This window comes from Sciurus carolinensis, chromosome 16 (genome assembly GCF_902686445.1).
Source record: "Sciurus carolinensis chromosome 16, mSciCar1.2, whole genome shotgun sequence".
Classification (NCBI taxonomy): domain Eukaryota; kingdom Metazoa; phylum Chordata; class Mammalia; order Rodentia; family Sciuridae; genus Sciurus; species Sciurus carolinensis.
Genome location: NC_062228.1, coordinates 40699907 through 40844085, shown reverse-complemented (window position 1 = coordinate 40844085; position 144179 = coordinate 40699907). Strand labels below are relative to the sequence as shown.

Below are 144179 nucleotides of genomic sequence, written 5' to 3'. Positions count from 1 at the left end.
GGTGGTAGGTGAAGGGGAAAGAAGAGTTTTAAAATTTATTTTTATAAAAATGAGTGAGTGTAAAGCAATGAAACCCCTAGTACCCAGAATGTGGTCTCTAATTAATAACTCCTTTTTTTTTTTTTTTTTTTTTGGTACTGAGGATTGAACCCATGGGTGCTTCTCACTGAGCTACATCCCTTTTACATTTCTTATTTTGAGACGGGGTCTTGTTAAGTTGTGAGGCTGGCTTTGAACTTGCAATCCTTTTATCTCAACCTTCCATGCTGCTGGGATTATAGGCGAGAGCCACTATGCCCAGCTCCAGATGATGGTCTCTACATACCATTCCCTACTAAAAGGAACAAAGGCTTCCTGAAAATGAAGGATTCAGGTTTGGAGCAAGAAATATACAAACCAAGTCTGGAACATCTTGATCCCAAATACAAGGACGTGCTTCAAGATTGTTTCGAATATGTTAAAAGGACCCAGGAGCTAGCTCGAAGGCATTCTTACAGGGGAAATCTGGGCAAATTGAGCATAAAAATTACAACGCTAATGGATTAGAACACATTCAATAGAAAATAGTTTGAGTCTTAGTGCCCCTCACACTCCTTACAAAACCAGAATGGCAATAATAATAATGGATGTAGAAGGAATAAAATTTAGAAATTTTTTTTGGCAAGAAGTTTTATTATAATTGCTTTAGGCCAAATTATCAATGAATGCTAAACCATTCAGTGATGTGTTATTGGAAGAGGATATCCACACTGTCTCAAAATATGACCTTAAAGGGCATATTAGTTACAAAGGGTCTTTTTACAGTGCAGAAATGATCAGTCTTCAGTATCAATAATGACATACGCTTTCTCATTACCTGCAAGTTCCCTTAACAAAAATGATCAACTTAAATCTAGTCATGAAGCATCAATTGAAAAAATCCAAACATAGTGACATTATGCAAAGCAACATGCACAGATTCTTGGAAATGTCAATATTAGGAAAGAAGAAGAGCTGGGTGCGGTGGCGCACATTTGTAATCTCTGCGATTAGGGAGGCTGAGGCAGGAGGATCACAAGTAGTTTAGTGATAAACCATGACTGGGCTTAATCACCAAAATAGGATGAAAAAAAAAAAAAAAAAAGAATGAAGAGACCTAACAACAAAATATGCCTGTGATGATTGACTTGCTCTTGGATCAGGAAAAAAGAAATATTAAAGGCATAATTGGGGAAACTTAAACACAGGCAGGTTATCAGTGAAGCAGTAAAGTTAAAAATTCTTTTAAGGGAGCATAAACTTAAGATTTTATTGTCTCCAGAATAATACAAAAAGAATATTAAAACTGATCATTTGACCCTTTCTCATATCTCCTACTTCAAAATGCTTACATCTTTTTAAAGAAATTTTTTATTATCACATCATAATTATACACAGTAATTGGGCTCATTCTAACAAAATCAAACATGCAAGGAATTTGATTCCCTACCTTTCCTCCCCTCCTCCCTCCTGCTATTCTCCCTCCTCTACTCTGTTAATAAAGTTCCCTTCTCCTACATATATACATGAATGTGAAATTCTCTTTTGTATCTTTATATATGAATATAGCATGCTTTTGTTAAATTCATTCTACTTATCTCCCCTATCCCCTTCCTTCCGCTCTCTCATTCTCCTCCATCTACTACAGTGATGTTCCCTGTATCTTTATGATATCCGATCCCCTCCCCCACTGCCTTCTTTCCCTTTTATTGCTGTAGCTTCCACTTACATTAGATTTCTTAACTGCAGTCAGGTATGGGGTGTACAGGCATCGAGTCTCTGTTTTCTGAAGTCATTAGAGGTGAAGAAGGATCACAATGTCTTCAACTAATGCTCAGATATTTTAGCCCCCCCAAATTGTATAGATTCTTGTGCGAATGTTGTGTAGATATCGTGTTTAGACAGAAAAAAATGACGAAGCTAATGGGGCAGAATGTTAGCAAGCAGTGAGTTTAGGAGAAGGACATATAACTCCACTTGCCATACCATTATTAAATTTTTTCTGGAGATTTAAAAATAGTAAAAAATTGCCAGGTATGGTTGGCAGAGGCCTATAATTCCAGCGTCTCAGGAGCTTGGGACAGGAGGATAACAAGTTCAAAGGCAGCCTCCACAATTTAGCAAGACCCTAAGCAACTTAGTGAGACCTTGTCTCAAAATAAAAAATTAAAAGGACTCGGGATGTGACTCTGTAGTTAAGTGCCCCTGGGTTCAATTCCCAGTATCAAAAATAAAAATAAAATAAAAAGTTAAAATTAAAGGTTGAGAGGAGAAACCTGGTTAAATCATTGTGACCATTTCTCCAAATAAATATGTTGAATATGAGTTTTAAGTAAAAATAATGAATTTACAAGCAATTATATTTTATTTATCTATCTGTTAGATAGTAGCTAGCAATGAGCAGTCAAATGCATGGCGATGTCACAAGTGTTCTTTAAATTACTTTAGGGTCTTTGAACTATTTTCAAAGTAGATGAGAAAGCAGGAGTGGTAGTTAATTTGTAGAAAATAAACAGAAGCAAAGGAGCTAACGGGAAAATACATCAAAAGAAAAGGATCAATGGGGCTAACTCTTGACAGGGTCCGTTGATGTTGATGTGAAGCAGGAATTACAGCTATAGGTGTCTCCGTTTGCCTGGGGAGGAAGATTCTGTTAGCAGCGCAGGCGCACTAGTGTAACTCCTGACCAGCTATTGAGCCCAGTGCCCACATTAACATGGGACTGACCTGTAGCTGAAGCCGCCCTAAATAGGATGACCACCGTGACAGTTCTGGAGGGTGCCAACTCAGGTAAAAAACTCCACCGCCCACCGTGGGGGAGGAGCTGAACACCTGATTGGCAGAGGGTACAGCAGGTGGTCCCCAACCCTCGCGGTGAACATCCCACAGTAATAAACGTGGAGACAGCGCCTTCTCTTGTCGACCTCTGCTCCCCCTCTCCAGAGCGCTCTCTGCTTGAACCTCACTTTGCTTTGAATTTACTTTCTCCTCACTTTCCCTAAAAACAAAGTTCTCTTGCATGGCTTTTGATGTCTGACTTTACTTTTTCTTTTGTCGGAACATAAGAACAGAGGTTTGGAATTTCAGCTACCCGTTTTCCTGTGACGGATCGATCTATTTATTTTTATTTTTGGTACTGGGGATTGAAGGCAGAGGCACTTTACCACTGAGCCACATTCCCTGTCCTTTTTGTTTTTTATTTTGAAACAGGCTGTCACTCCATTCCTGAGGCTGTTCTAGAACTTTCGAACCCCCGTCTCTGCCTCCGGAGTCACTGGAATCACAGGTGTGTGCCTCCTCGCCTGGCACAATTACATTTTAAACAAGTGTCAACATGATTGTAATAAAACTCGCTTTTCTTAAATCAACATGAAATTAATTTTTGTGCATATTTAATGTTTGAACAGAAATATGTTCACATGATTACAAAAAGGTGTAAAAAGAAATTCCCTTCCATCCTTACTCCAATCTGCTGTTTCTGCCCTAGATCCCACTACCACTGGTTTCTTGTGTACTCTTCCAGGGATTATTTATACATCCATAAACAAATACAAAGTAGATACAGTATTTTGTTTTTCTTGCTTTGCAACACAAAATAGCATACTCTATTATGGTCTGCCCTTAACCCTTTTCACTTAATGATATCTTTCCATATAAAAATATAAAGAGCGCTCTCATTCTCCTTCATCAAATCTATAGCATAAATATATTTTTTTTTTTATTAAATGAAGACATTTAAATATGTACTATGGTTCGATTCCACCAAAACTCATGCTAAGGCTCAATGCTCTAATGTGGCAGTGTTGGGAGGGGTGGCTTAGCGGGAAGTTCTTGGACCACCAAGGCCGACCCCTCATGAATGGGTTAGTGCCTTTTTTGAATGAGTAAATTATTGCTCTTGTGGGTTTGAATCCATTAGATTAGGTTGTTTTCAGGCAACTTCGTTCCTTGCATTTTGCCTCTTGCCCTTCTGCTTTCCACCATGTGTGGAAGCAGCAGGAGGCCCTCACCAGATGCAACCAACTGATCTTGAACTTTCCAGTCTTCCAGAACCATGAGCCAAAATAAACATCTCTATAAATTACTCAGTCTCAGGTACATTTTCTGGCTAAGATAACATATTTTTTAAAAAATTATTTATTTAAAAACTTTACTCTTGCTGGGCGCGGTGGTGCATGCCTCTAATCCCAGTGGCTCGGGAGGCTGAGGCAGGAGGATCACGAGTTCAAAGTTAGGCTCAGGAAAATCAAGGTGCTAAGCAACTTGGTGAGACCCTATCTCTAATAAAATACAAAATATGTCTGAGAATTTGGCTCAGTGGTTGAGTGCTCCTGGTTTAATCCCTGGTACCCTTCCCCTGTCTCCAACCCATCCCCCCCCCCAAAAAAAAAAAAACCAACTTTGCTCTTTAGAGTAGTTTTAGGTTCACAGAAAAATTGGAAGGGAGGTTGGGATTCCCAGATACTCTCCTGCCCATACACTGTAGAGCCTTTGCTGTTGTTCCTTGTTGGTACAATTGTTAAATATGAGGGACCTATATCAACACATCACAGTCACCCAAAGCCCAGAGTTTACACAGGGTTCATTTTTAGTATTGCACATTCTGTGGGTTTGGATAAATGTATGATGATGTGTATCCACCATTATAGTATCATAGAGAGCTGTTTCACTGCCTAAAAATCCTCTAGACTTCATCTATTCATCCCTCCCCCTCCCCCAACTCATGGCAATCATTGATCTTTGATAGTCTCCATAGTTTTACCCTTTCTAGATTATTATATAGTTGGAATCATACACTATGTAGCCTTTTCTTATTGGTTTCTTCACTTAGTGATGTCTTCTTTTGGTTTGATAGCTGATTTCTTTTTAGTGCTGAATGTCCTGTCCAACCATTTGTTTAGGGCTACACAGACCATTTGATGAGGGGATTAGGAAAAAGACAAACAGACACAAAAGTAGAGAAAAAGCTGGGACTTGGTTGTTCAGCCTGACTCTGGTGGAGGAAGACTGACTACAAGCAAGCTCAGCATGTTTATTATATAGGTTTAAACATCAGAAGGATTTTTTGTGAGACAGTTTCTTCAAAGTTGAAGCTGAGGGTAAAAGCAGCCCAATTAGAACTTATCAACTTGTCCATAATTCTCTATCTCTGGGCAGCAGACATTTGAACCCAAGGTTATGAACTAATAAAATTCCTTGGTTAGCAAGGAATTTCCCTTTGAACAGGATGTCACCTTACAACTGGGCAGTTTTCGATTGGCACCTTTGCATAGAGAAATTCCCAAGGGAGGTGTCACCTCTGCTTTGGGCAATTCAAAAACCCATAATTCATTCACAGCTCCCAACACTGAACAATATTCCATGTGTGGATGTATTGCCGTTTATCCATTCACCTACTGAAGGACATTTTTAAAAATATTTTTGTTTTAGATGCAGATACCTTTATTTTGTTTTTATGTGGTGCTGAGGATTGAACCCAGGGCCTTGTGCATGCTAAGCAAGTGTTCTACCACTGAGCCACAACTCCAGCCCTGAAGGACATCTTTGTTGCTTCCAAGTTCTGTTGCTTAGGAATAAAACTGCCACTAAGATACTCGTGCAGGTTTTAGTGTGGACATAAATGGAACTGTTAGCAGCCAAGGAATGAGATCTAAGGACACAAACAGCATCCATGGCACAGCGACGTACCTTGTCACTGCTTCTGAGCATGAAGTGTATCCTGGGGGAGTAGAACATCCACCAAGAGATATGCTCAGGTCCAGGTAAACATTTGGACTCAGGAGATGACCACATGGAATTATTCTACTTAGAAAGATGTAGGTTTGGAGCAGGTGGTGTAAAATATGGCTCTTTAGTAGGGAGACTTTGCAGCAGCCACAATAGCATTCCACCTCATATCTGAGGACTCTTCTTCAGTCCCTCAGGTGAAAATTCAGGTATAAAGAATGCCTTTTTATCAGAGATTCCCTGAGTTAAAAGCCTCATGTCTCACAAGAGTCACACTTTGCTGTAAGAACTCCATGGACATACGTTCCAGGTCCTTGCAGTTGATTCAGAAGACAACATGTCAATTACAAAAGTTTTTGCACTCTGGGAAGTTCAAACGTTGGACTTCCTATCAAGGATCATTCTTATCATAAACAATGTTGTCCAGTGGCATAGTTAACATACCACCTCACCAGGTTTTCCAGTGCATTATTTATTTCTGTATAACAAACTACCTCAAGACTTAGTAGATTAGAACAACAATCCTTTGGTGAGTCTGTGCTTCAGCAATTTTAGTTGGGTTGTTCTGCTGGTCTCATCTGGGATCACTTGAGTGGCTGTAGTTATCTGGTGGTTCAACAAGGCTTGGAGAGTCTAAGATGGCCCCACCCACATACTTGGTAAGTACTTGTTGAATTCTTACAGTTATTTTTATTAATATCATTGGATTTTCTGATTGTATCATCCATAAAATGTGATAGTATACCTTTCCCTTTCCAGTCTTTATACTTTAATTTCCTTCTATTGAACACTTGCTTTGGTGAGTAGTGCTAAGACAAAACTATAAAATAAGGACTTTAATGGGAATGTCACTAGTGTATTCCTACTATGTTGATGCTGACTTTTGGATTGAGATTTTTTTTTAATCATTTTGGAAATATATGGCTAGTTCTCATTTCAATGTTGATGAACAATGATGTTGAATACATTTTTTTTAAAGGAGTAGGATTTATTCAAGTGTGAAGAATAGAAACAGAATTCTTATAGGGACAAGAGGGGACCCTATGGGGGGTTGCCCTGAATACATCTTTTCAGCATTTATGAAGGTCGTCATAATTTTCTCCTTAGGTTCACTGAGATGAAAAAAATCAAAAGATTAGAAATCCACAGAATTCAATTCAATTTCCTATTTGATAGTGACTAGAGATGTTCTGATAGAGAACCAAGTCCAGGTTGAAAATAACAGTGTTCTGGGATCAGGACACCCAAGAGTTGTACCAGGAGAAGGAGATGAATTTGAGTTGCATTTGAATGTAAGACCAAAAGGAGTTGTTGATGGGTTCAATATGGAATGTGAAGGATAAAGAGGAATTAAGTTTGACTTCTGGGTTGTGGTCGATTCTGGATTGCCAAATGCAGCGGAATCTTGTCACCTTACCTGAGGTCTGGGACTCTGCCAGCTTCTGTCTCTATTTCAGTTTTCAGTACTAGTTTCTTCTCTACTCTTCTGAGTGCTCATCTTCCTTGTCCCTAGCTTGGATGCTCAGGTTGAGACCCCTTACTAGCTGTCTGTTGTAACCATTTTCTTTTCTCACTGAACAGCCCTAGGCAATCTCATTTCTTCCCAGCCTTTCCTGTGTTGCCAATGGCTCCTAAACTGTGTCTGTAGCCCTATCTTGCTCCTGAACTCCTTCCTAAGGCTCCAGAAACCTACTGCATCTCTTTCTATGGATCTTCTACAGCTTTCTCAAATCTATCATGTCTAAAACCAAATTCTTTATCTGTCCTTACCCAAGCTGATGGAAGGGTACATAGATTCCAATCTCTCCTTCAAACTTTATTTCCTGGGTCAGCCAGTCACTGAGTCCTGAAGATTCCACTATTTCAGATCCTTCTTACCTCTGTTGTGAAGTCACCTCTGTTGAGACTCACCTAACTGCCTCTAGACCTTCTCTCCACTGCCTTCCTGTATTGTCCAGCCACAGGATCCACCATTCCCAAATGTCACTCCTTTACTTTTTAAAAAAACTTCTTTAAACTTTATTTTATTTATTTATTTTTAATGTGGTGCTGAGGATGGAACCCAGTGCCTCACACATGCTAGGCAAGTGTGCTACCACTGAGCCACAACCCCAGTCCACTCCTTTACTTCTGATCCTCCACAAAGTCAGTTTTACAATTTCAAAATGGTAATTGGTTCAAAGGAATTCAACTTCCTTCTCTTTTGTTTTTCTAGAGTATTTTTGAAAAATTCATTAAGAAGCTTCTCTAAGCCCAGTTCATTGGCTCACACTGTAATCCCAGAAACTCAAGAGGCTGAGGCAGGAGGGTCCCAAGTTTAAGCCAGCCTGGGCAACTTACAGACACCCTGCCTCAAAATAAAAAATAAAAAGGGCTGGGGATGTAGCTCAGTGGTAGAGCCACCTGGGTTCAATTCCTGGTACCAAAAGTAAGTAAGTAAATACATACATTCATACTCTTCTCTTTTGGCTGTCAGAACAATGTACACTCAAAAACACACTGCTGAGTTCTTTATAGTTATTTATGCTAACCATAGAAACTTAATACCAAGCTTCCTAATCTTGAGATTTGTAATTTGTTGAATTTTATGTAAAGCAAATTTAGTTAGCTGGGTACATCACGAATCACATGCAGAATTCTAGTTTGAAACGAAGTTGGTCTCTGTATCTATTTTGGTATCTGAAGTATAATTACTGATGAGGCTGAGATGCCTTGTGATTCCATTAATTACCATCCTACTACCATTACTTGATTTTCAAGATGAACATATAGAAAAGTTTTGGAGGGGGTGGGAGTGTTACTCAGTGGTGGAGCACTTGCCTAGCATCATGCAAGAGGCCCTGGGTTCCATCTCTAGCAAAGTAAAACATACACACACACACACACACACACACACACACACAGAAAAGGAAAAGGAAGAAAATTAAAAAAAAAAAATTGTGAGAAAAATCTTTTCCTGAAACAGTTTTGCCCAACCACAGATACCAAGAGTCATCATCTGCTGTCTGCTGGCATACAAGATGGCGGAGGAAGAGGTGTGGCCTGAAGGCCCATCCTGGCTGGTAGCCATGGTCTTTGAGCAGCCAACAGTCTGCTGGGCTGTGTGGCTTTTGGGTAGGACCTGGCAATCCGATAAGTGGACTGTGGGACGGAGACAAGGACGTTAGGGAGATGGGTTCCCTTGAGAGTTCAGACAGGGTAGGAAGCAGGACCAGGAAGTAGGGGAGTCCTCCAGTAGAGCTGGGGGAGACAGAGGCTGAATGAGCTGATGTTTTGAGAATTAGGATGAATGGGAGCTGGGAAGTCAGGAAGCCATGCTCAGAGAATGGGGGTTCTACAAAGGTGAGGAAAAGAGAGAGACAGGCAGACGGATATCAGACAGGAAATATTTCCCAGGCAGAACTTAACCAAAGTGTCCCTACCCATTGAATCATCATATATAGCAATTATCTATATAATTAATTATAATATATATGTATAATTATATATGTAAATATATATTTATATATAAATATTACATATAAGCATCATAATATATAAATATATAACATATATCATATATAAATAATATATATTAATATATTATAATATATAAATATTTTATATCAATATTATATGAGTATATATATATATGTATATATTTAACCTTCCTAGTCAATAGCCAACATTTATTGAAAACTCTGAGAGCCAGGGCGGGCTGTGTGTGTTCTGAGCAGCATGTGTAGGTTATCTGGCAAGCCTTGACCATTCTGCCACGTTCTGATGCTGGTGAGTAACTGAGTAAATGATTCTCTGTGAGGTGCCCAATGGATCCCTGGTTCCTGTTGCTGCTCTATTGTGGGTTTGGGGGTTGGGAAAGGGAGGACTGTGGAACAAGTGGGAGGATGGCCAGTTCACAGATCATGGACATTTTCCAATACCAGCATTACTGAGATACATTTGACAAATTAAACTGTGTAAATTTAAGTGTACAACGTGATGATCACAAACACACACACACACACACACACACACACACAGATTGAATGATTACCACAATCAAGTTAATCAATACATCCATCATCTTACCTAGTTATGTGTGTGTGTGTGTGTGTGAACCTTTAAGATCTATCTTAGCAAACTTCAAGTGTGCAATATGCTATTATTAACCATAGTTACCACACTGTACAGAGTTCCAGAATGTATTCATTTTATAACTGAAAATTTGTAGCATTTGGCCAACATCTCCCTGTTTCTACTGTTTCTCATTCCCCGGAAACCACTGTTCTTCTATTTCTATAAGTTTGATTTTCTTAGATTCCAAAATAAGTGAGAACATACAAGTAGAGTGCCCGTTAGTCACTTGGTAGCCATCCTGGTGATCAGACCCACTGTTGGAATATCAATGCTCATCTACAGACTTCTGTACGCCCCACAGTTTTAGGCATCCACTGGGGGTCTTGGAATGTAACCGGCACAGATAAGTGGGAGAGAACTACTTCATTTGTCTTTCTCTGACAGACATTTCAAATGAGCTGGTTGTGGTGGTACATGCTTGTAAACCCAGCAGCTCAGGAGGCTGAGGCAGGAGGATTGCGGGTTTGAAGTCAGACTCAGCAACTTAACGGGGCACTAAGCAACTCAGTGAGACCCTGTCTCTAAATAAAATACAAAAAAAGGGCTGGGGATGTGGCTCAGTGGTCAAGTGCCCCTGAGTTCAATCTCCCCTAGTCCCCCAAAATAATAATAAATAAGGTGCCAATAGGGTTATATTGTGTGCACATATGAACATGTAACCGTGATTCTCACCATTGTGTACAACAAAAATGCCCCAATAAAACCAGAGAAATGAAAGTTGTACCCAATTTGTGTGATCAAAAATTTAAAAAAAGAATTTGAAAAAAAAATAACATGCTGTATTGGCATGAGACAACCCTTGGGTTTATAGAGAAGCTTCTGATGAGAGTCACTCACCTATCTATCTACCAAGGACTCAGTTCTTGGTACAAAGCAGACAGCTACATCTTTTCACCCAAATGAAGAAATTGGACCTAAAGTCACCGGAGAACTTCATAAGATTTTAATGTTTAAGAATCCAAATTAGTATGTCTATCCAAAGAGTATGAAAATCGAATCTTGAGTATAATAACCGTACAATGCGCTACCAGGGCCAGGGACCGGGAACTGCTGCCTGCAGAGGTGAACTATTAACGGGGGATGGGGGGATGGACCATGAACAGACTCCATCAGTCAGAGCCCGACTCCAAGCAGCTTATCAAAGAGGCTGGCATGATGACCCGAGACGGTCTGAGAGGGGTCGGCTGTTGCCAAGGGTTGACATCCTTACAGCGGGGCCATGCAGAGCAATCGTCTGTTTGGAGTCCTGAAGAGAAAAATCCACATTTAAAATTCAGATTTCAGAGGATCTCAGGGGGAAATGCTTGTGCAATGAGTGGTGTGACCGGGACAACAGGAGGGGAGGAGACCCAGGGGCTGTTGATTGATGCTGCCTCCCCTTGCTGTACCCGGCCTGCCTCCGGGCTCCTCCAGGGAGCTGACCTGTCTCTGTTTGATTCTAAGGGGTGGGGCTGCTTCTAATAGGGCATCAATAAGGCTTCAGGATAATTAAGTGCCTAATTGAGTGTCTACAGTCAGCTGAAGCAATTTATATGGAATATTGCCAAGTCGGCAATGCCTGTTTCACTTGGGTCTAAGTCATACTTTGTGAACATGTTTTGTTTCTGAAATTCTTTTGACTTAGGACTCTGGCTGCCTTTTGCATATTTATGATACTGGGTAGGTCTGTTGCAGCCACACTATGCAAATCAACAAATAAATGCAGGAGAAAAATAATAGGAAAATCCCAAAAGATGAGCCTGAGGGAGTTAGAAATGAGTTTAGACAAGAACTAATGGAAACCCTCAGGTTCTTTTTTAGCAAGAATGACTCTCAGAGGAGCATTTGAATATTTGGAATATTGGCACTCGTTCCTATCAGGAAACACTTGATTTTTGGTTCAAAGTCATCTCAGTCTGTCTGTTCAGGCTGCTACAACAAAATACCATAAACTAGGTATCATAAATAACAGGTGTACCCTTACCCCTGCAGTTCTGGAGGCTGGGAAATCCAAGATCAAGGGCAGGCAGATCCAGTGTCTGTTGTTTCCTCATAGATGGTACTATCTAGCTGTGCCCTCACATGGTAGAAAAGGCTGCCTAACTCTCTGCTTTCTCTTTATTTTCACATTTATTTTTATTTTTAAAAAATAATTTTATTAGTTGTTGATGAACATTTATTTGTTTGTATGTGGTGCTGAGAATCGAACCCAGTGCCTCACACATGCTAGGCAAGTGCTCTACCATTGAGCCACACCCCAGCCCCTTATTTTTATTTTTTATTTTGGCACTGGGGACTGAACCCAGGGGCACTCTACCACTGAGTTACATCTCTAGTCCTTTTTATTTTTATTTTTATTTTTTTTGAGATGGGGTCTGGTTAAGTTGCTGAGAGTCTAAGTTGCTAAGGCTGGCCTTGAACTTGCAATCCTCCTGCCTTAGCCTCCCAAGTCACTGGCGTGACTCACCACATCTGGCTCTGCTTTCTCTTTATAAGGACCCTGATTCCCATCCTGAAGGTCCCACCTTTGTGATCTAATCACCTTCCAAAGGACACACTAATACCATCCTTCTGGGGGTTAGGATTTCATCATATGAATTTGAAAGGTCTGAACAACATTCAGACCATAGTAAAAAGTCACGTAGATTTTTATTATGGCCTTTATCAGCAGACCTCTTTTCTCACTCCTCGGGGAAAGTTATCTTTTTTCAGTGCCTGTGCTGTTGTTCCCATCTGTCCACTTAAACATTTATTAAGTGCTCTGGATACACTGTTCCATCTGACCAGCTGGTTCTCATAGAGATGCTCATTCGGTCCCATATACTGAGTGTACTTTGAGTACAGCAAGTGTCATGAAATCATCATCAGTGAAAAATTATAATTGTCTTATCAATGTATGTCCATGGTTAAAGTCTTAAATAAGCATTTCCAAGTTTAAGCAGCACCATTCACAATAGCCAAACTATGGAACCAGCCTAGAGGTCCATCAATGGATGAATGGATAGAAAAATACACAATGGAGTTTTATTCAGCCATGAAGAAGAATGAAATTATGTCATTTGCAGGAAAATGGATGGAACTTGAGAACATTATGTTAAGTGAACTAAGCCAACTCAAAAAGTCAGAGGTTGTATGTTTTCTCTCAGAGGTGGAAGGAAGTTAGAGAGGAAAATGGAAAAGAAAGGTGGGAAAGTGGGGGTGATCTCATGAGAATGGAAGGGAGATCAGCAGAGGAAAGGGACCACGGGAAGGAGAAGGGGGAAACACTGGCGAAATGATATTGGTCAAATTATATTGTTCTGTCATGTGCACATATGAATATATAACACTGAATCCCACCATTATGTATAATTATTATGCACCAATAAAAATATGGGAAAAATTTAGAGAATTGCTAATCATGGCTGCCTCTTGATCTTCTCTAACTTTTTTTTTTTTTTTGTGGTGCTGGGGATTGAACCCAGGGCCTTGTGCTTGCAAGGCAAGCATGCTCTTGATCTTCTACACTCAGTCACTTTATGGCATTTTTCATTTGGTTTTTCTAGTGTCTGTAATTACCATGCCTGTAGTTCTGCTCCATAGGAGCTAAGGACTGACTCCTCACTCTCTCCCCACCTTCTTCCTATTTGCTTGCTGTTGTTGGCACGGGTGGTTACCTTTGTAACACTAAATAGCTCACTTAAATATCTGTGTCTGGTTTCATCAAATTTGAGTAGTATTTCTAAGCTTGTCACCAGGGGGAGTGAAGAAATGGATCTTCTAACTTGCCTTTCCTCTCCTCCTACCTAAATTCCCAACTTCTATTGCAGGCACCTTTCACTTTTTTGTATGTTCAAGGTAACAACATTTACATTTTTTCCCCCTTTGACTGTTAGTTTCCATAATCGGCCTAGAAGCTAATTCAGAAGTAGAATCCAAAACAGCATTCATGTTATCTATAAAAGAAGTTTCCAATCATGCAAATTTTGTCCACTGGAGTATCTGGTTATTGACTGAGGGCATCCATGCTCACAATGAGGGTTTGGTGGTAAATTTTCTAAATCTTTACATATTTGAAAACACTTGAATGACAGGTGGGCTGGGTTAGAAGTTCTAGTGTCAAAATTAATTTACCAACATAATTTGCATGGTTCATTTCCTTACCTGTTTTTTACTAAGGTGCTCATGTTTGAAGTCCTATTATTTGAATCGCCAAACAGTATTCCAAGTGTTTTTATGACTATCAAGTTTTAATCTGGAGCCCTACGACATTGGTAATATCAGTATCCACATTTTATAAATGAGGAAACCAAAGCATGCAACTTTGTTTGGGAGGATTTAAACTCCAGAACCTGCGTTCTGCATCTGGCAGCTGCCCTTCTTTTATTTTTTTATTTATTTATTTTTAAAAATTTTACAGACTGCATTTTGATTCTTTGTATGCAAATGGGGTACAACTTTTCATTTCTATGGTTGTACACAATGTAGAATCACACCATTCGTGTAATCATACATGTGCATAGGGTAATGATGTTGGTCTCGGTCCACTATCTTTCCTTTCCCCACCCACTTCTGCCCCATTTCCCTCTACACAATCCAAAGTTCTTTCATTCTTCTCTTACCCCCCACCCCCTTCACCCCCCTGTTATGTGTCATCATCCACTTATCAGAGAAAACACTTGGCTTTTGGTTTTCTGGGATTGGCTTATTTCACTTAGCATGATAGTCTCCAACTCCATCCATTTACCTGCAAATGCCATAATTTTATTCTTCTGTATGACTGAGTAATATTCCACTATATATATATATCATGGTTTCTTTATCCATTCATCTATTGAAGGGCATGAAGGTTGGTTCCACAATCTAGCTATAATGAATCGAGCAGTTATAAACATTGATGTGGTTGTGTCACTGTAGTATGCTGATTTTAAGACCTTTGCTTATAAACTGAAGAGTGCAATAACTGGGTCAAATGACGGGTCCATTCCAAGTATTCTGAGGAATCTCCACACTGCTTTCCAGAGTGGCTGCACCAGTTTGAAAGTCCACCAGCAATGTATGAGTGTGCCTTTTCCCCCACATCCTGGTCAACACCTGTTGTTCCTTGTATTCTTGATAATCGCCATTCTAATCAGAGTGAGATGAAATCTTAGGGTGGTTGTGATTTGCATTTCTCGAATTACTAGAGGTGATGAACACTTTTTCATGTATTTGTTGATTGCCTGTATGTCTTCTTCTGTGAAGTGTCTGGAGGCTGCCCTTCTATGTGAGGCCACTGGTCCTTTTGAGGGAACCCTCTCCCACAACCCTACTTTTCACAGTATTCCAGAAAGAAGGCTTCCTTCTCTCATCCCATCAGGCCCAGGCTTTCCAGTGTCACTGGCCCCTAATGCCTCACCAACCTCCTTGGGTTCCCATGGTCCAGTCCTCACCTCTAGTCTTTCCTTAAATCTGCTGTCCCTTTAACCATTTGAACACTCGAGCAGGGGTTGTTGGTCTAACTCTATCAGGCTCCAGGTACCTGTGGTTCCAAAATGGACTTAAGACATCAGAAGGTAAAGCTTTAGAAGCTGCAGATGAGGAGGGTGTATGTTTATTAGGTTCATATATTTTAACTTAGTATTGAATATCCCCATATTTTACAAAAGAAGTCATTATAATATTGTTATAATTATCAGACTATTCATTTTGTCATATTTATCTATTACTATTTCATATCCACATAGTAAAACAGTTGCTCTAAGCAGCAATTCATTAGGTTTTGAAAAAAAGTGTCATATGTCTTTAAGTCCTTGTTTTAGGATTCTTGAAGTGCTTTGAAAAGCCGCGAAGGTCTCCTTGAGATTCACTGGGGTGCAGCCAAGTTCAACTTCCCTGTTGGGTTTTAATTGTTGTCACAGAAGAAAAGATTGCTCTTCAGAGTTTAAACAACTGGTCTCTGGTGAAGACTGTGTCTCTGAAAGAGTTACCATGACAACCTCTCTCTACAAGGTAAGCATTTGAGTTTTATCAAAACAAAGGACTTGGCTTTGTATTAAGCTGGTCACCAGTCACCATGGAAGTGTTCACAGCACACAGGCTATATTGGCTCCCTTTGCTCCTGGGAGATTTTTTCTGATCAGGTGCTGTGCTCATGACTGAGTATCTTGGACTCAGACCAGCAGTTTTGTGTTTTCTATGAAACAAGATCTGTCTTTCTCAAATAAAGCAAGCTCTCTCTTGTCTGGATATGGTTCTTCATGTACTTAGAGTTTCTTCTAGAATATGGGCTCTAAGAAAGAAAATTGGAAGACAGACTTGTTTTTGTTTTCTAACCCTCTGTCCAGCATCTCTCTTCTCTATCCCTTTCTCTCATAATAGTGTTTTGCTTTTAGTGAATTGGTTCATTGATTAGACCATAAAGGTTACCAGGACAACTGACTTATCCACTTGGGGAGAAATTACATCTCTGCTTTTCCTGCTATTCACCGAAATCTGAATGGATTAAAAATCTGAGAGTAAAAGAATTGCTAAGGTATCAAAAGAAAATGTGGGAGCATGTTTTCATAATTTGTGAGAAAGAAAAGAAATCTAGAAGCAATAGAAGAAAAAAGGAAGGGATCCCCAATTTTGAAACATACACACACTACTCCATCAGTAAAGTTAAACAACAAAACTGAATACATATTTGTGACACATGACAAAGTGTTCCCATCCAGAATGTCAACTTAAAATGACCATAACTTTCAACCCCAAATTCATTTCCTAATAATTCCTCCCAAGGAGCTCTTTTACAAGCGAAAGACAAGTTAGTGTTAAGAAGGTAGGTGAGTGTGCATGTGAGACTAGATGCTTAGGTGCCTGTGTGTGTGTGTAAGAATGAGTGTGTGTGTCTTAAGTGTGCATGAGTATGTGTGGATGTGAGTGTGTGTACGTGTGAGTGCGGGTGCATGATAGCCAGAGTCTAACATTGCTGATAAATTTGATCATGGTCTTTCTCCACTAGAATCTCCGGGAGAGCAGGGACCTTATTGATTCTACTCACCATTTTGGCCCATTAACAGGCACAGTGCCTGGCACATGGTGGATGCTAGAAAATGAATGAATGAATGAATGAATGAATTTCAGGCAGATAAAATTTTTTTAAAAAACTGGGGTTCTGTTAATATGTGACATGAATTGGGGTCAAAATATTAGCAGTCCATATACCACAGTTTCTTTATCCATTCATCTGTTGAAGGGCATCTAGGTTGGTTCCATAGTTTAGCTATTGTGAATTGAGCTGCTATAAACATTGATGTGGCTGCGTTACTATAGTATGGGAATTTTAAGTCCTTTGGGTATAAACCGAGGAGTGAATATAAGCCAATCCAAAAAAACCCAAAGATTTTCCCTGATAAGTGGGTGATGATATATAATGGGGGTGGGGAGGTGAGAGAAGAATGGAGGAATTTTAGATTATGTAGAGGGAAATGAGGGGGGTATAAAAAATGGTGGAATGAGACAGACATCATTACCCTACGTACATGTAAGATTACACTAATGGTAAGAATCTACATTGTGCACAACCATGGAAACGAAATGATGTACCCCATTTGTGTACAATGAATCAAAATGTAGTCTGTAAAAAATAAAAAAAATACTAACAGTACAGTAGTTATGATAGACAACGAAGGAGTTCATATCACTAACATAGATGTAGCAAATTACTGAAGTTGAAATACATAAGACAAAAGTAGCTGAACTTCAAGATTAAGTGGTCATAAGGAAAATCAAAGAGGCACTTGAATACACCCTTCTCAGTCTTTAATGGGTCAAGGAGGAAAAACAGAATGAAACACGGGATCTCCGGGACTTTGTGCGTTAAGCATAGTCAACTTTATTTCAGAACCTATGAGTCAGGTCACAAGAAGAAAATCTCCAATTACACAGCAGGATGCGCCACCAGGCACAATTTTTTTTTTTTTTTTTTTTTTTTTTTTGGTCTTTTTGCGGTGCTGGGGATTGAACCCAGGGCCTTGTGCTTGCAAGGCAAGCACTCTGCCAACTGAGCTATATATCCCCAGCCCCGTGCACATTTTTTGACAGCAATGCAATACAACTCGAAATCAATTATGAAAGGTTAATTTTAAGAATTCAAAACCTGGAAGTCAAACAAACCTTTTAAGTAGTCCTGTCGCGGAGGAAACCCAAATAGCAATTGTAGACTCCTTAGAAGTTATGTGGTAGAGAACAGAGAGCACCAAACCTTATGAGAGATGGAGCCAGATCCTTGCTCGGAGTAAGACATTGAAGTTGCTAGGTAGGAGACAGGGCCTGGGGAAGGGCTAGGGCACCACAGACCACCCAACATCTTCCTGTAAGGGCAAGCTGGGCCATCTTAATGTTGAAGGGAGAAAGCTAGAGGTTAGGAGGGGAAGTCAAGACCCTGAAGGGAAAGCTCCTGATCCTGAGCATGCGCAATAGCCTGAGGAACTGACTAAATTTAGCCTATTGCTGGTTAACCTATCCCAACACTGCTGTTAGCTCCCCTTCCATGCACTTTTCCTGGGGGAAAACTTAGGTATAGGCAGTAGAAATTTTTACCAAATTCAGCTGCCAATCAAGGTGCCAGTCAACCCAGGAGAGAACACAACCCCAATCAAGGCGCGCCCCATTGTGTAGACCGAGCCTTCTCAGCTCAGCCCTCTCTGCTCTCCCCAACTTTTGCACTCAGTAAACCTTTGCTTTGCTTGCCAACCTCTCGAGTCTTGCTCAATTCTTTGTTCGGGATGCCAAGAACCTGGACCTACGACCCCTCGGGGAATCCCCGCTGGTGCACCAATAACAAAGTATTCTCATTATTACGTAAACTTAATATTTGTTAAAAAGTAGGAAAACCGGGTTGGGGTTGTGGCTCAGTTGTAGAGCCCTTGCCTAGCACCCATGAGGCATTGGGTTAGATCCAGTACCACATTAAAAACAAAAACAAAAACAAAAACACCTAAATAAACAAAATAAAGGTATTGTGTCTTTCTACAACTAAAAATATTTTTAAAATAAAATAAAAGTAAGAAAACCATCAGCCTGGTGGCCCACACCTGTAATTCCAGTGACTCAGGAGTCTGAGGCAGGAGGACCTCAAATCCAAAACCAGCCCCAGCAACTTATCCAGGCCCTAAGCAACTTAGTGAGACCCTTTCTCTAAATAAAATATAACAGATTAGGGACGTGGCTCAGTGATTAAGCATCCCTGGGTTCAATAACTGGTCCCTCCCCCCAAAGCTAGAAAACCCATAAAATAAAGCCAAATAATCCCTCCCTCATCCCAATTCAATGAATGGAGACAAAATTAGAGAACAACACATTAAAGAAGTAGAATAGAGCTTAATCCAAGGAATAATTCCTTAAAAAATTTCAAAACGAATCCCAGCAATTTGGGAGACTGAGGCAGGAAGATAGTGAGTTCAAAGCTAGTCTCAGCAACTTAGAGAGACTCTAAGCAACTTAAGGAAACCCTGTCTCAAAATAAAATATAAAAAGGACTGGGTGTGTTGTTCAGTGGTCAAGTGCCCCTGGGTTCAATCCCCAGTACCGGAAAAAAAAAAAAAAAAAAAAGAAATAGAAAAAATCAAAATGATTTAAATTTCAGTAATGCTAAATAAGAAAAAGAGAAAACATTGGTGTATATGGTAAAGGATGTGTTACTTTAGAGATAGATGACTTACCATTACATCAGGGCTGTTCTCATCTTCCACCCTCTCCCCTGGCTCAGCTCTTTTGAGGTATCAGGGTATCAAAAAGTAGCCAGACTCTAGGGTTTGCTATTGCAAGTCTCTGGGGGAGTTCCAGTGATGGTTTTGGTCACATAAATGCAAAAACTTCACAGCTTTGTCCTTATCGTCCAGTAGTCAAGGGGTGGATAGATGCTGAAATCAAACTGGAATTGTCACAGATTCTCTGGAAACAGATTCTGCTACTACTGCCAGTCATGGTGGCTTGTCCCTGTAATCCCAACAGCTGGGGAGGCCAAGGCAGGAGGACTGCAAGTTCAAAACCAGCCTTGACCCTGAGCAACTTATCAAGACCCTGTCTCAAAAAAAACAACAACAAAAACAAAAACTGGCTGAGGATGTTGCTCTGTGGTTAAGCACCCCTAGGTTCACTGGGTTCAATCGCAGTACCAAAAAACAAAACAAAACAAAAAACAAAACAAAAAAAACCTGCTACTACCCTGGTCATTCTGGGTGTTCCTCTAAATAGAGAATATGCAACCTGAGAATTGTAGGATGAAACCATGTTCTCTAAGGGTGTGGAAAGAGCAGGAGCAAGCATGGGGATTGACATAGAGGGAAGGAGAGAGACAGAAGGAGGAGAGAGCATATGGCCCCCAGGTGACCCCTGGAGACAAGTCGTTTCAGGAGGATGAGTGGTTCCTTCAGTCCTTGGGTTTCCTGAGACCCTTTTGTGACCTTATGTTAGGTTATAATTTAAGATTAAATAACCTGACTCAACAATAAAAAAGAACAAGCACCAAAGACTTTCTTTGACTCATTCATTAATGTGGAGACAAGGAAGATATTAAAATTGGTTCAAAGTGCATTTGAGGGATTGGATATTTTAGACAACTTCATAAAGAAATATTAGGGTAGGTTTGCTGGTTTAAACAGTAAACCAATTTTTTTCCTACCGTACTGCAAAACACATTTGGGTTTCTCTTGTGCATTGGTATTATTTGCGTATCTAAACAAATTTCTAACGTAACCTCTGCCTCTGCAGAATGGTAAAATAGCCCCCGTGGATAGGAAGTCAATCAAGGATGCAAGAGCAGTACTGCCCTGAAAGAACATTCAGCAGGTCTTTAATTCAGCAGGTCTATTTTCAAGTTTGTATTTATTTTCAAGCTTTGGATACCTTTTCTGACACTTAAACTAGATCCACCATTTAACCCAATAGGAAAGGAGTTTTGATGCTCAAAGTCTAGAGAGACTTAAGTCCTATGGGAAGGAAGTAAGGAGCAGCCAGGCACAAGGACCTCATGAAAGGACAGGGTCCTCATGGGATCAGGGGACCAGTTAGGAGCACACAAGCACTCATTCAGCTTCCTAACTGAAGCTGAACAAAACTGGACAAATATTAGTGGATTTTAGTTCATTATAAATTAACCATACTATCCATCCACTTGCATATTTGAGAGTCCACTATGTGATTACAAGCAGGTTGGAAGTATGCACGCATGGAAGCTCTTCTGGATCACTCTGCAAGGTTTCACTGGTGCAAGGAACACACTGGAGTCAGTACTGCGTGCATTGCCTGTACGCTGTTTCATCCTAGAAGTCTTTTACAATCCTAGATGCTATGTGAGTGGAGGAGAGAATAGGATTAGTACAGGTAAGCAGCAATAATTACTTGTGAAAGCAATGAAAGAAAAAAAAAAGGTACATTTGTGTTTTCAGGGATTATTCTGGACAGTCACACTCACTGTCGTGGTTTCTGGTACCATAGATGTTCTCTCCTGGAAAACTGGGGATTTTGGAGTCAGGTACCTGGGGTTCCCAAATATGGTGCTTAAAAACAAGGCTGATGTATTATTTCTCACAATTCCGCGGGCTGGCCAGGCTCAGTTGGGGGACTCTTCTGTTGTCCTAACTTGGGGTTACTCACGTGAGTGTGCTACAACAAAGCAGGCTGACTTTGCCTGCCTCTCAGCATGTCAATCATGGAAATGGCAAGTTTTGGAAAAAGAGCATGTTTATTTGTCAGACAGCCAACCGTGGAGGTGGGAGACCCACATCTATTATGAAACTAGTAGGAGACTAATATATATCTCAGCATAGACATAATGACATGTAGCTTCCGAATTAGATTTTTACAGTTAACTGAAAGCAAGTGGAAGTAGAGGTTTTATTCAGGTTTTCCCTCTGTGTCAACTGCAGTCATCTGGCAGCTGGAGGCTCCAAGATGGCCCTAGAGCTGGCTGTTGCTGGGCCTCTCCCACTACTTGGTCTCTCATCACTCGGGAGTGTGGCCCAGTCTTTCTCACATCTCAGCAGGAACATTCCAAGAGGTAGAAGAGGAAATCCTAAGTCTTTATCGCCTGGCCTCCTGTCCACTACATTTTATCAGCCAAAGTCAATCACAAGGCCAACTTAGATTCAGGTGGTTACGAAAAAGACTCTGCCACTTGTGAGAGGGGGCCACAAAGCCACATTGAAAATGAATGTGGACTCTGGGTACTTTCATGGGGTGGGGGACCTTACCTGTCTCAACCTACCCCAAACCAAAATACAGTTGCTACTGAAGGTTCGGCATGAAACAGATGTTTGGCTGTTATGCTGTCTGCCTAATTCAGACAGAACCTCACATCTGGGAAGATTTTAATCAACATTTGCTGTATTGAACTAGACCGAATGAACATAGATTCAAAGTGAGTGTCTCCTCAGCCCGTTTTATCACCTTTTGTAACCTTACTTTGTACAGAATCAATGGACCAAAAGCCCTGGAAAAGAAAGTTGAAGGATAGAGGAAAACTGTCTTCCAGATTTTTCATCCTCCTTTATTTTAACAAATAGTATATATAACATCTAATGAATATTTCAGTCTTTCACGTATGAACCAAAAATGTAATTATGGATTCGATTTTACCAGCGTTTGCTGCCTGCAGTAGTCAGTGATCACAAATCGCATTAAATGAAAGGTGAACCCCATTATGGTATCAGGAAAATGGAGCTTAATAAGTTTTGTAATTATGGGGCAAATCTATGCAAATTGCAATTTTTATTAGGTAATTTTCCATCTTCATCTAGGCTCTAATAGTCCATTAGACTTGTGGCAGTTCAGTGCTTTTATTAAGGAAGTTCTTTAACTTCTTTTCTGTTTTGTTCCTTATAATGAAGAAATTGTATTTGGGGATGGAATGGTCACAGGCCTGATTCACTTATCTTTTTCATTCTTATGACAAGTAAGAAACTGAATCTATGCTAATTGTTCAGCTAAAACCCGATAGAGCCAATTTCTGTCCATCTTATAGAAAGCTAAAAACTTAAGAGAATTCTCTGACTCCCTCTCCCCCTGCAAAAAAGCTTACAAACAAAACCTTCTTTTCCATTTAAAGTACCATGTTGGAATATTGACCAGAAAGAAAGGACTATCTCAATTTTAGGAAGTCTTACCAGATCTGTTTGTCATCTTAAAAGCACTATTTCACCTGTTTGGTGGTTCTGAAGCTATGAATCATTTTATAAACTGAGAATTCAAAGATAATATGATACCCATCAAAATTATCCATTGCACTCTCTTTTCTAGGTTTTTTTTTTTTCTTTTTTCTTTTTTGGTGTACCAGGCATTGAATCCAGGGACACTGAACCACTGAGCTACATCCCCAGTCATTTTTATTTCCTAATTTTGAGACAGGGTCTTGCTAAGTTGCTGAGGCTGGCCTCGAATTTATGATTCTCTTGCCTCAGCCTCCTGAGTCACTGGGATTACAGGAGTGCACCACCACACCTGGCTTCCTGTATAGTTTTGGTAAGGTATTATGATGTGTCAGATCCAATAATTCTAGCTGTAGCAAGTTATCAGGTTTATTTTGTTTTATTTAAAAAGTTTGTCACTCTTTTTGCGGGGGGAGGGGAACCAGGGATTAAACTCAGGGGCACTTGAGCACCTAGTCACATCCCCAGTCCTATTTTGTATTTTATTTAGATACAGGGTCTCACTGAGTTGCTTAGTACCTCTCTTTGGCTGAGGCTGGCTTTGAACTCATGATCCTCCTGCCTCAGCCTCCCGAGCCGCTGGGATTACAGGAGTGCACCATGGTGCCTGGTTTGCCACATGTTTTAAAATCATGATTTAATAAGGGTAGGATGACCCTGGGTGATTAGCTATTCAGGAAGAGCCTTGTGGAAGGATCTGTTAAGTGGCTCAAGTATTCTATATGCATTCCTGGGGGTGGCTGAAGCAGGACTGAACTGGGATTTGATTACTGCTCCGTCAGAGATTTACAGCATGAACCTCGCTCAGAAAATGCAAAGCATGTGACAAACACTGCTGGCCGTGAATCACTCTCAACGCAGTGGAACCTGCCTCCCTAGGCACAGGGATGCCGATGGCTTTGGTTTAATTTTCAAACATCTCCCTAACACTTCAGTTTTCAGCGGTGTGGAAGGCACAAACGTCTCTTCAACAGACCACTGTACGGCTACCTCAAAGCTTTGCAGATGGTACAAATGACCCCTCACTGGGGAGAGGGGCGTGTTCCATGAAAGTGAGCACCTGGGTTTCCTTGTGATCGATGATTCCATAGAGTCAAATCAATGTTCCAACAGAATGATCTCATTCTACTAAGATTTAGAGTTACCTGTATCCACGTTGCTCCCTCATGCAGGGTAAGACCCTTAAGAACTTTTACTTCCTCCCATATCCTTGTTAAGTTTGTCAGGAATATCATCTACTTCATGTGACTCGCCAATACATGCATCACTACCTTTCTTCACCTGTGGGATGTATTTGCTGACTCCTCAAAGTCTGTGTTTCTCATTTGGCCTTTGGTCTCCTTTCCTTCCCTTCCCTCCCTCCCTCCCTCCCTTCCTTCCTTCCCTTTCCTCCTTCCTTCCTTTTTTTTTAGTGCTGAAGATTGAACCCAGGGACTTACATGCTAGGCAAGTGCTCTCGCACCGGCCCTTGACCTTAAGTTTTGAAAGGTAACTGGGCTAGGAATAGCACTCCAAGTGCACGATAATTCCCTTCAAAACCTTGGAAAATTTTCTCTGTGGTCTTCTATTCACGGTTGTCAATGAGAAGTCTTCTTGTTCTTGGTACTTGTAGGAAAGAATTCTCTGGAAGCTTCTAAGGATCTCTCTCTCTCCTCCTTTTCATTCTTCCTGCTTGATGTTCCGTGAACTCTTTGGCTTGTGGACTCAGGTCTCTCTTCAGCTCTTGCTTCTCGCCCACCTTTCCTCTCTCTTAGATCTTCTTCTCCTGGGTCTTCCATGGAACTGCTGTTGAAGCTCCTGGATCTCTCAGGACTGCATAAATTTCCATCTACCATGAAGCTTGCTCTCTGCTCCTCCTCAGCAGCATGGATGGTTCATTTTCAAGATTTTTCTTTTTCATGCAGCCCATCCTAGCTTCATGGACTCCCAGGAAGGCTCCCTCTTTGCTCCTGCTCACTGCTTGGCATGGCCTGGGGAGTTGACTAGGGAACCTGAGTGGGGTTACTGTTGCAGTGCTGGCCAGCACATGGGTCACCCCAGAACCACCCCAGAACCACCCCAGAACCACCCACCCCAGAACCACCCACTGTTGCAGTGCTGGCCAGCACATAGGTCACCCCAGAACCTTTCTAAGCACGGAGCATCCCCTCTGACTCCAGGACCTTAGCTGCTCCCACATTCCATAGACATTCATTCCTGGGCATGTTAGGTTGGTGGGTTCCCCAATTCAGGCCTAATCTGCCTTCTAAGTTTCAGAGGTTCTTCATTACTGCTGGTTCACTGAAGGCACCCCTTCCTTTATAAGCACTGTTTATAGATGTAGGAATACAGACACAGATATGTGTGAGTATATGCATCTGTCATATTTAGGCATTTGCAGTCAGAGTAGGCTGGATACCCCATCTTAATCTGGTTTTCTCTGTGTGCTTCTGAATTTTTTTCCATTGAATGATACGTTTTGAAGATCTTGTGGTTGTCTTGGAGAACAAGATTCTAGTTGTTAAAATGACCATCTATTACATGCACGAACATCATTTGTTTAGCAATTTTCTTATTAGAATTTTTTGGTTTCATTGTCATATATGTATACATATAATACACATATGATATGCATAATAACTACCAGGTACAGATGCTTCTCAGTTCACAGTGGGGTTATATTCCAACAAACCCATCGTAAGTTGAAAATATGGCAAGCTGAAAGTGAACTTAGTATAGCTAAGCTACCGAGCATCATAGCTCAGCAACACTAGGATGCGGTAGGGTTGGGACTGTTTCCCCTCCTGATCGCTGGGCTGACCGGGAACCCTGGCTTGTTACTGCAACGTGTGGTGCTGCATATAGCTTGTCCAGGAAGAGACCCAAATCCAGAGTACAGTTTCTACTGAATGTGTAACATTTTCACAGCATGGGGAGGTTGAAAATCCTTAGTGTAACCATTCTATGTTGGGGGTCATCTGTACCTAATAACTGACAAGCTCTCTTTAGTTATTACCTCTTCTGTTGCCTGTTCCTGGGTGTCCTTCTATCCATCTCCTGTCTTCATTCCAGGGCAAGCACTAACCCAAAGATTTTCTTTCCCTAGTTTAAAAGCACAGGCTTCAAAAAATATGTAAATGTATATATATATCATATACATGTATATATATATCATATAATATTATATAACATACATATATAGAATATGTAATGTTAATATGTTAACTATATATTATATGATGTTATGTACTATATATTTATATAATATTATATTGATATTAGCATACATAATTATGTATATAATATATATGTATCACTAAACAGTATGTTATTTACTCTCCTGTATTGGGTTTTATAAAAATTACATAATCACGTTTGTGTTTTTGTGACTTTATCATTTGATGCTGTCTATTTGAGATTCATCTGTATTGTTGCGTGTAGCTTTGGTTTGTCCATTTTCATTGTGGTTGTGAGAAGTCAGTGACTGTGGCACCATGTAGTCATTGTCATGTTAAAGGATACTGTGATTTGGATGTTTCATGTCCCCCAAAGGCACATGTGTTAAAGGCTTGGTCCCCAGGGTGGTGTTATTGGGAGCTGGTGGGACCTTGAGGAGATGGGGGTCCTTTGGTTATTAGGGGTGTGCCCGTCAAGGGGACAGTGGGACTCTGGCCCCTTCTTCTTGCTCTGTTGCTTCCTGGACATGAGGTGAGCAGTTTGCTCCACGGTGTGCTACCCACATTGCCACCTGGCACCCCCACCAGAGGACTAAAACAATGGATCTGCCCAATCAAGGACAGGAACCTCTAAACCATGAGCAAAAATAAACCTCTCTCTTTCTTTCTCTCTCTTTTTTTTTTCCTGAATCCAGGGCTTTGCAAATGCGAGGCAAACATTTTGCCACTGAGCTACATCCCAGCCCGAAAATAAACCTCTCTTCATAAGTCAATTTCTCAGGTTTTTGATAAGAGTGGCAGAAAACTGCCTTATATAATGTTTATTTAAGTTATTCCTTTTAAAGAATTTTGTCATTATAAGTCACATTTCTTATGAATAATCTTCCATGTGACTCTTGGGACACAAGTGCAAGATTTCCTATAGGTGTACAGAGTAGAGAATTTATGAAGCATAGAATATGTGTGTATTTCCAGAGGGCAATTCACACTCCAGCTAACTGTGGGCAATTCCTGATGGTTCACATGCTCATGAATGTGTGCCAGACTTCTTAATTGTAGCCCATCAATTGGGTGTGGAAAATAGTATCTCACTGAAGGGTTTAAAAGACTTTTTATTACAGACATTTGAAACTATGTATAAGTAGAGACAATAGTATAACTGGCTGCAACCCCAGCACCCCATGGAATCTATGTTGGAACCACATCTCACTTTTTAATGTAGTTGGACAGACACATAAGTATTTTCAAGATAAATAATAGCTAGTCCTCAAACAAGAGGACTGGGTGGCATCTCTTCAGAAAGACACTTAAATATTCTGTTCTAGAAAAAAGACATTCGATTCTCTTTAGTGGCAATGATTCGGAGTACTTCTCCCCCTGCCCAAATACTTTAGGAAAAAAAATATGACATTGTCAAAGAACTTATGAAGATATCATGAATACAAACTGTGTCACACATAATTCATCCTAAGTTCACCTGGAAGCTGGGGTCCCCAGCTCTGTCAGCTTATGGACTTTATGCAGAGGAAAAGCAAAGCTCTTGTGTCATTATGACGGGAGGTAGGGTCAAATCCTGTGAAGTGAGGAGGCAAGTCTGAACAGGCTCTGTTCTGGGACCTCCACTTACATAACATTCTGGAAAGGGCAAAGCTACAGGAATGGTAAGTAGATTAATGATTGCCAGAGGCTTGAGTCGGGGTTTGTATATTAACTGGAGCACAGGGGAATTTTTAAGGACAGAGAAATTGTTCTGTGTGACACTGTAATGGTGACGGAAGTTACATGACCTGTTGGTTTATCGAAAACCACCCGTGCATTTTAAAGTTTGAGAAGCACAGATGGTACTATTAACCCCACGCTCAGAGTGCCTCACCTTCCTTTGCAGCCCTAACACAGGAGAGTGGTTTTGTCCCTGAAATCAGCTACTGCATTCCTCTGAACTCTGTCACCCCTATTCAGGTCACTGGCACACCAAAAACAAGAGCTCTTCAGTGGCTCTGTCTAAAGGCCAATCTGCACATTTTCGAACTCTTGCCTAGCAGGTCGCTAGTTGCCGTGTAAGAAATCCATCTACGCTGAGAAGATCATACAGTGAGAGAGCCCAAACCAGCCGTGTGGGAAGGCTACTTTTGGAAAAAGAGGTGCCCTACCAGCCTCTAGCTGTTGTAGACATCCTGGCTCAGGTGCCAGACAAGTGAGTGGAGAAGATGACCCCAGTTGCAGATGCCATCCAAATGTGACAGTGTTGAGCAAGGACCACTCACAGAGGCCCAGGGAACCCACAGAGCTGTTAAGAGGGAATAACAATTGCACTAAGCCATTAAGTATTGAGAGAGTCTGTAGGAACTTCATAGATCACCAGTCCAGAGCTGTTAGCCTTTAGGGACTCCTGCCATGTCACCTTGCTCATTCCAAAGAGAAATGCCTGACATATCAGGGAAAACAGTGGAAAAGATTTGCAGGCAATATTCCCAAGTCAAGGGAGCCAATGATTTCAGTTGACTCCCTCTCTCCCATTTCCCAGCAGCAGAAGGAGTGAACAGATATTACTCTTAAATAATTAACATTTAGTTCTTCATCTCTCTTTCTAAAGGAAGAACTAAAACAGTGTTTAGGTTATCAGGAAAGAGAGGGTGATGGCATTATGCAACTCTCATGTGGGCTCAGGTAGAGCCAACCCAGTTCAGTGATGATAGACAGGAAGCAATGTGGGGGTTAGGCAGAGATCTTACAAAATTAATGAGGCAGTACAAAACAGTGGACCCAGGAGTATGGATTAAGAATATGTGCTGGGTGTGGTGGCACACGCCTGTAATCCCAGCAACTTGGGAGGCTGAGGCAGGAGGATTGCAAGTTCGAGGCCAGCCTCTGAAACCTAGTGAGGTCTTAAGTAACTTCACAAGACCCTGTCTCAAAATAAGAAATAAAAAGGGCTGGGGATGTCGCTCAATGGTTAAGCACCTGGTATAAAAAAAAAAATGTACTTGACCAATAACTGAATTTCACAATTGAAGAAACATTTGGATAAAGCATCTCTAGATCCTCAAAGAAATTAAAGAGGACACGTCTATGAAGCAAGAGTTCAAACAAGAGACCTAGGAGGTCAAAGGCAAGAGCATTAAATAACAGAAAGAGGGGAAGTGGCTCCTGGAGAATGAGTTGAAGGGAAAACCACCTCGCAAGTACTTGTGAATCAAGTCTGCACGCAGTCATGGAGGTGAGGTCCAAGGAGAAAGCACCTGAGTGCAGGGGACTGAGGGGCAGGGAGTGTGGTTGGGACAGACTGGGAGCAGACAGTAGTGACACACGCACAGCGGGTTTCACCTGGAGAACAGGACAAAGGCAGCAAAACCAGATTTACAGATAAAACAGAAGGACGACTGGAAATTGTGCGCTAAGAGGATTCTCAAAGGAGAACGAGGCCATCGGGACCCATACAAACCCTCTAAAGCGCCAGGGTAGAAAGTCAACTTTGCATGGGAAATTTCAAGATGGCTTCTGACTTTCCTCCAAAACTCAAGATGCCAACGGTTATTGGGACAATTATGTATAGATTATGGTGGGGCAAACCCGGCAAGCCAGGAACTCATAAATGCTTCTTGAAATGAATGCTCTGGTTGGTGGAATGTATAGTAAAAGAAGAATCTAAGTACAGAAGTCACAAGTATGTAGAATGAAGTTTGTGGTGAACCTTGAATATAAATAAACAAAACTGTTAGGTCTAAATGACTGGAAATTATTACCATCAAACCAGAATTCACTTATAATTTTTTTAAATTAATTTATTTTTTTATTAAAATCTTTTTTATTTTTACAGACTGCATTTTGATTCATTGTACATGAATGGGGTACAACTTTTCATTTCTATGGTTGTGCACAATGTAGATTCACACCATTCATGTACTCATACATACACATAGGGTAATACTGTCTGTTTCATTCTACTATCTTTCTGTCCCACACCCCCTCCCACCCCATTTTCCTCTACTCCATCCAAAGTTCCTTCATTCTTTTCTTCCCCCCGCCACTCCCCCATTATATGTTGTCATGCACTTATCAGAGCACTTACAGTATTTTTATATTAGCTTATTATGGAAATATAATAGATCACAAAATTCCCAGCTAGTGCCAGCAGAAGTAAGAAGAGGTGAAGAATGGAAAAGCATATTGATTTCTTCATTATTTTATATAGGGAATCACTCTATTATTTAAAGTTCTGTTTAAATGGAAATTATTTAAAATTTTATTTTTAAAGTTAATAAAGATACTTTGACTTTTTCATCCCAGCCCTAACTTAAGATAAGTGCAAACTTCAAGACATTCCTTCTAGGACTGGGGCCATAACTTATTTATATATATATATAAAATGTGTGTATATATATATATATATATTTATATGTAATTTATATATATAACAATTTATATATAATTTAAAATTATATGATTAAAATATATAAATATATCTATATATGTATGTATATATGTGCACATATATGACATAACCAAATTCTCTATCTTCTTCTTTATTAATGTACTTTGCCTGACTGGTTTTTGGAAGTTACATTTTCTCCATTCACTGCTATGCATTCCTCTCTCCCCTACAGTTTTTCTTCATATAGTTCAAAGCTACACTATTGGGTGTGTAAAAGTATATGATGTTTGTGTTGTGGACTGTAATCTTTATCATATAAAGTGATCCTCTGACTCATACAGTGCTTTTTGCCCAGGATGTATATTGATGATGATAATATTGCTAACCATGATTCATTCATTCCTTCCTTCCTTCCTTCCTTCCTTCCTTCCTTCCTTCCTTCCTTCCTTTGGTACTGGGGATTGAACCCAGGGGTGCTCTAACACTGAGGTACACCCCCAGTCCTTTTTATTTTGAGACTGAATCTTGCTAAGTTGCTGAAGTTGGCCTCAAACTTGTGATCCTCTTGTCTTGGCCTCCTGAGTAGCTGGGATTACAGCTACTGTGCCTGGCATTTTTATAAGTATTGATCTATATTTAAAAGCATTAATACTTTTTAAGTGTAGAAAGCAATCTACTTTAAGGATCACCCTCTATTGTCATACCCAATCAGGCTCAAAGAACAAGAAAGTTTTTTCAGGCATGATTTGCAGTAGCAAAAATTAGAAAAATTTGAAGGCCTCTACAGAGATTGCTTGAATTAATGATGGCATAACTACCATTTTAATTGCAAGGCACAGAATTCCAACCTGAACAAGCTTTATAAGGAAAGTGTCTACCCCCACGTGGGGCTCCTTAGGGAGAACTAGAACTGAGACTTGCATGCCGCTAGGATTCTTTCACTCTCCCTCTGCCTCTCCCTGCATGCTGGCAGAATCCTCTCCTCTGGGCAACAGAGGGGAACCTGAGCACAGGCATCACTTAGGGGCTACCTATGAGGCAGTTTTCAAAATACTTCCTGCTTTAGATCCACAAGTATCATCTCCATTTGCACGCATACCCGTGTGAAAATGCTCACAGGTGTTTCCCTTTGCTGGCAATAAGCAGCGCAGAAGTGCTTTCTATTAGGAACTTTCTGAAAGCCATCGTCTCATTGGACTCCAACAAAAAAGGTCTTTATGTGTCTCTGACTCACTCTGGTGAAAATGACCACAGCACAGGGGATCTTGAACATGAACACCACAGCACCACAGACTAGGCACTGGCAACTCCAGTCACAAGTCTGTTCCTTGCAAGATGAACATGAACTTCTCATAATAGATTATCTTTCCATTTTAAAGCTGCAAGTGGAATTTAGAGTTGTAAATGAATCTCTAAAGGTGCAGACATCCTGCAAAGGCTGGGTGGTGTAATGGCTAGGAGCAAACTCTGGAGCTGGGCTTCTTGGGTCAGAGTCCCGATTCCAGCACATATGTACTAGCAAGGGGATCATGCACAAATGAATTGTTCAAAATTTCTCATCCAAAAACAGGGTTTGTAATAGTATATTTCTTATAGGTTTGTAGAGTGAGAATTAAATCAATTAACATAGGTACCAGGCTGAGGGAGATTCTTGGCTGCTCACTGACGCTATTATGTACATGCTAAATGCAATAAATACACCAGAGAAAGAGAAATAGAGTGAGTGTCTAAGGACTTTCCATTAAGTTTGGTCTGAAGCTGTCTCAACACATATTTTAAGTTTGGCCCAAAGGTTTCTCTGTCCATAATGAACTGTAACCTAACTTGATGTGTAAATAGACTAGAACCTATTCTGGAAGCAAGTAGCTGAGTCTCAGCTAATCACAAGTAACCAGCTGTTTTGATCATGTTCAACTAAGACAGATCTGAGTTCTAAGCACTGGGGCTGTCTCTGTATCACTTGCATGTTCTTCAGGTCTTTTCCTTTTCTCTGGCTGTGAATATAACCGGCCCACGTGGTAGTGTTGGTGCTGGTGTTGGTGGGAGCCCTCTGAATCATCTTTGGTCCACACTGCTGCCTGGTTCTAGAATCACAGATAAAGGCAATTAAGGTCCACAAAACTAGAATTGTTGTGACTTTGTCTTTTAGCTCCATTTTTTCTCTTTCTGAAGGGTGTGTTGATGGCAGTTAGCCTACAATTATTCCATACCTTGGGATATGGAAAAACTTGGGATAACCTGACCTTTTGTTCCTATGTCTCTGGATGTAGAGAAGACCTTCTTTGACCTTCTATGGAGATTCTACAACTCAGAGAGAAGTCCCGGACTTGAAGCATAATGCCCTAATTGGGTGGAATTTTGGAGATCATTTCCCTTAGAGGAGGGAGAGAGTTTACTTTGCTTGTTGGGAAGAAGGGTGGTTCAAATATGTAAAGGTCAGAGGGCAGATGGTCATGTTTAGTGCTGCTCCCTATGTCCAGGCATACTTTGGAGTACTCTGTCTGGCCCCTTGTGGTTGGGTGGAGCCATATGACTATTCTGGTCAACAAGTTGTAAAAAAACGAGGCATGTATCACTTCCAGGCTAGAGCATTTAACTATTGGAGTGAGACCCTCAAAAGTCATCTCTCCCTTGGCCATAGTGACCAAGCACATCCCTGACTATGGCTGCTCCTTCATTTTGTCTAGAAGGGAGATAGCATGCTGGAAAGTCCCAGCTAACCTGCTGGGTAGATAATAAGAGTAGGAAATAACCCTTCATTATTTGAATATTTCAGAGCTGTTTGTTATGGCAACAGATTGAGCCTACAAGAACAGAAATTGTGAAGAACAGAAATTGTGAAGGGAACATTTTACTGGTATAAAATCACCTTGCATTCTATCTCCCTGTGTGGGGGCCAAAAGTCTTGCTAAAGGCCAGAGTAGAATTAGCTCAGTGCTGGATACATCACGGGTACCCAGAAGGCAGTTCATGATTGATTGGTGAATGCCACGTTTTTTTTATGCTAGAGATTTGCTTCCATTGAACTTATAAGGTCTCCACTTAGCTATTATTAGAACATAAATTGGAGTAGACTGCTTTGAAGTGACAGGAATATAAAAGTTGGCAACTTGGAAGCACTTCATTCTGAAGCCATTTGGACAGCTCACGTTCAGGTGTTAGAGCAGCAGAGTTATAAGAAAAGATGAGCCTGGGCATAGGCGGATGACAGACAGGTTTATAATGCTGCTGGCAGAAACACTCAGAGGGGATCCAGCCTTCTCCACACTCGCGATGTGAAGAGTGGTGATGGGAGGCAGATGCTTGTCTAGCCTCAGTTCCCAGCAACTTTGTTTTCTTAGACTAGAGAAGGGGCCTAGGAAGGTCATCATATAACATTTTTGGATGTAGAACAGACCAAATTCAAAGTCACCAATGTTTCTGTCTTTTTTTTTTTTTTTTTTTAATGAGAGTATTAGAGTTATACATAGTCCTTGGCTGGGTTCATTCTGACAAAAGTCACACATACATGGAATCTGATTTCAATTCATGTTCCTCCCTGGTTCCTCCCTTCCGCCTCCCCCCATACCTTCCTCTCCTCTACTGACCTTCCTTTCACTCATCTATTTATCTATTTTTGGTTGGTTCTTTCTACTTACACATAAAGGTGAAATTCCCTGTGGTATATTTATATATGCACATAGTGTGATTTAAAAAAAAAAATCAATCTGCATTTCCTCCCCTCTCCCATCCCTCCTCCCCCCCCAATCTCTTCTTCTGTTTTGCTGATCTTCCCTATATCTTTATGACTTGTGATCCTCCCCTCCTTCTTTCCCTTATTCTGCTCCAGCTTCCACATAGGAGAGAAAACATTTGACCCTGGATTTTCTGAGACTGACAGATTTCACTTAGCATGATGTTCTTCAATTCCGCCCATTTTACCAGAAAATGCCATGATAGCATTCTTCCTTATGGCGGAGTAAAACTCCATTGAAAGTTGCCTATTTTTTTGTAGGGACTCTTCTTAGTTATTTTATAACATTTTTCTTCATCTGTTATATACCACCATCTTAAAGGCTTCACAGTTTAAAATTATCCTCTGATAACATTTTAATTGTTCATAGAGACTCTTTATTGTTATTAGACTATTTCTGAGAGCAGTGAGCAGGCAGGAGATGAGGCAGGCAGTGGGATGAGATCTGCATTTTCAACGACCCCATTGTGCCCTGTGGGCATGGGTGTGGGACACGGAGAAGTTGTGGACAGAAGGTCGCTCTAGTGCTCTCGAGGAGGGAGGCAATGATGACTCGTACTGAGTTGTAGTCGAGAGGCAGAGTGAACAGATGCTAGTATGTGGAGTAGTAAAACAGCTTGTGGATGCTTTGGATCCTGAGAACAAGTGAAAAGACAGCATGAACATAGGTAGGACGTTTCGGTCTTGAACAACCTGATGGAAGAAGGTGCCAGTCACTGAGTCAGATACAGTAGTGGGTTGAACTCCCAAAAGATATGTCCACTCAGAACCTGTGAATGCAATGTTCATTAGAAAAAGGGTCTCTATGGACAGAATTAAATTAAGAATCTTTAAGAATATCCTGGATGATTCTGGGACTTTCTAAGAGGAAGCAGAGGGAGATTTGAGATGCCCAAGGAGAAGGTCATGAGAAGATGGAGGAAGAGATTGAAGTGATATAGTCATAAGTCAGGAACCAATGGAGCCACCAGAAGCTGGAAGAGTCAAGGAAGACTTTTGCCTTAAATCTAATCTTCAGAGGGAGATTTGATTTTAGACTTCTTGGCCCTGGACTGGGAGAATAAAGTTCTGTTACTTTAAGCCACCAAGGTGGAAATGAACACACCCTCTTGTCTGCATAAGACTACCCTGAAATCGAGCGGCCATGTTGTGAGCTGCCCCTTGGATAAGCCCACAAGACAAGTCAGTCACTGAGGGAATCCTCTAACCCAAAGAATAAGGGGACTGTTTTTGTTTGCGATGTGAGGTGCCCCCAAAAGACTCATGGGTTGAAGGCTTGATTCCATTGCAGCAATGTTCCCAGGTGGGCTTTTGGGAAATGACTGGATCATGAGGATGCTAACATCATCAGTGGATTAATCCACTGATGAATTAATAATCTGACGACATTATGGGAGGTGGTGAGAATTTTAAGGAGGTGGACCTAGTTGGAGGAAGTAGGTCCCTGAGGGAGTGCCCTGGAAGGGTACTTCTTATGCTGAACCCTTTCTCCTTCTGTCTCTCTGCCCTTCCTGGCTGCCATGAACTGATCAGTTTTTCTTCTCCATTCCCTTCTACCATGATGTGCCTTGGAGCCAGCCAACCACAGGACTGAAACCATGAGCCAAAATAAATCTTTTCTCCTCTAAGTTGTTTTCCTCAGGAATTTGTGATGGTGTTTGTAATGTATAAGCTGCTCTCCCGCCCATTCCGTTGCAGTCATTTTCCCCGCCTCCCAACCACATGTCAATCTGTGAACATCCTAGCTAGCTATTGGTTCATCAGTCAGCTTGTAAGTATCCTTCTCCGTTATTGGTCCCCTGTTAGCCTGGAGGAATTCAACCGCCATCTTTCCCTTCTTGCTTTTCTCTCCTACACACTTGCTTTTCTTCCTCCTTGCTTTCCACTCTCTTTAGCGAGTGCCTTTTCTCTTTCCTTTCTCTTTTCCTCTCATTTTCTCTCTTACCCTGTAGGGAGACACTCTGTTTGCTTAATAAATTCCCTTATGTGATTTCCCATGTCCAGTGTGGTTCCATGGGAATTCCTTCAGTGTTGAGAAGCTAATACAGGGGCTCTTTTTTAACTTGTGGAGGCCAGGAGAGTCTAATTACAGTGGGTTCTGGAAGCAGAAGATAGAGCAGTGAACAAGATAAAGTCCTTGCCCTTTGGAAACTTACACTCTAGTGGAAAAAAACAAAGGAACGAGCAAAGATAGAATTGTAGAGGTTGATAGATAGTATGAAACAGAATTAGGGTGACAAGGGCAGGTCTCTCTTAAAAGGTAATGTTTGAGTAGAGAGTTGAAAGGAGGGAGGGAGGGAGTCCTGCGGAAAGGGGAGGGAGGAGGCTTCACGCTGGGGGGAGGGCCTGGGTAAATGCTCTTCCTGGGACTGTGCTTGGAAAGTTCAGGAGAGCTAATGCTCTGTGAAGTTAACTTGGCTTTTTTGCTGATGGCACAGAGTATTTTCATACAGTCATAGACCAGAAAGAGGAGGGGCCAGGAACTTTCTATTAATACACAGTTTAGTCACACCATGGGTAAACATTTTATAACAGAGGGTAAAAAGAATAATTACAAGAGCCAAACTCCCTTTTAGGAAGTGTCAAAATTGTGTTAATAATAGCAATAAATATTTATTAGGTGCTTACTCCGTGCCTGGCACTGTTCTAAGAACTTTAAATTATTAACTCATTTAATCCTTTCAAAAACCCTATGGGATAAGACTATTGATTTAATCTATTTACAGTTCAGGAAACTGAGACACAGATAATGTGCCCAAAGTCCTGCTCCTGGCAAGAGATGATGCTCAGGCAGAATCTTTTGCTTCTGTGCTTCCATCCTCCTAATCTCTTGGAAGGATATTAAAAAATATTAGAAAATAATGTGCATTATAACTGAGGTTTAATGGAGTGCATTATATATGTGAAGGGAAAATTAATTTGAAATATCTTAATGTGATAAGTGCCATTACATTTTTGGGGAGTCAGACAGAAAGCAGCTTAGATTTACAGATGACTTGCTAATTGTTTTGCATTTGAATTCTTAAAATCTTGTGCACTGAGGTTTTGCATTAACCTAAAATATCACAGAAATACTAATAAGGTAGTGATTTATGTTGAAATCTCAGCGGCTAGTCCCTTTAATGGTTGTCAATCAAGAAAAACCTAAAGTCGACCATGGAAAGTAGTGATTCTTGCTGCTTTACTATGTTGCTTATACCTGCTAGGCTCAAATACTCTGCATTTTATTTGCTTTGTGAGTTTTGAGGTCAGTCTGTTAATGACTGATTTAATTGACCTTTGAAACACAGATTTTTTTTACAGCAGTTTTAGATTCACAGAGAAATAAAGAAGAAAGTATGAAGATCTCTCATCTACCCCCTGCTGCAGAGTTTACCCCATTATAACATCCTCTGCCAGAGAGGTACATTTATTGCAAATGATGAACCTACATTGACATGTTGTTATCACTCAAAGTCTGTCATCGCATTAGGTTTCGCTCTTGGTGCCGCATACACCGTAGGCTCAGACACATGTATAATGCTACGTATCCTAGTAACCTAGTATTTTTACTGCCCTAAAATCCTCTGTGCTCTACTTATTGAGGCTTCCTCCTCCTTTGATGCTTCACAGTCACTGATCTTGGTTACCATCTCTATTTGCCCTTTCCAAAATGTCATATAGGGAAAGAATCATCCCTTATGTAGGTGCCTGAGTCCATTTTCTCTTGCTAATAGTGTCAACACCCATGAGGTTTATTTGACTCACAGTTCTGGTCCAGCGTTGGGGGCCTGCAGGGTGATGGCTTTCTAGCTGATGGAGTCCTGAGGTGGCCCACGTATGATGTGGCAAGAGACAGGGAGGATGTGAGTGGGTCCCATGGGGTGGATCCCCTGGGGTAGGTACCATGTAGATGAACTTGCCTGATTCTATGCACCTCCCAAAGGCCCCACCTGTAAAGACCAGAGTTGAATTCAGTTTCTACCCTCTTAATATCTCACAATAGGGATTAAATTTTAACATATGAACTCTCAAACTATTCCAAACCATACCACAGCAGTAGCGTTTTGGATTATGCTTAGGAATATGTATCTGAGATCCTTCCATGTCTTTTCATAGTTGGATGGCTCATTTTTCAGTGACGAATAATATTTCATTGCCTAGATGTACCACAGATTATTCATTCATTTCTACCCAAGGATTTCATGGTTGCTTCCAAGTTTGGCACTTTCGACTAGATCTTCTATAAACATCAGTGTGTGCATTTTAGCAAGGACTTAAATTTTCAATTCATATGAATGAAAGACTAAGAAGTGGAGCTGCTGGATCAAATGGTAAGAGCATATTTAAGTTAGAAGAAACTGCCAAACTGTCTTCCAAAGTGGCTGTACCATTTTGTGTTCCCACCAGGGATGAATGGAGATTTCTGTTGGCCCGTATCCTTGCCAGCATGTGATGTCCCCAAGGTTTTGGATTTTTGCCACTCTAATAGGCACATAGGACATCGGTTTGCTATTTTAATTTGCAATTCCCTGTTGACATGTAATTAACTTTTCTGAAGTTTATGATCACCCACTTCAGCCCAAGCATAAAAATACAGAAGCCAGGCATAGAGGAGCACCCCTGTAATCCCAGCGACTCGGGAAGCTGAATCAGGAAGACAGCAAGTTCGAGGCCAGCCTTAGCAACTAATCAAGACTCTGTCTTGAAATAAAAAAGAAAAGGGCTGGAGGTGTAGCTCGGTGGTAGAGCACCCTTGGGTTTAATCCCTAGTACTGCAAAAGAAAAAAGAAGGAAATATCTGTTGCTAGTTCTTCTTTAGGAACCCCTCTCTCTCTCTCTCTCTCTCCTATGATAATCCAGATTCGATTGTGGAGGGCAGGGGGTGTGGTTTGAAGGCAAGGGGATAAGCAACATACTTCAGTGGAGGCAAACATACGTAGTATAATCTTTTTTCTCATAGTGATGCATTCAGAGACTACTCTGCTTGCCTCTGACAGAAATTATTCTGGCCATCCAGGAAATAGAATTCACCAATGGAATCTAGATACTCATGCACCTCACCCAACGTATTCTTCAGATTGGCCTTTAGGCAATGATCTTTCATTTAAAAATCCTCAAAAAACTAGGAATAAAACTCCTTAAGTTGACAAAAGGAATTTATGGAAAAAAAACACAGTTAATATCATACTTAATGTTAAAAGAATGAATGCCCTCCACCACTATGGTTTGGATAAATGTCCCTCAAAAGTCCATATGGTAAAGACTTGGTCCCCACCTGGTGGGGCTACTGGGATATGGTGGAACCTTTAAGAGGCAGAGCCAAGTGAGAGGTCAGGGGGACATGCTTTTGAAGTTGATGGTGGGACCCCAGGCCCTTCCTCTTCCTCTTTCCCCTTTTTGCATCTCAGCCTCGAGGTGAGAGGTGTGCCCTGTCATAATACACGGCCTTACCCTAAAAGGCCCCAGAGTGACAGGACTAACCAATCATGAACTGAAACCTCCAAAATTGTGAGTCAATCCCTTTATAAATTGATTACCTCAGGAATTTGTTATAGTAATGGAAGTCTGACTAATACACCCGCTAAGATGCCTATTTTTTTCCAACTCTAACATTTTATTAGAGGTCCCAGCTAGGGAAATTAGTGAAGAAAAAGAACTGTAAGGCATCCAGATTGGAAATGAAGAAGTAAAACCATATCCATTTGCAAATGGAATAATCGTCTATGTATGAAATCCTAAAAATTCTACTAAAAAAAGCTATTAGAATGAATAAGAGCTCATCAAGGTTGTAGGAGATAAGATCAATAAAAAAAATTCATTAGTACTTCTGTACACTAGCAGTGAATATTCTGGAAATGAAATTAAGACAAATTCCATTTACAATAGTATTATAAAGAATAAAATGTCCAGAAGAAAAATTATTGCTTTATGCAGTTGTCTTTTAAATCAGATAGGAGGAAAAAAGAGCCATAAGCAAAAAATACATTTATACTATATATTTACTGGTGGTGTTACATTTTCTAGTGGTCCTTATTTCCTCATGCAGATTTGAGTTATCGTCTAGTGTCTTTTCATTTTAGCCTAGATTCCTTTTAGTACTTTTTAAATAGGACAGTTTTAAGAGCAATGACTTTTCTCCATTTTTATTTCTCTGGGTGCATCTTACTTTCTTCTTCATGTTTTTAAGAGTAGTTTTGCTGGCTATAGAATTCTTGGTTGGCAGTCTTTAAGCACTTTGAATATGTTACCCCACTGTCTCTGGCCACCATTGTTTCCGATGAGAGGTCAGCTGTTAATCTTAGTGGGTTTCCCATCTTATATGTCAAGTATTATTTTTCTTACAGTTTTCAGTATTTTTCTCTTTGTTTTCATCCGTCAGCATTTTCACAGTTATGTGTCTATATGTAGACTGTTTCTCCTACTTGAAATTTGTTAAGCATGTTAGATGTGCAAATTAATATTTTTCATTAAATATGAGAAATTTTGTGTGTGTGTATATGTATACATGTATGTGTGTATATAACATATATTTTTTCCCTCTCTCCTTCTGAATCTCCATTTATACATATGTTGGGGTTTTGTTTTGTTTTGCTTTGTTTTTTGTTTTGGGTACTGGGGATTGAACCCAGAGGTGCTTTGCTGCATCCCCAGCCCTTTTTATTTTTTTATTTCTTAAGTTTTATTTTATTTTTTAAAAAAATTTTAGTTGTCAATGGACCTTTAATTAATTAATTTATATGTGGTGTTGAGGATCAAACCCAGGGCCTCACACATGCCCGGCAAGTGCTCTACCACTGAGCCACAACCCCAGCCCTTATTTTTTATTTTGAGACAGGGTCCTGCTAAGTCACTTAGGGCCTCGCTAAATTGCTGAAGCTGGCCTCAAACTTGATATCCTCCTGCCTCAGCTCCCAAGTCACCAGATTACAGGTGTGCACCACTATGCCAGGCTCCATGCTTACATACCCAATTATGTTCCAAAGTAATGTAGCCTCTTCATGTTCCTTCATTTTATCTCTCTCTATTCTTCTGGTTGAAAGATCTCTATTGATCTATCTTCAGGCTTGTTGATTCTTCTTCCAGTTATCTATTGTTGAGCCACTCTATTACTTTTTCAAAATTTCAGTTTTCATATTTTTCAACTCTAGAATTTTCATTTGCCTCTTTAAAATAATTTCTGCCTCTCCACTGATCTTTTATTAAATGAGACATTGTCATCATGCTTTTTAAAGTATGGGTTTCTTTACTTCTGTGAACATATTTTAAAAGGCTACTTTGAAATCTTTGTCAAATCTGACATGGTGGATGTCTTGCAGGTTGTTCTATTGCCTGTGTCTTTCCTGCCTACAGTTCATACTTCCATGTTTCTTTGCATGGAGTCTTAGATTTTTGGGGTTGAAAATTAAACATTTTATTTATTTATTTATTTATTTATTTATTTATTTATTTATTTATTTATTTTTGTGGTTCTGGGAATTGAACCCAGGACCTTGTGCTTGTGAGGCAAGCACTCTACTAATTGAACTTTATCTGAAACCCCAAAATTGGACATTTTAGATAATGTAGATTCTATCTGTCCTTCCAGGACTTGCTGTAATTTGCTCTTTTATTTGTTTAGTGACTGGCTGGATGGTTTGAGTGGAGTCCCTGCCAGGTTACATACAGCATGGGGTGTGTGCATGGCAACCCTATCATGACAGTAATTTCAGCATGTTTTCTTCATCTCCCCATGATCATACCCATCTGAAGTCTTCACTGATTGATATTTGATTTCTCTCTTCATTTCAGTAATGCCCTGGGATCCAAATTGCTCCCAAGTCTGATTCTGTTAGTGGTAGTCTTGAGGCCAGTGTTTAAGGTTAATTTTGATCCCAGAAAGACTCTTCTTAGAAATGTTTCCCTGGTTCTTTCTGGCAAACCAGCTGTTTTGTAGTTTAGCATGGGGTTCTCATGAAGCTACCATCTTTCTTTAGCTTAAAAAAATCTTCATTGCATTTGAGAGGGCTCTTGGGTTTGGACTTCTTCACACTGTTTAAAATAAAGTCAGCTCCTTTGGGGAGAGCTTCAGAGATTTCTGTTTTTAGGGTTTGCCTTTCATCCTGGGGAAAATCTCAGAGCCATACTCCAGGTCTGGATCTTACTTTTGAGTGACACCAGTGCTTTAGGAGGACACTGGGTGAAGGTGGTAGCCACTGGTCCTCCCAGCTTGTCTTTCCTAGCATTGAATGTCCCATGAATGGGTCAGAGTGAGGGTAATTAGGGCAAAGTTTTCTCAGTGTGCCACGTCTATGTGTGTTCCTGGGTGGAAGAATGGAGTCCCAAACCTCTTGACCACACTTGCCTGGAATTTAGCCACTTTAACCTGTAACTAGGGTTGGGGGAGAAGAATACTGGTGGCCTGGAAAGATACCATAGCCATCTATTTGGCTGGAGGAGAGGGAGCCTGTGTTCTTGCCTGACCTTAAAGTGGGTTCTCTCCTGTTGAGCTGGGAGGGGCCAGGGTGAAAAAAGACTGGTTCATATGCCCCAGACTCTTATTGTTTTTCTTTTAACCAGGTTTTAATTGATTTTCTTGAATAAATGTTTCTTCATTTTCTGTATGCCCTTAAGACAATTTCCATGAACTTTAAATGATGGATTTTTAGAAACACTCTTTCTGGTTATGCTTGTTTCACTGGGGAACAGGTCCATAGAATTCCTCATGCAGCCAACATGGAAATGGAACTCTTTGGAAAGGGTTTTCAAGAACAAATACAATTTTATTAAGACACTGATTCTCAAAAACCAATAATCCAATTAAAAATGGGTGAAGGACCTAAATAGATATTTTTTCAAAGAAGACAAATGGCCAGTAGTTGGGGGGGGGTACTTCCCTTGAAAGGAACTAATATAGTTTCTTCAGGATCCTGGCTAGTTCCTATAAGATCAGGTTGCTTTAAAAAGCTCAAACTCTGGGTTCATTCACCAGCACAGCCAAACCAAACCAAACCAGATCAAACCAAACCAAAACAAACCAAACTAAACCAAATCAAACAAAACCAAACAAAACCAAACCATACCAAAACAAAACAAAACAAAAAGCAAGCTGGCCCTGAATCTTTCTGGCTTCCTATCTCATCAGGTGACTGTTCTCTCCCCTTTGCATGTGTTCCTGCTATGAAGTTTTCTGCCAAGTTTGGGATATAGCCAAAAGACTCTTGCCAGAGATAAATAGAATGGGAATTGGACCACACAATCTTGAACTTTCAGTCTCCAAGGCTATGAGCTAAACAAACCTCTTTTCCTTATAAAATCTCTGGTACCCTGTTATAGCAAGAGAAAACGGACTAATACATTTTATGGGAAAATGTGAAAATAAATCTGAGGTTGAACAGAACATGCAAGACATTCTCATCAATGCTAGCTGAAATTATCAGCATTCATAAAGGGTCCCATGAATGATGGGAATACTGATAAGACAATACAAAAGTAGCAAGGACGATGACAGACTCAAAATAGGAATTTGAAAATGGTCTTTTTTTTAATAGCAAACAAGCATTCCTAGCATCTATTTCTTTCTTCTCCCTCAAAAGTACTCTGATTTTCCTGGCTGTGTAATTTATAGTCCCACATTCAACCCCAGAGATAGTAACTGACTCAGGTCAAAGACATCATCATAGCCCTTACTGTAGTCCTGGATGGGTTCTAAGATGACCACATGAACCAGGCCAAAAAAGTCTCATTGTTGGAACTTTGAGCTATCTGGCAGTCTACTCTCTCCCCTCTGAACTTGGACCAAGGAGCATGTAGACCTTGACGGTATCTGACATCTATTCTAGAAATAGGAACGGAGCTGAGACTGGAGTTAAAGAGTTAATAGTCAGTATAAAAGTGAGGTGGGCTGAGAGGCTTAGGTTCTGGGCACACCAATGGTTGAGCATCCTGAACTAACATGACCAATTCATCAGGCTCCTATGAAAGGCCTGCTCCTCCTCTGGTAAATCAGATCAGGATAGGTGAGATTGTGCTGCAGTAACAACCAACCCTCAAATCTCAGGGATGTAAATCAACCCAGGTTTATTTCCTATGGTACATACTGAATGCAAGCTGGCAGGAACCTCCACTCCACATCATCCTTATTCTAGGACCCAGGTTGTTAGAGCAGCACCACCTAGGAGAGAGAGTTCTGGAAGATTTTCCACTGATAGTTAAATGTTCTGACCCATGTCATTGCTCCAAACTAGTCACAAAACCCCATCTAGCCATGAGGGAGCCATGAAAAAGGGAGGAACAGAAATATCTGTTAAACACCAATTGTGACTATGATTCCAATCTTCTCCATCTCAAGAAAAGGTACCATCATCATGTGCCCAGATCCCAAGACAAAACACAGGTTTAATCCACCTTTCACTTATTTTTAAGGCCTGATTTGCCAGCAAGTTCTATCAACTTCTCTTCTTCTTGTATACCACCAGTGATCCCAAACACCATAACTTCTTACTTGGATTATAGAAATATCCTTATGACTAGTCTCCCTGCTTCCAATCTTTGCTGCTGCCTACCCAAGTCTAATTTCCATCCAGCATCTGTGGTAGGCTGATGAACATCTTCTTCCCCAACAGGTGCCCTCTTCCTGATCTCTAGAACCATCAATATGTCATGCTACTTGGCCAAAGGGTCTTTGCAGATGTGATGAAAGTTACCAACCTTGAGACAGGGGGAGGAGTCTCCTCTGTTACCTGGTGAGTGCAATTTAATCATGTGAGCCATTAAAAGTGAGAACCCTCTCCTAGTTGAAGTCAGAAGGAAGCAGCAGAGAGGAGGCAGGAGAGGCGTGTCAGGGTGAAGACATCCTGTTGTTGGTCCTGAGATGCAGGGGGCAGGAGAGGAGCAGAGAGAGGCCTCCAGGAGCTAAGTGTGGCCCCCAGCTGAGAACCAGCAAAGAAATAAGACCCTTGGTTCTTCACCCCAAATGAACCCAGAAGAGGACTCATCTCTGGAGCCTCCAGAAGGGAGGCTGGAAGTCATACTTGTGTGGTTCTTCATGGAGGAAACGTCCAAGCCATGCTGTGCCTACGCTCTGACTACAACACTATGAAACAAGGCATGCATGACCTTTTGAGCCTGTGTTGTTTGCCATTTAATATGGCATTAGAAAATTAACACAGCATCCATAGATGCGTTTTTTGAAATTTAAATTAGATAATGTCACTACCCTGTTTGAGAAATCCTCCAGTGTTCTCTATCGCAATTGGAAAACAGTTCAGCCTCTTTCCTGTGGTGTGGTGGTCTGACTTCTGCATCCTTCCCTTGCTGTCTCCTTTCCCATGTGCCTTATCCCTGACACTTGCACCAAGTTCCTTCCTACCTCAGGGGCTTTGTAACCACTAATCCAACTACCTGGAAACTTTTCCCTCCAGGCTTAGCTTAGTGGGCTTCTTCTTGTCATTCAAATACTAACCTAAATATCATTTCCTCAGAGAAGTTTTTCTGAGCACTTAAAGCCAAGTAGTCACCCAATCACACTCTATGACAGCATTTCTTTAATTCCCTTTAAACACTTGGCATTTTCTTGTTCTTTTCTTGTGTCTGTGTCCTCCCCTAAAACGCAAACTCAATGAGAACATGGAACTTGTCTCTCTCACACATGAATGTGCTCCCAGTGACTACATGTCTCAATTAACATAGATTCCAGGGACATTAGGTCGAACCTTACCTAAGACCTGAAAAAAAATGAAGAGTACTTAAAAATTCCCTTGATGGTTTAAGCCAATTTGGATTAGGTGTTTCTATAATTCACAGTATGAAACTTCTTAATGGGTACACTTAGAGGTTCATCACAATCTTATTTATTTAGTGCAATACTAGGATCTTTTAAATTTATGTTTGTATCATACACCTGTCCTTATATCATATTCCCAGGTTCCCCCAGGCATGGAGTAGGGACTCAGTAAGTTGTCACTGATGAATCACTGATTTGGCGTGGGGAAGGCTGTTTCACTACCTAGGTTCTTACAGACAAAAGATTCTGTAGCATTTTCTCTATTAAACAAAAGCACTGCTCACAAAGATGGCAAAATAACAGTTTTCCTCACAATGGTTGTGTCTATTTGTGCTACACAATTAATTATCAGTAATTCCCAAAGTACTTTCCTAGACACTGAGAGTGAATCTAGGGTGAGATCAGGTGTTGGAAAAAATCATTAACAGCAGTGAGTGCTAAATGAGCACAACTTATGTAAATAATCTTAATAGCAATAATAAGAGAGATAATTGTTCACAGGTGTCATTTCCTGGGGAAAAAAAAATCCACCTTTTCTTGCAAGAAAAAATGCTAATAGTTTCATTAAATTTATGAGTCTTAATTAGCACACTGCCGTTCTAATTACTGTGCTAGTCCTGAAATCATGTTCCTTCACTCTTTTCCCTCTTTAGCAGATTCATATACAATCAGCCACTTCTCCTTTATGAATATGTGTATCTTGGCAGAGGTTTGACATTTATCTTCAACAATGATAATAGCTCTTCTAAAATCAACCCATCAGTCTGTCTTTGTCCATGGCTACTGTCTCTTACACACACACAGGCACAAACATATCTTTCTTGCAATGCAAATATATACTACAAGACAAAGTTGATTGTCTTATTAATGTTCTGTTAATCTCCTTCTAAGTCCTCAGGTGGTGGTTTTTGTTGTTAAGATATTTTCTACAACGAGAATAGTTAACATGAAATTATGATGCCTTTTTACTATCGGTCTGGTTCACATGTAACTTTGTTCTTCACACTTTTTCACATTCCAGTTTTGATGATGATAATAATATCCTGCAACTTCCATTGATTGTACTTAACATGTACTAGGTATTGGGCCTAGAGCTTTAAATAACATCATTTAATATGCCCAACAACCATATAGGCAGATTATTTCACTCCCAATTGCAAAATAAGAACTGAAGCTAGGAATAAAAGTAGTACTATGGTTTGAATATGTCCCTCAAGAAGCATGTTGGAATCTTAATCCCCAATGTGATAGTGCTAAGAGGAGGGATCTTTAAGAGGTGATTAGGTCATGAGGTTTTGCTCTCATGAATGCGGTAATGCCATTGTCATGGAAATGGGTTCCTTATAAAAGGACAAGTCTGACCTCCCTTTGTCTCTTCTTGCCCTCTATTTGCCCTTCTGTGATGTTATGATGCAGCAAGAAGACCCTCAGCAGATGTTGGAGGTAACTTGATCTTGGTTTTCCAGTTTCCTGAACTGTGAGGAAATAAATTTTTATTCATTATAAATCACCTGGTATCTTGTTGTGTTATAGTAACACAAAATAGATAAGAACAAATGGCTTGCCCAAAGTCATACAGACCCACACTTTCCTTGTGGGGCTTCATTTACACTTACAGGATAAAGGGACATGTTCTAAAATACATTTCATGTTCTTTCCCTTTTCATCTTTTAGCTTGGAAATTTTCTTTTAAACTACTGTCCAGTTTATTAATTCTCTCTTTGGCTATGTCTAATGTACTCTTTAATCCAAAAATCAGTATGTAATTTATCACACTGTTTGATTGTGGCATTTCCATTCTGTTCTATTTTATAGTTTTCAGTTCTTTACCTAAATTCTTCATCTTATTTATTTTCCTGCATACAAGCATAGTTATATGAAAGTCTGTTCTAACATTCTAATATCTAATTTGCCTGTGGGTGTTTCCATTTCAATTTTGTTTCTGTCTTACTTTTTAAAAAATTATTTCTAGTTATTTTTGATTGAGTGCTATAGAGTGCATATAAAATTTTGAGATAATTTGAGGCCACAGATGAGGTTATCATCCTTCAAAGCCACTATAGTTTGGATTTGAAATGTCCCCCAAAGGTCCATGTGTTAAAGACTTGGTTCCCAGCCTGTGTCATAGTTGGGTACTGTGGAAACTTTAAGAGACAGGGCCTAGTTGGGAGGAAGTTAGGTCACTGGGGGTATATCCTTGGAGGGGAATGGGCCCTTTCTCTTCCTCTCTGCTTCCTGGCTGTCATGATATGAACAGGTGACCTCTACCATGTGCTCCTCTCATGTTCTGTTCCATCATAGGTTCAAAGCAACAGTGCAAAGCAACCACGGGCCAAAATCTCTGAAACTATGAGCTAAAATAAATCCTTCCTATTTCGTCAGTGAGGGAAAGTGACTTAACACAATAGCAGATTTACATTTGCTTCTGGAAAGCAATTTGGATAACAGTCTCCTCTCTCAGGATGAGCCTTTCTAGGGTCTTCACTGAATGGGAGATTCCCCAAAGTCTCTCAGCCCTGGATGGGCCCCAATTCCAATGTCTCCTGAGTATTATATAACCTGTGAAATCTGCCACTTATCAGCTCTTCTCTGCTAAACCATACCTGAGCAGGTTAGGAACTGGTCCTAGATCCAGTGGGAAATTCTCGGGGTTTCTTTGTTGCAATTCACTTCTTTCCCAAGTCCTGCCCCTCCAACCCTTGCCAAATCCCAGCCGCCTCAGCAGACATGAACTCCAATCTGTTTCCTCTAATAAGCCTGCCATACTCTGCTTGGACTCCATTTTCCTGTGCCACACTTTGCAAAAGACAACAGGGTGCAATTGGGACTTATCTGTTTCTCTTCTCTAAAACTTTATAACTTTGTTGGGTGTTGCCAAGTACTGTTGTAGCCAGATTTTGTACTTTTAAACTACTCTATTCTTTTTAAGCTTCATTTTAGGAAGGATTCTAGGATGGCTCCCAAGATTCCCACCCCTCATAGACATTCCTTGTATAATACCCTCCCCTTGAGTGTAGGTGGGACCTGTGACTATGATCGGTGTCCCTCCCACAACTAGGCTATGCTGCATGGCAAAGATGAAGGGATTTTTCAGGTGTTAATTCAGGTTCCAAATCAGTTAATTCTGAGTTAATAAAAAGGAAGATTATACTGGGTGGGTCTGACTTAATCAAGTGAAAGCCCTTTAGAAGAGGAACTGGACCATTCCTGGAGATGTTCCTGTTGACCTTGGAGAGGAACAGCCTCTGCCTATGGAGAGGGATAGCCTCAAGGGGCTAATGGCCTCAGTCCCACAAGCCTAAGTAAATTAATTCTGCTACCAACTTGCATGAGCATGAAGACGTCCCCCAAGTTCCAGATATTTCAGAAAGTAGCTCCATTTGACACTTCATTGCAGCTTTGTGAGACCCAGAAGAGGACCTAGTTTTGCTGTGCTGAGATCCCTGGCCCAAGATACTTTAAGATCATGTGTGTGATCTTTAAAGCTGCCAAATTTGTGGTAATTTGTTACACAGCAATAGAAAACTAATACACTGAGTGTATATATATATATATATATTTTTTTTTTCTTTTGGTACTGGGGATTGAACTCAGGGGCACTCAACCACAGCCACACCCTGAGCCCTATTTTGTATTTTACTTAGAGACAGGGTCTCACTGAATTGCTTAGCACCTTGCTTTTGGTGAGGCTGGCTCTGAACTTGAAATTCTCCTGCCTCGGCCTCCCGAGCCGCTGGGATTACAGGTGTGTGCCATGGTGTCCGGCTGTGTTGAGTTTTGATGTTAAAATTGAACTACCTTTCCAAAACGAATTTGAAAGCTTTCCTTATTAGTCTATGGCTGAGACTAGTTAAGTAAGCTGAGTCACCCCCTGCTCCCACTTTTTTTTTGTTTTTGTTTTTTTCTGGTACTGGAGATTGAACCCAGGTGCACTTTAACACTGGGCTACATCTCCAGTCCTTTTTGTGTTTTGAGACAGGGTCTGTTAGGGTTTACAGATGAGGTGTCCCCCAAAAGGGCATGTGTGAGACAATGCAAGAAAATTTAGAAGGGAAATGATCGGATTATGAGAGCCTTAACCTAATCAGTACATTAATCCACAAATAGACATTAACAGGGTGGTAATTAGGTAGGTAGGTGTGGCTGGAGGAGGTGGGAGGCTTGGGGCATGCTCTTGGGGTTTCTATTTTGTCCACGGTGAGTGGAGCTCTCTCTCTCTGCTTCCTAGTGCTATGTCCTGACCTGTTTTCCTCCTTCCACTGTGACGTTCTGCCTCACCTCAGGCCCAGAGCAAAGGGGTTGGCTATGGATGGACTGAGCCCTCTGAAACTTGTAAGCCCCCAAATAAACTTTTCCTCCTTTAACTGTTCTTGTTAAGTCTTTTGGCTACAGCAGCTAACAGCTGACTAAATCAAGTGCTCACTAAACCGCTTAGGGCCTCACTAAATTGCTGAGGCTGGCTTGGAACCTGAGTTCCTCCTGCCTTAGCCTCTTGAGTTGCTGGGATTACAGGTGTGCGCAATTGCATCCAATGTTGTCACCCCTTCTTTAAAGTTAGATTTTGACTGTGTACCCTTATTAAATGTCCTTTGGACTTTTTTTGAGATATGATTCTTATCTACTTAACATCTATTTTGTTAGGAAATCATCTATTTCCTTAAAGTTTTTGATTTACTTTTTAAAATTTTTTTGTATTCATATATATATATATATATTTATTTTTTTAAAATTTTGATTTACTTTTTTGTCACAAAATTTCACGTAGTTTTCTAATATAATTTATTTTTATCATTCCTGTTTCTGGGATTATATCTTCTTTCACAGTTCTAATATTGTACATTTTTGCCCCCCCTTTTTTTAAAATCAGGTTTACCAGGTGTTTATTTCATTTGTCTTTTATAAAGAACTGGAGTTTGGATTTATTTATCCTTTCTACCATTTCTGATTTCAGTTTTTATCTTTCAAATCTTTTTAAAAAAATTTCCTCACTTATTTATTGGTTCCAATTTCTATCTTTTCATTATGAAAAATTCCCAACTAGCTAAAACTGTATCCCTTGGCCAATCTTCTTTCTTCCAGATATCCCACAAAATAATTTTGATGGATAATTTTGGATATATAATCTTGTCTATAAGTATCTCATTATATATTTTAAAAGGACTTAAAAATAATAAAATGCCCACATTGCACCTTATATTATTTATATATATGTATATATGATATTTCTTTAATATCATTAATGTTCAAATGGTTCTCCTGGAGTTGACTGGGGGACAAGGACAGACGCAAGTTCAAACTGCCATCCTCCCAGAATCCCCTCTGCTGTAAGGAATGGCTTTTAAATTCTTGAGTATAACTCACAGTAAGAAGTACACTCTCTATCACACCCCAGTATACTAATACCTACCTGTATAACTGAAAAAAACTACACAAAACAATACCTTCATTTACCAAGTAGATCTGCCTCTCTTCCTCTCTCCTTTCATTCCTTCGCTGATTGCAATCCACAAAACTGATTTCACACTGTGATGTATTTATAGTATGTGCATTTTGAGAACAAGCCTACGTAGCAAACTTCTAAACATTAAATTAACTGAAAAAGTTCATGAAATGCATTATCAGGTAACTTTTCTGAAAGGAGGGGCAGAGAAACAGTATTTTGTCTGCCAAGGGCCCAGCGTCTCATGCCACATCACCATCCATTGAGTTCACCCCCGTCCCCTCTCACTGACGTGCAGTCTGTAATTTGTACTTCATAAGGACTCACTTATCCACACAGAATATTTGAGATCCCACTGCCAATTTCTTATATATGTTTTTCTGACAATTTCTACCTGGAAGTTTGACTTGTTTTAAACAACAAGCATATTTGTCCTTATTCACTCTTACCAAAAAAAATGGGTACTATTACCCAGTTTCCTGAATTACTAAAGTAGAAACTATTCTTAAGGGCAAAACAGAAATCATTTATATCTTCCAGGATAAATTCTACTGATAGCACATGTTATGGTTTGAATATTGAACGTGCTCCCAAAAGCTCATGTGTCAGGCAACGACGTAGAACGTTCAGAGATGAAATGAACAGATCGCAAGAGCTGTATCCCATCAGTGGATTAATCCACTGAATGGATTAATGGTTTTAAATGAAATAATGGGTAGTAACCATAGGCAGGTAGGGCATGGCTGGAGGAAGAAGGTTACTGGGGGCATGACCTTGGGGACTACATCTGTCCTGGTCCCTTTCTTATCCCTACTCTGTTTCCCAGCTGTCTTGAGCTGAGCAGCTTTTCTCTGCCACCCATCCACCATGATGTTCTGCCTCACCTCAGGCCAAGAGCAATGGTGTCAGCCCCTCATGGACTAAGACCTTTGAAACTATGAGCCCCAAATAAACCTCTTCCTCTTCTAACTGGTTCTTCTCAGGTCCCAGTGATGAGAAAATGACTAAGACAGAAGCTTTCTCTTTAGAAATCTGAACTATTCGAATAGAACAAATAAGCAGCTATAAAACTAAAATTATGTGAACAAACTCCTTCAACATTAACAGTTATTAGTGATTTACTCTACTTAGCACAGTTATTACACTTTCAATAAATAGGTTCCTTGGATTTTGGCCTTCAAATAAATGAAACACATTCATCTTGTATAATCTAAAAGAGCTTTATTTAGTATATAATCTCCATACAATGCAGTACAACTTATAAAAGCTCTTTGAAAGATTTTACCCATTGGATGTAAAAAACGGAAAATCAGTTGTCACAAGAAAGTAAGCCATCTTAGAAAGACTTTTCTTCCATGAACAGACAAGCTTTCTCTTCTAGGTCAAAAGGCTGTCATATATGGAGCATTTGGGAGCATGTTAACCAAGATACATGATCTGAGAGCATTTTAACATCATCCTATTAACTCCAAGGTCTGAATTAACTTTTTAAAATTAAATATTTCTATGATAATTCAGTAGATTTGGACCAAAGGTGATCTAAAATTTTTAACATCTTAGTCAAAGTTAATATAGAATCAGAACAAACCTTTCTAGTTAACTGTGAAATAAAGATGCAGATCTGATGAAATATTTACACATGCCCTTGCCCTGGCAGCACCCACTGGACACACACACACACACACACACACACACACACACACACCAACTTACTGAGGTAAATTCACACAGGCCAGGCAAATCATCTTTAAGAGATGAGTGGCCTAGATATACCCTTGCTACCTTCCTGGCCAATACATCTGAAATGAAGCCCTATTCTGTAAATGCCTGTAATGAAAGTGATCCCAGGGTCTTTCGACTAGAGTAGAATCTCTATTAGTCATTGTGACCTGTACCTATAGCTGGTCATTTAATGAAGTACCTAGGTTCAAGCAGGGAAGCATTACCTGCAACGTACAAATGTACCTTCATTTGCTCTTTTTTTTTTTTTTTTTCCCTCCCTGGTGCTGGGAGAGGAGCCCAGCCATAGCACATGCAAGGCAAGTGCTCTTCTGCTGAGCTGTACCTCCCCACCCCCCCTTCATTTGCTGATCTTTTGATGCTAAGGACTTTCTTTTGCATGAAGGTTCAATGACTATTGCTCACTTCTTGTACAAATCATACCAATAGCACGATTTGGGGACATTTGCCTTCCTATTGGTTCAGACTTTAAAAAGGCAGAATGAGTATGTAGATAAATCTATGAAGCAATGTAAGTACAGAAATTCTCTTGATTTTTATGTTTCCCTCAATATTTCATAATTTTGCCAACCACATTAAATTTAAAAGCGATTTTGATTAGCAATTCAATCATTTTCAAATCAAAATGGCCTATTTAATTTTTACAGAAATAACTCTTTTCATATCCATATTTCCTATGCGTATGTACAGCTGCCTGAGTTGTGTACTTATAATCAGAGGAACTCACATGGAGTGGGGACGGAACAGAAGGCAGGGGGAGCAGGAGTACAGAAGTGCTAGCGAGTGGCCACCCGCCTGCGGTGCTGTTGGAGCAGGCACCTCGAGAGGGACAGACCCCAGGGCTCTGTGGAGTAATAAGCAGAGTAAATTAAGAGCACTTCTACTGTACTGAGAGTTTCTCTTTGGGAACTCAGAGTGTTTTTTTCTATCCACAAAAACAGAGCCATTGTTTGAGGTTGTTACCAAATATTAAACAGCTACCAAGGCCTGTGCGGCAGGGGGTCTAGGCCACAGGTCTCTTGCTTTGGCTTGTAGGCAGCCAGAGGCGGAATCGGATGCTCTTTCTACTGTGTGTTCCAATGAGAAGGTCACAAACAAGAAAGAACCCTGGCAAGTGCTAAAGAGTATCTACCGTGGTACTATTGTACATGGTCACAGTGTCTTGGAAAGAGTGTATGCATGGATTCTGTCTTGCAAGACTTTTTGGCACTTTATATTTTCAATAAAGACTGAACATTCAGTGTTTGGCCACAATGGCAATACGAAAAAAAATCACTATGCCATCAATGTGTGGATGACAAGCACACACATTTAAGAACATGTTTTATATGCTGAGACTCCAAATACACAAATGCTTAGACTAATACAAATAGGAACATTTAAAACAGATTTAAATATACATGAAAAAGTAACAGAGTTTTTTTTTTTTTTTTTTTTTTTTAATGAAATCACCACATATTGTACCTTACATGTGCTTGGTTTCAATTAGAGTAAGGCACTCGCCAGAGGATGTACTGACCCGTGCTGTCAGCTACAACAGGCATGCATCATTACTGGCTTAATTAGAGTTTTAGTACTGATTAAAATGTTTTATTATTGTATTATCCTAAACCGCAGTGGTCTCCAACCTTATTAAGGGATATAGGAAAGATATAATTCAGGAGTTTCAGTTGCACAATTTAATAACAGTCGGGGATCCTTGTGTCCAAAAAGACAGTGTAAATTTTTTTTTGAATGCTGCTTAATAAGTAGTAACTGAATGTAAAATCATTTGAACATGCGATGCTGTCCATCTTGACGCGTACGGCAATTTACTTCGATACAACCACAAGGAGAAACATTTAAATCATTTCCAACTGGCAAGAACGGGGGAGAAAGTTAATTTCATTAGCCACCTTGATTTAATTAAATGGACAATATGCTTTTATCAGCAACTTTTACACATCCCTATCATTAGAAATGAAGTATAAAAGCAATTATCAAAAAATTCTGAGCAGGTACATCTAATCCCCTTTGTTGTTTACAAATAAGCATGACTTAGAGGCACTTGGTTACCTTTTGGAGAGGAAAACAATAACATTACCAGAGCCCACATGATAAGATTGGAGACCCCAAGTAAAACTTGATATGAAAATTAGTGAACTAGTCAAGATACAACACTGAAAAAATATTCAGGCTTTGCAAGGTTCTAGGCTGTAAAAAATACCAAAGGCTAAAAACACAAAAAGTTTACAAAATTTTGCAAACCCAGTAAATTGAAATGGGTAAGAAATGAAGCAAAACTATTTTACTTGCAGGAGATTGAAGAGTATCAATAGGGTTTAAAATAAGAGTAAACAGTCTTGCTGTTTACTAAACAAATTCTACTTGACTACATCCACTTCTGCCCCTTTCAGGACTTACAATCTAGAACTTATAATACTTCTGTGCCCAGCATTCATGCACACACACACACACACACAATCTCTGTCTCTCTCTCTCATTGTATCACACATACTACTGAACATATAACATTTCAAAGAGAGTACACAAAATGTTTCAGATACATAAAAAGACTTAACATGATTTTTTTTTGTTGTTGTTGTTCAGGTTAAAAGCATAACCGTTGGAAAACATTATAAAATTTTAAGGTGAAACATCACAATAAAGAGTTTTTTTAAAAAGTCACTGATTGGTCTTCACTAGTGAAATAATATTAAATAATTTAATTATGCATCCTCTCAATTACACTCAACCAGAACTGTCTTACGTTCATTGAAAATCAAAACATTTCAAATCCCGACAGGTTCTTGCTTTCTGGCGCGGCACGCAGTTGTACAGGCCATCTGCAGAACACACACCATTCTCCCCAACAACAAAATCCCAGGTCAGGCATGTGGAACCCATTTAGGCTAACGATCATTAATGGGAAAGATAAGAGACGAAACAAAGCACAAAGACTTAAGCTTGTCGAGATGCTTCCAAAGATGATAACACTGTGTAAACATCTGAAGGACATCCTCAGGCACAGTTTTCAGGGACAGGTTACCTACCCACACAGGAACCTCAGCTACCACGGTTCCTCATGAGGGAGTTTCAGCGTGTCAAAAATAGAGACTGGGCAGACAGCGCCACTACTTGTTCCTGGACAGCTTGTAGACGTGGAAAGCTTTGTTCTGAAACACTCGAGTGAAGTGTGCCATGTAGGGGGGCAGGTTCCTCTTTATCTCTTCACAGAATCGAGGGTGGTCCGCAGGCTTCAAATCAGGATCGTTCTCTCCAGGGCCATCCATCATCTGAAACCCAAACGACCCAAATAGCATTTGGGAGGGGGGAAGAATCACCAGTTAGGGGCAGTGGCACACACCTGTAATCCAAGGCACTTGGGAGGCTGAGGCAGAAGGATTTCAAGTTCAAGGTCAGCCTGGGCAACTTAGCAAGACCTCCTCTCAAAATTAAATAATAATTAGGAAAAAAAAAAAAAAAAAAAGGAGTGAGGATATGGCTCAGTGGTAGGGAACTTGCCTAGCATGTGCAGGTCTCTGGGTTCAATTCCTAGTATGGGGTTAGGGGACAACAGAAGCAAGAATAGCTACTAAGTTTCCTTAAGAATGATATGTTAGTGAAACAATATTATTTCACTGTCAATGGCTACTTAGTTCATACTTCTCCCTCTTCAGAAGTATAAACTAAGGCAGAGAAGAAGAGATGTATCCCATAATTGTCACCAATAATGGCAAAGTCAGAACTAGAGCTTGGATCTCCTTGTTCTTAGAAATGTACTATATGGCCTCTCTCACAAAAATGAAATACACATTTTTACTATAATCAAAATTCTCTAACTTATCAGATGGACTACTGAGAATATGTTACACACAAAGCAAAATTTAAATGCATGTGTTTAGTCTGTACACCTTTGGTTACTAATATATACCAACAGTTATGGCAGATACCATACCCCAAACGGAGAAAATCCTGCATAGACCCAAGTATGCTTTCCTGGGCGCAGAAGAGAGATAGCTTGCTGCTTTTCTGGAGTGCAGCTAGGCACAGAAAGTCATCTCTGTGACTGTGTGTAGTGGACAGACTGAGACAGAACAGGAGGGCCTGACCCTCCCTCAAAGGGAACTGTCTTTGCTTTTATTTTTTTAACAGCCAACACTGCCTGGGTTGGTGGCAGAAGTCCCGGCCCCGCAACCCTTTCCCATGCCCGGCTGCTCTGCTTGGAGGTACAAGGGGAGAGGAGGCAGGGCAAAGATTGGGGCTGGGACTGCATCAACTGCAGCACCAAGTGCCAGCGCCAGTCGCCCGCCTGCCAGGAAGGTTCAGAGAAGAAAGCAGGGGGTGTCTGTGGTTGCTGAGGCCACACCCTGCTGCCATGCTCCTAACCACTCCTATATCATCCAACGTTCCTAACATTTTGCTGAAAACTCCCCTGACTGCCCACTCTGGAGAAACCTAGAAGGTGTGCTAGACTGGGTAGAGACTGAGGGCTCCTGCTATCATCCACATGGCTCAGAGCTGGGCTATGATCAGCACTACCACTGGTCCTTAAGTGTCACTGGAGGTAACAGCAGCTATGACTTCAGCCTCATTGCTTCTGTGGAAACTGTGAGAACTGTGAATCAAGTGGCCTCACCTTTAACAGTCAAGCTGACCTGTTATCACTAGAGTTATAGTCACTCCAGATGCCGCTGATGGCTCCAGAAGATGTTGCTTTGGTTCCCAAAAGACTCGTGCCCTGTTGCTGCTGACTGTCTCTGTCTACCATGCAGCCACTTCAGATGTCATCACTCTGGTCTTTGAGTGATAACATCCATGACAGCCAGGACAGGTTAGCTTTTGCAGACTGGCATGATGGCACAGAAAGCCTGCAGTTAGTGGGTAAGAGACTGTGTGCTTGGGCATGTCTCTTTTATCTATATAAGCAGTTACTCCATGCAGCCTCACTGGGCCAGTCTAGAAGTCCTGTCCCTCACTGCCCCTCTTATGCTACAGCATAAGCCACAATAAAGTCTTGCTTAGTTTTATTTTGCTCATCCATGATTTCTGTCTCCAGGACAGCAGGCTGAACTGGTTGCATTGAGAGCTGGTAATACCAGGGGCTGCCAGCCCTGAGAACACCTGGCAGCCAGAGAGTTGAGAAGAGCTGCTGGGAGCTGTTAGCTCTGACTACAGAGAGCTGAGAGAAGCTGTTAGCTCCAGCCACTGAGAGCGGCTGGGATAGCTGCTAACACTAAGAACCAAGGGCTGCTGGCACACGGAGCCCAGAGATGCTAACACTAAAAGAACACAATCTGCCTTTTTACAATTTATGTCTGAAAAAAGAGGACACTCCCCAGGGTGAGCAGAAAGAACAGTAAGAATGGACCACCACACTGGAAGATGGGATGGCCCACTGCCACTCACTCATGGAGGAACTAGCAGGATGCTTTGGAGCAGTGTTTTAAAGTTTGAAGTTTTGTTTTCAGCAGAAAAATTGTTAAAATTTTTTTTTATACAGAGCTTCATCATGCAAATCAGCCAAAGGCAGGGTTACTGTTAAACGCAGAATTGGGGACCCTAGAGCTTCCCTCTCTCCTTGCCCAGCCCTTGGGGCAGTCACAAAAATGTCAGGGCAGAGAATTCTGTAGAAGGCAAGGGAAAGTGAATACCCGATTCATAATATCATTCTTGGGGATATATAAGTGGATTCTAGTTTATACAAATATAAGGTGTGAAAAGAATTACATTACTTAGGATTCAAATTGGAATCCCGCCCCCGGAGAGATTCCCTGCATGTGAGGAGGTGACATGCTCACGTGTCCATTGGCGATGTCGAGCAAGTCCCGCAGCCGGCAGCCCCGGTGGTGCCTGCGCTCATAGCAGATGCTGTCTTCCAGGATTATGTAGTCGGTGCCGAAGGACCTTAGGAGGGTGTGCACTTCCTCTGGGGACCTCTTCGCGTATATCTGATAAACCTTCAAAATGAGATAAACGTGGAATATGGCAAAATACATCTCAACTGCCGGAGAGTTAATTGAGGAATATGATGTAACCCCCATAAGGGGGTGAGCTGCTAAACACACAGGACCCCACCTGCTGCCCAAGTTACTATCACTTATCTGCAGGGCTGGAATGTGTGTGTGTGGGAATGTCTAAAAGAATACTGTAATTATCTACCCTTGGGGAGAGGGAGAGTGAGTCATGCTGAATACACGGAGATTCAGACACCAAATACACTTGAATTTGGAATGTATTATTTCAAATTATGAATACATTCATTGTAGATGCCAAGTCTAAGAATACTTCATCAAGGTAAAGAAGACAGCTGAGGAAATAAGACAACAAAGGGGGCCTGCAGATGAGAACAGCCATTAGAGGTGACTGTACCACCAGGGGCACATGTGCGGTTAAGGAGGAGAGCCAGCGCTGACCACAGCAGGTGGGGAAAAGGACCCCTGAAGGGGTTCCTGGTCCTGGGTTATGGAAGCCACTGTTGTTATCACTGCTGTGCTGCTTCTCCTTGACTAGGAGACGCTGACACCCATCTCCACCCCTCATCCTTCACTGGAACATGAGTAACTTGTAGCCCCTGGGTCACTCCCAATGCCATGGGCCCCAAGTGAATGCACCCATTCTGAGTGTCCTACGTTCTGGGACCTGGCACTGGGAAGAGGTGTGTGGGGTAGTGTGTAAGTGTGTGGGGTCTTGGGAGCAGCACTGCTTCCTTTGTTACCTCCCAAATTCCAGTTAGGAGTTCTGACTTCTAAGACTGGGAGCGAGGGCCTGATTAGTATGTTCACGTGGGCGGGTGGAATGGCAGGGAGGTGAGCTGCTGCTCCTGGGAAAACTGTGAGGTTGGCCACCCCTCAGTCCAGTCCGGATGAAGATGTTCTACGCATGTGAAGGTCGAGACTGAGGACAAGCCCCAAGACCTTCAGGATGCCACCAGTTATTAGGGCATAACATGTGGTATCTCTCTGCAGGGGCAGTACACAAAAGGACAGGTCTTTCTACAGCTCTCCAGCCTACACAGCCCAGGCCACCTCCTAAATGAACATTCCACTCTTCTTCTGAACTGGGAGCTATCTGGAACACTAGGGCCAACTGAAAAATTACCATTTCAGCAGGAGTCTAAGTTCAGATAATTCCCCTAAAAACAGGGGATTTAGTAAAAATAATTTGCTTTTAAGCTGGTCACAACTCACATCTCACCTAAAAATAAGACTTTTTCAACTAGTAACATTGAGAAGTGACAAATATGAAACATTAGAAAGTTTCAAAGCTTGCTAGTGAGGATGAAGGGTAAGAGGTACCCTTTGCATTGCTACATTGTTAACTGGAATGTGAGTTGATATAACCTGTCCAGGGGGTGACCTGATAATACCTATATATCTAAATTACAAATGCCTATACCCTTTGGCTTAGTGACTGCACATCTAAGAATCTGAAGTACAGATGCAAATATGCATATCCAAGCTGATTATTTGGAGCATTGTATTAGACTGCAAAAAGAAAGGAAAATGGCCAAAATAGTTAAATAAAATTGCTATATCCACATAAAGTATTAGGCAGCTTTAACAAAAACAAGGAATTTGTTAATATGCTGATGTAGAAGGAGCTCCAAAATATAGTGTTGAAAATGCAAGGCGAGCTGGGTGCAGTGGTGCATGCCTGTCTTCCTAACAACTTTGGAGGCTGAGATAGGAGGATTCCAAGTTTGAGGTCAGCCTCAGCAAATTAGTGGGACCCTGTCACAGAGTAAGGGGAAAAAAAGGGGGCGGGCTGGAAATGTGGCTCAGTAGTCAAGTGCCTCTGGGTTCAATCCCCAGTGCCACAAACAAACAAACGAAGAAAAAAGCAAGTGTGCTATAGCTCTTTTATTAGGAAAAAAAGGGGAATTATATATATATTGCATATATTCATATTCTTCAAATATGCATTCATGTACACACGCACACAAGCATTTGAATGTATTCTTTTCTCCTTTTTAAGCAAAGAAGGAACAAAAAGCATCTTGCTTTTCTGACAATATATTTTGGAGATCATTCTATATCAGCAAATTAACAGCTCCCTTGTTTTAAATATATACATATATATACACATATACATATACACACATATGATATATATTATGCATATAGAATATATATATGATTGATTGTATAGGGGTGAAATACCTTAGGGAGGATACACAAGAAACTGGCCACATTATTTGCTTCCTTCCGGGGAAAGGAACTAGTAGCCGGAATACAGGGGTGGGGAAACTTTTCACTATAATCCCCTTCATATGTTCTGAACTTTGAACTATGTAGTTAGCATTATTTATTTAAAAAAAGCAACAACAAAAATACCCACACATTAGAAAACAGCCCTTAAAATGGTCCATGAAACCGTGACCAGTAGGTCTCCACTCCTTTCCTTCCCTCCCCAGTTAAAAGTTCTGAGTGCTTTGTCCTCAACACTCTCTTCTGCACATCCCAGGCCATTTATCTTCAAAGTCATTCCTCTAAAAGGAGCATGTAACCTGAACTGACTGCCTCTATCTATCTATCTATCTATCTATTCATTCATCTACCTATCTTATCTATCCATCCATCCATCCTGGAGTGCCCCTCACCCAGGGGCACTTAACCACTAAGCCACATCCCCAACCCTTTTTGTGTTTTATTTTGGGACAGGGTTTTGCTAAATTACTGCTGTTGGTCTTAAGCTTGCCATCCTCCAGCCTCAGCCTTTCAAGTTGCTGGGATTACAGGTGTGCAACCCCACGCCCAGCACCTTGAACAGCCTTTAGCGGATGGGGGCAGGCCAAGGTCCAGAACAGGAGACCAAGCTCTAGGTCCTTATGTCCTGGCTGCAAACTGGCGGTGGGCAGCATTACGCCCTCCTTTACCAACACGGGAAGCCTGGGCCTTGACTGTCCACAAGCGGTGGGCAAAGGCCGAGACGGGCCTTACCACTTTGGTTCGCTCTCTCAGGCTGTTGTCCTCGTAGTGCGGATGGTTGGTTAAGGTCCTGCCCGTGCACAGCTTGACTCCGGCCAGCAACTGCATGCTTCCAGCAAACACAGCCTTCCTTGGAGTGTTAGAACTAAAATATTAAGAATCTGAATTAACTCCACTACTAAAATTTCCTTGAAGACACCCAAGAAGACAGTACCACTCCCTCAGAATTACCTAGTTCTCCTAGGAAGTGTTAAGACTGGGCATGGCCTGGGTTCTGATTTGCACACCATGGATCTTACATTAACTTTCATATTCGTTCTTAACTGTTCACTAGAACAATGGTCAGAAGCTTCTGACTTTCTGATTTGATGGGTTTACCTTTATGTGAATTGTCTCAGGAGGCAGGCAGCTAGCTCCTGAGTCTAAGGTTTCTGGGCTAAAATCCATAATTCTCTATAGCTCCTGTTCCAGAGGGGCAGATTCTAACAAAAAGAACTCAGAAGACTGCCACTTCTTTTTATATTAAATGTAAATAATGGGCTGCCTAAAATAAACAAACTATAAAGCCAGAAGATCTCAGATATTATTATGAATTACTTTTAAGAAAAAAAAATATAATAAAAAGACAACATGGAAAGAAGATTCTGAAATAGCAAATATTTTACCACTCAATATGGGGATGTACCCTATTCCTGATGTGGAAATGTTCCTTTTTTTTAGTTCTGATTACAAAAAAAAAACTATGTGCATTTAGGAGACCCTAATATTATATCACAATCTCGCTCCCCAGTTACCACCAAGTTATAATTCTTTGCCTTCCATAGGGTAGTGGGGTTGAGGGTCAATGATGGAGGATAAGGAAAGACTTTCAGAACACAATGAAGGCATTTTTCTTTTCCTGCAACCCAGGAAAAAAAGAACCTTAGTACAGACAATTTAATTTCCTTCCACTTTCTGGAAACCTACAAGCAAATGAGATGATGTGGTTATTTCACTGTGAGAAACAACAGCTCTCCTAGGGATTCTCTCCAGTGCAGAATTCCCCAAAGAGGCCCACTAGGAATGATGTGAGATACGTTTATCTTTCTTGTGTTAACAAAGAGGAGTCTATGTCTGCTGAACTGAGCCAACGTGATAAGAGATTGTTTTGAGGAGTCTATCTGAAGCCATTCAAACTCAGCAACCTCTGCAGAAAAAGCGATAGGAGACTGCTCTCAAGGTTTTGAAGAGCAAGGCATGTATCTTGCTCTGCTGCTGAGGTTTCTAAGAGACGCCTCATCATATTCACATATCCCTCCAGGATGTTCTATTTATTCCAAATTAATGCTAAGACTACTGCATGAATGCCATCCAACAAAAGCCTTTGGACGTCTATGAGCAAGACATCCTATGAGTCAAATGATGACATTTACAAATAATTTACTTTTTGAAAAATTCAAGATTTTCTCTCTAACCACGACAGTCTCTCTTGCACTCGCATTCCAATAAGCCTTCTTAAGTGAGGAAAAGAAGTGGATGGAATTACAATGAGCACTCAGGCACGACACATAATCTGCATCTTCCCTCACCCATGCCAGAGTCTAGAATGTGGATTCCAACAGAAAAAAGTGGTGTGTGAGCTTGGCTGTACTCGATAGGTTGTCATCATTCTGACAACGAGACCCAGGAACACAAGAATGAACATAACTCTGCTCTGTCCCCCGTCACTATCATTTACAGGGAATCTCTGACATTTGTCCCACATGGTCAGAGTAATCAGATGGTCTAAATGAAAACACAAGAAGGCTCACCGTGCTCCTCGTGAAAGGTCTCAGAGAAATTCCATTTAACTCAATACTCACTAAATACTTATTCTGGGTCTTACATACAATGTCACTTTCATTTGTAGTATATCATAATTGCTAAAGAGGATAAATATGCACAAATATGAATTTTAAAAAGTGCCTTCATTTTTCCAAGCCAATCTTCTTTCCTTTTGTAAACTCAACTGGCATAAACCATTCTGCTGCAATAAATCATTCGGTCAACATCACATATTAATGCCCCAAAGTGGCTGTCCTTGAACTGGACAGATTAAGAATGCAAGAAGAAAATGAGCCTGGTTTCTATGTCTGGCAGAGCAGAAGGTAGAGGTAAGAGCTAATGGGCAAACAGTCCTGGCTTCTACAGTCTCACTGCCTCAAGATGCCAAGCTGGTCTTTCTATACAGAAGACACATCCAGCAGCTGAACTTCCAACATCTATTCAAATATCAAGCCTGTCTTGGCAACACCATTTTTAACATGTAACAGGAATCAGTACCAAGAAGATGCACAGAGCTGTTCATAGTGTGCACTTCCTAATTACACAGAGAGAGATGATAGACCCTCTTATGTATTCACAGTTAACGACCAAGGTTTCAGCCCGCTTCCTGAACTAGAATCCTAACTCCTGATGAAGAATGGAGTTCACAAAGGTTTAAATGTCAGAAGTCCTGAACTGCTTGCTTGTTCTCCATTCATTCAAAAAATATTACTGAGGGCCCACTATGTGCTCGACTGGCAACTTGTCTTTGAAAAGCTTCACTGGTTAAGAGAGCCAGAAGTAGCTCTCAAAACAGGCAAATGTTTCAAAGTACGTCAAAAATTAGTCTACCGCATATTTACTAATGCTTATTGTGGGCTTATGGCTCTGCTGGGGACTGAACACATCAGACTTTACACGATCTCTGTATGCCCAACCTGCACCTGAACAGTCCCCTCCCCTAAGTCCCCAGCAGGCACAGCCCCCAACGCAGCAGCAGACCATCAGCGGGCAGAAAAAGGAGCTGCCGTGACTGCTTAGAGCAACTGAGAAAACAACGGAAAACAGCACATTAGACTGTAGCATGTCTTAACGTTTGGTCTTAATAGCAAAAGGTATAAAAGTCTAAAAGAAATGCAATCTGTTTCAGTGGTTAGTGCAACAATCTGTGGATTGTTAACATACTCTCTTACTGCAGCCCTTGGTTTTACTTTAAAATAGTAAAAATGACATACTCTAGTGCCTAGAAAATGAATTAGAAATAGTGCTTGTATGAAAACTATCGACGTCCGAGAATAGCAGAGATGACGCTAATTCATGGTACTGTTTGATCTGTTTTATGTGTGGGGCCCATGGTAAATCTGGGTTATTTCACTGCTACTTTAAATATTTAACTTTACTGGCAAAGCAACTGCAAAAGTCAAAGCAACAAGCACAATGAAAAAGATAAAAAATAATCACATTTCCTAAACTTTAAAATAGCCTATATTCACGGCACTTTATGTCTTTGTGGTGAAATCCACAGGCAAAGGGAAAAGGGATTCTTTGTCCTTAGCTTAAAATATGCACAATGACAGATCTGAAGTCAGGCATTCTTCCTTTACAGACACTTGCACCTGATACAGTCTGTGGTCTGTTTCTAAAATAGCTAATGTGCTTTTAACCATTGAATGACATTTCTCTATTATAGAAAAACAAAGCAATTTTTACAAATGTTTGAACAAATGATGTATAAAATGAAAGGATAATTTGTTTTTATAGCTCTCTGCCAAGCTCCATAGCAGGCTGCCCAACCTGCAAACAATTTATTCTGTAAGAAATGTCACTAAATAACGACAAGGACTCACAGGTCAAATGGATTTACATTATATAATTTAAATGTCATTCTAGGAAGACCTGATGGCATTTTGAACAAATAATCTCATTTATTTTTGAAACTCTAAGCTTCAGCAAGTTAATTACTGTTGAACTAATGGGTAAACTGAGCATTATAATATCACATGTGAATGTCTGCTTTATCTACACTTCAAAAATTTATAGAATTATGCAAATACCAAAAATAATTTGTTGAACATCAAGGAGGTTTATAGGCACTTAAAGTCTGGACTGTGCCTACGTCATCTTCAAAATACACAGTAATTCTTTCTACTTTGATTAAATACTTTGATTAAATCTGTACATTTTTTTTCAGTCCCATTGAGAAAATACTGCACACACAGGCTTCACTGTGGAAACAGCATTTCTAGTGTAAATCTCCTAAAGTCAAGTAGTCAGAATGACATGCCTCAAAATATTCAGGTATCTCTATATTAATTCAGTACATCAAAGAGAGCTTTCAGGAACCAAAAATGAGACTTTCAGGACAAGAGGAATATGGCATGGACCAGGCTGTTAATACCTTTGGCCCTGCTGAAGCCTGTGGAGTGCCACCTGGTTTTTGCTGAGAGATACTGGAGAAGGCAAAGAGACCCAGGTTTTTGACTTTTGTTCCCAGAAACATTATCAATAAGGAGGGCAAATATGAACATCTGCATTTCCATTTGCTTGGAAACACAGTATGAAGCATCCTAGTGTAAGCCAGTCAGGTGACCTCAGGGAAGGTGAATTACTACACCTGGAGGTCCACTTCCTCCAAACATCCTTGTGGATTGAAATAACTAATTAAAACACCACAGTGAAACCCACTATTTTGCATAATTACTAGGCATCAATGAAAAAATTTAAAAATTTTCAGTGTCCTTGTAAAACAGAGAAATTTAATCCACAAATATTTTTGGTCTTAAACTTAAATCTCCACTCCTTTAGAGAACTAATGACAGGAAAGCATAAAACAACATTTTCTCTGACAAAAACTGGGACTCTAAGAACATTTTCCCACTAAACCTGTTAAGCCTCTGGAAATCATAAAATGGAGTGGAGAGTGGAAGAAAAGGACAGAGAGATAGGGCTGGGAGGAAGTTTACTGCTTCCTGCAGTGAAGAGGCAGTTCAAATGGATGGCTGTCCAGCGTGTATACTTTCAACACAATGTCCTGTATGTACACTGTTGGTGCTCAATAAATATCTGCTGGATTGTGTTAATAACTGAATAACTATACAACTTCATATGGGAAAACACTATAGGCCTTCAATCCTTTCACAGAAATCCAGTCCCCTCTGTGTGGCCCCTCTCATAAGTGTGGTCCTGAAGGAACACCCTTTGTTTTCCCTTGAGTTTCTCTCTTTACCTCTAAAAGGTTATAACCTCAAAAGGAAAAGAAAACAACTGGTGGCAGCTGAGGTGAAGGCATCTTTCAATTTATTTTTGCAGCAGAGAGGCCCCCGGGAGACACTTGGGGAGTCCACGCCTTGCACCAAAGCTCAGTGGCCTTGGAGCACGACAGAGAAGCCTGACACGGGTGTGTGGCTGGCAGGTGCAGAGCCTGGGAGACACTTCCCAAGAGAATCTACATCGTGCACAACCAGAGGAATGAAAAGTTGTACCCCATTTGTGTACAATGAATCAAAGTGTGTCTGTAAAAATAAAAAAATATTTTAATTAAAAAAAAAAAAAAAAAGAGTACCCCTGTGCCAAAATGCAAAGGTCACTTGAGGCAGGGTGATCCTGAGCCCTCCAGTAATGCTGGCCATTCTCCTGCCCCAAGTGATGCCGTCACGTCTTCACTGACAAGGACAGACATCTGAGTGTGCCCACTTTGGCTCAGGGCAGAGAAGATAGGATGGTGAGAACCGAGGCACCCCTCGCTGACAGGTCTGGGTCCCCCGGGGGGTCTAGCGCTGCTTTCAGGCCCACTCTGTGTACCCAGGTCTCTGCCCTTCCACCAGTGCAGGTCAGACAATTTTTTTTTTTTTGGTACCGTGGATTGAATCCAGGGGCATTTAACTACTGAACCACATCCCCAGCCCTTTTTAATTTTTTATTTTGAGACAGGGTCTTGTTAAATTGCTTAGGGCCTTGCTATGTTGCTGAGGCTGGCTTTGACTAGTGATCCTCCTGCCTCAGCCTCCCGAGCCACTGGGATTACAGATAGTGTGCCATTATGCCCCCCACAGCTCATATTTAGTAACATCATGGACACAGTGTGACTAATCAGAGTAAAGGGAATGTTGAAGGCCATATTTTATGTTTCAAAGATAGAAGAAATCAGGGGAGGTTAAAAGAATATTAAATACATTCCCTTGGGTTTGGAAAGGAAGCCTACGTTTACGGAGCAGAGCTGATTTGAATGTTGAGTTAAACAAACATATTTTGTGTCTAAATAGACCCTATTTTGGCATACATTCATCATCACTTAAGCTTATTTTACAAACATGCCTAGTAGCTATTTTTACAAAAATGATAATTTAGATTTGAAGAATTTTAGGGGAAAACAGGCAAGATTAGATCACAATGGAGCCAATTTTTTAGAACAATCTAAATCTTTTAGTTACTGAGAAAGAAAACGCCAACCAACCAAAAAATAGTCAAAAGAGTCTGTCTACAAGGGTACTCCCTACCCAGGGGGAATCTCAGGTGCCAAGACCATGTTCCCAAGAGGGAGGAATAATACATCATCCTCACACCTGAATAATTTCACACCCACAAGTTTTCAGAGCCAGAAATGTTACTTTAAGTAATTTTCTTTGAGAAAAAGCATAAAAATAAAGGTACAACAAATAAGTACGTACAGTTTGAGACCGCCAAAGACAAACTGTCTCCGCTAGAATACATTTTTAATGATTCCATAATTTTATAATTACTGAACTGGGAAATACAAGTAGGGATGCTTATAATGCTAACCCAGGCAGATCTGGAAGCTCCATCATCTTCAGGATGTTAATAGAAAGTAGGTGCCTTGGCATTAATTCCGAAGGTATGATCTTAAAAAATATAAAATATCAGTCTCACCTTCAGATGCATGTGTCGTAAATTTCCAGTTGACTACAGTTAATACAAAAGTAATTAGCTTTCCTTTATATGGAATAACCTTTCTTTCCCGTACAATAAATACTGAAGGAATTATTTACTCTATAATTGTCTGCCATGATTTAAAATTAAATAAATAAATAAAGACCAAGCACTGCTTACCACTCTCAGTACTAGAAATACATGAAAAATTGCACTCATTGCATCTAGACAAAACCAGTCCTACACTGGGACCAAAGCCACATATATATTTTAGACATAAATCTCTATAAAATCCATGTATTGCACTCAAGAGACCTAAGCTATCAAACATTTACCATCTCTTAATATACAAGCAGCACTAAACTGTACTGGTTAGTAAACATTAGTCATGAGCAAGTGCCAATACGGCTACTAAAATTCAAAGTGATGGAGACAACAGGCCAATGCCTTCAGAATATGTCACACAAGATTTGTAATGTCTATTTACCCGTGAGTAATCATACTGCTGCTTTTTGGTTATAAAGTAGAGAGATACAGTATTACAGTGCACAGAAATGCAGGTCTGGGCAGAAAAGTTTATTTTGGCTTGTGGTGTGGGAGTCAGGTTTCATGAACAGAGCTTTGGAACACATGGATTTCACTGTGAGGCTCAAGGCTGAGGCAAAAGCAACCAAGCACAGTGAAAATAAGAAGCAATATAATGTTAAAGTATTTTGATCTTCAAGAGAGAAAAAGAGCTCCAGTTTTGCATTTTAAATTCTCCCTAGGAAGTGGATCAGTTAAAATGAAATCTGCAATGAGCTATTATGACTCGAAGTAATGGTAGTTTATACTATAATTTTAGAATAATTAACAAGGAAATAATACTTTCAAGTGTCACCATTAACAGAAAATTTGAATGGTATTAAAGAGAAAATAAGAAAGGCAAAATTGGCAGAGTAGAAAACTCTTAAGTTTTAACGTGAGTAAGTGAAAATTGTATTCCCATTTCTGTCAGTGTTTGAAAGAAATTTGTTTTCTGATCCTGTTGGAGAGACTATTTCTTGAATGGAAAGAGTTATTTCCAGAAAGAGAGTTTAAAGAAAAAAATTAATAAAAATGAATGTTTCCTAACAATTAGATTTAAAAAAACAAACAAACCTCCACCCCTTCCCCCAAAGTAAATGAGATGAACAGTGACTCTAAAAAAGTTGAAATTTTAAAGGTTAAAAAACTCCTCTTACTTAATCCAGTTCATCAGCTCCACTGTATCTGGGTCATAGAATTCTCTCAACTCGGAGAGCTCATCCATCATTCCTGGCCAGAACTGAAATTAAAAACAAAACAAAACAAAAACAAAAATCCACCCCCATACCCACAACTCTCACTAAGATTGAATGGAAAAAAAGAGAAATTGCATATGGCTTGTGAACTAAGTAGACCTGGAGGCCGGAACACAGTCATCTCTGCGGTCAACCCCCCAGCACCAGTGTGCTGAGGTCTGAGAAAAGTTTCCAAAATTATCCTGAAATGAGGTCAATTAGGACCAGAGGTGTTGTCAAATTTAAAAAATGAGCTTTCGTTTTACCCTAGGAGAAATGCGATTGTAGGTGGTGCTAATATCTAGTGAAATAGTACTTTGATATGACAAGAATACCAACCACGGAAAAGTTCACCAATTAACTAATATCATGCGATCTCTGCTTAAGAGGAGAACATGTCCACAGGTGATAGCGCCACGCTGCAGCTGTAAACGTGTATTTCAGTACAGAATCTCATGTGTCCTCACAATAACCCCTGGGACAGATGGTGCGGCAGGAAGCATCACCACTGGAGTTCTTTATCGCTACAAGTCTGGCAACGGGCTCAGAGAGGTATCTGACTTGACCAGGTCACAAGTGGCAGAGCCACAATTTTGAAGCTGCCCCCAATCTAGAACCTCTTATCATTGCGTAATACTGTGATTGTGCTTTTGGTGCTAGAAATCTGGCCAAATGGTTTGACATACATAAACAGAATCACTGGAACAATGGATAAGAATATTTAAAGGCAGGGCCCTCTAGGAAACTCTGAAACATTTGACTACCCTTATTTATGCCACTAGTGCCCCTTGGTCAACCTGAGTTACTTCAAGTCATGTAAACATGATATAAAAATTACACTCTAAATCCACTACTTATCTAACAGAACACCAGTCTTTATTTAATCAATTAATTAAATCTGAATTGCTTTATCAAATGATGGTTGACTAAAAAGACTTGATCATCTATGCACATCCTAAGGTTAACTGCAGAATTCAATTCACGTATTGGCAGAGAAGACCAATGACAATTATTTATGCTTCATTGATACTGAAAATGTAATAATTTTAAGATCCACCGAGTAGAAACAGAGCAGCACCTGACTGGTCTCGGGTCGGGTTTTAGCCCTGTCACTTTGTTATCCTGTCATCTCGTCTTCGGCCATTTGTTTTTACTGTTCATTCACATCTTGTCTCCTGGGTGAGTCAATCATGAAAACTGCTAGGGATGGAAAACCATGTACTTCTGGTGCTAGTTTTTTGAAGGCAAGTAGTAAAAATTACTGATCAAACGATCCCTTTATAATATATAACTATTTTCCCTTTTAATCTGAAAATCAACAGAACACTAAACTTTTAAATGAAATGCTCTAGGAGAATTCAATGGCCATTAGATGTTTTTCTAGTTTTAAAGTTGCTGTTATCAATGCTAAAAATGTTAAAACTTGTAAGAGTCTTATGGAAAACTTAAATCTGAAAGTGAGTGCTGTTTTAAACAATTAAAGTCTGTTTATAGATAAATGGCAATAGTTTATCTGGGATTTCACCAATTGCAGTAGCAATCAAAATCATAGTAACTTCTATCAACTCCAGCTTTGAGAGTAGAAACTAGCACATGATTTTCTCTTTTACTAAGATCATCCTAAAGAGGGAGCAAGTAATATTGGTACCATGAACAAAAAGTGAAATCCTCATCATAATTGTTAGGTAACACTTAACTCAGGCTTTGGCAGACATGAACTGTAGTAGTTGGAATAGATGAAAATAGATTGCTTCAGGGTAACTCCTAATATGCATAACATATTTTTCTCTGTGATTCTGTATATAGTAAATTTTGAGAAGATGAAATATCTCAACTATTTTATGAAGTAAAAACTGGATGTGGTAGGGTTTCTCCTGAGGGCCTATACCCAGAGACTTGGCCAACAGGCTTCTGGAAGGTGCTCCACAATACCAAACCACTTAACTGAGGGAGAAGTACATAGATTTCCTGGGAAGGGTGGCTTTCCTAGTGCCCTCCCTGATTCTTCATTAGCAAGGGTTCTCAAGAGGAGGGCAGAGAGAGATTCCCACTCACTCCCACCTCCCAGGGAAGCTTGGCGAGGTATAGAGACATTATTGGGGGGTGTGGGGGTGGGGAAGGTGTGCTACTGGCATCCACTGGGCAGAAGACAGGGAAGCTGCTACATAACCCTATTAGGCTCAGTACAGCCCCTAGGACAGAATTACTCTGCCAGAAAGTCAGCAGTGCCCTGCTGAGAACCCTGAAGGTACCACGGCAGGGCCAGAACGTCATTTCTGGACTCTCCTCCCAGAGCTTCTGACTCAGTAGGTCCGGGAATGTGACCCAAGCATCATATTTCCAGAGTTCCCAGATGCTGTTGATGCTGCTTGTCTGAGAACTGTGCTTTAAAAGCAAGGCTCTACAGCACGATCTCTTTCTTCTACCATGTCCTTCCCCAATTTTATCAGAACAAGAGACCAAAGTCCTCAAATCGCTTTTTAAAAAAAAAAAAATCTATGAAATATCAGTAAGTAGGTGAGTCATAGAAGAACCCAGCCTTTCTGCCTCCAGCGGAAGAACGAGACGTCACAATTCACGAACGTCTCCAGAGGTGAGATGAGAATGACGAGGAGCTCTAGCTTTTCTGGGAGGAGGGAGATTTACTTTCAAGGTCAATGTGATACATTACATTATTTGACTCCTCACTAAACATACACTGGTTCACACATAGCTGTTGCTTTCCAGATATTTTAAAGAACTTTCACTTCTTTACATCAGAGCAATAAAATTTCCCAAGGGAAGAAGGCAGAAATCTATTTCTATGTTTTGCAACATCTAGCAGGTGGCACAGGGCTGTCTATAACAGTAAATGTTCTGATAGGAAAATGACAGAACATCATTTAAAAAAATACTCATAATACAGTGATTATCAAATATATATATATATATACATATATACATATATATATATATATATATTTTTTTTTTTTTTTGCCTAAAACCTTTGGTTCACAATATCTGACATGAAAATAGAAGCAATCAAGCAATCAAAAGCTGAGCTGCTGCTACAGCTGATCCTCTCTGGGGAGGACCCCGTCTCCACATTTAACCACCCTCCCAAATCAGGGCCTTCATGGCAGCAGAGTGTGAAAGCCATTGTTCTAATTTAAAACAAAAATTCAAAAACAATCTAATCTTCAAAAATACGTAGTTTTTTCTTTAAAGAGAAGGCAAGAGTTCAGTTGGATAAAATAACCCGTGCTACTTGCCCAGGTGATAATTCAAGGCCTGTAAAAGCTCAAGGATGTGACAAAAGAATTCACAGTAGTCAACCTGATCAAGGATCATTGCCTCTGACTGGATTCTCAGAACGGAAGCACAGTTCATGTTTCAGAAATTAGTTAACTGAGCATATGAAAAATTTTGTTACTTCCTACTGAAAACAGAAAATGCATTTTTAAAAAAGCCTAATCTCACACTGTATTTATTTATAAGTCTTCAGTTCTCTTATGAAGATTAGAACTCAATAAAATATTTTAAAATAAATGAATACATTAAAATCTCCTATGCTTTATAAATCAGCTAAGAGGAGAAAATAATTTTTTATTTCATTCATTTCAAAATAGGTCTGAAAACATCTTATTTTCAGAATTTGCATCAGTCGCAGTCAAAAATCAAGATGGGGATGCCAATGCTAAAAGCTTCTGCTATGATGTTTTCACTTATTAAGAACTATCTGGGAAACACATCAGTTTTCTTATCAATGCCAACTGCAATAAGAAGCTAAGGAGATTATTTATAAACTCCAAAGACCACTTTATTTGAAAATAACACAAAACACATGGAGTCAAAGCAATTTTTCTTCTAAATAAATTAATGACAAGAATGAGGAAAATCGGTCTTACCTTGTAGCACAGATACAGCAGTATTAATATTGGTACTGAATATCGCATTATACATATCTATATAAGAAAGACACTATTTAGATTACAAGTATTTTGAACACTTTTGCCTTATGGTTTTGATTTGTAAGTATATGATTTTTTTTGAAATAACAAAAACATAATTTAATGGAGCACGAGTCTTCAGTATGCAAAATTGAGTTAATGTAAAGGTTCTAATCATTCTTAAAGATATTTGTAACTTCAACCATATTGCCACCTAGTGAATTGAGAGGGCAGAACAATTCAAAACTGCATTTCCAGGCTATTAATAAATATTATAATACATTTATTAATAATTATTTTGAGGAAAAGACCTTATAATAATAAGTTATAATTCTAGATAAGAGGACTACTGGTGAATTTTAATTCTCCCTTTTGTGTATATTTTTTAAAATTTTCAAATTCTGTATGGTGAACATATTTACCTTACAGTTTTTGGGGAAAGTTAATGATTTAAAAACAAATTAAAATTAACAAGTTCTTAAAAAAATAATTCCTTATAACATCTTACAATATCCATTATTTTTAGCTTCAAGTTTTAGTATCCATTTTATCTGAGTGACATAGGGGCAATAACTGAAAGAAAACGAGAATAGGTATGAAAGAAATACTAAAAATCATTAAAAGTTAAAAGGCAAACACTGACCCTCTTTGGGTTATAAAGATGGACCAACTTCAGAAGCAATTCCCAAATCTCAGGACTGCATAAGCCAAATGACGCAAACACACACATGTGTGATGTCCAGAGATACTTCATCCTGTAAGGACAGAAACAGTGAAGGTCGGCAGTTCCTAGTAGGTATGCACCTGGGGTTCGAGACAGCCACAAGGGTGGATGCATAGACGGTGACAGTAAAATCTCACTTAAAGCTATTCAGAAACCATTTGCCACAGGGTTAGCTATTAGTTCCACTGCCTCTGGGAATTATCACATAAGAAAAACATACAGGAATGTTTCCAAATTAAAAAAAAAAAAACCTGATTACAAATAATATTTTTGTAGTGAGGTGTACATGAGGATAATTTTATGAGAACCATAATCATTAGTGAAGGTGACTATTAATTTCCAAATTATACTGCTAAGTACCATTAAGTAAAGAATGGATGGAGCCAGGCACAGTGGTGCACGCCTATAATTCCAGCATCTTGGGAGGCTGAGGCGGGAGGATCGCAAGTTTGAGGCCAGCCTCAGTAACTTAGTGAGGCCCTAAGTGACACAGTGAGACTCCCATCTCAAAATACAAAATAAAAAAGGCTAGGGATGTGACTCAGTGGTGTAAAGCACCCCTGGGTTAAATTCCCAATAACACCCCCATCCTCCGCAAAAGAACAGATGAAATAAAAAACAAATCAAATAGATAGGATAAGAAAAAAAATACCTCATTGTACTCAATGCCAAGAATCCAAACAGAATGGTGTGTATTAAGTTGTAAGCAGTTTCCGGTTTCAGGTCAACTGTGCACTTTCCCATTTTACCCAGGGATTGTTGATTTGTAGCATCACTGAATAAAACAGCAAACAGGCAAATTTAAAGCTAGATCCATACTTTTAATTTAGTTACATCTTATTATTTCCCCTAAGATGAAGTGAATTAGTGTTGCTCAAATTTTACTTTGAGGCCAAAAGTGTCACAATATAAATGCACAAGTAGTTAGAATAACTAAAGTTTCATATATTTTAATTTAGGTAAAAATTTAAAGGGTTTCAATTCTTCAAATGAGAGAATAGCAAAAAGTAAGTTCTTTTGGAATCACTGAGACTGGAGATCTTTAAAGATGTTTTAAGTTATCCCTGGCATTTTGCACATTTTTATAAAGAAGGAAAAGTCAAAATGTATCTATAACTTGGAATTCAATTCTTTGTGATTCAGTGATCATATTTTTCACCTACCAACACTTCATTATATATGTTCAACAGATGAGTTTATCAAATAGTTATATTAAGATTATAACCCCAATATAATGAACACTAGTTCTATAACATCATCTGACACCTAGTGTGTGTTCTATTTTCTCTGTTGGCAGTAATTTTTTTCATAAAATTTTCTTTGGATCACAATCTAAAGCTTGCATGGTGCATTTCTTGATGTATTTCTTCAAATATTTTTTGATCTATAAAAGGACTCTCTCTCTCTCTCTCTCTGACACTTATTTGTTGAAGAAAATGTAGCCTCTGTACTGTACTTGCGCCCATCTTCTGGATCTGGCTGTCTCCTTATGGTGGTGTTTACTACATTTCTCTATTCCCATGTTTCTTGTAAACTTGGAATTAGATCTAGAGGTTTATCAGAGTCAAGTTCACCATTTTTCCTCCCTGAGAACACTTGCCAGGGTAAGATCTACTTGAAGACCACACTGGGAAGCACGTGTTATCTAGCTGTCTCTACTCTAGCCAGGTTAAGACTGGGGAGTGAATTCAGATGCTGCACAATTTGTTTCAGAGGGGAAAAGAATACAACAGTAAGAGCTTCCCGTTTTAAATAAAATCAATGCTTTTATAAAGGCCCTACTGATCCTTCATATAAATTCAATGAAAGTGGCTATGTATATTGCTTCTCTAGGTAACTGGAGACTCCTATTTCTTAAATATTCCTCTTGTTACCACCGTAGAGTCATAGGAATATTAAAATGATACTCCATGGCAACTTTTACCATTGGTAATAATCTTTACTTAAAATGATAACCCAAACAAAGCAATACTTAAAGGTTACTTCAGGAGAATATATGTTGGTAACTTCCTTTGACACTAGAGGATTTGTAACATTCTGATGAATTCCATGAACATAGAACATGGTGTCCCTTTCAGTTCTTCCCACCACGGCAGATGTGTTATATGAACATCACAGTATTGTCTTAGTAATAAAAAAGCAAAACTACATGATTGTAAAAATATCCTTCAAATACTTAAAAGTTAATTCATATTAAGATACTATAATTTCTTAGTGTAGTAATTTCCCTCTAATAAAGTCCTAAAATCCCTACCTGAAAGAAGAGGGTGCTTTAAACTCTTTATCTATAATCATATACTAACTCAGCCTCAGAGATGGCTGCTGGGTGCACACTGGGCAGAGCAGACATGCTCACAAAGCTACCGTGGCCCAACTGAACTTTCCGCTTTGGATATGGTCTAGAGTCCTGTCAACACTTGGCATGTCTGGAATAGTATTAAATTATACTGTCTAAAATAATTTCCATCTATTTTCACAGGGCTAAATTTTATCTTGGGCTAGGCATAAAAAAAGAACACTTCTGAAAGATACTAAAATAGTTTATAGTCAATGAAATATTTTCATGGTTCAATGTTGCTTCATTCTTAATAATCATAAAATACCTCAACTGATCTGGACTCACTTCAGCGACAGCTCTCTTGTGGCTGTGAACCACAGCTCACCAGCACCTTAATTGGCCAGGTAACTACACAGAAAAAGGAATTTCTCAGGAGCTTCATTAAGTTTTCACAAATGACAGTAGCTTCAACTTCTTACACTTAATTTTCTTTCAATTTCAACATGGACAATAAATGCAAAAACCTCATAGACCTGGTAGATAGGAATTCTACAAGTTTTTAAAACGCCTTTATGACTCCCTTTCTCTTTCAATAGAATGGTGGACATGCTAAGATTTTAAAAACTAGCAATTATTTCTTAAAACTTATCTATAATCATATACTTTATAACCATATACCAACTCAGCTTCCAGGTCATCATACTGTTGGTTTCTGACATAAAAAAATTATAATCACTGTATTTCAGCTTTCTCCCTCTCCATGAAACCAAAAAAGTCATCTTTTATCTATTTTGCATATCGAACTTAAGCTTAAGATGTTTAAATAAAGTCTTATCCTCTAAAATTTAAAGTCCTAAAATAGATGACTTTATGAGCCCTGAAATAAGAGGCAAGAAAACAAATGAATAATAATTAACTTTTGACATTTCATGAGAAGGAGGTAGAAAAAAATGTGAAAACACAGAAAACCAATAATGGAAAAAGAGACTTATGAATCACCGATAATAATACTAGCTAATGACAGCTCACACCTACAACATATTCTAGTGTGAGACACTATTTTTAAGTACTTTATGTTGTTTTAACTTGTTTATTCCTCAAAAAGTTGTGTAGAGTAATTACTCTTCGTATTCTCATTCTACAGATAAGGAAATGGCAATCCTGAGAGATTATATAACTGCCTCAAGATCACAACATGCTCAAGTGTGGGAGCTGAGCCTTACACTCGGACCCGCTTGCAATATCCACTAGTCTGGTGTCTCTTCACCCCTGAGAGTGGAGTCCACTCTAAACTAAATATGTTCCTCATTTAAGATAACAATACTATTTTGTTCTGTGTCTGATATTTTGATTTTCAACTTAAGCAGTTTTTCTGTAACACCCAGAACAAGTTCATTAAATCATAGGTAGGTTTCTGAAACACTCCGTACCTGAGATTTTGAAAGGCAACGACTAAGGCTGCAATCACTGTGATGGACAGAACAAATAAGTAAGCATAAAACAGCAGAGTATCTGAAAGCCTTTCAAATGTATTAAAGGGCAGGAGGCCAAAAGCTTCTTCACACAGATATAGATTTGCATCAAAATCCCTGGGGAACAAAGGGAAGAAAAAGTGTTAAATTCAATACAAAGTGAGGGAACTACATTATACTTCTCCTTGAAATGAGTCTATGATTAATATTTGAAGGCATAATGGTGACTTAAGTTGTAAATTCCCTGCTGCTTTAAGATAAAATAGCAAACAGATTTCAATTCAATCATACCTTGTTGCTCCAAACCCAAATTTTGCCTTTAGAAATTTAAATATGTGTTCATCTGACTTCAGGTTAAGAATTTTCTATTGAGGAGAGAGAAAACAAAAATTGCTATTAGTGTCTTAGGCAGGCATGGTTTCCTGATAAATCTTCAAATAAATATGTATATCCAGTGTCCAGTTTCATAGGAGTGTGTATGGAATTTGTAAATATGCACAGTATTTCTCCACACTGATTCTAAAGCAAGGATTTTCAAACTTCCTTCTCTGCCTATACTTCCTCTTTAAGGTTAATCCTTTATTCAAACATCTTATCTATAAGTTCAATTTGCAAAATAGATGAAAGATGACTTTTCGGGGGGAGGGAGAAGGTTGAAGCACAGTAATTTTAATTTTTACATCAGATACCAACAATATAATAGCCTAAAACCTCAAATAGATCTACAGTTCATTTGGCTTTAAGGTTTTGGTCAGCAGATACCACTGACCTAAGATTGATTCACTCAAAGACGATTTAAAAGAACAGTAACTCTCAAGACGTGAAAAGCCAGGCATGATGGTACACTCCTGTAATCCCAGCAGCTCAGGAGGATGAGGCAGGAGGATTGCAAGTTCAAAGTCAGCCTCTGTAACTTAGCGAAGCACTTAGCAACTCAGTGAGACCCTGTCTCTAAATAAAATACAAAAAACAAGTGGTGATGTAGATCAGTGGTTAAGCACCCTGCTTCAATTCCTGGTACCAAAAAAAAAAGAAAAAAAAAGAAGTGAAGAGACAGATGTCATGTTCATCACCTAGTGATTATTATTATTATTATTATTTTTTTTTTTGCGGTACTGGGGATTGAACTCAGGGTCTTGTGCTTGCAAGGCAAGCACTCTACCAGCTGAGCTATCTCCCCAGGCCCATCACCTAGTGATTATAATTTCAATTCACATTTTATTTTTAATTCACAGCTTTCAAAAATAGATACACATGACAAAGAAATAAACACAAAAGAAAGATGAGGACAGAAAAAAAGTTGAAGCCAAAATTAAGGTTAGTACATAAAATATACTAACCTTAACTAGACATGAGCCACAAATTTGGTCTTATGGATTTTAGCAGTAAATGCAAAGAGGAAGATAAAAGCACGTATGATACTCACGGGGTTGTAAGATTAAAATTAACCAGCTGCTGAGGAGAGATGCTAACAGTGCTAGAACTAAGACTCAGGGGAATTTTTTTCCTAAGGTACAGTAAAAACAGCAAGGAGTTTCACAGATGACTTTCTAATTCCTCTCCCTGGAGGTAGCTGGCAAAACATCAAACACTATGCAAGAGACACTATTTGGGGGGAGTATCATAAAACAGAGGTAGAGGCATGCAGCTCTCTGTTGGTTTAATTCAAGAGCACATCAATGAATGTCTAAAGTGGGTAAGTGGATGAACTCGGTATCTGTCATCCAATCTTATAGAAATGCTGGCACCCCTTGGATAGCAAAGTCCTCGGATGCTAAAGTCCTTAGAGAATGGTGTAGCATTTGCCTATATTCTATGTACATTGTCTTGTGCACTTCAGATCATGTCTGGATTCTCTCTAATAACTAATATAATGTAAAGGCTACATCAATAATTGTTAAACTATACTGTTTAGGAAATATTGACAAGAAAAACATCTACACGTGTACAGTACAGACCCAATATTTTCCCTAAATATTTTTCATCTGCAGTTGGAATGCAGAACCTATGCATGTAGAACCTGCAGCTGTGGAACCCACAGACGCAGAGGGCTGACTGTACTGAGCTGTATGGAACTGAAGAACAGTGACGAGGACCTGCAATGAGACATTTATTGAGGCTGCCTGAGTGAAGGGACTTTTTTCTTTGAAAGTGGGCAGAAACAACGAGAGTCATTCTTTCCTGGAGGAAAAGAAGCCTGTTTTGCAGATGTCTCCTATCCTGAGACCAGCCTTCTAGAAGAGGCAAAATCATCTAATAAAATCATATCAGCTTTGCTTGAGCATACAAAGGAAGCATCAAAGTCCAAGCGCTACACCCTGAAGCAAAGCCTGTTCTCAAAAAGAAAAGGAAAAAAAAAAAGCCAGTAAAAACATTAAAAAGCATGTTGAATGAAGTAGCCCCCTAAGGCACTTAAAGAAACTGTAGCCAAGCTTCTGGGCATATAACAAATAGATGCCTAAATTACTAAAATGACTTATTCTGCTATAGAGGGTCATTAATTTTAAGCTAGTTAAGTGTTGGAAAACCTATCAAAAATGAGCTCTTCTTTCCAGCAGAGATTAGATAATAAAGTGAGTATATTGATTAACTGAATTGAATAAAAATAATGTTGATTTTTTTAGTAACTGTAGAAATCTAAATTTAGAAATCTAAATTTAGAGAAATATTTAATTTTTTTAAAGGTTGACTCTTAAAAATTTAATAATTGGGAGTTCAAGGTAGAACATGTCAAAGAAAAAGTGAACAGAAATGAATGATTAGAACCAACAAAATCATCCTTGTTAGTAGGAAAAAGTTAAAACAGCCTGTTTAAAATAAAACTGGTAACTCTTCAGGGAGTTAATATGCTTTTATAAATGCAAGAACTGACAAATTTATTTCTTTGAAATTAAAAGCTTAAAAATTATTTCCAACGCCATAAGTAAATTTAAAAATACATTATATATTTCATTTCTTAACCTACCTTAATAATGCTGTTGAGAAGAAGTGTCAAACAGAAAACTACAAATAAATGTAACAACAGTTTCCCAATCCTATTAAAGAAGCTTCCAGTTTTCAGGTTTTTCTAGAAATTAAAAGAGTTGGGTTTCAATTCGTACGTTTTAATCCAATGACACAAACACAACATGAGATTACTTAAGGATTTAAAACATTGGTTCATGCAACATATAGGGAAAACATATGTGGGAAATATAACCTATTTCATGAGGTTACAATTTTCTTAATACTTCTAATTTTTCAGTAATATAATAGTCCCTTAATAATGAACTTCAAAGCCAGGCAACATGGTACATGCTTGTAATCCCAATGGCGTGAGAGACTGAGGCAGGAAGATCCAAGTTCAAGGCCAGCCTCAGCAACTTAGTGAGTGATATAAATAAAAAATAAAAAAATAAAAAGGGCTCGGGATGTAGCTTAGTGGTAAAGCACCCTTGGGTTCAATGCGAAAAACAAACAAACAGATAATTTTAAAGGGGCTGGGGATGTAGCTCAGTATAGAGCACTCTTGGGTTCTCTTTAGTGAAAAAGAGAGAGAGAGAGAGAGAGAGAGAGAGAAGAGAAGAGAAGAGAAGAGGAGAAGAGAAGAAGAGGAAAAGAGGAGAGAGGAGAGAGGGGTAGAGAAGGGGAGAGAGAGAGAGAAGAAAGGGAGGGAGGGAGGAAGGGCAGGAGAGAGAGCAAGAGTGAGCGAGCTTCAAAAGATGAGGAAATGTGTCTTACTCTTTTTCTTTCTTTCTTTTAAAAAATCTTTGCAACCAGAGTATTGAGGTATGCCACTGGAAAATACTTGGGATATACTGACCGAACAAATCTTTATATCTTTTATTTATTAGTTAATATATCACACAGTAATAACTCAATTAAATAAAAGTAAATTGTATTCACTGATGTGTAGTAATTTTCATATAACCCTAATAAATATATATTATCAAACATAAGAATATGGAGTTCAAATATGACTGATGTTAAAAGGATGAAGGAGAACTATTGTTTGTGGTACTGGGGATTGAGCCCAAGGGCACTCTATGACTGAGCTACATGCCCAACCCCTTTTCCTTTTTTTATTTTGAGACAGGGTTTTGCTAAGATTCCTAGACTGGCCTTGAACTTTCAATCCTCTTGCCTCAGCCTCCTGAGTTGCTGGCATTATAGGTATGTACAAACACATCCAGCAAGAACCACTCCCTAGCCCCCACCGGAACTGGGGATTGAATTCAGGGCCCTGCGCATAGAGGGCAAGCACTCTACCACTGAGTTATATCCACTGTCTGAGAACCACTGTTTAAAAAAAAAAAAACTTATGATTCAGTCATAGCAATTCTCATACAAAAGATATTTTTCTTCCCACAGCAGAAAGTAAAATGGTTTCTTAATATAGAAATGTTTATAGCGAATGAGGAAGAAAACAGGCTTTGTTAAAATTTTAAGGAAAAAAACAAGTCAATTTAAACATTTAAATCTCATGTAAATTTAAGAAATTTAATTATATAAAGTCAAATATCAGGTCAACGCTTTCTTTCTTTCATTATTTGGGGTGCTGGGGATCAAACTGAGAGCATCACACATGCTAAGCAAGCTCTCTACCAGTGAGCTACACTGCCAGTCCCAGGCCAATGTTTTCAAATATGATTTTACAGTAATTTAGAAAATGTCCATATGTCTAAAGGTGTTTATTTGAATTCTTAAAATTCTCAAAACAGATTTAATTTTAATTCACTTAAAAATCAATACTAGGAAAAAAAAAGAAAAAAAATCAATATTAGGGTTTGGAAGAATGGAGAAGAGTAGTGTTATTATAAAGTGTCCATCAACTTCAACTAGTGTGATGAATCACCACTCACACAAGCAGCAGATCCTTCTTACTCTTAAGTTTGTATGTACATACACACACACACAATTCAAAAAACGTTTTAAAAATTTCAGTATTAAGTCAATGGTATTCAATAAGCATCTGTGGCTATCACTGAATTAAGGTTTCAATTCTCTAAGCAATACTAATTGCCAAAAAGGAAGGGATGGCAGGTGACCTCAGAAAGACTGAAACAGACATGCTGTAACATACACTTAAAAAAAAAATAAAACAAATAATATCACTTTTGCTTTTTTTCTTGGAATTGAGTCATACATTTTCCTTTGAATACTGTAGGAAAATAAGGTCCAGGGAATAACACAATTTTTAAAAAGTTTAAGTTCAAAAAAAGTCTTACCTGAAGTTTTCTTGCAATTAATACTGAAAGGTTAAAACTGATAAGCAATGATCCAAGAATCATGGAATTAAAAAACTGAAGAACGCAGACCAGGAGTAAGCCCGTTATCTGTATGCCATACAGCCACGTCGCCTGCCACAAAGATGAGATGGTGCAACAGATTTTATCAAGAGACCACCACCCCGCAACACATCCGCTCGCTGGATACCTCTCAGGTTACCAAGAAACCAGAAAACACACCTAGCTTCGAGAACACAATCTAAACAAGGGAACTAAATTGTATACATGCCAACTGCTTATTTACCTTTTAATAGCAGAACGTTTTAAATTCTGTATCGTTAGTGAAAAGGGAAATATGCAGAGACAACATGAAGCAGAAGCAGATAATGGTATTCTGGAACTCAGCAAGGACAGCTGGTCATCTTGTTTTTTGTTTGTTTGTTTAAACTGAGGATTGAACCCAGGGGTGCTTAACACTGAGCCACATCCACAGCCCTTTTTGATATTTTACTCTGGGACAGGGTCTTGCTGAGTTGTTCAGGGCCTCACTGAGTTGTTGAGGCTGGCTTTGAACTGAGAACCTCCTGCCTCAGCCTCCCAAACTGATGTGATTGCAGGCGTGTGCCACCATGCCCCCCTTGTAATCTTCAGTTTTAAGTTCTTTTACAGTTACTGTCTACAGTCAACAGTCAGCACTGTATCACATTCCATTATTCCCTAGTTCTCTTCCCTACGTACTTTAGGACCGTATCACACAGGGGTTCGTTTTCTCCCTACCTGTGTGTGTGTGCCTAATCCCCTGATAGCCTGAACACGCCCCCCGGCAGCAAAGCTTTCTGCTCTTTAACCTCATTGGTTCGTAAAGAGCGCGAGCCCTGGAGTCCACAGCGCCTGTACTGTGTAGTCCGACTAGCACGGACCAGCTGTGTAACACGCTGGAAACGTTTAGGATCTGAGTAGGACAAAGGGAGGTACTGAATTACAATGCCTGGACTGTAGTAAGCACTGAAGGTAACTGATGTAGTAAAACCCGGCGGACAGGCCGACGCTGCAGGAAATACCTTTATTTTATTTATCCATTTTTATGTGGTGCTGAGGATCAAACCCGGTGCCTCACACCTGTGAGACGAGCACTCTACCACTGAGCCACAACCCCAGCCCAATGGTCAGGATCTTTGGACCTCAAAGGAAACAAACCTACAGCAAGCATGAGAAAGTGAGGCCGGGGCTTTTGCTTGGTGTTAATGGTAACTCAGGGCAATGGATGCTGACAGCTTTTAGGATTATAAAGGTAATTTATCTGCTGGGTAGAATCTCAGAGGCTTGGGAGGTTGAGGCTGGAGGATGTAGCTCAGCGAGGAAGCGCCCCAGGGATCAATCCCTAGTACTAGAATAAATTATTAAGAACATATTTCAAAAATAAAAAAATAAATCTCCTACATAGACTAGAAAACTCAGAAATACATTTGAAAAAACAACAATCACTAGAAAGGTGGTCTCAAGACTAAAAACCTCACACTGTTATCTATGGAAATACTGATTTCACAGTGGGCATATATATCATATATAGCATTTTATAGACTTCACATTATACACTGTAATTTTCTCATGTTAGTGACCATTCTGTGAAAACTTAAACTGCAAATGGTTGGACAGTATTCTGTCATATGCCATAATCTGTCTGCCTCTGGATCATTTGGGCATTTCCACAACATCCTTTCAAAAATTCCTCAGATCATTATATTTGACTGCTTATTTAGTTTGCTGCTACTTCCCAGTGCCCAAAAAAGTATCCTCTAGAATGAGGCTACTCTTTATATATGTGTGTGTGTGTATAATTTTTTTTTTTTTTTTTTTTGGTACCAGGGATTGAACCCAGGGGCACTTAACCATTGATCCACATTCCTGGCCCTTTTATCCCCCATATTTTATTTAAAGGCAGGGTTTCACTGACTTGCTTAAGGCCTCACTAAATTGCTGAGAGGCTGGCTTGGAACTCATGATCCCCTGCCTCAGGCTTCCAAGCCTCAAGGGATACAGGCATGTGCCACTGAGCCTGGCTCACTTAAAAAATATTAAAGAGGGCTGGGGAGATAGCTCAGTTGGTAGAGTGCTTACCTTGCAAGCACAAGGCCCTGAGTTCGATCCCCAGTACCGCAAAAAAAAAAAAATAAAAAAATATATATATATATATATATTAAAGAGATGAATGAATAGATACCTTTTATTGGGACACTAGTTAAAGAAGGAAAAGCTTTATTAAGATATGACTTGTACACCATCGAACTCACCCATTTAACATGTTCATGATTTCTGGTATATTCGCAGTAGCTGTGCAACTACTAGCACAGTCTAATTTTAAGAAACCCCACACCTGTTAGCTATCACCCCCATTAACCTCCCAGCCCTGGCAGCCAAAATGTATTACCTCCACAGATTTGCATATCCTAGACATTTAATATAAATGAAATAATGCAATATGTAGTCTTTTGTAACTGGCTTTTTCACTCAGCAAAATGCTTTCAAGTTTTATTCATGTTGCAGCATTGTATCAGTACTTCAATTTTTTATGGTTGAATATTAGCGTTGTATAGATATACTAATTTTGTTTATCTACTCTCTGGTTAATAGGCTAAATTCCTATTGTTTGGCTAAGAACCACACTGCTATGAATATTCACAGGGGCTGGGGATATAGCTCAGTTGGTAGGGTGCTTGCCTCGCATGCACAAGGTCCTGGATTCAATTGCCAGCACCACCGTTCACACACAGATTACTGAATGAATCTACCTTTTCATTTCCTTGGGTCTGTACCTGGGATTGGATATGCATGGTAGGTAGCTCTGTGTTTAAATTCTGAGGAAATGCTGTTTTCTAAAGTGACGGTATCCTTTCACATTCTTCCCAACAATGTATGAGAATTCCAATTTCTCCATATCCTCATTGACACTTGTCATTATCTTTTTTTTTTTTAATTTTTATTTTTAGTTGTCTAAAAGTGGTATAAAGTGGTATCCTGTGGCTCTGATTTGCATTTCCCTGGTAAGCTAATAATGTGAAACATCTTTTCATGTGTTTACTGGACACATATATCTTATTTGAAGAAATATCTGTTCAAATCCTTTGCCCTTTTATTGTTGAAAGAGATGTAAGAGTTCTTTATATATTTTAGAAATCTTTTATCAGATAAACAATTCATAAATATTATCTCCCAGGGATAAGAAAAGGGAGGAACTGCAGAACGAAACTGACAAAATTATGCTATATAAACACACACACACACATATGAATGTACTACAGTGAAGTCTGCCTTTATGTGTCTATAAAGCATCAATTTAAAAAAAATAAATAAATAAAGAGAAGGAGAGAAGGAAGACCAGTAGAGTAGAGGAAGGAGAACAGAGGGAGGGAGGTGGGGTGGAAAAGAGGAAGCACTGAGGACTGGAATGGAGCAAATTATATTCCATGCATGCATGATTGTCAGAATGAACCCCACTATTATGTGTAACTATTATGCACTAATAAAAACATTTAAAAATATTCTCTCCCATTCTATGGGCTGTCTTTTCACTTTCTAGGCACACTTTGAAGCACAAATCTTTAATTTTGATAAAATCTAATCTATTTTTTTTTTTTTTTTTGGTACTGGGGATCGAACTCAGGGCCTTGGCGAGGCAAGCACTCTACTAGCTGAGCTATCTCCCCAGCCCGCAATCTAATCTATTTTTAAAATTCACTTGTGCATTTGGTGTTGGATATAAGACTTGTACTGTTCCAATGTTATGAAGAGTTGTTCCTGTGTTTTCTTTTAAAACTTTTATAGTTGTAGCTCCTCTGCTTAGGTCTATGATCCAGTTGAGTAAATATGTATGACAAGAGGAAGGGGTCCAACTTTATTCTAATGCATGAGGAAATTCAGTTATCCCAGCAACATTTGTTGAAGTGACTATTCTTTCTCCATTTGATTATCTTGGCATCCTTGATGAAAACCAATTGATGATATCTGGTGAGGGTTTATTTCTGGTCTCTCACTAATTTTAGGCCTACTCTGCCAGTATTACACTGTCTCATGATTATTATAGTTTTGCAGTAAGTCTGAAATCAGCAAGTATGAATCTTTTGTTTTACTTTTTCATGATTGCTTTGCCTATTCTGGGTCCCTTGAATTTCCATATGAATTTTAGGATCAGTTTATTAATTTCTGTTAAAAGTCCATCTGAGATTTGGGAAGGCCACTTGGATTCTGAGAAGGATCATGCTGATCGGAGTACTAGTATCCTAATAGTAAGCCTTTCAATCCATGAACATGGGACATCTTTTCAATTTATTTAGGTCTTTGAAATTTTCAATAATGTAGTTTTCAGTGTACAAGTCTATATTTCTTTGTTAAATTTATTTCTAAGCATTTTATTCTCTTTAATGCTGTGTCTTCTAGGAAGTGTTTGTGTCCTTTGTTCGCTTTTCTCATTATTAATTTTTTTCATTGGTTTGTAGGAATCATTTATGAATTGCAATTCACTTTTAAAAACTTAAAAATGTTTTTGGACTGTTTTTATTTGGAGAATGTTTTCTGATGCTGGAAGAGCTCTTTATACCAAGAAAAAAATTCAGTTTCTCTAATTACAAGATCTTATAATTTTGCAAATATAGTGATAGTATAGGTTCAAGAAAAACACTGCTGATTAGCTGGAAATGTAAAACTGAGCAGTAATATATATATATTAAAGTCCTAGATTATCTGTGATATATCTGATGTTCCTTTCCAGGTTCTATTAGTATAGTGACAATATAGAGACAGGCAGCCATAATATATTCTTTCTGTGTAGAATAACTGGGATTTTCTTCAATGGATCATGCATCATTATTCATAATAATGACAGTTAACATTTGTTTAAAATTCATAAAAATGGCAGGTCCTGTTCTAAATGATTCACACGTCTTGCAAATGACTCATTTAAGCCTAGGCAGCTTGGCTCTAGAGTTTATGGTCTGAACTGCTATGGTGTACTGGCTAGAACACAAGTAGCACCACGGAGACTCACAACTCTGGTATCAAAATCTGTTAAGATTAAAAGATTTTTTTTAATGTTCCATGGCAATTAGGGAGTACTGCTGGGGGTTTGTTATTTTACCCATCTTTTCAAGAACTAGCTCTTTTTATGCCATTGATTCTATATTCTTATGTTTTCAACCTTATTGTTTTCTGCTCTTTATTATTTTCTAACTTCTGCTTGCATGGGCTTATTTTGCTCTTCTATTTTAATCTTTAAGGCAAGACTCAGATTACTGATATCCGATGGAAACTCCCTTCCAAGGTAAGCATCTAGTGCTATACATTTCCCTGTTAGCATCGCTTGACACGCGTCTCACAAGTTCTGATATACTGAAGGATTATGCTTTGATCCACAGATTATTTAGAAAAGGGTTGTTTAGTTTCCAGGTATTGAAACATCTTCCTGTTGTTTTTCTATACTGATTTCTAATTTGTATTCATTGTGGTCAGATAACATATTCTCTATGACCCCAATTCTTTAATTTTTGTTGTTTTATGGCCCAGGATATACACCCAATGCTGGTAAGTATTCTGTGGGTGCTTGAAAAGAACAGGTATTCTATTGTTCTTGGGTGGAGAGTTCTATAAATTTTTATTATTTGTTTGATAGTGCTGTTGAGTTCTTATATCTATTAATTGTTGAGAGAGAGGTATTGAAGTTCTCAACTCCAATTGTGGATTTGTTTATTTTTCCTTTTAGTTCCATCAGCTTTTGCTTTTTTTGTCAGTTCTATTCTTTGGTGCATATACATTTAAAATTGCTATACCTTCTGGGACTCTTGTAATTATATAATACTTTGCTCTGTCCCCAGTAACTTTCTTTGCTCTGATGTCTACTCTAATATAGCCACTTATTTCTTTTGATTAATGTTTGCATAACTTATCTTTTTCTATCTTTTTACTCTGAACCTACCTATCTTGTTATGTTTGAAGGGAGTCTTTTTGTAGACAACAACAGGTAGGTCACACTTTTCTAATCTCCTCCGTTACCTCCTTCAATTAGTGCACTTAAGACTCAGAGATACAAATCAAAGGAATGCACAATCTTTCCAATGACATAATATCAGAAAATTTCCCAAAAATAAAGAGTTAAATGGAAAATCAAATACGAGAGGCTTACAGGATCCCAAATGTACAAAATTACAGCAGACCCACACCAAGGCACATCATAATGAGAATGACTAACATACAGAATAATGATAGAATTTTAAAGACTGTGAGAGAAAAATATCAAATTATGTACAGGGGGAAACCAATTCAGATCTCAGCTGATTTCTCAACTCAAACCTTCAGTGCCAGGAGGTCCTGGAATAATATATATCAAGCTCTTAAAGAAAATGGATGCCAACCAAGAATTTTATATCCAGTAAAACTAAGCTTCAGAGTTGAAGATGAAACAAACAAAAGTTAAAAGAATTCACAGCTAGAAAGCCTACACTACAGAACATTCTCAGCAAAATTCTCCATGAAGGGGCTGCGGTTGTAGCTCAGTGGTAGAGCGCTTGCCTGGCATGTGTGAGACACTGGGTTCAATTCTCAGCACCACATTAAAATAAATAAAAAATAAAAGTCCATTGACGACTAAAAAATATTTTTAAAAAGTTCCATGAAGAGGAAACGGAAAAAACAAAACAACAAAAAACACCAAAAAAAACAATAAAAACCAGCAAAAGGAGGAACCACATTAAAGGAAAAGTCAATCAAAGGAGAAACTAAGTTAAAAATCAAAAATAAATCAAAATGACAAGGAATACAAATTATATTTCAACAATAATCCTGAATATTAATGGCCTAAACTCATCAATCAAAAGATATAGACTGGCAGATTGAATTTAAAAAAAGACCTAACAATATGCTGTCTTCAAAAAACTCACCTCATAGGAAAAGATAACCACAGACTGAAGGTGAAAGGTTGGGAAAAAATCTTTCACTCACATGGACTGTGTAAATAAGCAGGGGTTTCCATCCTCATATCAGATAAAGTGGACTTTAAGCCAAAGTCAGAAGAGATAAAGAAGGACATTTCATACTGCTTAAGGGAATCATACACCAACAAGACATAACAATCATAAATATTTATGCCCTAAACAATGGAGTATCTATGTACATCAAACATATCCTTCTCAATTTCAAGAATCAAATAGACCACAACACAATATTACTGGGTGACTTTAACACACCTCTCTCACCATGGGATAGATCTTTCAAACAATAACTAAACAAAGAAACTACGGAACTAAATAATGTAATCAATGATTTAGACTTAACAGACATATATAGAGTATTTCATCCATCAACAAGCGAATACACTTTCTTCTCAGCAGCCCATGGATCCTTCTCTAAAATAGACCATATGTTATGCCACAAAGCAACTTAGCAAATACAAAAAAAGAAAAAAAAGAAGAAGAAATACTACTCTGCATTCTATTAGATCATAACAGGATGAAACTAGAAATCAATGATAAAAAATAGAAGCTACCCAACACCTGGAGACTAAATAACACGCTATTGAATGACATATGTATAGCAGAAGAAATCAGGGAGGAAATAAAAAATACTTAGAGGTAAATAAGATCACTGATACAACATATCAAAATCTCTGGGATACTATGAAGGCAGTGCTGAAAGGAGAAAGTTCATTGCATTGAGTTCATATATTAAAGCAATAAAAAGTCAACCAATAAATGACCTAACATTACATCTCAAAGCCCTAGAAAAAGAAGAGCAAATGAATGCCAAAAGCAGAAGACAGGAAATAATTAAAATCAGTGCTGAAATTAATGAAATTGAAACAAAACAAAAAGTTGGGTCTTTGAAAAAATAAATTGATAAACCCTTAGCTACGTTAATGAAGAGAAAGAGAAAACTCAAACTACTAAAATTCGTGATGAAAAGGAAATATCACGATGAACACTACTGAAATACAGAAGATAATTAAACCACTTACCTTGAAGGTAATCATTGCTCTTTTAGGTCTTAAATCTGCCATTTTATTCACTGTTTTTTTGTTTGCTATTTTTCTTTCCTTTCTCTTGCCTTCTTGAGCATTACTTGAACATACTTAGAATTTTATCTTATTTATTCACAGCTCTCCACCCACCCCTGGTAGAACTAGGGATTGAACCCAGGACCCCATGCATGCCAAGCAAGTGATCTACCACTGAGCTGCATCCCCAGACCTTTTTATTATATTTTGAGAAGGGTCTCACTGAATTACTCAGGCTGGCCTCAAACTTGTGATCCTCCTCTCTCAGCCTCCCAAGTGGTTGTTTACAGGTGTGCCCCACCATGCTCGTTATATTCATGGTATTTTTAAAGCATATCTATTTGTATAAACAATTTAGGGGTTGTTATATTACATTCATAACTTATTACAGTCTACTTATATGAACATTTTAGCAGTTTGAGTAAAACAGACATCTCCATTTAAGCCCTTTAATCTTCCCATTTATAATATATTGCTTAAAACATTTCCTCTACATACATTGAGAATGACATAAGACAATGTTAAATTTTTGCCTTAGTGATGAAACGTACTTTTAGAAACTAAAGAGTTTATTATTTTCGTATATCTTTTCTCTGCATTGCCTTTTCTTTCTTCCTAATGTTCTAAAATTCCTTCTTTCATCATTTCTGTTTCAAGAATTCCTTCAGTCATTCCTTTGGGTAAGTCTAATGGCAACAAATTATATGAGTTTTCTGTTTTTGAGAATGTTTTGATTTCTTCATTCCTGAAGAAATTTTTTTCAGGATTCCGTATTGACAGTTCTTTCCCCCCACCCCCGCAACCTCAGTTTTCAAGATTTCTTCTTTGTCTTAGTCTTCATGTGGATTTTAATATGTCTTAATGTGGATTTTTTTGAGTTTATCCATTTGTCTTAATGTGGATTTTTTGAATTTATCCATTTGACATTAACTCAGCTTCTTGATTCTGTAGGTTCATTGCATCTTTTGCCGAATTTGAGGAATTTCCAGCCATTTATTCAAAGAGTACTTTTAAAAAAATACATTTTTCAACCTAATACTTTTTCTCCTTTCCTTCACAGATTCTGATACATTTGATTTTTTTTTTCCACTCTGTCTTCTCTAGTTCAGAGTATATAATTTCCAAATTGTTCTATACTCAAGTTCACTGAATCTTTCCTTTGACTGTTGAGCCCATACTTTGAGTTTTTAATTTTGGTTATTGGAATTTTTCTTTTCTAAAATCCATTTGTTTCATTTTTATATCCTCTATTTTTTTTGTTTTAAGTGTGTTTGTAATTGCTCAATGAAGGTCTGTTATGATGGCTGCTTTAAATTCCTTGTCAGATAATTTCAACTTCTGTGTCTTGGTACTGACATCTGTTAATTGTCTCTTCGAACAGTGTTTTTCTCTGTTTTTTTTTTTTTTTTTTTTTTTTTTTTTTTTTTTTTTTTAGTAAAATAGATGATTTCCAATTGCATCCTGTTACACCATGAGACTGTGGATTTTATTTAAATCTTTGGCAAGCCTCCTCTGACTCCATGTGTCTGAGTCCACTTGGGCTGCTACAACACAATGTCATAAACCAGTTCAGGCAGTACATAAACAAAAAAATTTTGTTTCTTACAGTTCTAGAGGCTGGAAAGTCTAAGATCAAGGCCTTGGCAGCGTCTGTGCCCAGTGAAGATCCATTTCCTGGTTCACTGATGGCATCTTTATGCTGGGTCTTCATAGGGTGGGAGGGGCACATAAGTCCCTTGGGCTGATTTTATAGTGAAACTAATTCTTCCCCGAAATCTCTACATCTAAAACCATCACTTTGGGTTGTTAGGATTTCAACATAGAAACATCAATCCATAGCACCAAGCCAGCGCTGTGCGGGGGGAAGACGTGTGGGGTGAAGATGGATGAAGTCAGGGCACCCCCCGACCTCCACGGCCTTTGTATCACATCTGCAGGGACGAGGGAGCCTCACTGCGGCTTGGAGAAGGTGAGGCTTCTGCTGACACCATCCTGTCTGGTAGGGAGAAGGTGCTTCATTATCGCTCCTCACTGGGCCCGCACAGACGATGCGGGATGGGATGGTGGGTCGGGGAGGCTCATTATCTCAGAATAATGGTAAAAGTTCCAGCTTCCCTGGTGCTCGCCTCCGACGCCAGCCTGGCAAGGAAGGGAAGGGATACTGCAGTACCGTGGGAAGGGGCTGAAGCTCAGGTTCTCCACGTGGCCTTCACAGATGTCTCTGGGAGATGGGGACCCTTCTGGCTCCCCACTACAATGCTCTGATGTAACCCTCAAGGGAAGCGAGTCATTCTGTGTTGCCGCTGGGGAGGGCAGAAGGCTGGGTTCTTGTCTGAACCTCTGAGACGGGAATGGGGCTGAGCTTTGCCTGTGGTATCTGACTAGAACAGGCCAGGTAATGTCGGAAAGGTGCCTATCTTGCCAAGCTTCCCTTTCTGGGGAAGGCTTTTTCCAGAGAGAGAAGGCTTTTCTGTTTGAGCCTGCTGGATCTTCAGGTTGCCGACTTCTCCAGCACCCACTCTGGGACATACATGAGGCAAGAAGAAACCCAGGGAGCTCAGTGCTATGGCTTCCCTCTGGTCTTGAGGTGTCTAGGCAGTCTGCTTTCTTCTCTCCACTTCTCGAACTCTTCTTACCTTTGTTTCAAGTATACTGTTGAGTTTTTAACTATACTTGGGGGAGGAATAGGAAGAAGACTCTCTACTCCATCTTGTCTGGAATCATATGCAAAACTTAAAACTGCCCGTTAGGCTTTATCATTAATATGTCTTGTCTTCACAATGGGTTAATTACACTTTATTAATTCCCATTTTTTAGGCTTTAATGAAGCAAAAATACGTACTTACTAATACCATTTACTGTTCTGTTTTTAATTTTAAAAGCTGTGTCTGCATTCCTGGCTGAAGTCTTGAGCTCCTGGTGGTAAGAGATTTCCCATCATTTGTGAAGAGAAGCTGACATGCTAAGTTACTGCCTCCTCCCCACCCCCACACTGAGCTCTGGATTTGTCTTGGCTTTTTCTATTCCAATTACTCTGACTTCTTCCCATTTGACATGATTAGAGATAAGTGATTGTAATTTAGGAAGAAATTATGGTTCCGAGAAGTTAAAACACTTGCAAAGTTTTAAAGTTTATTCTCAGATAGGAGCAACTTGGTTCTATAATCAGAATCTTTTCATGATAATAACTGTTCCTTCTTAAAATTGGATACTTAGAACTACTTCTATTACCAACACAGTTTCAAATATAAAAGTTAAACAAAGTTCAGAAGTGAATATCAAATAAGTTAGCTGTATTATTTTTAAATTGTGTGTGTGTGTAGCTAAAACGGTACCTTTTCTTCTATTTCCTAATTTTAAAAGAAATACATTCCCCTATGGAAAAAATTTCCACTAGGTCTAAAGAGCAAAACAAATATATAGAAGATATACCACTGAAATGATTGTTAACATTTCAGTGTTTGTTTTTTCTAAAACCTTTATAACTTTCCCTATATATGTTTTTTAAAAATATTTTTTAGATGTTGATAGATCTTTATTTAATTTATTCATATATGTGGTGCTGAGAATCGAACCCAGTGCCTCACACATGCTAGGCAAGTGCTCTACCACTGAGCCACAACTCCAGCCCCGCTATACATGTTTTACTTAAAAAAAAAAAAAAAAAGGAAACCTAATGATTATATACATATATATATGTACTCTAGTACATAAATATGCCAAAAATTCATTTAACTATGCTCGTTGATATGGACGGAAGTCTTTTCAGCTTTCTATGATTACAATTAAAATGAACACGGTTGATTACATAATGAGGACAAACTTCCTGGGCAGAATGGCAGGTGAGAGGATGAACAGGGCTTCAGACGTTTGACACCGACTGCAGAACTACACCACGGGAAGATGGCGGCAGTTTGTTTATGCTGGCGTGAGTGGGTGCTCACTGCTCCCGACCTGCAGAGGACACGCACGCTCCTGCCGAATCGCCTAGCTCTCCCCACTGCATGTTTCCTTCCTATCCCCCACTCGCCCTCCACCCAAAGTCTCTCATTTGTGGCCCAGTTCTTGCCTTTCACTTCTCTGAAACCTTTCCTGCCTCAAAAGGATTTTCCCTCCAAACTTCCAGCACTCGCCATGGCTACCTACGGACGCCTTTCATGTCTCTAGTTTATCTATCTGTCCATATCTTTATTTCCCAAGTGGGATGATGCACGCCTCATGGGATGGGCTGATAATGTTCTGGGTTTGCTGGCATTTTCAGTAATGCCTACGCTATCAACAAAACATGTTTGTGGGCTGACTTTAATGCTTCTTAATTTAGACCCTGGCACTTTCCTAAGATTACTTTATCTCTTTTGACAGGGAACACATCAAAATGGGGCACACTGCTTCCTTAGATCTGCAGATAATATTTTATTTTACTTGGAAAATACTTAAGTGACTAGCTATGAGCAATTTTAAAAATGTACAAAGCACATTAAAACATTTCTACACATGCTGGGTGCTGTTTTGCATGTCTATAATCCCAGTGATTTGGGAGGCTGAGGCAGGAGGATTGCAAGTTCAGAGCTAGCCTTCACGATTCAGAGAAGCCCTAAGCAACTCAGTGAGACCCTGTCTCAAAAAAAAAAAAAAAAAAATATATATATATATATATATATATATAAATGGCTGGGGGTGTGGCTCAGTGGTTAAACACCTCAATTAAACCCCACAATTAAATGATCAAGAAGCACACACTGGAAGACAGATATGTTTTTCCTTATTTCACATGTGACATTTGGCTAGTCAGTGGGGATTCACATCCCCTGTTGATCAAATCCTACTATGAAAATTTAAGTACTACATAAAAATCCTTATATGCCCATTAGGATTCTATAAAAAAAAGGCGATACATACTAAGAAATTTTAAGAGAGCTATCTTCTATTCTAAAATTTAAGCCATATCTCTAGATGAAAATTGACCTAGGCATTTAAGTACCAAATAGATCTAGTTTTTAACACAAAATAAGCAGAATAAAAGTTAAGATCGTCAAACTGGGCTGCATAAATTACTTAGCTTCAATTGACCCTGGCATATTTGCATTAGATGTAAAAAGGAGCTTCAACTTTGTCATTAAATACTTGCATATTTTCATCTGGTCCTGTGATATAAAGCACTAAACAATGAAAATCACACACAGGGTACGAAAGCAAAGATTACCTTCACAGCTGGCAGCATGTCTAAGGAGTCCAGTATGAACAGCACTACTGCTTGCATCAGCATCATAAATTGATTAAATTGCCATGTCAGGCTAAAGAGAAAAGTTGATATGAAAATGGCAAGAAGTGTCAGCCTCTGTAAAAAGAAAACCTTTGTATAATTTACATGTCTCTAGTAATAAAAAACCCTGCAGACAAGTTTTCTCAAGAGCAGCCAATATCTTCTATAAACCAAATAGAAAAACCATAAACTGTTGCTCTGAAAACCCTTGCATTTGTTATTTAAGCTCTAAATATCCTAAAGTGACACTCTGCATATAAATATTCACATACGGTATGTGTATTCCACACTATTATGGAGGCGATAATGCACCAAATCACATCTCAAGAGCAAATGGCTTAAAAATTCTGACAGTTTCACAGAAAGTGTGTGTGGGCTTGCTGCAACTATTTAAGGGTAGATTATGTAGAGTACATTTTTAACATAGAAAATGAAAACATTTTCTTTGCAAAGTAGGAAAAAGCTCAGAAAAAGAAAATTTAACTTGAGCTAAAAACTTGGTCAAGGAATGAGAACTATTCACATGGATTGGGACACTATGCACCTCACAATCTTCAAAGCTTCTTATATAAAATTGGGAAATTAAAAATATATAAAGTTTTATAGGAACTTACTTCAGAAAGAGACTGCAAGTTTGGTCTCAGGAAATATGTAATCGCTGCTATCTGAATTGCAAAGAAGGGCAAGGCCCAGTTCTCCCTCAGTGGGATGGTAAACTCAACTCTGGTGGTATCTATTCTGCACAAAGAGAACACAAGTGCCAAAATGGTAAGTTTTTACGGTAAGTTCCCCAAAGATCAAAAGTGAAAGATGTAAGTACAACCATACTTAGACTCTGGTAATTGACTCTCCATAGTAAAATCTGTACTTATCATCAGCATCCCCATAATATAAAACTAGACTGAGAAAATTTAAGCAATCATCCACAGGTATGCAGTTAAGTGGTGAGACCGGGATTCAAGTCCATGTTAGTCTACTGAGCCCATGAAAGTATCATGCCTCGCGTGCAGCACGCATAACCACTCCTTACTTTATTCTCTACCTTCATTATTGTCAACAGATAACATTGTGTATTCTGCCTTTCTGTATTTCTTTAGTGCTTCACATGTGAGTCTTCAATTTGTCGCTGACAATGATTTTTGTTTTGTTTCGTTTGGAGTATCAGGGGTTGAACTCAGGTGCATTCTGCCAGTGAGCTACATCCCTAGTGCTTCTTGGTTATTGAGACAGACTTTCACTAAATTGTCAAGGCTGGTTTGGAATATGTGACCTTCTTGCCTCAGGCTCCCGAGACACTGGGATTACAGGTGTTAAGGCCACATCTGCGTCTGGTTTATCAGTGGCAATAGTTTTTAAAAACTTCTTGCCTCTCTAGAATGGGAACTTCCAGAGGGCAAGTACAGGTAAGTGTTCATTTTGTACACTCAATACCAGGAATCACGTCTGCACATACTAGGCACTGTGTGTGCGCGCATGTATAAAACAACCTTCTCAGTCTCAATTTCCTCATCTCTAAAATGGTCATAATAACTGGGCGTGGTGATACATCTTGTAATCTCAGCAACTTGGGAGGCTGAGGCAAGAGGACTGTGAGTTCAAAGCCAGCCTCAGCAACTTTATTGAGATCCTGTCTTAAAAAAAAAAAAGAAAAAAGAAAAAGGCTGAGGATGGGCTCAGTGGTTAAGTGCCTCTGAGTTCAAGCCCGGGCACAAAAATAAATAAATGGATTAATTAATTAAAAACTAAAATGGACATAATAATAGTACCTACCCTATAGGGTTGTAAAAGAATACATGTAAAGTGCTTTTTAAAGCAGCTGGCACAGTAAGCACTTAATAGGGCTATAAAAAAATAATTTACTCAGGATTACAAAACAAATCTGTGTAAGAACTCATGCTAGAGTTTTAATTCCCCTACTGAATATTCGTGTTGCTCCTGTAGGTCAGGCAATGTATCTTTTCAATATATCTTGATTTAATATATCTTCAATATATCTTGAGTTTTTTAAAAGTTCTATCTCATATGGCTCCAATACTTTTGTACAGTGCTTCATGCTTTCTAAGTTCAGAACGGCACACAATCTATTAGGATTGATGGTAAAGATACTATTACAACTCTTTAAGAGATGAGATATGTGGCTGGAGAAATACTGATCACATAGCAAACAGGTAATGGAACTGGGATTATTAGATATTTTTCTTGATCTGCAATTCAGTGTGCTGTTTCTCAGCTGGAAATACAGATAAATAAGACTTCCTACCTTACCAACTAAGAAAAATTTAGTAAACCACTAGGTGAACCAAGGAGAAAATGATCCCAACCAAATAAGGCAGAAGAAATTTCTTTGAACTGGAAATAAAGTAACTTCATTTTCTAGTTTCACTCTGGAAAGGAAGAGAGACATACTGATTCCAACTCACCTATTTGTGACATACCAGAAAGCTGCCAGCAGTCCTGATAGCCAGGTACCACTAAGGAGCCAGCTGGTTATGTAAAGAGCTGTGACATAGACTGCTTGGAGCCCAAATAAGGTGTAAATATAAAAATAAACTGGCTCTAAGTATTTCTATAAAAGAAAATTAAAAAAATATTTGTTAGAGAAGCCACAACCCATCTTACTGACCTTTAAAAAATGTGACAGTAGAAATTCAGTACTCAGAAGCTTGCCATTAATTCCCAGCAGCCAGTCCACACCACCTACCCAGTGGGTGCGAACACTGGTCTTTCCTCCCACCAGCAGGAGAGGAAGGACGGCCGGCCCTGAGAGTTCTGCCTTCATATTTTAGACAGTTTTACACCTAACTTTGTCCAGTTTTGCCTAATTCACATGAGAAGTAGTCATTGTGATATGCTAATCTTACAATTTATTTAATTTCAAAGATAAAATAGGAGTGATTACACGTTTCCAAATGAAAATAATTACCAGCTTCTAGACTGCACACATATACACACTATAAACCAGGAAATACCTATATGTAAGAATCTTATACACTATAAACCAGGAAATACCTATATGTAACAATCTTATATAATATAAACAAACAGCAATATCTTATAACATATAAACAAAAAGTAAAATTCACAGGATGCATGGAAAAAAAAATTAGGGTATTTGATTTTCTACCAAACCAGTTGAAGATCAGAGAACACAGGGTGAAACTTTCAATTCAAAATGGCAGATTTCGACTTTCATCTGATATTAACAATTCCATGTCACAGGATATGACATACCTGTATGGGTAGAACTCTATATAAAATACTGAGAAAAACCTCTTGGTAAATATTCATTCGTTGAAGGAGGTTAATTGTCCTCATAGATTCAGTTTTATTATCATAAATTAAGCCACGAAAACCTAAGAATGATATTGGAAAATTCAGAGAAAAAAGTTATAATTATTGCTTCATTTGAAGTTATTATATATTCTTTAGCCTGTACCGGAGAATGTGGTAGGCATTGGGGCTGTAACAGTAAGCAAGGAAACAGTGCTACCTTCGAGGAGTTTCACATGTGTCAGACGGACAAAGTTTAAACATTTATGCAAACATAATACATTAAAACTTTCGTGACAAAAACAAACTTTTGGGACTGCAATGAAAAAAGAAGACACGTTTTTCTGTAGGAGTTCAGGCAAGAGGATTTCATATGCCCCACACTGTCTTACATGTGACGTGCAGCACCGCCTGGGATGGCTGGGCCTTTGACTTGCTCAGTACAACGTCACGTCAATGCATGTGACACATGTCGTGTCTGAGCAGAGGTTTAAGAGGGGACGAGTTCCCACCAGCTCTTGCTCTTTCTCTCTACCAGGACCCTGGCATGTTCCAAAGAGAGGCTGGAATGAGAGGATATGTGGGGGAGAGCAGAGCTGCTGCTGCCTCTCAGCAGACACAATGGGAGCAAGAAACAAAGCTGTTGTTATAGAAATCCATTGTAACACTGAGGTCATTTGATACTGAAACCAAGCTGACTAATTAACACAAGGTATGACTGGATGACTCCAGAAGAAAACATGCATACTGTTCTTTTAGCCCAGGAAAAGATGCTCAGCCTTGCTGCTCTTAAAAGAGGTGCAAATTAAAACTGCACTGAGATACCATTTCTCACCTATCAGCCTGGCAAAAATCAAGACCTTCGACAATCTACTGTGTTGGTGAGATTTCAAAGAAGTCGACTCTCCCACACTTCAGCGCAATGCCAAATAGTATCACCTCTATGAAGAATTTTGCAACATGCAACAAAGTGATGCGCATTTGTCCTTTGATCCAGGAAGCCCATAGCTAGGAATCAGTTCCAAAGACTGACTGGCAAAAATACAAAGTGACATGGGCACAAGGTCATTCATGCAGAACTATCTATAACGGTAAAAGATCAGAAATGACCCACATGCCCATCGGTAGGAGGTGTTGGGATGGAACCATGCTCCCACTAAATTTATATGTTGAGCCCTTAACCCCAGTGTAGCTGTATTTGGAGACAGGGCCAATAAGAAGTAATCAAAGTTAAGTGAGGTCAGAAGGGGGGTACTTAGTCTGAAAGGTTGGTGTCCTTACAGGAAGACACAAGAGCTTATGCTCCCTTGTTTTCAAACTCACACACACTTTGCCTCTGCTAGCCAAGAGGAAGGGCTATGTGAGGACAAAGAGTGGAAGGGGCCTCTAAAACCCAGGAAGAGAGGCCTCACTAGCCACCCCAGCCAGGTGTGGTGGCATACACCTGTAATCCCAGAGGTTTAGGGAGGCTGAGGCAGGAGGATCACAAGTTTGAAGAGAGTCTCAGCAATGGTGAGCTCAGTGGTAAAGTGCCCTTGTGTGCACAAAGCCATTCCAGCACCACCACCACCACCACAACAAAAAAGGAAGGAAACAGGGTGGAGGGGGGTCCAGGGATGAAGGAGACTCCCCTGAAGGCTTCACTTATCATTTTGAACCCATGTGAACATTTTTATAAGTTAAAAATATTAAATAAAAAATTTTGCCACTCAATTCCTGAAAAACCAAAAGCAAGATAAAACAAATAAATCTGAGCTAGTGGCTTGGTCATGCAGAGAGAAATCTTTCAAGTGATTTGAAAAACAAAGGAATATGATCACACATCCCTAGGTAGTTTATATCCTAAGGTGAAAAGAAACTATAAAGACAGCTTGAACTGTTTCCAGGTAATCATACAATATTATTATTACTTTGAAAATCAACATATATGTGTATGTGTATGTGTATGTGTGTGTGTGTGTGTGTGTGTGTGCTTATATATCTGCATATAGCATATAAGGGATAACATTAATACAAAGAATCAAAAATTTCAATTTAAGAAGAGATACAAATATGAAATTAAAAAATACAAATTTTGTTATCACAACTTGGCTCTGAAAATAGTTATATTCATATTTTCTCTTAAAAAAAACATACTTCCTAGCTCTGCTCACTACAAAGGCCTGGACACAAAGACCAACCTAGTAGCAATAAATGCTCCCAACACAAAAATTATAGTCTTTAAACTGTCTTTAAAAGGAACTAGAGCTCCTTGGCAAAAGAGCTGATTCTAGGTCAGGGTTAGAAAATATACAAAATGGGCCTTGGATATTTTGTCATGCCCCCACAAAAAGCAAGGGAGTTGTCAGAGACCATGGTGGTCACAACAAAAAGACAGCAGGCAACCTGAAGGGCACTCCAAACTGCATCCAGACTGAGAAATCTGAATATAAGAAGGTAGTTGAGCATCAAAACACATCAAATATATTAAAAATCCACAAGTTTCTGATGACACTTAAAAAGCAAAATCTTTTTTAAAAAATATTTTTTTAGTTGAATATGGACACAATGCCTTTACTTCATTTATTTTAATGTGGTACTGAGGATCAAATCCAGTGCCTTACTCGGCAAGTACTCTGCCACTGAGTCACAACCCCAGTGCCCGCCCCCTCCCAAAAAAGCAAATTCTTAACTGGATGCTAGAAAGGTAATTTATTCTAAACTGGGTACAGTGGCGCATGCCTGTAATCCCCACAACTCAGGAGGCTGAGGTAGGAGGATCACAAGTTCAAGGACAGCCTCAGCAACTTAGTGAGACCCTGACTCAAAACATACATACATACGTAAAAAAATAAATAGGGCTGGAGATGTGGCTCAGCGGTAAAGAGCCTTTGGGTTTAATTCCCAGTACCAAAAAAAAAAAAAAAAAAAAAAAAAGAGAGAGAAGAAAGGTGACTCATTCTAAAAAATGACAAAGGGAAAGGACTAATATTTATTCCATCTTTGAGAACTAAACTGACTCACCAAATAGTTACTGAGAAAATGTTTTTCTTTAGAGATGAATTCTGTCCAGCAATGATGGAAAGAATGATGGAATTGGCATATCACCATTTTAAAAAATATATATTTAAATTGTAAATTTAAGTTGTAGATGGACAGCATGACTTTGTTTATTTTTATGTGATACAGAGGATTGAACCTAGTGCCTCGCATGTTCAAAATAATCGCTCTGCCACTGAACTATAGCCCCAGCCCACAATATCACCATTTTATGTGAAATGAATATATAATTAATGGATATAGGTAATAATCATCAATCGCACTGAAACAATTAAAGGGAAACCTAACTAAGAATTTAGTAATGAATGGATTATTTTTCGCCCAGACAGACAGACACTGGGTACCCTCCGATGTGAAGTTCAGAACACCATCCAGGAAGTACTCTTACCAAATAGTAGAACAACATCTGAGCAAGCCTCAATCTAACAATTAACAGGAAATTCAGTGAAGAAATATTAAATGATACCATGGGGCTCCAGAAAAATTCAGAAAGTGGGGAACTATCCAACAAATTAGTATGCATTTTTAACAAAAAATTACAGGAAAAAAGATGAAAAGGTACTAATAGATTTAAGGAAACAGCTAAATAATTGCAACAGAGACATTCTTTGCATTTCCAAATATATTAAAAGTCTGTTAAGACAAAAGGAATACTGACTATTGAAACAGACTGATATATTTACAGATGAAGGGATGTTTTGGGTATTTATTCCAAAACAACCTAGGTTGAGGGCCTGGATATAGAGAAAACAAGATTAGACCTGAGTTGGTAACTACTGTTTTAACTGAATGAAGGATATACAGAAATTCATTACAGGATTATCTCTACCTTTCTCTATGTTTGAAATTTTCTAAAAAAGTAAACTTAATGAATGACAAATTAATTGAAACAAGTCAACCAATGAGTTCATCATGATACTTAAGAGAACACTTTCTCAATTTCAGCACCAGTGACATTTTGGACCAGATGGTTCTTTGTTGTGGGGGCTGCTGGGTGCACTGTAGGAAGTTTGGCTGCACCCCACCTTCTTGCTCACTAGATTTTAGTAGCACATTCCCTCCAGTTTGACAACTAAAAATGTTTTCAGACATTCCACATGTCTTCCTAGGGGTAAAACTGACCCCTCCCAAATCAAAACCATTGCTTTAGAGGATGCTAGAGAAGCAACTCATAATTCTGAAAACTGGTAAATATAGTCTATTATCATTATTCATGGTAGTTATGTTCTATAAAGTTACAGTAAAAAGTGAAATACTGAATACTGAACTAATGGGACATAAAGGGTTGGGTTTTTGCAAGTTTATGATTATATATTTCTATCAACTGGTATGTATAACCTTGTTTTATGTGTGTTTCTGTTTGAAGACCCTTTCTTAAATATATTTAGTTTTAACTCACAGTCAAGAGCACTGTGACTCATGTCTGCACAAAGCTTATCTCACACACATTTTCTTATCTAACCTACGTGCTTTCTCTTTGGGCACGTCACAGCCTTCTTGCGCTTAGGAACACTAGATAGCGCTTTTGTACTCTGCAAAATCATCAACAAACAGAATAAAAATGTAAAAAACCACGACCCTACACAGACTGTGAGAAGGACACCATAGTTTGAGAGCTGAAACCAGAGGCAGAACATCGGCCCTGTTTTTGTCTCTGTTGAGAACATCCATGTGGGTAACTAAGATTTTTTGATGCTTTGGACATGACCATGAAGGACTGTGAAAGTACCATGAATACTGATTTTGGGATCACAAATAAATTTTAGTGAGATGATTTTGGAATTTGTGAATAATGAGGATTGACCGTATGGGGTCAAATCAATACCTCACCTGTCTTTCTCATATGAACTGAACCTCAGGGTAACCGAACAAGTGATGAAAAAAAAAGGTTTTCTACAGAAAAGAGTTCCAGCTAATAAATACGTGAGCAAAGAATTAGGATGTCACTATTCTTTAGTCATTGTATTTTGCACAATAGATAGGTAATAATCATCAATGGTTGCTCAAACCACTAAGAGAAAGGTTGTGGGTAATTAGCTTTATTATGAGTGAATCTGATTACCAACACAGAAACCAAGTGATTTAAAAATTGTATTTATGGCACACACACAAAAAAATAACCAAAATTTCATGCTTCCTATTGTGATAAATTAGAAGTAGAAAACATCACCCATGAAGAATCCTCACCAAAAATATTACAGCCGAATCCAAAGCCCAGAAAAGGTCAATTCTCTATGTGTACCCAGGCTATGGATATTAAGGATATAGTAAGTAGAAGAGGTTCTTTGGGGGGTTTCCACTAGATGGAAGAAAAGCAGAGAATGAACTTTAAACCAATTAGGTAAAGTGAGAACGTAGGAAGATGGCAACTGCAAAATAAAGAAATGAATGGGCACATTGGGAACAAAAGGGACAACTTAGTTTTCAGGACCAAAATACCCACTGTTTCCATTTCTAGATCACACTCCTTTCTCCTACAAAGACGTCTTCCAAAATCATCACCAAAAAAAAAAAAATCAACAAAACTTAAAAACGACAGAGAGATGACTTTGGGGATGGAACAGAGATAGAAGGCAAGGCCAGGAGAGTTACATAAGATATTATATAAGCTCTTTCTGAGCAAAACATTTTCATGAAACAATTAGAAGTTAACAAGGAAAAAATACACAAGTACAGAGTATAAAACTATACAAGTTCTCTAAAGCATTGAAGATGCTTTAGTGCAAAATATTCTTTGACTAAAATTCTGTGAAGATGCAGTAGACTCCGAATGAAACTGTTAATTGTAATTACCTTGCATGAGGGTTGGCGCCTGCAGCATTTGCTTGTAGTAGGAGTAATACAGTCCACATTCTGTTCTGAATGAGATTTCTCGCTCCACTTCCTGAAATAAAGTTAGATGTACTGGGTTTATGTGACCTAGTTTTGTTTAAATGTGTATTGTCACTGAAGAAACAGGTTACACAACTACAACTTTAAAGAGAAGAACAACTCGGCAAATGCAGTCTCAAGAATATCGTCCCAAGAATCTTGACAAACCCGAACCATAGAAGGCTGATGATTGTTGAAACTGGGGGGATGGATACTTTGGGACTTGTTACACTATTTTATCTTCTGTGGATATTTAAAGTTTTCCACACTAAACCATTTCTAAAAGTGGAGATACTCGTAATTTGTTCTATTTAAGTTTATGTTTCAATTTATTTTACACAAAATTAAATTTTACTAAAATATGGGGAGACAGGGCAGTGAGTATGAGGAAGACTTTCTGGAATAATTTTATTAATACTCTTAGATAGTGCATCTAATATACACATAAAAATGTACATAAAAAGAAAGTTACAATCTATGTCACACCAGATTCATTTATTTACCCCAGTGTTCTAAAAACCATGCCCTAGGATCTGTACCAATTTAGCTTGGGGAAATTAAACACTGAAAAAAGGGTCCACTGGGTTCTGAAATTTAATTTTATTAGCATCCTTCTTTATAGAAAGGTTCATATAGGACAGTACAGTTTTTTTAGTTTTCATAGTTGCTACTGATTTAGGCTGTTGTTCACAGCAGCAAAGGTAACCCAGGAGTGATGCTAAACCAGTCATCTTCAATCTTCGAGAAAAATCGTTCCATGGCTTTTGATAACAAAAAACCCCAAATTGGTAAGACTCATTTCAGGATTGTTTGAACTCTAATTGGGTCAAATAACCATATGGGCCATGAATTGATGTCAACTGAGCACATAATTGCTTTTGTCCACGCAAATAAAGGGGGAAAAATACCCCAACAATGTTAATTACAGGCCTCTTCCTTTCTCCAGCTGCCTTAAAGGGAAGTACTAAATGTTCCTTTTGATGGAATATCCTAACATCAAACCTACAATGACAACTGGAGGGAAAATTAGTCATCCACATCTATGGGCTTCATTTCCAATATAAGTTCTGAAATTAAAAAAACAGCCTTATAAAAATGGGGGGAGGGCACTGTTCGCAGTTCTAAAAGTAGAAAGCTTTTGTGCCCCACCCTGCTCTTTAATATACCCAGAACAGTGAAAAACAGAGGGGGATCTAATTAGTAAAAATGCATTCAAACATGATTAATTGGTAATCTTGGCACCAGCTGTATAGAACCAAATGCTATACTTTATTAGACAGACACTTGCAAGTTTTACATCTGCTTCATGCTAAGAGAACATCTGCTTTACTCAAACACTTTTCCAGTTTTACAGCAATTTATACTTTGCCTGGTGGATCATGCCAATGAAAATGTACATCAATAGAAGTTACCCTCTACAGAATGCAAAACGAACAAATATTCCACATTTTAATTTGCATAGGTTCCACAGGGAAAGGGATGTTTGGGGAGAGAATGAAAACATCTCTGAAGATAATGAGAAAAAGAAGTAGAAAGACCAAAGAACTGTGTTTTTAAAGGACAGTACAGCAAAAACCACTCTAGTGGTTTATATAATAATTTAATATCGGTACTAAAAGGAAACAGCATCCAGGGGAAAAAAATGGCTGTTCACAAAGAATGATCTGCATCTCCCTCAGGCATTAAGGCAAGTTTGCTGGCAATGCAGGAAAGGTTAATAAGACCTTTTAGACAACATTAAATTTGGAAACACGTCAAATTAATTTAAAAAAGAGTTCTAAAACTAATTTCATAACTTTTGTTTATAAAAACTGCACCCCCTCCCAAATAATTAGGCTGCTGGTAGTTGGGGGGGGCAATGAACGATTAACTTCCTGAATGTGATTCGTTTCAGAATTAGGTTAACAAATCATCTCACCAAGAAACAGTGGTGCATGATAAGACAGCTGTTCTTAAAGTTCTGCACTGGGAATCATGCCCTCAGCAAACATATTTATGGCACATACATGGTTTACTGTCTGGTTAAATTCATGTCCATCTGTTAGAATGGAATGATTTTTGCCCCAGAGTCGATCAGAGCCCTGACACATGAGGGCTGCCAAGCGGTGTGTGCGTGTAGGTTAGGCTGCTGCGGAAGTGAGGGTCCTTCCGCTGGGCCTGCGCTGAAGCAATCGGAGTCCTGGTGCTGCTGTATGTAGTTCCTACTGTGTGGATTAACCCGGTCTGTTCCAGAGACTTCTGGCTGTGCTGGAGTACTCAATGGGAAGACATGCCATTTGCAGTGTGGAACAGAGTAACTGCAAAACGTTAGCACAAGGTGAGAAAGCACAGGTGACCCAAGTGCTTGCAGCCAATGAGAACTGCCCCTCCTCAGCACTTACTTGAACATTCACTGGCTAGGGAAACCAAAAGGCCGAAGAATTGAGTCCCCGACCCCAAGGAGTTTATGTCTCAAGAAGAAAGAACAATGCATTGTAAACAAAGGAAAATGACCAATCAAGGAAATAGGTATCAAAATTAAAGAACGGATTGCCTTTTGCCTCAACTATTAAACTAGCTTCTTCACTGCATTTTATGCATCTTTCCCCAATCTATTCCTCATTCATTCGTCTGATAAATACCTTATTTTTAAATTTTTATTTTTTGTGGTGCTGGGGATCGAAGCCAGGGCCTTGCACATGCTAGGCAAGTGCTCCACCACTCAGCCAAAGACCCAGCCCTCAATAAGTACCTCTGACCACCAAGTGATGAACATTTTTCTGCTGAGAGAGTCAGCAGGGAATAAAAAAGTCAAAAATCTCTGCCTTCATCAAATTTATACTCTAGAGTAGAAGGAGAAGAGAGCAAATAATCAAGCAAAATCCAAATTATACCAGGAGTCAAGTGCTACGGGGAAAACAGAGTAAAGCAGAGAATGGAGGTGGGAAGGCCAGACAGGGAGGTGCTATGACTTCACAGGTGGGACACAATGGAAACCCCAAGAGGTGAAGAGGCTGGGTGGGGGGCCATGTGGATACCCGAGGGAAGAGCCTGCCAGTCAGGCAGATCAGTCCAGAGACCCCGGATAGCAAGGAGGGCAGGTGGCTTGAAGAGGGGACAGAAAAGGCAGTTAATGAGATCTAGGGTGGCAGGGGCAGGAGAGAGGTCATGTGGGGCCAGGTCACCTGGTCTTGGTAGGTGTCAGGACTTTGGGCTTGTACCTGAGAGCTAGAAAGGGTGTAGGGCATGTGTGAGTAATCAGGAGTTCAGTTTAAGACAGGACAAATTTGAATGTGAAGAGGTTTGAACTGAGACACAAAATGATCTTAACAGGTTCACATTGACTGCTGTGTGCGGAATGGACTATTTAGACTCAGAGCAACAAACAAACAAACAAACAAACCACCACCACAAAACAAACCAGTAAGGAAACTGCTTACTGGTGAAGAAATAGGCTGAAGCCATGAAAGATGTCTGGAATCTAAACTCTGTAAAAGTAGAGTGAGAGGATCTGTAGAGAGTTCTGGTTCTTCAACATTTCTGGCCTGAGCTGCTGAAGGGTGAAGGTGCATTTTATAGATATGGAGACCTATAGAGAAACAGCTGAGGGCAGAGGAGGCTAGGTGCCTGATTTTGGAACTCTTTGGTCTTAAGATGCCTACCGGACATCTAAATGAAGGTGGCCAAGGAGGTGGCTGATACAAAGGCCTGGAGTGCAGAGGAAGTCTGAGCAGGGTCTACATGGGGAGTCCCCAGCATGAAGATGGTACTTAAGGCTAACGGGAAGCTGTTTTCAGAAATGAGGAAGGGCAGGAAAGTCCTGGGGTTCTCCGCCATGGCGAAAGAGGTCAGGAGGCTCAAAAAGAGCTGAAGAACCAGATGGAGAGACAGGAGTAAATCCAGGAGAATGCATCCTGGAAGCCCAGGAAAAATGCTAACAGGCCAGGTAAAATGAGGCCTGAGAAATGACCACAAAATTTAGCATCCTGAAGGTCACTGGTGATTCCACAAGAACACTTAAGCTTAAAGTCTGACTATAGCAGTTTCAAGAAAGAGACATTCAGAAGAAAGAAACAGGAACCAACTATTGGTTGACCAACTTTTTGGAAAATTTTGGTGCTGACGTGAATGAAAAAAATGGGTGAGTATCAGAAAGGGAAAGTGGGGTCATAATATGCGTTTTCTTCCAGGATGGGAGAAAGGAGAGAAAGAGAAACTCGATTCCAAGAGCAATGTGCTTCAGCAAGAGGCAGGAGAAAAGTGACAAGAAGAAAAGTCAGCACATATGGCAGGAATCAGGCATCTGTGGTGTGGAAGCATGACTTTGTTTTGCTTCTGCTTCTCAGTGAAACAGGAGAGAGCGTCATCATCTGAGGGAAGAAGAGGTTACAACAGCAGTCCAGGAGAGCCAGGGTCAGGGGCTAGAGGACGAGGAAGAGGGCGGCCAGGCAGCACCAAACAAGCCCATTCCAGCTCTTCCTTCTCTATTAATTTTTTGAGTCAACAAATTTTAAATGAAAATATTTTGGTTTCCACATACTTAATTTTGTATCCTGCAACTGGCTGATTTTACTTTTTGCTTATAATACTATTTTTTCCCGATTATTCTCTTGGGTTTTCCAGTTATATGATCACATCATCTGCAAATCATACCTTTTACCTTTTTGCTTTCCAATTTTTATACTTTCTACTTCTTCTGATGTTGTGCAGCTGGTATCTCCTAAGCAATGTTAAAAACACCAGTAACAATGGAGAGCTCTGGCTTGGGGATTTCCTTCTAGTCTTGTGAGTCCAATTCATTAGCCTCTAGCCTCATGTCCTTACTTAAATCTAACAGAAATTTAAAAGCCAGTTCCTCAGTGCCTGAACACATTTGGCTAGTGGTTATCATATTGAACAGCATACCATGGGTAAAGAACTTCCCATCGTTACAGAAAGTTCTACCAAACAGCAGTTTTCTTACTGAGTGAGGTCTTAGCAATTGGGCTGAGATGGATGTATGTGTATTTTTTTTTAATGCCTCTATTCTTTTTAAATAGCTTAAATTCATATACCACATAACTTACCAATTTGAAGTATATGATTCAGTGGCTTTTACTATATTCCTAGGAGTTGGGTCTGTATCCCTATAGTCAATTTTAGACCATTTTCATTACCCCCCAAAGAAAGCACACATCACTGATCTGTCAGTCTGCAAATCCTCACACCCTCCAGCCCGAGGCAACCTCTAAACTCCTTTCTGTCACTTTAGATTGGCCTCTTTTGGACATTTCATGCAAATGGAATCATACAATATGTGGTCCTTTCTGCCTGGCTTCTTTCATTAGGCATAATAATTTCCAGGTTCTGCTATGTTGTAGCCTGTATTGGTAATGACTTTCAAAATTGCCAAATAATATGCCATCGTATTGATAAAACACAATTTATTCATTGATCAGCTGATGGATATTCCTACATTTTGGCTATTGCAAAAAAAATGCTGCTATGAACACCGTGTTCAAGTTTCTGTGTGGATGTGCTTTTATTTCTCCCGGGCATATATTTATGAGTACAATATCTAAGTTTATATGGTAAACCAAGCATGGTGGTGCACACTTCTGGTCCTGGCTACTATTGGGTTGGCTGAACCAGGAGGATCTCTTAAGCCCAAGAGTCTGAGGCCAGACAAACATAATGAGAGCCCACCTCAACGACAGCAACAAGAATGATAATATGGTAACTCTATGCTAAGTATTTGAGGAACAACTAGACAATTTTTCAAAGTGGTTGCACTGTTTAAAATTCCTACCAGTAATGTAGAACGGCTCAGATTTTTCCATATCTTTGTCAACACTTGTTATTACCTTAACTTAGAGCCCTATTAGCAGGTGTGAAATAGTGTCACATTGTGATTTTTTTTTTTTTTTTAACTTTTTGGGAACACTGATTAAGAAACTTTATTACAGAAAATGAATGCATCCAACATTCCCAAGTATGTTTGTAACAAGAACAGACACAAGGGAGAGACAGACAATAGCTGCTACATTACAAGCCTGTTCTTTCCAAAAGATAAACTGTCACTCAAGAACAGGGTAAGGAGGTTGGAAAAGAGGTGCTTAGAGGAAACAGGTACTGTCCTTTTAACTTAAAAAAAGGTAACAGGTTGGCATTGCAAGAGCACTGGTCCAGATCGAGCTAAGCCTAAGCCTTTGGTGGTAACATCATGCCCCACTTGAAGCATCTCAGAGGAGCTGCAGAGCATCAGTCCCTGGGTATCCTGTGGTGGAGTGTAAACCGTAAGAACAGGGGTCTTGTAATAAGCAGCTAATGGGACAAGTGGCCTCAACGGACGTCTCTCTACAACCAAAACTGCTTCATCAAACATCATTTACCTAAACAGCTACCCCTTTCCACAGTTAGAAACGGCTCCCTTGGGACTACAGGCTGAGCTTCCCTTCCATATCTGATGAGGTTGGCAGCGGCAGCAGCCTTAGTTTAGACTGAGTGCAGAGTGACAAGGGCCTGGTTAACACAGGAAGGACAATCCTGGAGCAGGCACCTCAGGGCCAACCTAATGACCATGGGTTCTTAAGTCAGTGGAAGAATTCAAGAAACGTATGTAGGACAAGCAGTTTCAATGGAGAGGGAATGGCTATGAATGGAGATCAGACTGTGACCATGACTGGCACTCATCTCGGACCTGAGAGGACAGCTCCTTAGATATGCAAGTTCCAAACAGTGAACTTTTAAGAAAAAGCTGCTTTCTCCCGAAATATCACACATACACACACACCCACACGCCCCATAACCTCAAATTTCTATATCCAGTGTTCATGCCAGGCAGTACCGACACTCACGCCCAACACGGTACCTTTTGTTACTCAACCAAGTACACATCAGCCATCCAGGGATATTTAGTTATCACCATTTGCCATTGTAGCAACCACCAGCTTCCTGACCTGAGAAAAATGTTAACACCATTTACTAATATAACCACTGAAACACAAAACAAGTTTCCAGTTTAAAAACACTGAACTAGAATCTACATTTCTGGTGAATAAGCTCATATCATGGGTAAGACACTCTATTTTTCATGATACATTTAGTACTTAGAAATGGTTGATTCCAATAATGTGAAGAGAGAACCTACAGAATGGGAGAAAATCTTTACCACATGCATCTCAGATAGAGGACTAATCTGTAGGATATATAAAGAACTCAAAAAATATAACAACAAAAAGAACAAAAAAACCCCCAAATAACCTAATCAATAAATGGGCTAAGGAACTGAAAAGACACTCCACAGAAGAAACACAATCAACAAATATATGAAAAAAGGTTCAACATCCCTAGCAATTAGAGAAATGCAAATCAAAACTACACTGAGATTCCATCTCACTCCAGTCAGAATGGCAATTATAAACAATACAAGCAACAATAAATGTTGGCCAGGATGTGGGGAAAAAGGCCCACTCTTACATTGCTGGTGGGACTGCCAACTGGTGCAACCATTATGGAGAACAGTATAGAGATTCCTCAGAACACTTAGAATAGAACCACCATTTGACTCAGTAATCCCACTCCTTTGTTTATACCCAAAGGACTTAAAATCAACAGGGAGGCAGCCGCATCAACTTTTATAGCAGCTCAATTCACAACAGCTAAACTATGGAACCAACCTAGATGCCCTTCCACAGATGAATGGATAAAGAAAATGTGGTATATATACACAATGGCATATTACTCAGTCTTAAAGAAGAATGAAATTATGACATTTGCTGGTAAATGGACTTCATGGTAAGTGAAATAAGCCAATCCCAAAGAACCAAAGGCCGAATGTTTTCTCTGATATGTGGATGCTAACTCACAATAAGGTGGGGGCTAGAAAAGAACAGAGGTGCTTTAGATTATATAGAGGGGAGTGAAGGGAGGGGAGGGGACCTGGGGGGAGGAAGGACTGTAGAATGAATTGGACATATTACCCTATGTGCACGTGAAGGTAAGAGTAAACTCTGGACAGTTAGCTGGCCTGCCTGCCTTCCTGAACAACTGGAGGCTGCTGAGCCTTGCCTACGTCGACACCTTCACTGGTTCACACTTCATCTTAATGATCTTCAGATGCAACAAAATCAAGGCGCCCCCTCCTTCATCTCAGTCCTAAGCTGGCCATGTGAGTAAAACAGAAGTTACTAGACTTACAGGGAGGAACAGTTTTAAAAACGTAATACTGTTTATTTAACTTCAAAAACATTTCAGCATTATAAACACACACAGAAAAACCATATGATAGCACACTGCATTTAAGTACAGAAGGTTCTAGAACTTTCATTGATGCAGTGGCTCTTTGCTGACAATGAAGACAGTTCTACAGTTTGTTTGAAAACAAAGTTTAAAATCTACTGTACTTAACTTAAAAAAAAAAAAAAAATTGAACACTTCCCATGCCAGCTGACCCCCCCTTTCCCACAAGAAAGGCAGCAGAATGCTATATCACTACATACAAAACAAGACAACCTGAAGCTAAATGGATGCTCACCTCAGTGTCAACAGGTCCAGCCTCACAGTGCACGCCCTGAGCTATGGCCCCTACAAAGGGCATCTTCCTCCATGGCCTCAATGCCAAGCAAAGAGCATCAAGAGTGAGTGACCTTCTGGAACTCAATCAAAGTGGATCAAAGACTTGGGCACTAGAACAGAGACCCTGCACCTGCTAGAAGAAAAAGTAGGCCCAGATCTCCACCATGTCAGTCTAGGATCTGACTTCCTTAACAAGAACCCTAAAGCGCAAGAAGTTAAATCAAGAATCAATAAGTGGGATGGATTCAAACTAAAAAACTTCTTAGCAAAAGAAACAATCAATAATGTGAAGAGAGAGCCTAGAGAAAATCTTTAACACATGCACCTCAGATAAAGCATTAATCTCTAGGATATATTAAGAACTCAGGAAACTTAACACCAGGGCTGGGGATATAGCTCAGTTGGTAGAGTGTTTGCCTCACAAGCACAAGGTCCTTGGTTCAATTCCCAGCACTGGCCAAAACAAACAAACGAACAAACAACAACGAAAAAAAAACAAACTTAACACCCAAAACACAAATAATCCAATCAATAAAGGGAATAAAGGGGCTAAGGAACTGAATACAATCGATCAACAAATATAAGAAAAAAGGTTCAACATCCCTAGCAATTAGAGTACTGTAAATCAAAACTACACTGAGATTCCATCTCACTCCAGTCAGAATGGTAATTATAAAGAATACAAGCAACAACAAATGTTGGTGAGGATGTGGGGAAAAAGGCACAGTCATATTGCTAGTGGGACTGCCAATTGGTGCAACACTCTGGAAAGCAGTATGAAGGTTCCTCAGAAAACCTGGAATGGAACCACCATTTGACTCAGTAATCCCATTCCTTGGTTTACACCCAAAGAACTTAAAATCGGCATACTACTGGGAGGCAGCCACATCATTGCTAAACTATAGAACCAACCTAGGTGTCCATCAACAGATGAATGAATAAAGAAAATGTGGTATATGTATGTGTGTGTGTGTGTGTGTGTGTGTGATGGAATATTACTCAGCCTTAAAGAATGAAATTATTGAATTTGTGGGTAAATGGATGGAGTTAGGAGAATACCATGCTAAGTGAAATAAGCCAAACCCAAAATACCAAAGGCTGAATGTCTTCTCTGATATGTAGATGCTAATTCACAATGGCGGGGGCGGGTGTGATAGGAAAGAATAGAGTTATTTTACATTAGGTAGAAGGGAGTAAAGGGAGGGGAACCAGTTTGGGGGTAAGAAGGATAGTAGAGTGAAACAGACATTATTACCTCATGTACATATATGACTGCATGACCGATGTGATCCTACAATATGTACAAACAGAAAAATGAGAAATTACACTCCATTTCTGTATGATTTATTAAAATGTATAAATGCATTGTCATGTAGAACTAATTATAACAAATTAAAAAATTAAAGAGTGAGTGCCCTTCAACTGATGAATTGATAAAGAAAAGGTGGTATATATACACAATAGAATTTTACTCAGCCTTAAAGAAGAATGAAATTATGACATTTGCTGGTAAATGGATGGAACTGGAGAATATCAGGCTAAGTTAAATAAGCCAATCCCTGAATGTTTTCTTTGATATGTGGATGGTAATTCACAATAAGGTGGGTGGGCTAGGGAAGAATAGAGGTACTTTGGATTAGACAGAGGGGAGTGAAGGGAGGGGAGCGGGTATGGGTGTAGGAAGGATTCTAGAATGGATTGGACAATATTACCCTATGTGCATGACCTCTGTAACTCTACCTCATGTACAACCAGAAGAATGAGAAGTTATACTCCATTTAGGTATGATGTATCAAAATACATTCTACTGTCATGTATAACTAATTAGAACAAATTTAAAAAAGAGCATGTCTCCATTGTTTTGTTCTTTTTACTGAGTATAGATAAGTATGGTTGATAATTAAGGATTTCCAGCCAATAACCATATAGCTAACACCACCTTAGAAATTAAAAAAAGAAATGCCAGGAACACCTTCAAATGCACCAACAGCAAGGTGCACAGAGGGAGGAGGACATGAGAGTGACTTTTCATTTTAAAAATGTTTGGAAATATGTACAAAATATGTACAACTCTGATACAGTTCCGAGGTGCTCTGGACACCCAGGCCCACTTCATGTGAACCACTTACTATTTCTAGAGCAACTCTGTCGTGATCAAATTCTATAATGGACCCTAATGAGACAGACACATCTCAATCAGGGTGCTCCCCTACTCTAAGGTATTCACAAGGAGACGGGGAAAGAGTCTTTTATTCGCCCTCCTCCTCCTCTTTGTCTTCCTCCTCTACCTTTTTCTGGGCAACTTTAGCAGGACCCTTAGTACCTTCAAACTTTCCTTTAGACTTACAGTCAGCAACATCCTTCTCGTATTTCTCCTTCAGCTTTGTGGCCTGAGTGATGTATGGCTGCTTTTTGCTGTCACTTAAGTTATTCCACATCTCACCCAGCTTTTTTGCCACATTGGTATCTCCAATGGAGATACCAGGATGTATGGATTTGATCTTGGGGGGGTGGAATTTTTTTTTTTTTTTAAGAATTTTCTTTCCACAATACCATTATTTCATTTTATTTTTATGTGGTGCTGAAGATCAAACCCAGTGCCTCACCCGTGCTAGGCAAGCACTCTACCACTGAGCTGTAGCCCCAACCCTGAATTCTGAACAGAATAGGAAAAATACAGGTGGTGATCTTTGGGGGGCATTAAGGTCCTTTTTCTTCTTGCCTCCCTTAGCTGGTCCATAATCCTTCATTTCCTGATCACAGCGTACTTTATCCGCCTTTGCCATTTCATCAAATTTAGATTTCTCTTTCCCAGACATTGTCTTCCACCTCTCAGAACACTTCTTGGAAAATTCTGCAAAACTGCCAGGGACTTCTGGATTTCTCTTATGTTCTTCTCTGCAAGTCTCCACAAAGACGGCATAAGCAGACATCTTGCCCTTTGGTTTCCTGGGGTCACCTTTAGCCACCCACCTGTATTGTTTGCTAGTCAGGGCAGTGCAGGGCACCACCGTGCCTCCCACTAGCTGCCTCCATGGGAGCTGCCTGATTGTCCGGCGGGATCCCCACAATGGAATTTCGATGGGCATTTCCTGGAGAGCTGATGATGGGGAGCATCTTTTCCTGTGCTTACTGGTCATCCATACAGTGTTTTGGAGAAATGTCTATTCAAATCCTGTACCCATTCTAAAAACTGGGCTGCTTATTATTGAGTTGTAACAGCTCTTTACATATTCTCGGTAAAAGTCTCTTAGCAGATACAAAAATTGTAAAAAACTTCCTCTCATTCTAAATCTGCTGCCTTTTTATTTTCTTGATGGTGTAGAGAAATTTATAATTTTGATGAAACAATTTCTTTCAGTCTTTTGGTATTGTTTCTAAGAAATCTTGTCCTACTTCAAGGTCATGAAGATTTATTTATATTTTCTTCTTAAATGTTTTATAGTTTTAGACATTTAGGTCTATGACCTAAATTTTGATTCTTATGTATGGTGTGAGGAAGGGGTCCAACTTCAATAAGGGGTCCACACCATTTGTTAAAAAGACTATTCTTTCTCCATTTAATTGTCTTGGTACTCTTAATAAAATCAATTGAAATATATAAGGGTTTATTTCTGAACTCTCACTTTTATTTTGTCAGTTTGTATAACTATCTTTATGCCACTATCACACTGTCTTGATTATTACAGCTTTGTAGTAGGTTTTGAAATCATGAATTTTGAGTCTTCCAACTTTGTTCTTCTTTTTCATAATTGGTGTGGTTATCTGGGTACCCTGAGTTTCCAAATAGATTTTAGGATCAGTGTGTCAATTTCTGTGAAAAGTTCACCTGGAATTAGAAAGGGATCACACTGAACTTGTAGATCAACTCAAGGAATGCTACCCTTTTAACTGTCTTCTGATTCACAAACGTAGTATAAGTTCCATGCTCATGTTAAATTTATTCCTTTTATCCTTCTCATTGCTATTGCAGACAGAATTGTTCTCTTAATTTCATTTTTGGTTTGCTCATGATTACTATATAGAAACACAATTTCTGTATTATTGATCTTGTGTCCTGCAGTCTTTCTGAATTAATTTATTAGTTTTAGTAAGTTTTTAGTGGGTTTTATATACAAGACCTCAACATCTACAGCTTTACTTCTTCCTTGCCTAAGTTTCTTTGGAACCCCTAGGAATGATACAGATGGAGAGAGCGGTCATCCTTTTCTTGTGCCCCATCTTAGAGGGAAAGCTCTCAGTCTTTCACCATTGAGTATGTTGGCTTGAGGGACAGGTACCCTTTATGAGGTTGAAGTTCCCTTGTATTCCTAGCAGGCTGAGTGTTTTCACATCCACAAGGAGGGATATTGAATTTTGCCAAAAGCTTTTCCACTGTCATCCAAGATGACTGCATGGCTTTTCTCCTTTATTTTACTGAAGTGGTGGGCTCAACTGATCTCTTCCTTTTTCAAGTTATACATGCTCTAAGGAAATACTACTTTTTTTTTTTTCAAATACTTTGTGTCTTTTGCAGTACTGATATGGCAAATGAATATGTGAATAGGTTTCCCAACGATATCTTTTGCAATCTTGGCATCAAAATGACTTGTTCACGGGGTATCATACATCTAATGAGCTACTGAATTCACTTTTTTAGCAGTATAGTCTTTAATATACATATGCAGGACTTGCCTCTGAGTTTCATTCTTTAAATATTATTTGGATTATATACTACCTACTTTCATTATTCATTGACTCCTTATTTGCAATTTTGCCTACTCGCTAAAATTTATTTGTAATGATAAAGTCAACAAAATCAATATTTGGACTGGGCATGGTGGCACATGCCTGTAGTCCCAGTGGTTTGGAGGCTGAGGCAGGAGGATCCTGAGTTCAAAGCCAGCCTTGGCAAAGGCAAGGCACTAAGCAACTCAGTGAGATTCTGTCTCTAAATAAAATACGAAATAGGGCTGGGGATATGGCTCAGTGGTCAAGTGTCCCTGAATTCAATCCCCAGTACCCCACACTCCCGAAAAATCAATACTTGTAGTGTTTTTTGCAATACTTGTAGTGTTTTTAGCAGTCATTTGTGGACAGACATGAAAAACTAGTCTTCAATCACTCATTTGTAGTGCCGGAGAAACTGTGAAAAATTCAAGTTGTCCAGTGTTCAGGGTTCCCGGTTGTGGTTGGCTTCTTTTCTTCAGCTGTCATACAGGATGACAAGACCATGAAGACAGAAGATGTCAGGGTAGCCTGGTATGAGAAGCTCCAGCTTTGGGGCCAGCTAGAGGGGATCTGAATTCCAACCCTAGCAAAATTAGCAGGGCAGACTCAGGCCAGTCACTTAATGGTTCTGAGTCTCAACTTCCCTTTTGTAAAACAAGAAGAATCTATCAGGATGGGTTTTCAGCACTTAAGACTACCATCTACATGTGATGTGTGTGTATATATGCATATATGTGTGTATGTGTATAAGCACATGATCTCCTCTAGAAAAGGTTCAGTATTCACTAATTCCATGTCCTCAGCCACTCTACAGAAGGTAACTGCTATAAGGTGTCAGTGTTCTGCCTACTTTATAAAAATGTTTCTGGAATTTTCTTCCTCTTCTATGTCCTAGAATGGTTCAAACAGTACTAGAGCATTTTAATTCTTTATGAGTTTGATAAAATTCCTGCACAAAATCAGTGGAATCTGATATTTTTAGGGGTAGGGGATGGGAGATCTTTATCAAGTTTTCCCTATTACATCTACAGAAATGATATTCTCTGGGATCACTCTAGGTAATTTATATTACTAGAAAAAATCATCCACTTCATTCAAGACCTCTAATTTGCAGAGAATCAAACAAAATAGTCTCTTGTGGCTCTTTCCCACTTCATGGTGTCTGTAGTTATTCTTAGTTACTGTTATCTCATAATCTCTGTAATTATTTTTTATTTTGGTATTTCAACTTCCTTACTGCCCTCCCACCTTTGTGTCTGAGGGTAAATAATGTTTTAGTTTTCACCCAATAACCGTTTATGACATGTTTTCCTATTTTCCAGCTTAGTAATTTTGTCTCATACCTTTATCCCTCCTTCTGTTACTAGATTTTCTTCACTTTCCAATTTCTGAGGAATAGTTAATTCATTTATGCTTATTCATTCTTACTCTATAATATATTTAAAGCTACATATTTACTGAGTATTGCTCTATCTGTTCCATAATCCTAAAATGTAGTTTTCGTCCTTTTCTAGATTTCATTTATAATTTTGAAAAATTCATTTTTAATTTCTTCTTGATCCAAGAGTTATTTAAGAACTACTTTTAAATTTCTAGTGAGGATTTTATTTTGTTTTAGAGGCAACTTTTATTTAAATGAATGAATAAATTAACAAAAAAGAACACCGAGTCTGTGACATTATTCCAAGACAGAAACCAGTGTTTTTATTTTATTAGGTAAGTAAAGGCCATTTGTATTCAGTTGTCTAAAAATGTTTGGGTACATTTGTGTCAGCATATTTTGTGTCATGCTTTTTGAAACTAATCTTTCACTATATGATCTGTGTCTGCTTGGTATTCTCTGCATGTGTGTTTCTTTTAATTTGGGAAGCTTACCTTTTTGCTCTAGGGGTTACTTTATAACTATAACTTAATTATCTCCATGCCTAGTACAATTGACTTTCCATAATGAGTCGTGACAATCTTACGATGTCTACACTCATCCCCTGCCCAGTTATACATTATTTTTTTAAGAATTAAAAAAATCTGTTGTTGTCTATGGATCTTTATTTTACTTATATGCAGTGCTGAGAATAGAACTCAGTGCCTCACACACGCTAGGCAAGAGCTGTACCACTAAGCTACAACCCCAGACCTTGATGATTTTTTTCTTGGAGTTTTCTTTCATATATACTATATCTCTATTTCAGTTTTAAATAGAATTTTTTGACCTCTAATAAGAGAGAGACATCAGGATTTCTCCATATTCCTTTACTTTCTTTTTCCATCTCTTTCTTAATTTGTAATGCTCTACTATTATTACATTACACAGTTACAATATTATTACACATTAACATATTGTGAAAACTGTTTATATCAAATATAAACAGTATTAAAGATTATCCCAGTTTCATTTTATCATTTTTACCTAGTCTCAATCCCACAGTAAATAAATTTGAGCTTGGCACACCTATAATTACAGCTGAGGCAGGAGGATCATGAGTTTTACGTTAGTCTGGGCAACATTAGCAAGATCTAATCTCAAAAAAAAAAAAAAAAAAAAAAAAAAGGGCTGGGGATTTAGCTCAGTGGCCAAGCACCCCTGGGTTCAATCCCTAGTACCACAAAAATAAATGAATGAATAAATAAATTAATTAATTAAATAAACAAATAAAAATTAAGCCCCACTGATAAGTTTTTCTGCTCTAGTTTTACAGTATCTCTCAGCTGGATTTTCTTCTTCCAATTTCTTCAAGTATTCTTAAATACATATATATGTATGTATGTGTGTGTGTGTGTATGTATGCATGTATATATGTGTATATATATATATAAAGGATCAAAAGAGTTTGTACACTGCCTTTACACATGATGGAATGACTAAGTTAAAATGTAGCAATCACTTTAAGTATTTTGCAGGCAGTACTCAATGGCCTTTGAGCATTAAATGTTACCATGGAAAATTTGGAAGCCAGTTTGACCACTGTCTCCCCTTAAAGGTAACTAGACCTTTATGTTGGTAATGTCCAGAAGTTTCTTTAAGTCTTGCAATTTCATAGCTAAATTATGCTAATGATTTTTCTAAGTCAATATTTTTCTGGGACCTACTTTGCTCTTTTACTTTGTAGTTTCAAATTTTCTTTTATTTTGGGGAAGTTTCCTTGAATAATTTCTTTGTAGTATATGTGTGTGTGTGTGTGTGTGTGTGTGTGTGTTTTTCCTGTTTCGTTGTTTTGTTTCTCTGATTTTGGGACACAAATTATATATGTTTGCTGTTCTTTGTCTTCCTTGGCTGTCACTTTGTCTCTAATACTTTTAACTTTATTAATTTCACTTCTTTTTATTTACTCTCATCAGTTCTACACAATACTTCTCTTTCTGTGCTTTCTGCAGATTCTGGTCTTGGGTGAGTTGCACCGAATATGGTCATGATATCCATGATATCTATTGAGGTTAGACTTTTTTTGTACTGGTGATTGAACCCAGGGGTACTTAACCACTAAGCCACATCCCTAGCCCTTTTTTGAGACAGGGTCTTGCTAAGTTGCTTGGGGCCTCACTAAATTGCTGAGGCTGGCTTTGAACTTGGGATCCTTCTGCCTCAGCCTCTGGAGTTGCTGGGATTACAGGCACATGACACCACATCCAGTTTAGACTTTTTAATTTCATTTCTTGTCTAAGTTCTGCCAGCATGCTCCATTTCCTTTTGTTATCTTTCTATAACTCCATCTAGAAAGTATATACCTTCCTGTGTCTCTGCTTAGAATTCATCTTCCACAGTGGCAAACACTTTATTGTCTCTCTTTTTTTTTTTTTTTTTTTTTTTTTGGGTGCTGGGGATTGAACCCAGGGCCTTGTGCTTACAAGGCAAGCACTCTACCAACTGAGCTATCTCCCCAGCCCCCGAACACTTTAGGTCATAATTTTCATGTCTCTGCTGTAAGATTTTTCTGATGTCTCTTCTTCATCAACCACTTGTTCTTGGTTTTTCCTTCCCTCTTTACTTACAGCATCACTCTACAGACCTTGTGCTAATTCCTTCCCAATTATTTGTCTTTTCTGAGCACGGCAAGTTCTTACTACCCCAACTACCTGTATGGGCAAGTTCACATAGGGGAGAGTGAGAGATGTAACTCAGGTCAGTGAGAAATTTCCTTAGGATATCAGATAGTTTACAAGACAGTATTTGGTCTTTTTCTTAATTTAGTCAACAGAGATTAACAGCTTTAGGGTTGTTCCGATTCCAAGTTGTATCTCTTTATTCCGATTCTTTTAAGATCCACTTCCCATCACTATGGCCTGTCTCCATGATGACTCTTCAGTCTGCCTGGCTTGCTTCTTCTGTACACAAGGAGAAGCTTCTGTCATTGCTCCTCCCACCCATTCCCATGTCCTAGTCAAGGGATGGTTGGTTTTTACCCTTTGGGATACAACAGGAACTTAGGAAGACTGTGTTTTGCCAGCTTCAGCTGAAATCTGCAGCCTGGAGAGTCCTCTTTTAGGATCTTTTACACGTCTTTGAGTTTTACTGGATTTGGCTGCCTTCCAGATTACAGGCCTTTCTTAGTTTCATCGAAGATGGGCTGGGAGTACCTCTCAATGGTAGAGACTGCGTTGCTTTGCATGTGCGAGACCCTAGATTCAATCTCAAACATTAAAAAAAATAGAAGAAGATGGAATCTGACCACCTTCATTTTCTTTAATTGCTCTGAGGTAATTCCAAGAAAGGAGCATATTTGCACTGCCACTTTAAAGTGAGATGTTAAATAAGCAATTTCAGGACTTTAACACCATAGTTAGAAACACTCTAACTCCCCCAAATTGGGGATCACGGACATAGTGAAATAACAAAGGTATAAAAACTTCAAAAATAAAAAATTATATAACCATAATAATTTACAAAATAACTGTGAAAGCTTTATGAAGTTATGGAATAATTCACGGGAAAATATATAACATTAGAAAAATCAAATTATAAAACAATATTAGGGTCATAAATAAATAAAAAATACACACACACACACACACACACACACACACACAAAAATAGGATGAAGAATGGAAGGAAAAAATAAAAACTTTTTATTTTTTTGCAGTGCTAGGAGTCAAACCCAGGGCCTTGTCTTGCTAGTCAAGTGCTCCACACTGTGCTCTATTCCCAGCCCTGAAAACATTCTTGATAAGAGCACTGAGTATTAAGCAGTGTTTTCTGTTTTAAAATCTGTGTCACTGCCACAGCACAGTTTGTACACTACCCCCACCACCACCAACAACAAAACAGAATACATGTTATTAATAAAAAGGAAGACCATATCGATCTTGTACTGTAGCATCTACACACAGCAATCACTGGAATGCACAGCCTGGCTTCCTACTTGCAGCACCGAGGACATCCTCTCCCTGGAGGCAAGCTTCACAAGCTGCACCCTCCTGCTCCAGCGCCAAGCCGAATCTTTCACAGCAGCCAGCAGACTCCCTCTCTCTGCCTTCCCTCCTCCTCACAACCCCAGAGGTCAACTCTACTCCAAACAGACCGTTATTTACTTAGCACTGATAATGTGCCAGGCATTAAGGGCAGCAACGGCAGGAAGAACATGCGCCTTGCCCTTTTAGTTTGTTTTGTTTATAATAAAGGGTAGTGAAAAAGCAGGATGCATTTAAAGGACAATTTAGAACTAAAGTGTTTGGGCTCTGGAGATGGCCAGATTAAGTAAAATATGTACAATTGTACCTGAAGCAGTGCCAAGCACAGAGCAGACATTCAATAAAGGATATTTTAAAAAAACTCTAATACCTTCAATTTCCCAGCAAGGGAAATAAAACACAATGGTTAAGATAGGAGGAAAATAGTTTTTTAATTTAAAAAATAAGCTGAGAAAGGATACCACATACACATTTTCTATAACCATTTAAACCTGTATATTTTCTTTCAAGTGTCTGCTTCAGGGTTTCCATTTTTTTAAACATTAAAATTGCAACGAACATTGAAAACATCATTTTGAATTCAAAAACTCAACGTATGACTTGTCTATTTTATAAGCAATTTTTTTTACCTTCTGAATAATTACAACTGATTCAAGGTATTCAAAATAAAACCAAAGTATTTTCATTAACAAGAGACTAGTAATTTTGATAAGAGTAAGTTATAAACCACAAATATGAAGGGATAACAGATTCACCCTTTTCAAAGACTTCCTAATTCCCCAGTATGAACATGGTGTAAATTTTGAGTTAATTTATGAAGACTCATATGCTCTGAACATGAGCTTTTCCTTTGACTAAGTACGTAAGGTCGCTGATCAGTAATGGTTATGATTTTTATTATTTACAGACAGAAAATTAATGTTAAAATAAGATTACGTTTTAAAATTAAAGTTGAAATAAAAGTTAAATAAAAAGTTCCCAAGTTGCACTAGTTACATTTTGAATGTTCAGCAGCCATATGTGGCTTATGCCTACTATAAGAGACAGTGCAGAAATAAAACATTGCCTTTATTCCAGGGAGTTCAACTGAACAATGCTGAATAGATTGTCTACACAGAAAAATAACCTGGATGTTTATGTAGAGGTATCAAGCTTGAGAAATGGTAACCACATCAGAGGACGCCTCTTATGATGTGGGGGTCGGCGGGGGTTCGCGGTATGAGGTACCACTTGAAAAAAGGGAAAAGACTCACTAAGACTCTGAGCTCAATTGTAGCTCAGCTTTCAGGGGACAGGGTGGTGGGTGGGGAGAAACCTGTTAGAGGATATGCCAGTTTCATGGCTTCCCAGATGGCATCTGAGGCACAGACAGAAGCTGGCCTTGGTTCTCTTTCTTTTCTCATGCTACACATTTCTGCAACAATCTCGCCCACACATCTACAAGCTGGTAATATGAAAATGTCCATTCCCAACACAGATGGGCCTCCTGCCTTCATAGCCATAAACCCGGCTTCCCTTACTCCCTGTCTTTACTTGGATTGCTGTGAAAGTGCCTCCCTGCATAAGCAAACCCGAGCTCATCAACTTCTGCCTTGGCCTCTGTGTAGTAAAGAATTTGGCTGGTCTTTGTCCCTGGGTCCCGGGAGGTAGCCTCTAAACTCTAGGAATAAAACACTGGACTGTTCTTTGTCCTCAGTTCCTAGGAAGCAGCCTTTAAATACGTGGAATCTGAGGGATAAGAGTCTCTCTGTTATTTGAGATGCATTCTGCAGACCACATCTGACAGCTGTGCTAATAGGTGACCCAGGGCAGAGGATGGCCTGGCCAGTGAATAGAGGGTCAGGAGGACTCTGATTCACACGGTGTCAGTCCAACCTGTGGAGGTGGGGAATGGAGATTGAGATCAACCCTTTGGTCAATGATTCAATCAATCTGGCCTACATAATGAAACCCCACTGGAAGCTGGACACTTGATGCTCAGGTATTTTGCAATACCCTATAATAATGTCACGCGGTGATGTGCCAAGAGGGTAATGCAGCCTGACTCCACAGGAAAAGGACAATGGAAGCTTTGATTTGCATCTCTTCCTTTGGCTGGTTCCAGCTTGCATCCTTTTGCTATTATGACACTAATCTCAAGTATGACGCTTTCCCAAGTTCTCCAGAGTTGTTCTTGTGGATTACAGGATGCCAGCTATTCAGAACTGAGGGTCCCCAGGAACCTCCAAACCTCCAACTGCAGTCTGAAGTGGGGGCAGTTCTGTGGACTCTGTGAAGCCTGTCCTAACTCTGGGTGGCTGGAGTCAGAAGTCACTGCACTCTCCAGAACCGCTCCTCCCAGTGTTCACGGTCACAGAGAATGGCATCTGCATCCATCTACCATGTACCCATGGTACAAAGCAGGCCGTCACTGGCCATTCTTCCCTCTCGATCCCCTCCCCCGCAAGCAACAAATCACACATCCTTCCGAGTCTTACTGATAAGTCTTGGCTCTGTTCACTTCTCTCCAGTTCCCTCCAGCCTGTGACGCCCAACGTGACAGATCTTCCCCTTCCTGTGCTGTTCTTCTCACTGCTCATGAAATTCTGGCCACAGGTGCCTTCTGTCTGATTCTAGACTTGTCGAATTTATTCCTACTGTAAGCCTTCCCGCATGCTGTTTCCTCTGCTCTGACTATTCTCACCGGTCTCTACCTAGCTGCTCCTCATCACTTCGGCCTTGTTTTACATGACGCGTCCTCAAAGTGGCCTGTTTCACTCCCCACTTCCAAGTAGCTTTCTAGTGACTATCTCATCATCCTGTTTGATTTCCACTACAGCTTATTTTTGATTTTTTTTCTTCCTCATCAGAATTAAGTTCCATATATTCCAGGGCCTAAAAGAATATCTGGCACACAGAAGATGATCATTTACTGAATACCTTAATTAGATATTCAGATCTTACTGAATCTGCAGAACTTGAATATCTCAGCAGCTTCCTCTGACTTTTGTTTTGCCCTCCAAATCTGCTCTGCACACTGTAGCCTGAGCCATCGTTTTAAAACACCAAAATGACAACATCACTAAAAACAGGGCTCACTACTGTATTCACAGAGCTCTTTCTCCGGGACACAAAGCATAGGTCTTCAGGATCTGGCCTGTTACCACTCCTGGTCTGTCCCCATCGATACAGTCGTGCTGCACTATGGCCAACACTTGACGCCAGGCTCTCTTGCCCCTTGGATTTCCTGTAAATGGCTCTCTTCTATGACAATCACCTCTCCTCCTTAGTTTGCCTTGCTAATTCATGCTTCATGTCTCCTCGATCATCACTTCCTCTAGAAAACCTTCCCTGACCTCCCATGGTCCAATCAGGCTGCCCACTCCTCTGTGTTCCCATAGTGCTCTCTGTCCCATCCATCATATGATTGATTTGGGATATCTTATAACTGTTTGGATACTTGCCTGTATCCTCAAGAGTGCAGCCCCTTAGGGGCAAGGCCTTATCTTATTCAGTGGTACGTTACCATAAGCAAAGAGTCTGTGGGCACACTGTAGGTGCATAATATATATTTATTGAATTCATTCATTACATTGGAAAATTTGCTGGCAAATTCAGATTTCTTTATTCCTTCCATGCTCCCCATAGAGTTTAAATCAATGTTCTCAGAACAGGCACTCGGTAAATACTGGGTAAAAGTAAAATGATTTCCTTAATGCAGTGAAAGTAAAGAGAAAAATCAAGGATGCTCAGGTTTCTTAATAATACAATATGCTTTTTTAAGGATGCTAACAAGGCCACTAATAAGTTTCAAGTTAAAGAGTTAGACTTACAGTTTATAATTAAGTTGTATGATCTCTTTCAACATGTCTCCTTTCTATACTGCTGCTAACATTTAATTGTGGCTATATGCTCATAGAGGGATATTTCAGCCTTTATTCAAAATACCTATGTTAATAAATAAGCACTGCATTCCTTAATTGTAGGAAATTTGTTTAAAAGTGCTCCATTATAAAGATATGAATGAGTAAAATTTCTCTTGGCAAGAAAACCCAACCACATGTTACTGAAGGATACGAATTATTAGTCTTTGTTATCATGATAATTTGCATAAAAATATGTACATAGATATATGTCCTATCCATAAAGTAATCCACCAGTTTTTAAAACAAATGTGCTGGAAGTTATTCATATTATACGTGTCATTCCAAGTAGTCTCCTTTGGGGACTTATTCCCATAATAGGATCAAAGCTCAAAGTGTTTTAGGAACTCTTCGGGAAATGACATTATATCTGCATCCATGCTTTTGAACGTCCTCGTGAATGACAAATCTTCAACTTTGAAGGTGAATATTTACCTCTGCAAGCAACTAGTGAGTAGAAACAGTACTCACTAGTACACAAGATTACAGATCATGATATACTGAACCAAAAACTAGGTATAGCTGGGTCAAAAACACTGGCAATGTATAAGCTTCCTTGCATAAAGTTATATGCTTGTTCTGAAAACAATGCCAAGAGAGGTTCTGGAAATGCGAGAGAGACAGAATAAAGCACTATTTAAAAGAAACAATGCTTATGGAGTCATAGACCCTTGTAAAAATCTGATGAAAATTATGGCTCGCCTGCCCTCTCAAATTTACATATAATAACAGAGAAGTTTAAACATACTGAGCTCCATCTATGTGGCCAGATTAAAACCCCATGGTTTAGAACAGTAGCTTTTAGCCAGGAATGGTGGTGTATGCCTATATTCCAGCAACTCAGTATGCTGAGGCAGAAAGATCCTAAGTTTGAGGCCAGCCCCTCAGCAACTTAGGCCCTAAGTAATTTATCAGGACACTGTCTCAAAATAAAAAAAATAAATAAAGGGCTGGGGATGTAGTTCAGTGGTAGAGTGCCCCTGAATTCAATCCTCAGTGACAAAAAAGAAAGAAAGAAAAAAAGGTACACTTTGTTTTTTCCTTTTACAACCAACAGGAAAAATAAGATTCATTTTCTACTGTGACTCAGTTTGAACATACATATATGCATACATACATAAGATCAAAATAAAAAGTTCACAAAACAATTTTCAACCATACCACATATGATAGTATTCTCTTGTATTCAAGAACAATGTTACTTACGATCGACTATACCAGTTTCACAATCCATTGTTTGAAATTACTAGTAGTTTACAGTAATTGCAGCATAACTAGAGTAAGTTAATGAAAAAGAGAAAATTCATTTGATTATAAAAATTCTGATATGTTATTTCAAAATAAAAAACACAAGTCTTTTTACTCTAGAGTCAAACCGTCTAAGAGATTAGATCTTTTATGTCAAAACTATACTATCTTGGGGCTAGGGATGTGGTTCAGTGGTAGAGCGCTCACCTAGTATGTGAGGCACTGGGTTCAATCCTCAGTACCGCATAAAAATAAATAAATAAAGATTGATCCAAAAACTAAAATATGTAAATAAATAAATAATACACACACACACACACACACACACACACACATATATTAACTATACTGTCTTAGGTCATTCATCCACATGGCTAATTACTGTAGACTCTGATGGTTAAATCATATAACAAAAAAAAAAAAAAAAAAAACAAACTCATACCTTAATATTAGAAAACCATAAATCGTTCTCATGTAAGGTGGCAAGGTAGACAGATGTAAGAAGTCCTATGCAAAGGGCAATGGTTCCACCAATTGTAAATGACAGAATCTTCCAAAATCTTCGGTTGGCACAACCTTTCAGAAAAATCAAATAGATAAATGAGTATAAGGAATTCAGCATTTCAAAGCTGTATTTTAGACTATAAAGTAAGTTAAATTCCAGCTGCCTGTTATTGATGTGAAGCCTCCCCTGCCCCAGAAGACACTAAAGGGCTCCTTTCTGTGATGCCACAGACTTATTTTCATTATCTCTTTTTTCTTTCTTTTTTTTTTTTTAAATATGGGGTCTCACTATGTTGCCCAGGCTGGTCTCAAATTCCTGGCCTGAACTGATCCTCTTGCCTCAGCCTCCCAAGTAGCTGGGGCCACAGGCATGCACCACTGTGCCTGGCTTATTTCCATTCTAATTTTTATCCCACTGTATATGTAACAGTTGTTCATTTTACCAACTAGAAAAAGAAAAAAGAAAAAGAGTTCCTCATAGCCAAGTACATTGTCTTATTCATCTTTAATGCCTAGGAACTATGCCTGGCATAGGTGAATAGTTAGAGTTCATATATGAAGTCGGCTAAAGGGAGGAATAAATGGGTTACAAGCCTAGGATGTAAATAATCTAGATGATCTACTTATAATTTGTAGATTATTCATTAAAACCTTCCAAAAAACTTGATTACTTAAAATTAAAAAAAAAAAACTCACAGGAAAAATAACCTTCTAACTTAAAGGAGATAGTTTAAATGTCTTTAATACTAGATGTTCTCAGGATAATAAAAAATGATGAATATTTCAGTGGGAAACAGATGATGCACAAAAGAAAAAAAAGGCTAATAAATGTAACAGACTGAAGAAAAGATGTTCAAATTCATCCAAATTTATTAGTGTTAGAGAAATGCAAATCAAAACAATGAACTATACTTTTTAAAACACTTGGCCAAGCCAGACACAGCAGTGCATGCCTCTAATCCCACTGGCTTAGGAGGCTGAGGCAGAAGAAGTGCACATTCAAAGCCACTTAGTGAGACCCTGTCTCAAAATAAAAAATTTAAAAACAAAAAACCAAAAAACTAAAAGAGTGTTGGGAATGTGGTTCAGTGACTGAATGGAGGCCCTCAGCCATTCTCAGCAACTTATGCCCCTGGGTTCAATTCCCGCTACCAAATTAAAAAAAAACAAAAAAAAAAACAAACAAACAAAAAAAAACTTGGTCAGTGTGGTAGCTTACAAATATTAATACTAGTTTGGAAAGGATATACTTTAAACAATTGACATCTCCAAACACTGCTGACAGAAAAACTAGTACCTTTCTGGAATGCAACATGGCAACAGGAATAAAAGCTACCAAGTAAGCATACCATTTGACCAGGAATTCCAAGTCGAGGCAATTACCCCAAGGAAATAACCAAAGTGTAAAACAAACATTTGACCACAAGGATATTTACCAAAATTCTATTTGTATTAGAAGAAGGTTAGAAAAACCATCCTAATACTCACCAACAAGGAAGTAGTTAAATAAATTATGCTACAGTTTCACAATGGAATATTATGCACCAATGACATTTTAAAAATATGCTTATAATACTAGTGACTTGGGTGGCTGAGACAGGGGGATCGCAAGTTTGAGGCCAGCCTCAGTAATTTAGTGAGACCCTGTCTCAAGATATAAAAATAAAAAGGGCTGGGGATATAGCTCAGTGGTAAAACACTTCTGGGTTAAATCCCCAGTACCATAAATAAATAAATAAATAAATAAACAAATTAATTTGTTTAAAAAATATATTGCTTGACTTACATGTTCATAACATAATAAGAGAAAAACAGCAACTTTCAAAAGAGCAGGTAGACCTGAATTCTGTAAAAGTACATACATATGATTGCTTATGGGTATACATGTGCAAGAACAACATTTAGACAGCAAGATAAATAGTGTCATCCAGGGTAATCATGGGATGGGTGAGTTTGGGGGGAGTGTTTTTTCCTTTTTTCACTCTTTTCTTTAGTTTTCAGGTTTTTTCTCCTGACATGAATAAATATTGCTTTGGTAAAAAAACAATCCCCAAAGTTGTGTTTAAATGTAAAACAACCAAATTTGAATTTGCATTGCATAAGGTCTCAGAAACTACTCTGTATTGTCTAAAATGTAGTAGATAGAAACAGCTGAGCTGAGTCACAAGACCTCCCAACACACATTTCTTTTCTTTTTTCAAACTGCTTCCTCAAATACGTACTGGCTGTCTGGTAAGAACTGACATGGCTGCAAAGAATATAAATTGTCAGATATTCAAAATGGCTGATAGGCTTGGAATTTTTCATGCTTACTTTTAAAATTCTGACTGTACTTAGGAAAGCAACTCAGAAGATAAAAAATCGGCAATTAATGCCATCTGATGTGTTGCTTAGTGAGTCTTCAGCATTATGTGAACAATTTATCAAGTTCTGATCACTTCCCTGTTCCCTCTCCAAAAATGGCAAATTTCAGGAATTCAACTGTGCATAAAGAATACAAATTTTTTCATTCATCTTTCAATGCTTTAATTAAATGAGAAACTCATTCAAGGTAGGCTGCTTATGGTAAACAACATTCACAAACAAGAAAAATAGGAATACACTAAAATCTGGATGGTGGGTAAAGTTTTACTCTAGAGTATCATAGGATCAGATCCACATAACCAACAAATTAATGAATACACAATAGACGAAGGGTTCTAATTAAAGCTCTTTCATCTAATTATAACTGTAAAACCAATATAATCTAATAGCAATCAGAATATTAGGAGGCTGGAACAAGGTTACTCAGTGGTTACGTCTCACAAAAATTTTACCCTATTAGAGTGATATTTTAATATGCAGAAATAAAAACAATTCAAATCACTGCTTTGATATAAATCACCTACCAGAAGACAATTTATTTTCCAACTTCACATTTTCTTTTTGGGCTGGAAAATCTTCAGAAACTTCTGTGGTTTTTACCTCTTTTCTTTGCCGGATGTACATCATGGTGTCAAAGACTTACGTGCATTGTTCTTCCAACCACTTCTACAAATAACAGAAATAAATTGCCCATCCATATGCCAGTCCCCTCTTCCCAACATACCCCTTGCTCATGTGTGCTTAAGTGACAACCTGGGCTGCTGTCCGTTGTTTAGCAGGCCCTTCCATTTTCTCATCCAAATCTCAGTCTTCAAATCTACATTCAAGATATAATATGAAAGATTTAACTCAACTCTATGAAGTGCTTGTTCTCCAGGTACTGCCAGAATTTAGGAATACAGGTGAGCTACATGGTTGCCCATTACCTTCCAGGAAGCCTTCTTGGATACTTCAGTCTGTGCTGATCTTTTCCTTCCCAGAGCCACAGCACTTGGCATACAATTTGTTGCATAATCACACACAGTTTCAGTTACATTCTTCCGTTCCATAGGCAAAAGATCTTTTGTATCTCCCACAGAACTGACCACGTGGGAGAGATTTAATAGTAAACTTGTTGTCAGCCAGATTTTAAAGAACTGAAACATTTTTTTTTTCTGTCTCTGAATTTTAACACCTGTGTTCTTTACAACAATTCATGCTGGAAGCTTTATGCCTCAGTGGTGATGACGGCGGGGGTGTGCCAATCAGGGCAACTGCTATCCCGGGGAGCAACAGTGGGAGTAAAGGAAGGGAGCAGCAGCCTAGTTTGGAAGCTGCAAGTAGGAGGCGGGGGTGTGGTGGCAGTGAGTAAGCTGGTTCTAGTCCCCCAGAACATCTTGCTTCACTTCTCTGAACAATGAGTAGCGTTTGCTAATTACTTATTAATATGATCAGTAGCCTGACATGATTGTTCCAACAGTTTATTAATTCCTAAAGGCAAACAGCTTACTCTGTGGAACAAAACTAACCAATAGGATACAATTCATTCATTCATTCATTCAAAAAACCCTGAGAAGGAAAACAGACTTAAGTTCTATGCCTTCAAGCACTGGAAAGAAGAAGCTGGAGCAGCGAGAGAGGAGTGTAGCAAAGTCGTACAGCCGGAGATGGGCATATTCCCCAAAATGGCTCAATCCTAGGGCCATGCCCTCTCTAAGGAGGAGAGGAGTTTTAAAGACATCAGTGTATATATTCTAATATGTTAAGACAGAAATTCTACAAATACTAAAAGTGTTAGTTATGTGTCTAGACTGCTGTAGTTTCACGAACTATGAAACAAAAGTTCCTCCAGCAAACGAAAAGGAATGCCATCTTAAACGTATGCAAAAGAACCTGCAAGCAATTCTTTATTAGTGAGAATGACTAGTACAGCAGTGCGCATCCTCTGGGCGCGGCAGGGCACTGTGCTCCGCTTACCTGCGCACCACACCCGAACAGCACCTGGCATCCCCATCTGATAGATAACCGGGCAGAGCCCGGCAGCTAAAGTTCAGGCGCTTTGCTCCAGCTCACCCAGGACGGCGAGTGGTCGCGGAGGTTCGAGCCCAAAACCCACGCCCTCCCTCCGCCCTCGTGGCCAACAGCAGATAGGTAGCTCCGCAAAGTTGCTCACGTCGGACTTTCAGCCTGGACCCTGCATTTCCGCCGCACATTCGCGTGCTCTGTCCCCTCCCGACGCCCAGAGTGCCACGGCCGCGCCTCCCGGACTGCGCGTCGCGACGGGGCGGGGCTGCCCGAGAGCCTTTCGGCCGTCGCCGCGGGATCCGGGAGACGCCACCAGGCAGGAGCAGCCGGCGCGCGCCCGCCCACCCCGCGGGACCTCTGGGGCCCGCCGCGAAAGCCTGGCGCCCGCGCGTCCCCTCGCGGCCCGACACGCAGCCACAGACCTGCGGTCTCAGCGGTCCTCACGCGCGACTCCGGTGGGCAAGGAAGCGGGCCAGGCTAGGCGGCGCCGAGGGCCGCGGGGGCGGGGCCTCACGACAGACCGCAGCGCGCGGCAGGGTCAGGGAGGACTGGGCAGCAGCGGAGCTTTGTGCAACACGGTAGAATGGGGGGCCGGGGGGGGGCGTCGGCAGACCCGGGAAAGGGGCGCGCCGGGGAGGCCGGTCTGCTACGGCTGCACCCATAGGTCCCAGAAGCTGCCTGTTAACGGGAGGCCCCACCCCCTCCCGCGCCGCCACTCCCCGTCTCGTGCGGCGCCGACCGGAAGGAAGCGGCGCACTTCCGCTCTCTGGTCCTGCCCAGCCTGTTGGCAGCTCGGGGAACAGTCAGCCAGCAGAGCGCTGGACTGGCGCCGCGGTCAGCGATTGGTAGAAATTAGTTTCACCAATGCAGGCGTCGGTCACCCCGGGCTGGAGCGAGAGGTGCGGTTCAGGGGAAGAGGGACTTGGCTGCTCTGAGGAAGGGTCGCTCCAGGTCCCACGATCGGGTTTGGGCCTGGGAGCGACCGAGGGCTGGGTCTGCGGAGTGGGCTATTTAAAACAAAATAAAACAATCAAAAAACCCCTTTTTCTTCCTACCTGTTCCCTCCTGTGCCCATGTGCTGCTGCATGCGAAGGGTGCGTAGGGGAAGGTACGACGGATTGAGCAGTCTGGTCACTTGGAGAAGTCCCGGCTTCCCAGGTTGCAAGGACTGCCGCGCCCCTTCCCGGGTCTTGACACTCCCCATCCCTACTGTCTCTGCTGATCTGTGCTTGTATGTCATTTACTGACCGCCAGCGAGAGTACCCGCAAAATGCTTTTGCATCTCCGAAGATTCTCCCTTAGTGTTGGTGCCCCGGGCACTGTTTTGTCAGTTTTTTTTAATCTCCAGAATATGGTCCAGTGTCGAATCTGGTATGTTATTCCATCTCCAAACTGGGTTGTAAACCTTTTTCTGAGGGGACCTACTGTGCTTATACCTAGGTGTCTTTCGTAATTACATTGCAAAAACCCGTAGCTAAAAACCTTTCTTTAGCACATACTCAAATACACGTTTATTGAATTTTGATGACGAATAGCCATCTGGGATCATCACCTGTGAAAAGACGACTCATCCGTCTAATTCCTATACGAAATTACTTCATTCAGGAATCCTTTTCTAGTAACCCCTGTCTGCTGGATATTTTTCTCCTTTTTCGTGTCCATTACTGTTAATAACAAGCACACCCCGCGAATGGTTGAGATATCTGCTGCATTGCTTTAATAAAAATGATGCCAACTTTTTTCAGATGGTATTTGTCATATTTCCTAATGGTTGTTGGTGTTGTATATTTATAATCTTTAATATTAAGATGCCTTATATAAAACACATTTTTGTGTTAAATGCATGTGTGTATTGACTCCTCTTTAATCAGACTTTTCCCTTATTGAGGTTTTTTTTTTTTTTTTTTAATCTTAAATTGTTTCACTCTGGGGAAAATTGACTTGTGAAACTGCAAGGATGTATTTAGCTATTGCTTATTTTAATATTTTGAAATGACTTTACTAAGCAAGATAAAGCTTTAAGACTTAAGAAGTAGGACCCCCCCCTTGCTGAGAGTTAGCCTTGAGAATGAATAATTAATAAAGAATGTCTTAATTCTGATACAGTGACTCTGGGCTAATGCCTAATGAGTATAGGTCTTTTCCCACTTTTGACCCTAAGAGCAAGGATTTAGGGAGGAATCATGAAAGGCTTAAGTTCTGGTAATGAATAAGACCCACTGCAGTGGTACACAAATATACTGCTTGTTTGCACTGTTTGGAAGTCCAGAAGGAACCCCTGGATTTTTTTCTACTGGGGTGAGAAATAGTTGAGTTTTGCAATTTCAAAGTGTGGTATGGGGACCTGCTGCATCACTAGCACCATCACCTGGGAACTTGTATGAAATGCACATTATCAGGTCCTCCATACCTACTGAATTAGCCTCAGTAAGAATTGTCACCCACGAGTCTGATTTTAGGTTCTCCAGATGATTTTTACTTCACTGAAATTTGAGAACGACACCAGAACCTTGCTACTCAAAATATGGTCTGGATTAGCACCATGACCATCTCCTGGGACCTTAGGAATTCAAGGTCTCAGGCCCTACCCAAGAGGTGCTAAATCAGAAGCTGTATTTTAATATGATCACCAGGTGACTGTACATCACACTTTGAGAAGACATTAACACTGTTCATCACATCCCTCCCATAGAAGAATCTTGCCTTGGGACCACAGGTAAGAGCTCTACTGTTGGCTTCTTTTCTGGTGTATGATGATCAGTTTTAAGTTACTTGACTTAGAAGAATGAACACTCCTAATCATTCTTGCCATCTCCTAACAACACACTGTCAGGTGTTCCTTCATCTACCTTTCTGGTATTCCTTTTCAGTCTCTGTGGATTCTTATCCTCTTAAAAATCATTGATTTTGGGGTGGACCGTGGCTCCAATATCTACTGATATTCTGATAAAAAAAAACCAAGATTTTATGTCTGGATATATCTTCTGATGTTCAGGTCCCATATGTCCACTGCCTGTTGGACATTTCTGTATGTGTAAACACCTCAAACAACATGTTCAAACATTAAACTTTTTAAAATTCCCCCAAAGCCTGTTTTTTCTTCTATATGCCTTATTTCCCTAACTGCTTATGTACAAAACCTAGAAACCAGCCTTGATTCCTCCCTGTTGTGCAATCTGTATGTCCAATCAAACACTGAATCCTGTGTTGTCTATCTCCTAAATATCTGAGAACTTGCCCACTTCATTTCTGTTGCCGCCCCCTAAGTCTACCATTTATTACCTGGATCATTTCAGTAAAATTCTGATTTCCTTAACCTTCATTCCTGTTCCTTGTCCTTTTTCTTCAATCCACCCTCCATCTAATGAGAGGTCATACAAAAATATATATCCCTTGTTGGCTCATTAGCTTAATTGTTAAGCTCTGCAACAACTTACAAGGACCGTCACAATTGGGCTCCATTCATCTGTCTGTCTTCATCTTACTTTAAATAAATCTTTTGCCCATGACTTTATATAAGTGATTCTTGCACTCACTTTACCTGGCAACTTTAGATGTTAACATAAATGATCCTTGCTGCCTGATATTCATACCCTTGGGTGGTCCTGTCTCACTGAATCATGGTGGTTCTTTGTGACCAGGAAATGAATGATAGTTGTGGAAATGATAGTTTGGGACTTCTGAGGCTAGGTCATAAAAGACATTCCAATTTAAGCCTTAGTCTCTCTTGGATTACTCACTTAGAGAGGATGCCAATCACTGTCTTTTGAGCACACTCCAGTAGCCTGTGGAGAAAGCCATGTGGGCAGCAACTGGCTGTTAGCCAACAACCTGGCCAGCCATGGAGTGAGTGAGCCATTTTGGAAATAAATCAGCCAACTCCAGGTTAGCCTTTGGCTGACATAGGAGATCCCATCAGAACTGCCTATGTTACTCTCAAATATCTACCACAGAAACAGGATAATAAATGTTTACTCTTGTTTTACACCTCTGAATTTTGAGGGTAATTTTGTTACATAATAGTAGTTAGCCAATACAATAATAATCACCTGTATGGATGTGTTATAATTTAATTTCTTACTTAATGGGACATTTGCATTGTTTCTGATTTTATGCTTTTATAAGTAATGCTGTAAGAACATTCTTATGCATATGTAATTCTTTAGGAAATGTTTCTAGAAATAGAATTGCTAGAGCTCATATTCTAAATTGTGTTAAAAATTGGCAAACTACACTCCAAAAAGGTTAAAAATTCTATACTTTTTTTTATTGCCAATAATGTGTATTACAGTGCTCATTTTTGTATGCCCTTGCCAACAATGGATATCTTTAATCTTTGCCAGTCTTAGATGATGGTATATCATTAATCTGTACGTATTCATTGGTGAACTGAAGGCAACGATATCAGGCATTTTATTGGCTGTTTGTGTTTCTTTTTCTATGATGTGTCTTTTTGTGTTTGTTGGCCAATTCATCTATTTAGTCTTGATGCAAAGGATTATTTATAGATTATGGATATATGGTAACCTTTTGTCATATTCATTGCAGGTTTTTTTGTTATTGTGTATCTCTTGTGGTGTATTTGACAATGCATGGATCTTCCATTTTAATATCGTTTAATTTACCAAATATGTAGTTCCAGGTTTTCCCATCATGCTTACAAAAACCTTCCTCATCTCAAAACTAAATTTTTATACTTCTAGTATTTTAAAATTTATTTTAATATTTTAAAAAGATAGAATTAGTAGTGAGGTAGATTTAACATAATATTTTTTCTAATTGCACAGTTAATTATTTCCACATCCTTAGTCTACTGATTTGAATTATTTGTACCATATACTAAGTTCCTATATGTGAATGACCTACTTATAAACTATTATGCTTAAGTAACTAAAACAAGAAACTCGTCTTACAATAGTCTTACATGTTTTTAATTACTGTTTCTTGACAGAATACTTTTTGATATTTGGGAAAGCAATGGATATCCTTTATACCTCTTTTTATAAGAGAGGTTATCATACCTCTTTTTAGCAGAGCAAATAGCTCAGCAATTTTGCATACTTATTTACTCAGATAAACTTCATAATTTTCCAGGTGCCAAAAAAGAATTCATGGAAATTTTATTAGAATTGTATAAAATACAGAAATGTTTTACAATACTGAGTGTTCCATTATAGGGATACGTATTTAGTTAAAGACCATTTTGCCCATTACGTATGTTTTTTTCCAGTAGTACTTTAATCTAACTCAGACTTCTCCTCTTGTCCACAAAGTTTGACTTTTCAAGTGTCTTGATGAAAAAATAGTTGTTTCCGGACTTGTATCCAATAGTTTTGTCTCCTTTCTCTCTCTCTGTACTCATACACATTTAACTGAAGTCACTACATATGGAAATCACCCAATATTTTCGGCCTGCATCCCATTGGATTGTTTTGTACACTCCTTGTATATGACTCATGGCAGAGACCATGGAGGTAGGTTGTATTGATGGCATTTTTATTTGAGCCTTGTTTGGACACTTGGTTCTCAAGGCACCCAGGCCAAGTCCTAGGGATCAGCTTTCTCAGTGCTCACAGATCATTCCAGTTCTCACAGGAACTGATGTTTGCTGGATTCCTTCTCTCCTTTATAATATTTGTCCACATATAGCTCCTACCCTTGTGAGAATCTTCAGAAAGTGCATTTTGGAATAATATTTTTCTCTTCCTTTGATCATCTTTGTATTAATTAAATTTAAAGTGGTTTAAAATAGCGAAATTCATAGGTGGACTGGCATAGGTGCGCAATTACTTACAAATTCTATTAAGCAAAGTTCAAGTTAGCAAAGTATTTTAAACACCATCAGTTTTGTTTCATTTTCTTCCTTAACACCTGCTATTCTTCTTACCTCTACTTTCCTGTACTTTTTTCATTTCCATGGTTACCACCTACACTTTTTTCATTTTCGTGGCTAGAATAACTTATATTTTGAACGAGGACATGAATAGTTAAGCTATTCAACTAAAGCAGATGAAGATGCTTTATCACATAAGGTTTTAGCCAAATTTGATGATTCCTAAATGTTAGCTGTTCAAGTCCAAGAATCGTGGCCTCAGCAGGTCCTTCCAGTTTCTTTCTTTGGATTGCTCTAATGTTATTCCCTTAACAGGTGTACATACAGGTGTCTACAAATCCCAGAAGTAGCTTTTCCTAGTAACAGATGCTAAGGCGTATTGTGAAGCTTGAGATTTTTGGATTTTCTGTAGGAAAGTAGAACTTTCAGCCAGAAATGCATGTGCTTCTAACACTCTCAAATTCAGACATTTTATCCCACCTTAAGTCATGGCTAATCTAGTGCTGGGATGAATTTCACTAACACCTACCAAGTGCTCTCCCTTCCTGAATCTACCCATGGATTGTGGTGAACTCCCTATGCATTAGAAGAATTCCCAAGTTGGATTGCTCCTCTCCAGGCAGGTCTGAAAGATGCTAGGACTCAAACTAGACCAACAACTTGTAAAACTATACTATTTTCAAATTACTGAACTCCATAGATGGAAGTCACAAATTTGGCTTCCTATTAATTTTTTAATCCAATCTTTTGATGATGACCTCTTTGAAATTCCAGTCAAAATATCAGAAAATAAAGTTCTCTCGCTGTAACTACCTCGATCAGCTCATTTATATAAGAGCATGCATTCTCAATGGTGATACCCACCCCAGTGGGGAGAAAATTATTTTCTGGGGATTGAAAAAAAACTTAACTTTTTAAATGTCACACAAGTACTTGTACATACACACTTTACATCTATGGTAGATGTAAATATCATGGAGAGGGGCTTGATTAGGGAAAAAAGGTCTCCTTAGGAGAGTGATAATGAAAACAAGAAACAGTTGAAATACTCATATAGTCTAGGTTTTGTGATTAGGCCCTTATGGAATCCTAGCAGAATGCTTTTCTCTTTAATGGATCCCTCTATGCATAGATGGGAGGAGAGACAGTCTAGAAATAATACTGAAGGATTGGCATGCCATTTCTGTTATAACAACTCAAAAACCAGTAGCTTAAACAAGGCAATTATTTGTCTGTCATGCACAAAGTACAGTGCGGCAATGTTAGGGACCCAGAATCCTTGTAACCAGATCATCACATTAAAATGTTTCTTTTTAATTGTTACAAAATACACAAAATTTACCTATTTACCCCCCCCCCCGGCACCAGGGATGGAACCCGGGGGGTGCTTTGCTTCTGAGCAACATCATCAACCCTTTTTAATTTTGAGACAGGGTCTAAGTTGTTGAGGCTGGCCTCAACCCTGCAATCCTCCTGCCTCAGCCCCTCGGCCCCCTCCAAGTGACTGAGATCGCAGGCATGTGCCATTGCACTTGGCTCCATCTTAACCATTTTTAAGTATAGAGTTCAGTGGTACTAAGTCATTCATGTTGTCCAATTATCACCACTATACAGCTCTGTAACTTTTTACCTTTTAAGACTGAAACTTTAGGTTAATTCACAATACTCCCCATTTCACCTTCACCCAGTGCCTGAAAACCACCATTCTACTGCCTCTATGAATTCAACTCCTCTAAAGTACCTCCTGTAAGTGGAATCATACATTGCATTTTGGGGACTTATTTCACTCAGCATGATGTCTTTAAGGTCCATGTATGTTGTAGCATATTGCAGAATTTCCTTCCTTTTTGAGTTGCATAATATTCCATTGTTTGCATATACCATATTTTGTTTATCATTCATCCATTGATGGACACCTGGGTTGCTTCCATTTTTTAAGCTATCGTGAATAATGCTGCTATGAACCTGGACATACTATTATCTCTGAGAACTTACTTTCAATTATTTTGGGTATATGCCCAGAAATGGAATTGCTGGATCACATGATATTAACTTTTCGAGGAACTACCATGTTATGGGCCAGGCTATATGGGCAATGGCCAAACAGACTCCATTTTACCCTGAGACTTCAAGTCATGTAGGAAATGCTTCTCCCAAGGGAACACCCCACCTCTCTACCCACTAACAGTTGCTTAGCATAGCATGTTTGGCAACACAAACTGGCAATACTTATATAATGTAAACTTGTTTCTTTTTAGTTCCTATTTTCTTGGACAATGTACCATCAGAGAATGATTGTCTAGATGTTAGTAACCATTCTTTAACTTGTACCCGACTAAGGTAGTTTTGACCCAATTCCCTTCTGTTTATGATTTTAGATCTCATGTTAGTTTGTAGTTTTGAATCATAGCAACAACCACTTAAGATTAATGTACCGATATGCTTTACTTTGGTATAAAAACCCCTGCAACCCTACACTCGGGGTGGTCCTCCCACTAGCCATTTTGGGTGTTGTGTGAGACAGTCAGCTGGCTTGCTAATAAAGACTCCCAAATTTAGACTTCTCAGTGGTGATCAATCTGTTCTTAAGTTGTGCCCCACAACAGCCATACTATTTATCCATAGTGGCTATACCATTTTACATTCCTACTCACAGTATACAAGGGTTCTAATTTCTCCATATCCTTACAACACTTATTTTTTGATAGTAGTCATCCCAATGGGTACAAAGTAGTATCTCATTATAGTTTAAGACTTTTGTTTTTGGCACCAGGGATTGAACCCAGGGGCACTTTACCACTGAACCACATCCTAGTCCTTTTTAGTACTTTATTTAGAGAAGGGAATCTCCCTGAGTTGCTGAGGGCCTTGCTAAGTTGCTGAGGCTGGCTTTGAACTTGCAATCCTCCTGCCCCAGCCTCCTGAGCTGCTGATTACAGGTGTGCCCCACCATGCTGGGCTTCTTTATGCCCAGTTTCATTGTAGTTTTGGTTTGCATTGCCCTGATTGTGATGTTTGGCATTTTTTTATGTACATATTGGCCATCTGCGTATCTTTTTAGGGAAATGTCTATTCAAGTTCATTGCACATTTCCAAATTGATTTTTTTTTCTTGTTGCTCTTCAGTTCTGGATCACATTTGTTATTGTAGTCAGTGTTGGTTCACCACATCCATGTGGGCAGCCAGCAGAAAAGTGAAAGAAGGGAAGGGAAGTATCCTTCATTTTAAGGGCATAACCCAGATGTTTCATGTATCACTATTCATATCTCATTAGCCATGATTTAGTCACATGGCTCACACAGCCCACAAGGGAGACTGGGAAGTACAGTCAAGTTGGGCAGCTATGTGTTCAGCTAAACATTCTGCCATGATGGGAAGAATGGACCTTGTAGAACAATTGGCCGTGTCTGACGCAACTCAAGTGGGAACTTCTTTCTTTAGAAGGTTAAGATTGGATGTGTCTTGCTTCTTTGATGATCATAAAGCTCATAAGCACAATCAGCATAATAATAAGCTGCTAGCATGTGGGATT

The 144179-nt window shown here is 39.3% G+C and overlaps 2 protein-coding genes and 1 non-coding gene across 9 annotated transcripts; 1 reads left to right on the top strand and 2 right to left on the bottom strand.

Moving 5' to 3' along the window:
- Positions 1 to 52633: 52633 nt before the first annotated feature.
- Dpy19l3 (dpy-19 like C-mannosyltransferase 3) lies at positions 52634 to 135396 on the bottom strand. Of its 7 annotated transcripts, none has more exons than XM_047527142.1 (19): positions 135237 to 135396; positions 133335 to 133476; positions 130385 to 130518; positions 106067 to 106157; positions 100196 to 100317; positions 99385 to 99530; positions 97579 to 97702; positions 96905 to 97039; positions 83664 to 83795; positions 81422 to 81523; positions 78748 to 78821; positions 78415 to 78573; positions 75359 to 75481; positions 74626 to 74737; positions 73941 to 73997; positions 69976 to 70058; positions 62096 to 62228; positions 58955 to 59113; positions 52634 to 56449 (listed from the first exon to the last, which is right to left on the bottom strand). In XM_047527142.1, the coding sequence occupies exons 2-19, from the start codon at positions 133435 to 133437 to the stop codon at positions 56288 to 56290; spliced, it is 2151 nt and encodes a 716-aa protein (XP_047383098.1). In that variant the 5' UTR covers positions 133438 to 133476; positions 135237 to 135396; the 3' UTR covers positions 52634 to 56287. The 7 variants fall into 7 exon arrangements, with proteins under 7 accessions (XP_047383098.1, XP_047383100.1, XP_047383097.1 ...); XM_047527144.1 differs by lacking the exon at positions 135237 to 135396 and adding an exon at positions 134963 to 135089; XM_047527141.1 differs by lacking the exon at positions 135237 to 135396 and adding an exon at positions 134767 to 135035.
- Positions 115062 to 115139, top strand: Trnav-cac (transfer RNA valine (anticodon CAC)). The gene has a single exon. It is a non-coding gene; the product is annotated as a tRNA-Val (tRNA).
- On the bottom strand, positions 116929 to 117819 carry LOC124966971 (high mobility group protein B3-like). Its single transcript, XM_047528889.1, has 2 exons — positions 117328 to 117819; positions 116929 to 117186 (listed from the first exon to the last, which is right to left on the bottom strand). Exons 1-2 carry the CDS (start codon positions 117817 to 117819, stop codon positions 116929 to 116931), a joined length of 750 nt encoding a protein of 249 aa, XP_047384845.1.
- Positions 135397 to 144179: the final 8783 nt, after the last annotated feature.

Excerpts from the sequence above, each read along its gene's own strand:
- LOC124966971 (XM_047528889.1), bottom strand. The coding sequence starts at position 117,819 with ATGACCAGTAAGCACAGGAAAAGATGCTCCCCATCATCAGCTCTCCAG. Across the intron at positions 117,187-117,327 it reads TATTCTGTTCAGAATTCAGG|CCCAAGATCAAATCCATACA; the intron begins GTTGGGGCTACA and ends AAATTCCACCCC.
- Dpy19l3 (XM_047527142.1), bottom strand. The coding sequence starts at position 133,437 with ATGATGTACATCCGGCAAAGAAAAGAGGTAAAAACCACAGAAGTTTCT. Across the intron at positions 99,531-100,195 it reads ATAGAGTTCTACCCATACAG|AAATACTTAGAGCCAGTTTA; the intron begins GTATGTCATATC and ends TTTCTTTTATAG. Across the intron at positions 59,114-62,095 it reads TGAGAGAGCGAACCAAAGTG|GTTTATCAGATATACGCGAA; the intron begins GTAAGGCCCGTC and ends CTCATTTTGAAG.